Source organism: Molossus molossus, unplaced genomic scaffold (genome assembly GCF_014108415.1).
Source record: "Molossus molossus isolate mMolMol1 unplaced genomic scaffold, mMolMol1.p scaffold_m16_p_8, whole genome shotgun sequence".
Classification (NCBI taxonomy): domain Eukaryota; kingdom Metazoa; phylum Chordata; class Mammalia; order Chiroptera; family Molossidae; genus Molossus; species Molossus molossus.
This window is the reverse complement of record NW_023425402.1, coordinates 65307193-65451371: the sequence shown is the minus strand read 5'-3', so window position 1 is coordinate 65451371 and position 144179 is coordinate 65307193. Positions and strand designations below refer to the sequence as shown.

The 144179-nt window shown below is 38.8% G+C and overlaps 1 protein-coding gene across 1 annotated transcript; it reads left to right on the top strand.

The window, feature by feature from the left end:
* The first annotated feature begins 30485 nt into the window (after positions 1-30485).
* On the top strand, positions 30486-127691 carry HTR1E (5-hydroxytryptamine receptor 1E). The gene is made up of 2 exons (XM_036249179.1): positions 30486-30756; positions 126185-127691. Exon 2 carries the CDS (start codon positions 126370-126372, stop codon positions 127465-127467), a length of 1098 nt encoding a protein of 365 aa, XP_036105072.1. The 5' UTR covers positions 30486-30756; positions 126185-126369; the 3' UTR covers positions 127468-127691.
* Positions 127692-144179: the final 16488 nt, after the last annotated feature.

The following is a 144179-nucleotide window of genomic DNA, read 5'->3' as shown; positions in this document are numbered from 1 at the left end:
TGAGTATGATGTTGGCTGTAGGTCTTTCACATATGGCCTTTATTATGTCGAGATATGATTCCTCTATTTCCACATTGCTGAGCGTTTTTATCAGAAATGGATGCTGGATTTTGTTGAAGGCTTTTTCAGCGTCTATTGATATGATCATGTGGTTTTTATTCTTCATTTTGTTTATGTGGTGTATCACATTTATTGATTTGTGAATATTGTACCAGCCTTGCATCCCTGGCATGAATACCACTTGGTCATGGTGAATAATTTTTTTGATGTATTGCTGGATTCAATTTGCTAGTATTTTGTTCAGGATTTTGGTGTCTATGTTCATCAGGGATATTGGCTTGTAGTTTTCTTTCTTTGCTGTGTCTTTTTCTGGTTTTGGAATTAGAATTATGCTGGCCTCATGAAACAAGTTTGGAAGTCTTCCTTTTTCTTGAATTTTTTGAAATAGTTTGAGGAGAATGGGTGTTAGTTCTTTTTTGAGTGTTCGGTAGAACTCCCCCGTTAAGCCTGGGCTTTTGTTTGTTGGGAGAGTGTTGATTACCTCTTCAATTTCCTTAGTTGTTATTGTTCTGTTCAAGTTTTCTATCTCTTCCAAGTCCAGTTTTGGGAGACCATGTCTTTCTAGAAATTTTTCCTTTGCTTAGATAGTCGAATTTGTTGCCCCATAATTTTATAGTAGCTGTTAACAATCTTTTGTATTTCTGTGGTGTCAGTTGTTACTTCTCCTCTTTCATTTCTGATTTTGTGTATTTGGGTTCTCTCTCTTTGTTTCTTGGTGAGTCTAGCTAAGGGTCCATCAATCTTGTTTATCTTTTCAAAAAGCCAGCTCTTTGTTTCATTGATCCTTTGAATTGTTTTTTGTTGTTGTTGTTGTTGTTGTTGTTGTTTTGTCTCTATGTCATTTATTTCTGCTCTGATCTTTACTAGTTCCTTTCTTCTACTTGTTCTGGGGTTTTATTTTTGTTTGCTTCATAATTCTAAGTTGTGATGTTAGACAGTTAATTAGAGCTTTTTCTTGTTTCTTGAGGTAGGCCTGTAGTGCTATGAACTTCCCTCTCAGAACTGCTTTTGCTGCATCGCATAGATTTCGTATCGTTGTGTGTTAATTTTCATTGGTTTCCAGGAAGTTTTAATTTCTTACTTGATCTCCTTGGTAACCCATTTATTGTTTAATAACATGCTATTTAGCCTCCATGTGTACAAATGTCATTGCATGTTTTCGTTGCAATTGATTTCTAGTTCCATGCCATTGTGATCTGAGAAGATGCTTGATATGATTTCAATCTTCTTGAACTTGTAGAGATTTAGTTTGTGTCCTATCATGAGGCCTATCTTTGAGAATGTCCCATGTGCACTTGAGAAGAATGTGAATTCTGTACAGAATTCACTCTAATTATTTTTCTTGTGATGACTGTGACAAACACCTCCCCTGTCTTCTTCATTTCTGTAGGGGTGAGAGAGAGTTGTAGATTCCATCCTAATAATTTTCGTCCCATTCACTTTTATTTAAGGTTAGATTTAGTATGCACTTTTAGAGTTGAAACCTTCATATTTTGGAGGGTGGAGAAGACTGGCTTGACATTCTATGGCGGAATATGAACTGGCAGCCAGGACAGGATAGAGTCATAGTGAATACAGTGGCTGGGACTCTGTAGTTTATTTGATCCCAAATATACTTATGGGTGAAATTATTAACAAGTAGCCAGACCCAATATCATAACTTTGAAATTGGAAAGGAAAAATAAATGTGTATGTGAGTTATGCTTCCTGTGTCTCTTAAGCACGAACTTTGGAATCTGTTTAGGAGTTCCAGAAAGGCACCACAAACTTTCAGATACCCAAACCAAACTCTCTCTCTCCATTTCTCTCTCTCTCTCTCCCCCTCTCTCAATTAAGACTTACAAATCATTATTTACTACTTGCCAGGCACTGTTCTTAGCACTTTGTTTATATTAAATAATTTAATTTCACAATGCTAGGAAGTACTAATAGTATCCCTATTTTTTAGATGACAAAACTGAGGCACCAAGAAACTAAGTAACATATCCAAGTGGGACAGCCAGGGTTCAAGCCCAGGGGATCTGGCTCCAGAACTAAGCTTAGGCACTACATTATCCTGCTTCCCAGTTAATGGTTCAGTCTTGGAAGGGGTGCACATGAAGCAGGAACATAAATATTTAAGGAGTAAGAAGATGAGGAGAAAGTTAGTCTTGTTACAGAAGCCAAAGGAGGAACAATTTCAAGGAAGACGTTTCAAAATATATCAATGTAAAGAAAAGTCAGCAAAGGTCTAGAAAAGTGTCCATTGGCTTTGGCAATCAAGGACTGACAAGAGACCTATTCCAGATCAGGGTCTGTGGCATGGAGGAACATGAGCCAGACTGCTCACTCTGCTGGAGTATGGAGAGGTTTCACTCAGATAGAATGGAAGCAGAGGAAGGAGAAATGGTGTGTCCCCTTGAGATAGAAAGTCACCATTGCAAGACACTTCCTTCCCTTCCTATTTCTTCTATTCTCCATTCTTAGCATATTTCTAAGGAATAAAAGACAGTTGGTAATGAGGCCTTTGGTGGTGTGGACATTAGGCATATGAAAATCTTAAGGGAATGCTCTGTTTGCACACTTCTCAACCGATGAACTGAAGACAGGTCTGCATCGATGATGAGATGAAGGAGGAGGCCATATGGAGAGAGAATAGGGCTTGAATTTTTCAGGTAACATGCCCAAATTTTGACCTATGTACTGCTGCAATCTTTCTGTAACCAATAGGAAGAGCAGACTCTCACACAAGCTCAATTTAACCCACTTTAAAAAGTGGGAGATTTAACCATCTGTGAGGTCCTTTGCATTTTTAAATTCTATGACTCTATAACTTTCAACCTAAGTACAGCATTGGCCAAAACAGCCCACTGCCCCATCACTGTTAACTTTCCTTCTCTAGCATCAATTTCTATAGTTACAAAGAGATAAAATAAACTCACTACCAAAGCCAGGGCATTTCAGACAACGAATGTGTTAAGGGAGAGAAAACATCAAGTTCAATATCTCTGGAATTCCTTCTGGGTCATCCCAACACATTGAGCAGAAAGAAAGCTTGAACGGTCACAGTTCAGTGATTCAGAATGTCAGCCTATAGAACTATAAGCCTAGAAGTTGTGTTAAGATTGGTATCTGCTACAAATAAACAATAACAGAACCTTCATGTTTAAAAAAAAAAACAAAACCTTTATTTGCATCTGAGTTATATTTAATGATGTGACATGAGCATTGAAGACTGTAAAACTTCCAACTCTGCCCCTTGAAGTATCTGTGCACAAAACCACATCGGCAGGCCTCAGATACAGGCCAAGTGGTTCACCAAGAGTTACAAGAAAGTGAAAAAAAAAAATTAAAATAGGAAAGAGAAGTTTTTATTCTGTTTTTATAGGAGTACTGAAAACACTTAAATGTCATTGAGCTCAAATATAGAAAATTGAAGAGGCTTTTCTACTCATTTTTGAAATGACCTTTTTATATTTCAGGACATTAAAATAAATAATATATATGCGACTACCACAAGTAACTATTTAAAGTAAAGGTATACTTTTGTGTCTTTATACTACTTTGAAAGATGTCAGGGCAGAACTATAAATGATGTTCTCCTGCTATGTCTGATTTCCCAGATTAACTAGATTTTTGTTACAGAAAAGCAGTATGTGCCAGATTCAAAGGCACAATAATTACTTAGTGTCTGGACTGATATGCGAACTCAGTGGGTTGGAAGCTGAGTTTATAAACCAAATACTAAAAGTTCAAACCTAACACTAAAGCTAGTCAGTTCCTCCTTAACACCCATCCACTGTCTTGTACACATGTGCCCCTCACTATGAGAGGGAGCCAGGAAAGGGGCTGGACAGAGCATCACAGCCAATGCCCTTACTGCCAACAGCAATTCAGTGAGCACCCTCTGTGAGCAGTGGGGCAGACACCATCATGATCTCCGGACATAAAAAGCAGATCATGGTAATATTTCATATGGCATGGCCTCATAATCAATATTCAAAGCTATCATATTGATTGTGATTATAATAATCCAAGCTCTTGGAAATCAGATACTCAGACTGGAAAAGTTACTCGATAACAAGAAAACTATCTTTTTTTTTAGAGAGAGAGAGAGAAACATCAATGTGAGAGAGACACATCGACTGGTTGCCCCCCACTCGACCCCAACCAGGGCCGGGGACAAACTGCAACCAAAGTACATGCCCTTAGCAGGAACCGTACCCAGGACTCTCTGGTCCACAGGCTGATGCTCTAACCACTTAGCCAAACCGGCCAGGGCAACAAGAAAATTATCTTTATTTTGCTCTCTCTCATATTCACTTTTGTTGTATCTCTTCCAATGGGCATGTATAATTATGGCCATCTCAAAACATCTCAGAGTACTAATTGTATAATACTTATAAATACTATTAATCTATGTGTTAGTAAACGTATGAATACTGCCTACTACAGTATAGTCTTGAGCACATTAATGTATTTGTGAGTATAAGAATGTGTACATCCCCCACCATGCATCATACCTATACAAACAAGTTTCCTTATACGTATTATATATATATAACATAAATATATGAATTCAATCAGTTAATAGTAACTATGACATACCTTTCCCTCACTAAAATCACATTTTGAAGTAGATTAGCATAATTTGGCTAAGTCAAAATTATAAGACTCTTTTGAGTCTGTCTTTCTATCGATCTTTCTCTTTCCCAATATGAATGTGGCGATAGGTTGTCTTACAGGGTGTCCAAGGGAGTCAGGTTCTAGTATAAACCATAACTTATTTCAAAAATAACATTAATGTATAGTTCCTATTTATTCCAAATGTAAAATTATAGGTAAAATTACTTTCTATAACCTAATTTGAGTGGTATTATTATGATACAATTATTATTGTAGAATCCACACAGTATCCATTGTCTGATGAATCTCATTCCATCTTTGTTGTTGCTGCTCATTAAAGGTAATCTCGTACTAATTCCTTAACATATTCTGTAATAACACTCTCCAAGAATGCTTGAGGTTGGACTAATTATATGAAAACATATTGGGATTGCACAGAAGATCCTCCAGCCCTAAAAGAATGTAATGAGATATATAAACACATTTAATGAAAGTCTCACCAGACAAAAAAAATGTAATCAAGCTAATAATACCAGATGAAGATCAAACCATGCCATTGTTTATTTAGCTCTGCTGGAGACAGACACAAGCAATCCCAGCACTAGAGAGAGATTCTCCACTGAGGTCTGCTAACATGTTATCATACTTCCTCAGAACTTAGTTAGAAACATCCCAACAAGCCATTCTGTTATTACTACCTCTAGCACACCAGAGTTACTTGAATAGCATGAGGAGAGAGGCATTAGTCTACTCTAACAAAGAACCTCAAACAACCCCAAAATATAGAGGCCCGAATAAAATCAAGGTTTCATATTCTCTCGCAGGGCAGTCTGGATGTGAACAACGTCGCAACCTCGGCTTCGTGGAACCCACTCTACCATCCTCTACATACAACAATCAGGGTTGCCCCAGTTTTCATTCCCCAGTCAATATTAGAAGAAAAAAAAGTGTTTAGGATGAGATCATTAATCTTGAAGGAGATGACCCAAGAATTATACACATTCCTTCTGTTCACACCCAACTGGTCAGCAATTATCTGCAAGGGAGATAAGGAAATGCCATCCTTAGCTGGGTAAGTTTTCTTACTAAAAAGAAAATGAGAAAGGATACTAGGAGAAAGTTATTAGTCTTTCATATTCCAACCTGCTGGTCATCCAAGTATTCATGCATAGTCAGGTTTGCAAATATGGAACATACTCACACCCTCCCCAAATCCCCCGCATTTCAGCCAGCTCAAAGCCCTGACTCTCTGAATGATACAAAGTCCTTTCCATCAGGTAAGTGAGGCTCTTTGCATTTTAGTGACCAGAATACAGAAGTGTTCTCTCTCTCTCTCACCCCCCACCCCCTGTCTCACACACACACACACACACACACACACACACACACCCCAAACACAAACACATGCCAATGGTAGGGAAGGAACAGGGTCACTGTCATAAAATCTTCTGTTCATAAAAGACAAGAATGGGACATGCACAGCAACAAATAATCCACAACAATGATGAATCCTGCTAGGTGGGATTTACAGAGACTACTTGTCCTAGAAATACAGGACTTCCCTTGATTAAAATGTGGTTCTGCTCACCAGTTCTCTTGATTGGCACATACTTGTCAGTTATTCTCTATGGCCAATGGCATTGCTCTCTAGATGGTTTTCTCTTGTTCACCATCATAGTGGCCCCATAACCAAAGAAGGAGTCCTTCACACATACTCCAGCTTTCTGGTGGTATAGGTTAGGGGTCAGAGTGGGGGAAAATGACTTATAAGCTTTTGTAGGTCAGGCTTGTCATTTCTTTGGCAAAACAATTTTCTCACAATATAGTGGGCTCTGTGGGGTTGCCTCTGCCAAGATCCCAGTGCAATAACCATTCCTAAAGTTCTCTAGACATAGCTCTCAAATTGAGTGACTCTTCTCTGTACTTGCTGGCCTCTGTATTTCCTCAACTTTATAACCACTACCCTAGGCCATTCAAAACAATAGTGTGAGAGGAAAAGCAATGCCCTTAACCAGATCCTTGCTACTGAGTTTCTCCCTGGTTTGGCTGTGGCATCTTTGTGAGAAAAACTCTGAATGCCAGTTTTATCTTCAGAAGTTTGCTATTTCCAATCCCATGAATCCCATATTTAAACTGCAGGTCATAGGCATAGGACTTTCCTTTAGTTGATCTATATTCTTTTCCATCTCTGCTTCCAAAACTGGCTAATTTTATCTGCTTTCATCTCTCTTTTGTAAAACCATCAAGAAGAAGCCAATAAACATCAAACATTTGGGCTTTTCTATTTATTTACAAGACCAACACACTCAGTAAGCATGTAGTCTGTCTTCCAAGTTATTATAGACTAAATTTTATCAATTATTTTCAATAATCTACAGTCAGCAGCATGAGAACCTGTAGTATTTGTTGCCTTGCAACACACTGCTGGACTATTAAGCATAATTTTATTTATCGTTTGGTAGGATCTCACATTTGGGTATCATTTCCTGCATTAGTTAGTCGTTATAACAAAAGACCCCCAAATAGAGTGGCTTATACTAAGAATAAAGTTCACTACTTTCCTACAAGGAAGCCTAGAGCTTGCATGGTGGCTCCATCATTGGTGACACATGGCCTTCAAGGTTGCTCCAGTTGTCATCCCAGCCAGTAGACAAGGGGGATGAGACAACTCAAAGTATTATTTAAGGAGGTGACCTAGAAATTACACACATTTCTGCTCACATCTCATTGGGTTAAACTTATTTATATGGCCATAACTCAATTCAAATGTGTTCTCTAGCTGGGTAACCACCTGCTCTACTAACACCTGCAGGAGAGGGATTGCGTTACTAAAAAGAAAAGAAAAACTGCTAATGAAGAGAAATCAGTAGTTTCTGCCACATGGGCATTTCAGAATCCCAGCCCACTGTTACTCCATTGTTTAGGTTCCTTTTTTAACATGGGTTTCTAAGAGTCTGCAAAGCAAAGTATGCAATGTAGTATCTCAAGCAGAGACCCAAAGACATGCCATTGATAAGTTTTCATAAATTACAAACCCCGCATATTACAGTTCAGCCTCCCATTCACCATACTACTTCACATCCCATAAAAAAGGAGGAAAGAAGTAAGGAACATAACATGTAAGTCTATTGCTTCAGAATATTTGAACTTTAAGATTGCCTTTATTATCTTTTCTTTATGAAATTCTGTGTCACACAGTACCCACCCATTTGCAACAGCACAGTCTTCAGATGGATCTGGGTTTTGCCAAACCTTCAGCTCAGATATTATCCTCCCCAAGTTCCATAAACACCAAAATTATGTGTGTGAATACTATTACTCAGAACACCAAAATTATGGGAATACTATTAGTCAGAACACAGTCAAAAAAATGTGCTAAACAATATTCTAAGATAAAATAGAAAGCAAGTCCCCTAATGATTATAGTTCATTGTCCCTTAAGCCAGGTGCCCAGTATACCATTTGGGTCTTTTTAATGCTATTTCAACACATTCTATATCCAGAACTACAATTCCATTCTCTACTTCTGATCAGTAATAATTCACTTCCCAGATACATTGACACAGGTGTACATGTTGGATGAAGGAGTCATGAAGGTCTGTCACCCAGCATAATGTGTATAGATGTTGTTATGCATGAGATGTAGGCACATTTAATACCAGTGCGTCTGTCATCAAGAGACAATAATCTCTGGTTTAACCAAGCAAATCTTGTTCCTAGACCTGAAAGGGATGGAACAAACAATAGAAAATTATGACTCTACAACTAAATTTTCCCCAAAAAAGCAACCTCATTGGCCTTCCCTCAAACTCCTATAAACGCATTTCTAATTATCTTTAGTAGATCTCTTCAGAGCTGTAATCTTGAGAGGTGATCTTGTAAGTTATTAAAAAAACTCTTCATTGGCAACCACTCCAACTCTAATTAAAAGAATATGACTGCTCTTAACTTATTTTCTTTACTGAACCTCTATTTAGAAGGAACACACATACCCATGTACCAGAAGACCAAACACTGACAACATAATTCTTTTTATCTTATAGATTAATAATTATACAACATACCTTATCTATGCTTATATTAGACATTCTAAACCAGTCATAGCACCCTTTCTCACAAATGCCTGTAGTATCCTTGAAATCACTCTTTTATGCAAAACTTCAGGAAACTCTCATCAGTTAAAACTAGTCCTCAACATTCTGACAATTACACACACACACACACACACACACACACACACACACACACACATACTGAGGTCATGATCACACAATATATAAATTGTAGATCGAGCACTAGGATTCAGGATTTCTGTTTCCTGAGACTAATGTTCTTTCTTCTGCAATGTATTGTGATGGCTTAGTAGTAGATTAATGATATTTGTAACAGCTTGAAATGTCTTCATTTGTCCAGAGGAAAATTATTGAAAGAAAAATCAATCCATAGCTCTCTTGATGGCATTTAAAAAGATCCGTACCATAAAAATAACTTCTAAAAGCCTTTCTAAATATTAAAAAGGTAAGAAAATCACTGTTCATTAAATGCTTAGTTAATGTTTAATATAGATATTATGTCATCAGGCTAGATTTATATCACAGCAGAGCTGTATGCAGTGTGCTTTCTTGTATAATAAAGGCATGTGAATGTCAGTGTCAATTGTATAGGCCTTTTATAAGAAGTATAATGGTCAGTAGTCTGAGAAATTGGGAGAAATAGATGGGATATGCACTTATCTTAGAGGGTGGGTGTGGGCTATCACTGACTTCTCTGCACCCTAGTTTTCTTACATTGAATGGGTCTTTATGGTCTCTGAAAGTGCTCAAGCCCTATTATTCAAAACATAATGTATGTTTTAATTATTATAGGATACTGAACTTGAAGCTTTCCTTCACAATGTACCTAAAAATATTGACACCACAATTTTGAAAAATTATATGCTTCCTCATATATTTTACAGTTGAGCTACATTTTTATCTCAAATGCATTTGTTACAAAGATTTAATTTCTAGTATATTGCACATTGTGTGTAATATTTTAAAATATACCTGGAGTTGCAGATCTAGCCCACTCAATTAATGAAACATATCTGCTAAATAAAACCTCACTGGCAAAGTCAGTCCTCATAGTCAAACCAATTAATCAAATCAGACTTCCTTTTTGCCATAAAAAATCCAAGTTTATCTTGATTTAAGTAAAAATGTCAATATGTGCTCCACAGCAACACTTTTGTTTCTCAGTCCTGATTGTAACATATATGGTCAGAGACAAGTAGTCACAGAGCCCTGCCATGTGACTGTGACCTGAATGAACTCAGGCACTGCTCTCTTCCATTCTATTTGTTTTTCTAAGTCTAGGGGCTCTCATTTTGGAGCTCTACATTTTCAAACATCCTTATGGTTAGTGCCACTACGTTTTTTATACTCTGGGAAATGCCTCAAAATAATTTTCAGATGGGTGAGAGTTGCACATTTCTACTGTAAGGTAGGAGACAGTCAACTGTGAAAAGGGAGGTAAGAAATGAGAAAACTTGACCAGGAGTGGTTCTCAGACAGATCAGCTTTAGGAAGGGACACAATGGAAGTTGAGCATCTACAAAATGATTTGCCTAAAGCTGCTCAAGCTGTGTACCTCCACAGAGTCTTCAAGTCCATCCGGCCGTGTGGCTCAGTGAATTGAGCACCATCCTATGACTGAGAGGTCCGGGTTCCATTTCCGGTCAGGGCACCTGCTGGGGATTATGGGCTCAATCCCCTGTAGGAGGCGTGCAGGAATTAGCTGGTCAATGTTTTTCTCTCACATTGATGTTTCTCTTCTTTCTCCCTTCCTCTCTCTCTAAAAAAATCAACAAAAACATTTTTAATTAATTAATTAATTTATTTATGTTACAGATGTTTCTCCTTTTTTCCCCACTGATTCTTCCATCACCCTCCCTCTCCGCCCTGTCCCCAGCTTTGTTGTCCATCTCCACTGTTCGTGCACACATGCATATAAGTTCTGTGGTTTATCTCTCCCCCACCACCCCCTCTTCTGGGGATTGTCAGTCTGGACTTCCACATCTCTGGGACTACCCCATTCCTCAGACTGTTATGTTCATTATATTCCACAAATAAGTGAGATCATGTGGTATTTGTCTGTTTCTGCTTGGCTTGTTTCGCTTAGGATAATACTCTCCAGGTCCCTCCATGTCGTCTCAAAGGCTAAGAGATCTTTCTTTCTTACAGCTGCACAGTACCACAGCTTTTTTTTATCCATTTGTCTACTGATGGACATTTGGGCTATTTCCAGATCTTAGCTATTATAAATAGTGCTGCTATGAACATGGGAGTATATATATTCTTTCTGATTGGTGTTTCAGGCTTCTTAGGGTATATTCCTAGAAGCGGGATCACTGGGTCAAATGGAAATACAATTTTTAATTTTTTGAAGTAACACCATATTGTTTTCCATAGTGGCTGCACCAGTCTGCATTCCCACCAGCAGTGTACAAGAGTCCTTTTTCTCCACACCCTCACCAACACTTGTTGTTTGGTGATTTGTTGATGGCAGCCATTCTGACAGGTGTGAGGTGATATCTCATTGTTGTTTTAATTTGCATCTCTCTGATGAATAGTGATGTTGAGCATTTCTTCATATGTCTCTTGGCCACTTGTATGTCCTGTTTACAGAGGTGTCTATTCAGCTCCTCTGCCCATTTTTTAATTGGGTTCTTTGTCTTCCTTTGGTTGAGCTGTATGAACACTCTATATATATTGGAAATTAACCCCTTATCTGATGTATCATTGGCAATGATGTTCTCCCATACAGTGGGTTGCCTTTCCATTTAGGGTGGTGGTTTCTTTTGCTGTGCAGAAGCTTTTGAGTTTGATGTAGTCCCATGTGTTCATTTTCTCCTTAGTTTCTGTTGCCTTAGGTGATATAACAAAAACATTTTTTAAAGAGAGAAGCCTGCATTAATTAACAGAAACTATGTCATATTTTTAAGGCAATGTGAGCCATCCAGTTTTAGTCTTACAAGATCAGATTTAAATTGTAAAATGCTCCCTCTGGTGGCAGTGTAGGGAATAGGTAGATTAAAGGGCAGTAAAACAGGAAAAGCACTTGGGAAGCTTCAGGTGTTCTAGGAGGAAGATCCTGTTGAGCCGAAATAATAGTATTTGTAATGGAAATAAAGAGAAGTGAAAAGATTCACAATTGTAATAGCTGGAATCTCCCAGACTTGAGAATTTGTTGGATGTAGGCAGAGGAATGGACGGAAGAGTCACAAAACTGGGGAAGAAAATAAAGAACAGGCTTGGAGTGAAAGACAGAGTTCAGATTGGGACATACAGAGGCTGAACCGGTTAGACATATGCGTCTATCACTCAGAAGACAGGCCAGGGACAGACATAGAAGTGGGGGATCTTTGGAAGAGAGATAAGAGTTGAAGCTGTGGGAGTGAGTGTAATGAAAGTGGGGGACTAGGTAGTGTGGGGAGGGGCCAAGAAAGGAACACCAACATTACAGGGATAGTGCAGAAGCAGGAGCTTGCAATGGAGACTCAGAGAGATCACCAGAGACTTAGGGGAAAACTAGGGTGGGGTGGGTCTGCAAAGTAAGCGCTTCCAAAAGAGAGTACCAAGGTGTAAAATGTTGCCAAGTGAAAAGTAGAAAAAGACTGAGCATGTGGGCTGAAGCTTGGCAAAGTATTTGCTGGTGAGAAGTTTCTCCCTGCTTTGGTAGCTTAAGACAGGCAGAGTGCTAGGTTTGAGATGCAATGGGAGATGAAAACGGAGAAGAAAGTTGAATCTAAAACGGTGAAGAGAAAGGCAGTAGCTGGAGAGGGCACATGGGCTCAAGGAAGGCTGTTGTTTAGGGGAGGTTTTTTTTTTTTTTATCCTCACCTGAGGACATTTTTCCATTTTTTGTTCAGGTAGAGTGGGGGGGGGGGAGAGAGGAACAGAGAGAGAGAAAAAAACATCAATGTGAAAGGGACACATCGAGTGGCTGCCACCCACACAACCGACCAGGGCCGGGGACAAACTGCAACTGAGGTACGCGCCCTTAGCCGGAACCGAACCCGGGTCTCTCGGGACCGCAGGCCGACGCTCTAACCGCTGAGCCAAACCGGCCAGGGCAGGGGGAGGTTGTTTTTATTAAATTTATTGGGGTGAGAGTGGTTAATAACACTATATAAGTTTCAAGTGCATGATTCCATAATTCATCATCTGTATCATTTCCATTTGCAATTGCAACAACAACAAAAAATAAGATACCTAGGAGTAAGCAACAAAGGAAGTGAAAACTACAAGACATTGTTGAAAGAAATTGAAAAAGACACAAAGACATGCAAAGATATTCTGTGTTCATGGATTGGAAGGATCAACATAGTTCAAAATGGCAATATAGAGATTCAAAGCAATATACGGATTTAATGCTATCCCCCATCAAAATCCCTGGCATGTTCTTTTAACATAAAAAGGATTTGGAGAGTTTTTAAATGATGTGGAAAGCCTGTACACAAAAGCAATGCTTTAAGATTTAAGAAAGATGTGGAACTACGGAGTTGAGGTGAAAAGTGAGAAGACGAAGCTTTGCCATGCAGAGGTGGAGGAAAGAGCTTCAGAGAGGAGGAGGAGGAACATTGTCACAGGAAGGAAGGAGGAAAGGGTGTGTACGGATAGAGCAATACGTTTGCAGTAGATTCACTCACCCACAACTAATCTCTGTACAAAGCAGAAGGAAAAGTCATCTGCCCAGAGTATTGGGAAAAAAGTAGGAGGGGGCACAGAGATTCAAGAAGAATAGAGAATGTGGGAGACACCATGTGAAAAATGGGAGATAGCTGACTATGAAAAAGAAATGGAGTTGTTCTAATTTACCATTTTATTTGCCATACAGTTGATATCTAATTGAATTGTGTAATCTTTAAGAATAGATGAGAAACTGCTTAAGTAAATTTAAAGTACCCTAAATTAATTTTAAGTGATGATTGTAAGTGCTTCTAAATAGTCAATTAAGAAATAAGACAGTACTTTAAAAATATAAATGAAAGAATAAATATAAACGAGCATTTTACTTGAATATGTCTTTTCCTATTTCTCCTCAAAGTAGGAGAATGACAAGCCCCACTTGAAGATATATATGTAAGAAGTATGAATTCATTGGCATTCTCATTTCAAAATGCAATGAAGAAAGATGTGAAAAACATGACAGAATTAGAAGATCAGATGTCTAGATGCCCAGTGATCAGGACTAGAAAATATCATTCCCAGCCTTCCTAGCCTTAGTGCTCCAGTTACTCAATAGACATCTGCTGGGCATTGGCCCTGTGTTAGATGCCAGCTAGGTGGTGGCACAACATCAAGGGGACATCACTGATGCTTGCAAAATGTTCACTGCCTAGTGGTAAAGAAAAGTACATGGCTCTTTCTTGTTCTCCTCCTTTTGTTTTTAATCCTCACCCGAGGATATTTTTTCTATTTTTGTTCAGATAGAGTGGGAGGCAGAGAGAGAGAGAGAAACATTGATGTGAGAGGGACACATCAACTGGTTGCCTCCCGCACTTGAACTGCAACTGAGGTACATACCCTTGACCGAAATCAAACCCGTGACTCATTGGTCTGTGGGCTTATAGTCTAATCGCTGAGCCAAACCAGCCAGGGCGACACATGGCTCTTTCAGCTCCATGTGATGTGGACTAAGCATATTTTGAGACTTTCACCACAGTTTCCTCATTGTGTTTACTTATCCTCCACACCCACCCCTTGTATACAAAAGCATTTAGAAGATTCTTTTCCAGGAAATCTTATTAGCTCAAGAAAAAAGCCTAAAGATACCATCCAAATTTTCTGGTGGAATGGCCCAGTCAGTCTCCAGCAGTGAGGTGCTACACCAACAGGCCCTGTCCACAGGTACACAGCTTCCAGTCAGCTGTCTAGATCTCCTCATTTAGCTATGAGGACAGAGCCAAAGACACCAGACATCTGAGAAGTGTGAGAGAGTGAGTGGGTGAGAGGGGGGATTCAAGACAGTCAAGGAGAATTGTGCCCTTACAACTGAGAAGAACAGAAATACAAGACTTACACTGTTTCATAAAATTGTCAACTTATTTCCTGTTTGAAGATACAATGAACACATGCTGTATCACAGGGGCCAGCAAACTGCATACACCTTATGAGCCAAGTCCAGCCTACCCACCCACAGTTTTTGTAAATAAATGTCTATAGAAACACTGCCATGCTCACCCATGGCTGCATTCACACAGCAATGGCAGAGCTGAGTAGTTGAGAGGGAGACCACATGACCCATAAAGCCTAAAGGAGCTATTCTGTGGCCCTTTACAAGCCGAGTCTATAGAGCGCTCTTCTACAAAACAGGTCATTGGAATAGTCTATTCAATCAATCATTCCATTTTTTTTTTTAATGTTCACTATATGAAGGGAGAAACAAAGGTGATTAAGATATGGATTTTATCCTCAAGCAACTTATAATTTTGTAAGAAAAAAGATAACATTTATCTATATAACCACATTAGGGAGTAGATAGTAAGAAGTGCTATGTGGGGTACAGATAACATGCTATGGTTCTGGGGAGACAGGCAAATATTTATACAGCACAGTGACTCAGGGGAAGACTCCTAAAGTAGATGATGTTTAAGTTGAAACTTAAAGATTAGATGTGTCTTTGAGATCTTTACCCCTTTTGAAGTACTTTAGATAGTTACTTGAAATTTTTAATTCAAATGTTTAAAAAATAATAATAATCCAGTATTTTTAAAATATCACCTTTTATACAAGTTCTTTTTATGTTTATTTAATTTTATTTCTATTTAACTCTTATTGTCAAAGACCTTGAAAAATTTGTCTAAGGAACCTGGCAATGCATTAACATAATGTTCTCTCCAGTACTCTGATTTGGGTAGGAATCATTTATTATGAAATACTGTCTGGCAGGGAGATGAAACAGTTAGGTCAAAGTGATTACAGCTGAGCTGTCTTTTAATCACAAGGTACCTTGACTATTTGACATGAATCTAATTTCACAAAACATATCATTCATTATTGCTGGTATGAAAGAGTATTTTTAAAACAACACTGTAGTTCTATAGCAACAGAAGACTAAAATTATATTTTCAATGGTTCAGGTTTTAAATTACATTAGAAGTAGAGATGAACATCTTTTCTGAGCTCTAGATACATGAGTGAGCTGAGGCTGTTCACCCGTATGTCTTGAATGATGGTTTCCTTCTTTCTTTTGAAACATACCAGCCAACTATTACCAGCTTCACAATAGGGGGACAATCTCCTGTTGAGAAGGGTGCCCCAGCTCTTATCTTGAGATTCACCTTTGAACACCCCTGCCACCACAGCGCTTGCTGGCTTCAAGCACTGACCACCACTAATAACCAACAACACAGAAGAGAAAAAAACAACGCAAAATTCACCAACACTTTAAAAGACCCTTGGATAACCAAGAAGTAAATATGGAGTACTACCTAAAACTAAATCAGCAACAGCTCGCCAGGGCTCTGAGACACTGTGCCGTCCTCATGTACTTCTGGAGAGGAAATGGGGCCTCCATTCCCCCATTTAACTCCTTCACACCTTTTCTTTTTTCCTTCCCACTTCTAAGAGATATGATCATTTCACTGTGAGAGAATTTCCTCACTGTTGTGTCCAAGATGGATACAAATCAATTATTTTAAATTAAAATACAATTTGAAGAGTCATTTTAATATAGGACATGTCAATATTGCTCTGTTGTAATCTTGGAAAAGACATTATTAAACAAGCTCAAAAAGTAAGTTGTAACCTCAGAAACTAGATAATAATTAGGTGTTGGGTGTCTGTCAAGAAATTATCATTAAATCAATCACATACATGACCAACTGTATATAATTAAGGACTAGTATTGATGCAAAGTGTTACCTGCTGTATTTTTCTTCATGATGTTTACTAATGGAATTCAGAGAAATAGTACTACAGAACTTCCAGAGATGATGAGTGGGTGTGTCCATACTGACACCGCCTTCCATGTGTATGTCCAAGACCTGATAACATATGTGAGCCAGGTTATAGGATTGTAAAATTTGGAATCATTAAATATGAATGAGAAGACTCGTGGATACAAAAAGCCTTGTTACAATTCCAGCTTATTTTTAAACTCATCTTTTTCTTTCCTTTTTTCTTACTCAATAGATCTTTATCTTGAGCATCTAGTAGTGTTGTGATCTCCAATTCAAACCCAACACCCCATTCCACAGTTGTACTTCCCTTCTCCCACAATGAAAATGCATGTTTCCCCTCAAAATCTATATAGTCACTCATTTGCTCTATCCTACTACACAGCCAAAATAGTTTGAGAGTCACAACATCAGTATCACTAGCAACAGCAAACCTAAGAAGAGCTCAAGAGTGTTTTGTAATTGTTTTTGTCCTTTGGATTATATTCTTGTAAGTATCTCTGATCAAAACACTGCATTGAAAAGTTACTTGAATTAATTCCTTTTTCTATGTATAATAATATCGACTTTATACACAGCAAAGATTTTTGTATTTGTATTCAGTTTTAGTGTCTGGTTGCTTTTTATTTCTTCCCTTTTATTTTCTTATTTTAAATATATAAAATTTTGCATGAATATATAAACTATTACAAAAGTCAGAACTATGTGAAGGTATATTCCACAGAATTCTAGTTCCCCGCCCAATCCCTTCCTCAATTCTCATCTGTCTGCTATGAAACCACTTTCATTGATTTCTAGTTTGTCATTCTTGTTTCTTTTTCAAAAAATTAAGCAACATGTGTGTGTTCTAGACCAAACCTGTTCAAATGCATGGCCACGTGACCATTTATGAATGTATTGAAAATGAGTGATGAAATACGAGGGAGGAAGCTCTTCAAAGCTTACTAAGCAACCTTGAATTTTTTGCATCAATTTGTATAGTACTCTCTATAAACCTTACTTGAGATTAAGATACAAACTGTTGTCTTTATTTGGCCTCATTTATGTCCATCAGGTTGTGTCACCTTTCTCTGGCAATGTACTATGATTGCTCTGAATTTTAGACAATGTGTTACTGGAATGTGGTGTAATCCCTGGTGATTTAGAACAGCCATTATACCCACATCAGTACAGCCATCTCAGCCTCTGAACTGTCAGCCCCAGATTATGCATTTTATCTGCCAGTTCAGGAAGCTGGGTCACACAGGGAGAAGAACATCAGCCCTAGCTTTAAAAAGAAATTAGAAGCAAAGATGAATTCAAGTGTAAAAAAAAAAGAGTATTAGAAAGATGAAACAAAAAATTATTGATGCTTCTCTAAGCAATGGAATAAGTGATCCAAACATGACTGTCACAGAAATACTTCTATTTACTAGAGCTTATCTCTCCCCTCAGTCTCTCTGTTTATCTTCTACCTCTCTCCTGTCGGATACAGCACATCCTTTGAAGTTCTGTTTTGCCAACAGCAGAGATCGTTTGTGTTGGTGCTTTTCTACCTCTGGAGGGAAAACAACAGTGGGTGTCATTTGAAGGTAGACAGCAGCTTATTTGTTCTGTTAGAACCCTTGCACACTGCAGAGATTTGATAAAAGCTTTAAAAATAGGGAGAAACCTACTATCAGGGGCACCATCAAGATCAATGTCCATGGTTATACTGAGAACAAAAATTCTAACTTTATTATTCCAAAAACTGTGGGGAATAAGTTTCTCTAGATACATAAAAATCCTTCTGAACGGAGGTATTTGATCGGCCTGATTTAGCTTGTAAAAAAAGTGAGTGTTCTGGTTATCTTTTCTCCACCACATAATAATACTTTCTGCTTCTAAAAGGAATGCATAGAGATCAAACAGAAATTAACTAGATATTTTCTTTTTCATTTACAGAATTTAAAAAATTAATTATGTTCTCTAAGTCACAGAGAGTGTCCTCAGTGGGTTAGCCTACTGTGTTCACATGGAGACAAAGATGCCTGTCTGGTGCAGAAGTTCAGGAGCTGTTACTGGGTTACCAGGTATTATGGGTCGAATCATGTCCCCAGAAAGATAAACTGAAGTCCCAGTCCTGTTACCTGTGACTATGCTCTCATTCGAAAACAGGATCCTTGTGGATATAATACAGTTAAGATAAGGTTATAAAGGAGGGTTCTAATCCAATACCACGGTGTCCTTGTAGGAAGAGGAGAATACCATATGAAGACAGAGACACCCAGGGAGAATGCCATGTGGTGACACAGGCAGAGATTGGAGTGATGCAGCTGTAAACCAAGGAATGTCAGGGATTGGACTGTCCACTACCACCGGAAGCTAGGAAAAGACAAAGAATTCTATTTCAAGTCTCAGATTAAACATTACCTTACACATTGATTTAGAACTTTTAACCTCAAAAACTGTGGGAGAATAACTTTCTGTTGTTTTAAGCCACCTAGCTTGAGGTACTTTGTTACAATACTCTAGGAAACTAATAAAATAATATTATATTATAATAATAGCAGGAAATGAGAGTCAGGCTGAATTGAGAAACAGCATGAAATTTGTCTCAGAAACCCTAGATTTGGATCTTGGCTTTTGCCACAACCCTGCTACATGTATGTTATAGTTACTATTATATGCTGGCTTAAAATATTTTTACCTGAATTACAAAATGATTATTTTCACCCTTAAACAATTTGGAAAAGTATATAATTTTTTGCAAGTGGTTCAAGCACCAAGAGTTGGACTACTATACTCTTCTAAACTACTAACTAGCATTAGTCTGATAGGTCCTAATAACTGATTGTATCACTCGACACTTTTTTTTTTGATGTTGTTACAGATGTTTCTCCTTTTATACCCCATTGATTCCCTCCTCCCCATCCCCCCCACCCCATTTCCGGCTTTGTTGTCAATGTCCATTGGTTATGCGTACATGCATATAAGTTCTGTAGTTTATCTCTTCCCTCCTCCCACCACCCCCTCTTCTGAGGGTTGTCAGTCTGTACCCTATTCCTCAGACTGTCATGTTATTATATTCCACAAATAAGTGAGATCATGTGGTATTTGTCTGTTTTTGCTTGGCTTGTTTCTCTTAGGATAATATTTTCCAGGTCCCTCCATGTTGTCTCAAAGAATAAGAGATCTTACTTTCTTACAGCTGCATAATACTCCATTGTGTATATGTACCACCACTTTTTTATTCATTCATCTACTGATGGACACTTGGGCTGTTTCCAGATCTTAGCTACTATAAATAGTGCTGCTATGAACATGGGGGTGCATATATTCTTTCTCATTGGTGTTTCAGGTTTCTTAGGGTATATTCCTAGAAGTGGGATCACTGGGTCAAATGGAAGTTCACGTTTTAATTTTTTGAGGTAACACCATATTGTTTTCCATAGTGGCTGCACCAGTCTGCATTCCCACCAGCAGTGTACTAGAGTCCCCTTTTCTCCACACCCTCACCAACACTTGTTGTTTGATGATTTGTTGATGGCAGCCATTCTGATAGGTGTGAGGTCATACCTCATTGTTGTTTTAATTTGCATCACTCTGATGATTAGTGATGTTGAGCATTTTTTCATATGTCTCTTGGGCATTTGTATGTCCTGTTTACAGAGGTGTCTATTCAGCTCCTCTGCCCATTTTTTAATTGGGTTCTTTGTCTTCCTTTTGTTGAGTTGTATGAGCACTCTATATATTTTGGAAATTAACCCCTTATCTGATGTATCATTGGCAATTATGCTCTCCCATACAGTGGGTGCCTTTCCATTTTGGTGGTGGTTTCTTTTGCTGTGCAGAAGCTTTTGAGTTTGATGTAGTCCCATGTGTTCATTTTCTCTTTTGTTTCTGTTGCCTTAGGTGATGTATCAGTGAAAATTCTGCTGTGTAGGATGTCCGAAAATTTGTTGCCTACATTTTCTTCTAGAATTTTTATGGATTCAAGGGTCACATTTAAGTCTTTTATTCATTTTGAGTTTATTTTTGTGTAGGATGTAAGTTGATGGTCTGGTTTTAATTTTTTGCATGTAGCCGTCCAATTTTCCCAATACCATTTATTAAAGAGGCTATCTTTACTCCATTGTATGCTGTTGCCTCCTTTGTCAAATATTAATTGAGCATATGGCCCTGGGTCCATTTCTGGGTTCTCTATTCTGTTCCACTGGTCTATATGCCTGTTGTTGTGCCAGCACCAGGCTGTTTTGATTACAGTAGCTTTATAACCTGATATCTGGTATTGTGATCCCATCTACTTTGTCCTTCTTTTTCAAGATTGCTGTGGGTATTCGGGGCCTTTTTTGGTTCCATATGAATTTTTGAAGTATTTGTTCTAGTTCTGTGAAATATGTCCTTGGTATTTTGATGGGAATTGCTTTAAATCTATAGATTGCTTTGGGTAATATGGACATTTTAATGATGTTAATTCTTCCAATCCATGAACAAGGTATGTGTTTCCACTTTTTTATATATTCCTCTATTTCTTTTTTCATTTCCTGTAGTTTTCTGCAAATAAGTCCTTTACTTCTTTGGTTAAGTTTACTTTTAAAGAAATTTGATTCTTGATGTCACAGAATTTTTTAAATTTCTGCTTTGCAAATGTGAGAAAACAGTGGTAAGAAAAGAAACAAAGTGTTAATATTTATAATGAAGAGAAGCTAGAAAACACTTTGCCTGTATGTATGTCTTATTGTTATTCTTGTTGAAAATCTCACTTATGACAGTACATTTGGCTTTGTAGACCACTGCTATGGACTGATTTGTCCCCCTAAAATGCACATGTTAAACTCTAACCCCTCATGTGACTGTTTCATAGATAGGGCCTTTAAGGATATGATTAAGGTTAAATGAAGTCATGAATGTGGAGCTAGATCCAATAGAACTGGTATCCTTATAAAAAAGGGAAGGAACATTAAAGATCTTTCTATCCCTCTCTCCCACCCTCCGTCCCTCCCTCCCTCCCCCACCCCTCTCTCTCCCCAGTCTGAGGGCATGGAGAAACACAGTCATCCACAAGCCAAAACAAGAAGTCTCACCAGAAAATGAACCCTGCTAGGACCTTGATCTTGGACTTTTCAGCTTCCAGAACCATGAGAAAAAATTTTTTTGTTTTAGCCACCAATCCATGCTACATTTTATGGCAGCTTGAGCAGACTAAGACCAAGACTGCATGTCTGACCAGAGGAAAGAAAGGCTGCAGACTGTGAGTAGTTTGAGAAACCTATTCTAAGGCATAATGACGATCTTGAAATTACATTGTATCTTAGTCTTTTAGTAATATTTTGGTTTCCTTTTTAACGCATTAAGAAGTCCTTTCGGGAAGGTTTTGAGAAACAGAGATTTCTGGGCTATGAACTCAGAGATTTTGATTCAGGAGGTCTAGGGCAGAGTCTGGGTTTTGTTATTTTTACATTCTCCAGATGATTCTGATGCACAGCCAAGTTTGGGAACCACTGTGCCACCTCAGAAATAATAGAAGTAACGAATGCAATGGCCTCTTCACTCTAAACCTGCCTCCCCCGCCCTACATTTTTTCTTAACAACAACAACAAAAAAATGAGTTTAAATTAATCAGAGTGTTGAATTGGAATCAATGGTAGACATTTTCTGATGAACAAGAAATCCGTCACTCCCTGGTCCAACAATTAGATGGTTGGCACATGAGCAGGGAAAAGCCTCAGGAAGCCACAGAATCGATTCTGTCTGCTCAACAGACCGGTTATAAATCTCTAGTTACTGGTATTCAAATGGCCTTCTGGATTAGTCTGTTTACTTTCTGTTCACTTTTGCATTTTAAAACCATAGATTTTGTTTCCCAGCCTAAAAACAAGTGAAAATTCCAACATCCCTTCTCCCTCCTGCCTCTCCTTTCTAGTTAGTCACCAAATCCTATTGATTTTGCCTTTTTAAGTTTCTTTCAAATTCTTCCCTACCTCTATCCACAATATCTACCCACAACCTCTGGCTTATTTCTAGTTTTTATAACTTCACATGTAATTATTGCAACAGTTCCGGTTTTCATTGCTTACAGTCTTGACCTTCTGTGATCAAATCCTGATTAAGGTCCTTCATATTCTTTACAGCTTCAGGGGCAGTTTTTCTCCTTTCAGGCTTAACTTCCACAGCATGACCCAAGCCCTGACCCAGAAATACACATCCCAGGGGCAGCCACGCTGAACTGTTTTATTCTCTGAACATCTTATCTGATGACGTTAATAAATTTCACACATTTTTTTATTGTAAATTGCCACTCTGCTTGCAATATGATTTCCCTAAAACTTGGCCAGTCATACTCATCATTCCTTCCAGGCTGCCTCCTCTGTGAAATGCTATAGATCTTCCCCTGTAAGGTTAACATAAAATTATAATAATTTTTGTGAATAACTCAAATCTCTGGATGGGCCTGTTCTTGGTAAGAAAAGAGTACAGGGAGGTACAAACCAAGCCTTGAATTTGTGCCTTTGAAGACTGGAATGTAAAGCAAAGAGTCTGATGAAGCTCAATGAAGAGAGTGTGGTGCCTGAGGAGGGTCAACTCTGCAGACTTTGTCTCCCAACAGTGTTGGGGACGCACAGACTTCCCTCTGCCATGCAACACTGCAGTGAAGGGTGGGCTTGAACTATCTCCTAAGGGAGGGACCATTGAATTTGTAACACAAGGGACCCTTACCACAATTCGAGGAGGAAGAAAGAAGTTGAAAGTTCACTGAAAGAAAGGTAAAATATTGCAGTATTCCACAATCAACACTGTATTCATATTTGAAATTTTTGGAACTGAAAATTTGAGAGAGGCTTTTGTAGAAAACTAGATCTATTTGCCTTCCAAGGACTCAGTACTTTTGATAATAATTTCCAGAGACTGGTGTAGCTACTTTTAAAAACCTTTTTTCGCCTGCCAGTTTGGCTCAGCGGTTGGAGAGTCAGCCCGTGGACCAGAGAGTCTCAGGTTCAGGTCCCACTAAGGGCACATACCTCTGTTGCAGTTTGTCCCTACCCAGGTGGGGTCGTGTGGGTGGCAACCACTAGATGTGTCTCTCTCACATCAATGTCCCTCCCCCCACCCCCACCCCCCACCCCTGGCTCTCCCTCCCACTCTATCTGAAGACAAATGCAGAAATGACCTCAGGTGAGGATTAAAAAAAACTTTTTTTCAATACCAACCCTTTCTGAAAGGACTGTGGCCAAGTCCCTCTGCATAGACATTTGGCACCCTTGGGATTCTCAAGCTGGCCTGGTCACCTGTGATTTCAAGAAGTCACTAGAACTGAAGTCACTTTGAGTTTGACTCCCAAGCTCAAAGGAAAGCAATTGTCTCCTCCATGCTTTTACTCCTCATTTCAGTGTCCTCCTCCTCAATGCAAGCTCACTCTTTTTCTGTCTCTCATCACCTCAGGCTTTGTATCAATCTTTAAGAAGGAAGCTAATGACAAAAGCACCAACTTTGTAGTCAGAACTGGGATTGAATCCAGGCCCTGCCTCTGAACAGCCGTGTGACATTGGAAAAGGTCATCCACATCTCTTTTTCTCAGGCGGTATCCTCATCTATACAGAAAGAGAGAGAGAGAGAGAAAGAAGCATACTATATGCTAATGTCTAAGGTGTCTCCAATTCTCTGGGATCTGATACATAAATTTATAGCAAATGTATTTATATTGAGAGGGGAGAAACACCTCCATTTACTAGCAGTGGCCTTGAATAAGTTGAATCATCATTTCACTGCGCTAGGCCTCACTGCTGGTGCCAGACTGCTTGGTATGTAAACCCCCATTTTGCCACCTACTGGCAGCAGAGATTTCAGAAGTTAACCTCTTTGAACCAATCTCAAAGGTGAGAATAATAACAATTTCCCCACAGGTTGTTCTGAAGACTAAATGAGTTAACAGACACATGTTTGGAGCAATGCTGCAAATAGTAAGAGCTCAATAAATGTCAGCTACTATCACCATCCTGATTATCATGATAAAATGAGAACAACCACCTGCTTTGAACTCTTCCCATGATTCATGATAATGTAAGTCAAAGTGATTTGTAAATTTAAAAGTACTATTTCAAGTGAAGGAGTAATAAAAATGTTCAGCAACCAGTGACTTGATTTTTTTAAACATGCCAAATCCATACAAGGGAAAACAACTCAGCCATTGTGTGATAGGCAGGAAATACTGGTACATAATATATGCGGCTGCAACCAAAGCCAGACGCAAACTAGTGCAAACTTATATGCAGCGGTTTGCAAGTTTACAGGGACAGAAAGCAGATCAGTGGTCATGTGGGACAGGGGTGGGAGCAGGGACACTGACTGCACATGGACGTGAGAGAACTTCTCAGAGCCACGGAGATGCTCTACAACTGGACTGTGGTGACACTGCATCCTCTATAACTCAGTAAACCATTGACCTGTACTCTCACAATGGGTGAATGTTATGTTGTATAAATTATACCTCAATCAAGCTATTAAAATAAATAAATATAATGTTAAGGTGTTATTGTCACCTAATATGTTATGCTGTAAACCGTGTTTTGTTTTGTTTTGTTTTTTGTTTTGTTTTGTTTAATGATTTGAAATTGCCGGGTTTTGTGAAAACAATGAAAGTGTTTTGAAAGTTATGTCTTTCAAAGTAATACACAAAGTAATAATATGACTAGTAAAAATAATAATATACACATTTTAAGGGGCTCTGTGATTTGCCCCCCCCCCCACACACACACATTCACACCTTTGCTTCCCAAATACTCCCACAGAAACCCCCTGCTTTGGTGGACTGAGCCCAAGCTTTCCATGGAGCTCCCTCAGCCCACCCTGGAGCACGCTGCCGTGGAATAGACTAGGGCAGGCTTTAGAGCCAGTCATAAGTTGAAACCTCACCTCAGCCACATACAATCTGCATGTCCAGAGGCAAAGTACTTACCCCTGAGGTCCTCCTTTTCCTGAGGGCAAGAAGACAGGCATTGAGACAGAAAGGTTAGCCCTACACTGAGCAAGCCTAGTCACACTCTACACATCTTTCCATGTCCAGTGTAGCCCCTATCCCTCCCCATAGGCTCCTCTGCTCCTTCAGCACATTGTGTAGTTAGTTATCATGAAAGTGCCTTCACCTACCTTGACTGTGAGCTCCTTGAGGACAGAGACCAGGTACATACCTTCAAACTTCAGGTTGGAGGTATTCAAGAAATATTTATTGGAAAAGTGTCGCCCTGGCCAGTTTGGCTCAGCGGTTAGAGCGTCGGCCTGTGGTCCGGAGAGACCCGGTTCAGTTCCCGCTAAGGGCACGTACTGTGGTTGCAGTTTGTCCCCGGCCCTGGTTGGTTGTGCGAGTGGCAGCCACTCGATGTGTCCCTTCACATCGATGTTTCTCACTCTCTCTCCCTTCCTCTCTCTCCCTCCCATTCTATCTGTACAAAAAATGGAAAAATATCCTCGGGTGAGGATAAAAAAAAAAGAAAAGAAAAGTGTCAACTATTTCTACTTTACACTGAGTGAGCTGTTTTTCACAATCACTTGAAGTGAAGAAGTGTGTTGGATGTGAAGGTGATCTGGCTGACATCTGTCACTCACTGATCCCTAGGGCTGATTGGGCTGATCTGGCTGGCTAGGCTGGTGTCCCCTTCCTCCTTTGTCACTGTAGGCTTTGTCGAAGGGGGCACCTTCCCCACGGAGGAGAGGACTGTCCTTCAGTCAAAGGTATACATGCGTAGCTGTGCTCCCTAGCTAAAACCTCCAAACAAGTTCCCAGGAAATGTGTTGAGGATGAGCACCTGTCCATACTAGAGCTTGAGGTTCTGTTCCATGTTAGGTTGATCCTAATCCTCCTATTCTGTCTTACTTGTTTTCTTATGGGAATAAATACTAACATGTGCCAACATGAAGAAATGGCCAGTTTGTGGCCATGGAATGGAGCTTTTTCTTAGCGCAAGGACAACTGTTCTATAATGTTTGCACCTTAATGACATGTTCTAATCAATTATGTTAATCAACCTAGATTTATTATTTTGTTCCCTGTATCCTGAGATTAGTGAACACCATTAACTGAGTTAACAAATAAATATTTTAAAGAGAAAAGTTTTTTCAAAAGCTTTGCCAAAAACTGTTGTCAATTGAATAATATGCTCACAATACAGCCAGCCCTCATTTCATGGTTAATCAGTTCCAGACTACTGTGATAGATGAATTTCCGCAAAGTAGGATTCTTTATTTATAAATCAAATATTTTCGCAGTTAGAGCATAGAAAACCTGTTTACAACCATCTAAATGCGTTTTTTAACATTATTAGAGCCCTCTAGACATGAAATAACACCCTTTAGTCACCATTACACTCATATTACCCAACATATTAGACAAAATAAGAGAAAAGACATATTAGACATTACAAATATCATATTATTATTATTGTACATTTAATTATACACACACACATAGCTCTTACACACAACCACTAACCTATGAAAATAGTGCAACTAGTTTGATGATGAAGCGATGAAGATGAAGAAATGTACTGTACAGCAAAGAAGAGCAAGGTTGCTCCTGGTGCATAGCAATGTAGACCCGTGTATGAGAGAAACAAACTTGCATGAGGCTGAGCCAATCAGTGGCCAGGATAAGAAGAGGATAAGATAGCCAATCAGTGAACAGCACATTCTAATTGGTTTGGTTTCACCACACCCGATTTTTTGGAAAAAAGTTATTGCCCACACACAAGGAGTGGTCAAGTGGTTGCACCTGACATTAAAGGATTCCTGGGGTGCTCAAATACATAAGCCTACAATCCTTACATACAGTAATTTTCGTTTTAATTGTAATACAGGGGTGTATAATTGACTCACACAACCAAGAGCACGCTATATCATTTTCACTGTCTCAATCAACTTTTTAATGAATATATTTGAAAAAACCGTGATAGAGTGAAGCCATGAAAGTCGAAGCATGAAGCGGCGAGGGACAACTGTACGCCCATCTCTACACAGCCCAGACCTACAGCCAATCCATAGTTAATATGTACTATGAGCAAGATATAAACCTTTGTTGTGATAAGCTACTGGCATCTGGGGCTTATTTTTTTGGTACCATAGCATAACTTACTGAAAGTGGACTAACGTAGAAAGCTACCTAAGGACATTTCATACTCTCCCTCTGGTCTTTGTCACACCACAGATAGAATGAAATTTGAAGCTCATTCTTTGCAAGCAACAGTAAAAGAGATAAAAAAAATTATGCCATGGGTTATTGTATTATTTGGTGGGATAACACATGGAGAGCACCTAGGACTGTGTGAGCTCCTCCTACCACAAATCTTTCCCTTCCTATTTTATCCCCACTTCCACGGTAGAGGTGGGAAACCACAAACAAGTGTCTACTAGGGTCTTGACATTTTTCCATACTTGTGATATGAACAGGTCATATACAGTCCCTCCCTTAAGAAGCTTGTAGTCTAACTCCTCATAGGAAAATGAACCATGTTCATACTTACTTCCTCATATATTAAAGTAAGTTTCCAGCATCCAAGTGGAAAGTTAGCAAATGTGATGAGGATGTGTCTTGGAGCTGGAGACAAGCCATTGCTCATTTTTCCCTCTCTCCACCACAGTCAACCACCCCCCCCCTTCCTACACACACACTACAACCACCCCCACCTCCAGCTCATATTCCCTGATCCTCCAGCTGGTTTAGATTGCCCTCCTCTGTGCTCCCACAGCACCCTGAGCTCCCCACTTCTCCCAACATTACTCTGGATTGGATTTACTAGTTTATGAATCAGGCTTTCCACTGGATCCCAGGGTCTGTAAAAGAAGTTATAGAAGCTGGCTCGTGCCTGATTCAGGATGGGTGTTAACCAACATTAATTGAATGAATGAATAAATGTGATCAATTAATTCCTTCATAATGACTTTCGAGTTCTCACTGCAAGTTGATGAATTTGTTATGTCATATGCCTGGGGCTCCACTCAGTCTTTATAGATGTTTTCAATGGACAAGGAATCCTTCATTACGAAATTGGCATGTGATTTACATCTACCTACAATCTTAAAGCACTCATAGATTCCCATGGAAATGCAGGTGAACAAGCCACAAATTGAATTACCAGCTCCTAATTATGCAGATGTTGACTTTCATTAATATTGGTAAAATGTATCCCAGAAGTTAACTAATAGCTTGAGAAGGTAGGGTATTCTGAGGCATGTTCAGGAACATTTCCAAGTCTCATATTTCTATCTACAGTTGCTTATAGTATAGTAACCAAAGAATAGGCAGGCTGATTTCAAAAACAAGAAAAAACCCAGAATGAACTGAAATTTCCTTCATCTTCTGGAAGGACTCCAGAATTTTCAGTGTCCTTACAGGCTCCTGAGATAGCTAAAAAAAACTTTGATCCTATGAGGTTATTTTTAAAGATGAGGAATTATTCTTGTTCTGTTTATTTTTATATAACACCTCTATCATCAAATACATTTCAAAACGATGACTTGAAAGCACCGTCTTTTTTTTTGGTAGAAAAACATCTTTCCATCCCATCCCTGTTAAGTTTTAGTCCATTTAAGTCTTTTCTCTTAATGTAGTAGGATGAATAGAAGCAAATTACAATTCAAGACTATACTTTGCCAACCTTCCTTTCTCTTGTTCAGTGAAATTCCCCTTCACACCCATCACTCAGCCCCTGCTGACGCTGAGGCGTTCCCAAAGGCAGTAAGAAGGGCACATGTGTCTGTTTTCTGAATTGAAGTAAGATTTCATTTGTTTTATAATCGCCAAGGTACCTGTGGGGGCGGGGGGGGGGGAGATCCTTCTCAATTCAACCATAAGCCTACACACAAAAGAAAGACAAGTGTGAGGCAGGAATTTGAGGGAACAACATGAGTGTCTGCAGAGGTTCCAAGGTTCTTTCAACCCAAAGATTGTATTAGGCTGTCTACAGGTCATTTTGTCTGCATAAGAATTTCTATTTCATTTTATGACTTGCCACCTCTTCTCTCCCATATGCCAAAATTGTAGTTCAAATAATCTGAATTTTCAAAAAAAAAAAAAAAAAATCAGGGAATCTATCTATGTAAAGCTTCAGGGTTTCAGAGCCACCCAAGCTCCTAACAGGAAGTAACCAAGGGCCCCCAGATGAACCGTGGGGAAGCATCATCAGCAGTGCCAGGGTTCTGTAAGACCCCGCCCAAGCTACCTTCTCTGGCCTTGCAGCGGGTGGATACTCCTGGAACAGTAGGAAGAGCATGAAGCCCTCAGCCAACCTGAAATAGCAGTCCTGACCACCCCACCGCACCCCTTCTTCTTTTCTCCTCTGCGCCCTTTTGCTTTCCCCCTCCCCAATTTTCCTCCACTTCTTACTCACGTCCTTCTTCCCATCCCTCTCCTTAAAGCATCCAGGGGAGGTTCACGGTAATTTCCCCCTCGAGGAAAGTTTGCCTGAGGTGCTGCAAGGGCAAAGTGCAAACCTGCCAGCTCTTCGCTCTCCCCGACCCAAGCTGGCCCCAGAGAGGGGAAAGGAGTCTACTTCTCTTTGCACTAACTGGCCCTTTCTCTGCCTGAGCCCTCGTCACAACAGTGGGCTCCAGAGGGATGACCCTTTGTCCACACTTTCGTACGCCAGGTTTATAGCGTGGACAGCGCTGCCCTCTAGCGTTTCCAACCGGGAGTCCTGAGGGCGCCATCAGCTCCAGAATTTCTCTTTTACAGCCTAAGCAAGACCTGAAGCTCCGACCTCCAGTTCTCCTCCACCACCCCCATCCTCACTGAGTCCCGGCTCACCTTTTCATCCCACCCGCCCCTTCTCCGTTTAGTGGTGACCTGGGTAGCTGCAACCTGCCGGTTGATTTACTAGACTGGCCCCTGCTCCTGCTCCTCCTCCTCTTCCCGGCTCTCACCGCCTCTTCCAGTCGGGGCGCCCAGACTTCGCGAAGCGCAGCGCCTGCCGCCCTGTGCGCCTCGCTCTGGGCTCCGTCTCGCCGCAGCCCAGGGGCACCAGCGCCGGCAAAGGACGCTGGAGGGACAGTGCCCCGAGACAGCGTACCTGAGTCGGATGTTGTGAGAGTGGTGCTTTGATAAAGCTCGGGAGAAAAAGGAGAGGGTTTGGAGTGAGACTTCTGGAGCCAGTGGAACGCCCCAGTTCGCCCAGTGCGACGCGGCTGCACGCACCGTCCACAAGGTGAGGGGCGCACGTCTTCCCAGGCGACCGGGGCCACCCTGCTACCCCTACCCCAGATCCGGGGCTCAAGGTCTGCCTTGGGGGATTTTTTGCTCTCTCTGGGGCGCAAAGGCGGCGGGATTGGGGCAGGGGCAGGAGACAACGGGGGGTCTCCTGGGCACGGTGCCAGCCCGGATCTCTTAATAAGCAATGCATTTCTCCGTCAAACAATCTCCCTAACTGGGTGAACCTGAATGTCGACATTGTGTAGAACTGTGGTTTACGGGTTTTATCCTGCGTCCTTGCAAAAGGATTTGAAGAGGCTTTAAAATTAAATAAATGTGAAAGGGATTCCAGTAGGAAAAACTTGAGTGGTAGGCACGCGGAGAGGGGTGTGCTTCGGCGACCGCTGGAGGACCAGGCGATTTCAAAGCCAACGCTGATTGAAAAGCCTCGGATTAGAAAGGACGGCACGGTTGCTCCAGCCCTCACAAAATAATGATGTTCTTAGTGCTGGTAAAGAAAATGCTCAGGTGGGGGATGTAATGGGGCTGGCTCGTTTTCTTACATTACAGAATAAAGCTTGAACGTGCAAGTTAAGAAGGGAAGTTGTGTCTTAAGCTATTTCCCCTCAAGAAATACTGCAAGGTGAGAGACTGGCTCCTTCCTAGTGCAAATGAAAGGGAATTGAGGCAAAAATGGTTTTGCAATGTTGAAATATGTTTGTATATCTTTGTCTGCGTCCCGATTTGGATAGGACCTTGTATTCGACCCAACCCTGCTTGTCCTTGAGTTGGAAGGATGAGGTGGAGGGTGTGGGCATCCCAGGGAGCTTCTTCTTAACCTTCCTCATTGTCCTTCCCTGACTCCTGCGCCAAACCTCTGAACCCAGGGGGAAATAATAGATGGAAAAATGGTTTGGGGGATGGGTGTTTTTCCCAAATTATTTAGGGTTCTCCTACCATTCTTCCTTTATCCCCAGCTCCAATCAGTATATGTTCCTGGTCTGAACCTGACATTGTTCTAGAATACCTATTTGCCATTAGTGACACATTCAGACATAATATGCATGAGCTTAAACACCCAGGGTGGGCTTGTGAATCTGGGGCTTACCTGAGTTAACCTTATTCATGGGGCAAGAAGGGGCCTGGGTCTGGCTCCCTGTGCCCCCTCTTCCATGGGGGAGCATATTTGAAATCCGTTTGAAATACATGTTTCAAATGCAAAGAGGAGATTATGAGCCAGCCTTTCTTCTCTTGCTGGTGCACTTGTATTCCTGCTGAAGAAAATGGCATGAGCTTGTCTTCAACAAATACATGACTGGAGGCAGGTGAGGCCCATTTAGCAATTTCAAAAACTATGTCTGCCTGCCTTTTTGCTCCCTTTAGAACTTTAGCCCTCAGACCACAGATCTCTGAAAATGAAGCGGACCACATATGTGGGATTCAGCTCAATTTCTGTATCATGTTTAAAGCAAAGTATGCTCCTTATTTCTGAAATTGCATCACAACTAACCATTTTGCTGCCTATAGGTGGGAGAAGTGCTTCTGCTCAGATATTTCATCACTAGAGAGCTATCCAGAGAAACCCCTTCAAATCCTGATTCATCATTGTTGATAGAACTTACCCTTTATATTCTCATTGCCCGATATGGGCTGGTGAAGCCCAAAGATTGCTACAGATCACTGTATAAATTGAGACTTGTGATGATAGAGCTGGAAAGGAGCTCAAGAAATAATTTAGTCAAGACTCTGGTCATCAGAGTATTGGTGTATGCATGCCTCAGTATTCTTTTAGGTGGTCATTGTTCCTTTCATAAAGATTTCCAGTGATGAAGACTTTACAGATTATTTTTATATTAAAAAGCACTCAAATTAACCATTTATATCCACCAGCTGGCAAGTTTAAAACTCTGCAGAAATCAACATCACAAACATAGTAAACTCAAGTTTTCATTCTTTTCTTTTCTCTTGCCCATGGTGGCTTTACTCGGGGTTATATACCCAGACCAAGGGCTCTTGGATATCCTCCTGGACACTACTATTCCTTTGAGTACGTGTTGAGACATGAGTCACAGTCTCTCTTGCAACTCACCCTGATATCACCTTTGTTAGTTATTGTGGTATCTATTCAAAACATTTGCTCCTCATTTCTTTTTATTGATGTTTGGTCAACATTGATCATGTAAATGAATTTCTGCTCTTTGGAGGAAAATAGCCAAGTGCAGATTTCTCAGAAAGGGTGTTTAGGAAGAGATAACATGCAAGACACCTCTCTAGCCCAGGTAGTACTGCAGTATGTTCCCACTCTTTGGTGTTTGATGAGATTATTATTGGAGAGCAAAGTGAGCTGCATCCCTAGTAGTGCCTCATCTCCACCTGGCTCAAGCTCCTCTCTATCAACATATTACACCACCACCACCACCACCACCACCACCACCACCACCACCAAGGCTTTAAATTCAAAGTAGATCCCTTTTCAGAAAACCTCAGGTCCTGACCCGTTAGGTCATCTTCTCATTACTCAAACATCTTATTCTCTAGTCCTCACCTTTATACTCAGGTCATTTTTTCCTTTTTTTTTTTTTTTTAACGCTTCTGTGGTTCTTCTTGGAATTTCATTTCTATGCTACTCTATAAAAGTAAAAGATTAGCCCTGGCTGGTTTTGGCTCAACGGTTAGAGCGTCAGCCTGCGGTCCAGAGAGACCCGGGTTCAGTTCCCGCTAAGGGCACGTACCTCGGTTGCAGTTTGTCCCCAGCCCTGGTTGGTTGTGCGGGTGGCAACCACTTGATGTGTCCCTTTCACGTTGATGTTTCTCTCTCTCTCTCTCTCTCTCTCTCTCTTCCTATCTCTCCCTCAAACTCTATCTGAACAAAAAATGGAAAAATGTCCTCGGGTGAGAATAAAAAAATAATAATAAAAGTAAAAGATTAAATCTAATACTATAATATGGGGAGGCCTTCCCTCTGTTTCTATTGACTTATTTACATAAGAAAATAAGCCTGAGGCTACTCAAGAGGTAAATTTTAACCAAATAGGGATTTATTGTTCATACCATATGTTATCAAGGCCATCTCAGGTCAGAGGTGAATCTGGGCATCTCATGCTTTATGCTTCTTTCTTATTCACCGCCTACATTTTTATACATGTGGAATTATATGAACATAAAATTCAGGGAAACACTGAAGATGAGTAGGCTAAATGGGGGAGGGGGATATGAATGGATAAGGAAGAGAAAAGGGTACAGTCAGGCAGCAGCTCTTGAGAGTGGCTGATGTCTTTGTTTCCTCCTCCCTGTGGGCCCTAAAACTTGGGACCCCGGTGAGTCAACTTACCAAAGTTCATCTTCCTGGGAATAAAAGGACTTTCAAGAGTATCCAATCTACTTTTCATAATTTGGTATACCTTTCCACATTTTGTGAGTTGAGAAACTGAGAACCAGAATATATAAAGATTATTCAGTCAATTGGCATGTTTCTGGATCACAACAAATTGGTAAAATCCTTGAGAATTCTAATACAGTTCAATTCTAATTTTAGTAGTTCTTTTTTTTTGGTCTCACTTACTGTGGATTACTGATTTCCTTATTCACTGTGGTCCTTGTCCTAATAGATGTCAGTACATTTTTCATGGTCATGTTCCCCTAAGACATGTGAAATGAAAAATACAATAGTCAGCAGAACATGTGTAATAGGTTTATTGTTAGAACTCTCTCCTGTTGATCAATTCTCAACACATTCAGTTGTAGGATTAGGAAGACAAAATCCTTTAGAAGAACCTGTAAATATCCAATCTGGATCAATTTAAACTACAAGCTGTACAAGAAATGAGCATCTCAACATTTTGGTTATCAGTACAGACCACATGGAAGGTCTTTATGAAATCTAGCATGAGAAGAAAAGCATTTTTATAGCAAGATCAGGTTTTGAAAAATAGCAACCAGTAGCAGCATCAGCTTACAGTTTTAAATTCACAGATTCTTCTATGACCCCATCTACCTAAAGTGCCCAAATAAAGCAAAAATGGACCCCATGAAATATATTTCCATAGCTACAGCTGTTCTTCATCCTTTCATCAGATAATTGGAAGGCATGTGGTGATATTTCCAACGGATTTGGGAAAGGTCTGACTTGAACGTTAAATATGGTTTTTGTTGAGACAGTTCACCCAGACAGTTCACACAGACAGTTTATCTGTGTCAAGATTTGTATTCTTGGGCATCAAAGACAAGCCAGAGTGTCTTTGGGGAATAAACTGCACCAGATAGATAGTGAGATAAGCAATACTTTCCAGAAAGTGAGTTCAGCTACAGTACCCTAATAGTGTTCAAAGGTATTGTAAGTCCATTCATCTGCACTGGGAGGTGGGAAATAGCAGGAAGGAACTAACACATGATGAGTGTCCACTGTGCTTCAGGAACTATGCTAAGAACGGCACATGTATTCTTTTATTTAATCCTCACAAAAGCATTGCAGGGTAGGCATGACCATCCCCACAATTTATTCATTCATTAGAAACCTGTACTTGTCATCCAAACACCTGACCTGCCATCCTTTTCAGGGAGCTAAAAACAAGCCAGTGAGTGAAGTGAGCACACACAAAGGGATTAGCTAAAGAAAAGTTTTGAGAAGTGTGCTGGTCATTAAGGGGATGTGACTCTGGACTTCACCCTGTAGACCTCCAGGAATCATTATAGGATTTTAAATTGTATTTATTAAGATTAATGTACATATAAGAAAATGTGAAAATTATAAATGTTAAGCTCGACAACTTTTCCTAAAGTGAATACACCCTTGTAGCTAACCACCCCAAAGATAAGAAATGAAACAGCATCATTGCACAAGTTCCCTTCCTGTCCCCACCAAATCATTGCTGTAGCCTGTTCCCTGAATGTAACCACCACCTCCATTCCAGCATCCTAGATTACTTTGAGTTTTATATACATGCCAGTTGTACAGAATGATCTCTTCGGTGATTTGGCTCAGTGTTATATGCATGAGGTTTATTTACACGTGTGGTTTGGCCAGTAGCTTGTTCATTTGTTGTTGTAACATGGCCTTTCAGTGTACAAAGGTGCCACAGTTTAATTATCCATTCTGCTGTTGGTGAGCATTTCAGTTGTTTTCAGCCTTTGGCTATAATAAATCATGCTTCATTATAATATTTTAAGCTGTTGACCAAAATAATGAGTTTGGTGTTCTAGAGAACTCACCCTGGCAGCAATATGGAGTGGAAGGGAATGGGTCTGGAGGAGCAGTTACCATAATGAGAGCCCAAACCAAGGCAATAGCAGCAGACGCAGAGAGAGGGAAATGGAAACAAGATGAATCGAGGCTGCCAGGGAAGAAGGAAAGTATGGGACACAGAGGATAATGGATGTAAGGAGCGAAGGAAAGTGTGGAATGCAGGACAGCTCCCAGGCTTCCAGACCTAGTGAATGATGTTTCCTTTCACCAAAACTGAAAACACATGAAAACGAAAAAGAACAAGTTTGTTGGATCTCAGAAGATCAAAAGACTTGCCCAAGGTGACTCCAAATCTGCTGCGAAGCACTTTGTTTCTCCCCTGGCTTCCACATTGCCCCTTCCTCCTGCAACAGCACCCCAATTTATAATGAGTAGTCACCTAAAAAGCAACAATTACTTCATATTTCCTGAACTGTCAACCTATGAATCATTTGCTTTTCCCTTCAATTTTGTCTCCTTTTAGCAACATAATCACAAGAAAAGAAGGAGATGATGAATCAGTTAAAACTTTTCTTTTTTCTTTTTTTTCTTTTTTCTTTTCCCTTGTAGACTACAAGACAGAATTTAGGGCTAGAGACTAAGAATAAAGGAAAGAGAATGTAGACAGCCTTGTCTTGTTCTGGTTGGTTCAGGAGGACAGACCTCGTTAACAAAAGTGCAGGGAGGCAGATTCTAACACTTCATGGAAGAACTGTCTCTAACACTGAAAATGCAATTAGACCACCTGTGAAGTGTGGACCCTGCATCACTGGGAAGTACAGTGTCTTTGGGGGCATGTCACAGGTTAGGTTCTCCCTAATCTAAGAGAAGCATACTCTACAATGGGGCTTATTGTGCAGGATGATTATTAGGGAATGCCCTTGGGAACCACATTGAGGAAGGAAAGGAAGCAGGATGGGGCAGAGGGAGAAGCTGAGCTGCAAAGTGGGCCCAACGACAGGCTCAGCCAACCTCATGGTGGGGGTGAGGACGGTCTGAGTGAAAATGATCCATCAGAGTTGTCCCAAGCTAGGTCAAAGGTGTTGGATTTTTCAACTGTTTCCTGAATCAGGAATTGAATGTAGGCTGCAGCATGGGGGGTGGGGGGTGGGGCAGTTCTCTGCCACTGGGAACATCCTTGAAGGGGCTGGCAGTACAAAGCTGTTCTGACCCAGTCCCAGGAGCTGGGCCACAAGCCTTTCTTTCTTCACTTATTTTATATTTTTACATGTGCTTTTTAAAAATTGTTAAATGTATTGGAGTGGCATTGGTTAATAAAATTATATAGGTTTCAGGTGTATAGTTACCCTTTTTTGAAGAAGGGATCTGGGCAGCATGTCTCTGTCCCATCTCAGGATATTTTTATAGGACTTCAACTACAGAGGGTTAAACCCGATAACTTTCCAGGTCCCTTCTGAGATCTGCATTTACTTCTTTCATCACACCAGGTTTCTAAGCCACTGAGAATTTACAAATTGATACAAACAATTTGCCATTTTGCCTTTAGTCTCCCCTCCTTTCCATTTCAGCAAGTAAATATACCACGTGAACCATTCAAAGTGGATGGATGGTAAGAATCCTTAAAATAAACATATGTGGCCCCTTGATGCTAAACTTCTCATATGAAGGTGGAGAGAGTGTACTGCCAACTGACTTCAGCAGGAATTTTTAGATGATCATAAAGGGACAGTGTGTGTGTGTGTGTGTGTGTGTGTGTGTGTGTGTGTTTTGGTGATACCTATATTTAATGCTTAAAGAAGACTTTGCTATAACTGCTCCTTTGTGACTGGACCTGCATGACAGCTGAAATATAACTGCAAAACTGCTCATGAAAAACTTCTCCTTACTATCTCAGCCTATTCCACACAGTCACATAGTACCCTGCAAAGGGATTTTGTGCTATACACTTTTGAAAAAGGACTGGCTGATAGTTGTCAGCCTGAAGAACCTCTCAGAGCAGATTCTGCTGGGAGACCTGCTCTCACGCAAACACAGCAGCCCCTGCACTAGAGACACTGCCTCTGAACTCAGGATTCATCCCATCTGTCTTTCCTTCAGTGCTGGGGCTGCTGCTCCTAGCTTCCACAACTGCATTTGGTGGGTTCCTACAAGGGCCAGCCACACCACAAAACAGTAATGGCCCAGAAAAGGTAGAATCACATTCTGTTTTCTGCATTCATCCCAGCTCCTCTTGAATGCTGTTTGCTTTTTCTCCCATAGTTTTGTCTCCTCTCAGAAATAGTTTTTAGTGTCTGCAAAACACTATTATAAAAGAAACATGGGCCCTGGCCGGTTTGGCTCAGCGGTTGGAGCGTCGGCCTGCGGTCTGGAGAGACCTGGGTTCGGTTCCCGCTAAGGGCACGTACCTCGGTTGCAGTTTGTCCCCGGCCCTGGTTGGTCGTGTGGGTGGCAGCCACTCGATGTGTCCCTTCACATCGATGTTTCTCTCTCTCTCTCTGTTCCTCTCTCTCCCTCCCGCTCTATCTGAACAAAAACTGGAAAAACCTCCTCGGGTGAGGATAAAAAAAAAAAAAAAGAAACATGGTCTTTTTCTTAAAATGTCACTGGTTTTATGGCCTCTGTTGTGCTAATTGTCTGTTAACGTTCCTATCCCGATTCTTCATTTTGCCTCTATTGATTGTAATCTTATGCTCCCCCTCATTTTGTTCTTATCCCCTAAAGTAAATTCTTTAATTGCTCTGTGCCTCTGTTGTCCCATCTCTAAAACGAGTAAAGAAAGGGTAGTGCAACATAGGCCGTGAGGAAATGTTTGTATCGTTACAATTATTATATTTCTAATTTTTCTTGTGGGGTAGAAGTAAAGCTGACCTAAATTTAGGTAAAGAATATGATGCTGGTTTTGTAAAAATAGAGAGATGGGTCCAGACTGAGTTCCACTGCCCTGAACCCTATTGGCAATAACTTTTCTCTTTCATTTACTAAATGTTGCTCAGATCAGGTATGTTCTCAAGCCCCAGAGTATGCCCTTGGGTGCTACTTTTTCCAGCCACTGAATCTCCAAATTGAATTTACTCATATCCCTCCTTGATAGATGCAGGAGAAGAAACTAATCCCAGGATGTGACTGGAGTTTCATTTGCAACTGCTCTGCACCCAGGAAGTCACGTGACTTCTGCATACTCTATAGTGGTGCCTCTCAAACCTTAGTGTGCAGAAGAATCGCCTGGAAAGCACGTTAAACTTCAGGTTCCTGGTCTCCACCTGAAAATCAGCTGCTAATCAGTAGGATGGATGAGGCCAAGAACCTGCATTTCTCACACTCTCCCAGGTGATGCTGATGCTCCTAGTCTGCAAACCACACTTTGGGTAGCACAAATCTACAGAGGTCAGCACAACATACAAAACTAAATGGTTTGTTGTTGTTTTTTTACAGCTAAAGAAACAGAAAAAATATAAGGAAACTTACTCTCAAAGAACTATAGCGGTGATTAGAGATATGTAAACTTTAAGCCAGAAGACATTTGCTCTCATGTTGAAAATATTTTGCTACCAGAATCATCTTCATGAGGAAAACAAACTGCCTTTAAAAGTGAGCAAGAAGCCCTGGCCGGTTTGGTTCAGCGGTTAGAGCGTCCACCTGCGGTCCGGAGAGACCCGGGTTCGGTTCCCGCTAAGGGCATGTACCTCGGTTGCAGTTTGTCCCCGGCCCTGGTTGGTCGTGCGGGTGGCAGCCACTCGATGTGTTCCTTTCACATCGATGTTTCCCTCTCTCTCTCTTCCTCTCTCTCCCTCCCACTCTGTCTGTACAAAAAATGGAAAAATGTCCTCGGGTGAGGATTAAAAAAAAAAAAAAAAAAAAAAAAAAAAGTGAGCAAGAATATTACATCAATGAGCCAATCAATACTCCTCTCAAAAGCCGCCAGAAGTTTACAAAATTCAATATATATTCTTTTTTTTTAATTAGCAAGCTAGAAATAGAAGAAATACATTTCTTAATTAACTAGAAATAGAATAGAACAGCTTTTCACAGTCAGAACATCTTTCTGAAACAATAGCTAACATCATGCTTACTGATAAAGCACTATAAAGGTAAAACAAGGATGCCTGCTAACATTATTTAACACTCATCTGGACATTCTGGTCAATGCAATAGACAGAAAGCAAAGAAGAAGAGCAAAAAGGAAAAGAAGAGAAAAAAGAAAAGCAAAGGAAGGTGTTATAAATTTATACATTCTGGTCAGGCTGTATTATTATTTATAGATTATGAAAGGGATCATTGAAACCCATCTGAAGGCTGCCTACCACAATATACACAAAGCGCTGTTTGATAAGGGTTCAATTTAGTATCAGCTGCTGATATTATTACCTCATAGTACTGTTCTTGGACTGGAATTAAATAATTTTGGCAAGAGAATTTGTAAAATGTAAATTTTCATGCAAAATCAAGACTTTATTAGTTTCATTAACATTGATAACCTAGTTTCAAATTGCAGGTGGTGATATAAGAACAGCAAACCAAAGATTTAGGGATCTAAAATGTGCACCTTGCTTTGTGTGTGACCTTGGAAAAACCATTTATTTGTTTCATGTCTTAGTTTTCTTATAAGAACAATGATAATAACAGCCATACCAGGATAAAATGAGATAGTATGCATAAAATTATGCTGAAACCTAAAAAAGTAGGTGATGATGATGATGATGATGGCAACAATAATAAAAAACATTAATATTTCAGCTACTGCTTTTTTGTTCCTTTGTTGACAACTGAATTAAACAGATGTGATTTTTATCAGTTATGTTTTTAAATGTTTGTATCAGATTCTGCTACTCCCAGTTTTACAGTAATTTTATATAGCTTAATACTACCTTGCATCGCACATCAGAAATGCTGCCTTGAAAAGAGGATGCAAATATAATTTCTGGAAACTAACCCATAATTAAAATGCACAGTGGGTGTTTCATATATTTAGTGGAATTTTACAGTGCATGTGAGATATTGTAATATAATTAGTATTTTTCTAATATAAATTATTATCTTTAATTAGCTTGAATTCTCTGACATTATATCAAGTGCTCTAGAATTGGGCACACCTGTATAAATATCTTCTAGTATATAATCAAGCCTTACAGTTATTACAGAAAGAACTCACAAAACAGCCTTTTGCAGTAGGCAAATATAACCAACTCTTGGTTATCTCAAAGAATGTTTTGTTTGATTCCTGTTTTATCTACATTTCTTTTCTCACTCTACTCTGACACAAATTTAACAAGTTCAAAATCCTCTGTTCAACCACTTAAGGTTTTCCCCCTGATTATAAATGAATTACATGTTCATTGTAGAAAATATGAAAATACAGAAAAGCATACAGAATTGAATTAAAATTACTCAAAACCTCAAGAAATAGCTATTATTGATACTTAGATGTGTGCCTGATCCCCACTTCCACAGTGCTGTTCATCTATATGGGCAGAAAATAGATCATTTTTTTTAAATAAAATCAGAAGCATACTATGTATTTTGATCCACTTAACTTTTTCCAATTAATATTGTATCTTCAATATTTTCACATATAAATAAATGTTCTTTAAAAATATCATTTCTGGCCCTGTCCAAGTTTGGCTCAGCAGTTAGAGCATTCGCCCATGGACCAAAGAGTCACAGGTTCAGTTCCAGTCAAGGGCACGTACCTCAGTTGCCATTTGTCCCCTGTCCTGGTCAGGGTCATGCAGGAGGCAATCAGTCGAAGTGCCTCTCTCACATTGATGTTTCTCTCTCTATCTCTCCCTCCCTCCCACTTTATCTGAAGATAAATGGAAAAAAATATCCTCGGGTGACAATTTTTAAAAATATATCACTTTTAGCCCTGGCCTGGTGGTTCAGTTGGTTGGATGTCATCCCATGCACCGAAAGTTTGCCGGTTCTATTCCTGATCAGAGCACTTGCCTGGGTTGCTGGCTTGATCCCCAGTAGGGGGCATGCAGAAGGCAGCCAATTGGTGTTTTGCTCTCACTTGGATGTCTCTCTCTCCATCTCCCTCTCTGTCTTCCTTCCTCTATCTGTAAAAGTTTTTTAAAATATCAAAATCAATTTAAAAAATAACTTCTAACAAGTTTATAATATTGTGAGTAAATACCATAGCTTATTTAACCAATTATTACAATTGCACCTTTAGGTTGTCACCATTATTATTTTAAATACAGCATTATAAAATAATAGCGTCAAAAGAAACATTTTACATAAATCTTTTTTTTCCATGCAGTATTTATTTATTTATTTATTTATTTATTTATTTATTTATTTATTTATTTATCTTTGTTACAGATGTTTCTCCTTCTTCCCCCATTGACACCCTCCTGCCCCTCCCTCCCCACCCCAACCCAGCTTTGTTGTCCATGTCCATTGGTTATGCGTTCATGCATATAAGTTCTGTGGTTTATCTCTTTTCCCCCCACTTCCTCTTCTGGAGATTGTCAGTCTGTACCCAACTTCCATGTCTCTGGGACTACCTGTTCTTCAGACTGTTATGTTCATTATATTCCATATATAAGTGAGATCATATGATACTTGTCTTTCTCTGCTTGGCTTGTTTTGCTTAGCATAATACTTTCCAGGTCCTTCTTTGTCGTCTCCAAGGATATGAGATGTTTCTTTTGGTGAGGGGGGGGGGGGATATGTGCCCCTAGCGGAAACTGAACCCAAAATTCTCTGGTCCACAAGCCGACACTCCAACTGCTGAGCCAAACCGGCCAGAGCAGGCTTCTCTCTTTCTTACAGCTGCATAGCACTCCATTGTGTATATGTACCACTGCTTTTTTATCCATTCGTCTTCTGTTAGACACTTGGGCTGTTTCCAGATCTTAGCTATTGCAAATAGTGCTGCTATGAATATGGGGGTACACATTCTTTCTGATTGGTGTTTCAGGCTTCTTAAGGTATATTTCTAGAAGTGGGATCACTGGGTCAAAGGGCAATTCAATTTTTAATTTTTTGAGGTAACACCATAGTGTTCTCCATAGTGGCTGCACTAGTCTGCATTCCTACCAACAGTGTACTAGAGTCCTCTTTTCTCCACACTCTTGCCAACACTTGTTGTTTGATGATTTCTTGATGGCGGCCATTCTGACAGGTGTGAGGTGATACCTCATTGTTGTTTTAATTTGTATCTCTCTGATGATTAATGATGTTGAGCATTTCTTCATATGTCTCCTGGCCATTTGTATGTCCTCTTTGGAGAGCTGTCTCTTTAGGTCCTCTGCCTATTTTTTAATTGGGTTCTTTTCTTCCTTTTGTGAGTTGTATGAGCACTGTATATATTTTGGAAATTAACCCCTTATCTGATGTATCAATGGCAATTATGCTCTCCCATACCTTTCCATTTTGATCGTTGTTTCTTTTGCTGTGCAGAAGCTTTTTAGTTTGATGTAGAACCATGTGTTCATTTTTTTCCTTTGTTTTCTGTTGCCTTAGGTGATGTATCAGTGAAAATGCTGCTTCGTATGATGTCTCAAATTTTGTGGCCTACATTTTCTTCTAGGATTTTTATGGATTCATGAGTTACATTTAAGTCTTTTATCCATTTTGAGTTTATTCTTGTGTATGGTGTAAGTTGATGGTCTAGTTTCATTTTTTTGCATGTAGCTGTCTAATTATCCCAACACCATTTATTAAAGAGGTTGTCTTTACTCCATTGTATGCTCTTGCCCCCTTTGTCAAATATTAATTGAGCGTAATGTTTTGGGTCAATTTATGGGTTCTCTGCTCTATTCCACTGATCTATGTGCATGTTCTTATGCCAGTACCAGGCTGTTTTGATTACAGTAGCTTTGTAGTATAACCTGAGATCCAGTATTGTAATCCCGCCTACTTTGTTCTTCTTTTTCAACATTGCTGTGGCTATTCGGGGTCTTTTTTGGTTCCATATGAACTTTTGAAGTGCTTGTTCTAGTTCTGTGAAATATTTTGATGGGGATTGCATTGAATCTATAGATTGCTTGGGGTAGTATGGACATTTAAATGAAGTTAATTCTTCCAGTCCATGAACAAGGTATGTGCTTCCACTTTTTTATATCTTCCTCTATTTCTTTTTTTAATGTCCTGTAGTTTTCTGCAGAGAGGTCCTTTACTTCTTTTGTTAAGTATATTCCTAGGTATTTAATTTTTTTGTTGTGATGGTAAATGGGATTGTTTTTTTAGTTTCTCTTTCTGTGAGTTCATCATTGGTGTATAAGAATGCCGTCAACTTCTTGATGTTAATTTTGTATACTGCTACTTTGCCAAATTCATTCATTAAGTCTAGTAGATTTTTGATGTAGTGTTTGGGTTTTCTATGTATAATATCATGTCATCTGTGAATAATGACAGTTTCACTTCCCCCTTTCCAATTTGGATCCCTTTATTTTTCTTCATGTCTGATTACTGTGGCTAAGACTTCCAGTACAATGTTAAATAAGAGTGGCAAAATTGGACATTCTTGTCTTGTTCCTGTTATTAAAGGAAACACTTTTAGTTTTTGCCCATTGAGTATGATGTTGTATATAGGTCTTTCATATATGGCCTTTATTATGTCAAGATATGATCCCTCTATTCCCAAATTGCTGAGCATTTTTATCAGAAATAGGTGCTGGATTTTGTCAAATGCTTTTTCAGCATCTATTGATATGATCATGTGTTTTTTATTCTTCATTTTGTTTACACGGTGTATCACATTTATTGATTTGCGAACATTGTACCAGCCTTGAATCCCTGGCATGAATCCCACTTGGTCATGGTGAATAATTTTTTTGATGTATTGCTGGATCCAATTTGCTAGTATTTTGTTCAGAATTTTGGCATCTATATTCATCAGGGATATTGGCCTGTAGTTTTCTTTCTTTGGAGTGTCTTTCTCTGGTTTTAGATTTAGAATTATGGTGGCCTCATAAAATGAGCTTGGAAGTCTTCCTTCTTCTTCAATTTTTAGGAATAGTTTGAGAAGAATGGGTGTTAGTTCATCTCTGATTGTTCAAGAAAACTACCTTGTGAAGCCATCCAGGCCTGGGCTTTTGTTTGCTGGGAGAGTCTTGATTACACCTTCAATTTCTTCTGTTGTTATTGGTCTGTTCAAGTTTTGTATTTCTGCTCAGTTCAGTTTTGGGAGACTATGTGCTTCTAAAAATTTGTTTATTTTGCTTAGATCGTCGAATTTGTTGCCATATAATTTTTCATAGTATTTGTTAGCGATCCTTTGTATTTCTGTGGTGTCAGTTGTTACTTCTCCTCTTTCATTTCTGATTTTGTGTATTTGGATACTCTCTCTTGGTTTCTTGCTGAGTCTAACTAAGGGTCCATCAATCTTGTTTATCTTTTAGAAAAACCAGCTCTTTGTTTCATTGATCCTTTGAATTGTTTTTTGTTTGTTTGTTTGTTTGTTTTTTGTCTCCATATCATTTATTTTTGCTGTGATCTTTACTATTTTCTTCTTCCTACTTGCTCTGGGGTTTTCTTTTTGTTTGCTTTCTAGTTCTTTGAGTTGTGAGGTTAGGTAGTAGTCAATTAGAAATTTTTCTTGTTTCTTGAGGTGGGCCTGTAGTGCAATGAACTTCCCTCTCAGAACTGCTTTCGCTGCATCCCATAGATTTTGTGTTGTTGTATGTTCATTTTCATTGGTTTCCAGGAAGTTTTTAATTTCTTCCTTGATCTTCATGGTAACCAATTCATTGTTCAATAACATGCTATTTAGTCTCCATGTTTTCAAATGACTTTGTATGTTCTTGTTGCAATTGATTTCTAGTTTCATGCCATTGTGATCTAAGAAGATGCTTCATATGATTTCAGTCTTCTTAAACTTGTAGAGACTTAGTTTGTGCCCTAACATGAGGTGTATCTTTGAGAATGTTTCATGTGCACTTGAGAAGAATGTGAATTCCACAGTTCTGGGGTTTAATTCTCTGTAGATATCTATTAAATCCATTTGGTCTAGTGCTTCATTTAGAGTCTCTGTTTCCTTGTTATTTTTTTTTCTAGAGGATCTATCCAGTAATGTCAGCCGGGTGTTGAAGTCCCCTGCTATAATTGTATTGCTGTTGATTTCTCCTTTGAAGTCCTGTAGAAGATTTTTAATATATGTTGGTGCTCCTATGTTGGGTGCATATATGTTTACCAAGGTTATATCTTCCTGTTGGATAGATCCTTTCAATATTATGTAGTAGTCTTCTTTGTTTCTAGTTATAACCTTCATTTTGAAATCTAATTTATCTGATATGAGTATTGCTACCCCAGCTTTATTTTGCTTTCTGTTTGCTTGGAAAAATTTTTTCCCATCCCTTTACTTTCAACCAATGTGAGTCTTTTGTGGTAAGGTGGGTCTCTTGTAAACAACATATATGTGAGTCATGCTTTCTTATCCAATCAGCTACTCTGTGTCTTTTAATTGGGGCATTCAATCCATTTACATTTAATGTGATTATTAATATGTACTCATTTGTTGCCATTTTTGTTTATTGTGGTTCTATTTTACTTCCTTTTTCTTCTACTAATTATAGCAGTCCTTTTAACATTTCTTGCAGTGCTGGTTTGGTGCTAATGTATTCCCTTAGCCTTTTTTTTTTTTTTTTGCCTGGGAAGCTCTTTATTTGACCTTCTATTTTGAATGATAGCCTTGCTTGATAAAGTAGTCTTGGATTCAGACCCTCGTTTTTCATGACCTTGATTACTTCATGCCATTCCCTTCTGGCCTATAGTGTTTCTGTTGAGAAGTCAGCTGAGAGCCTTATGGGGGTTCCTTTGTAGGTAACCTGTTGCTTATCTCTTGCTGCCTTTAGGATTCTCTTTTTGCCTTTAATTTTGGGCCCTTTAATTATTATGTGTCTTGATGTGGGCCTGTTTGGGTTCTTCTTACTTGGGGCTCTCTGTGCTTTTTGAACTTGAATGCCTTCTTCCTTCACCAAATTAGGAAAGTTTTCTGTCACTATTTCTTCAAATATATTCTCTATCCCTTGCTCATTTTCTCCTATGATGTGAATGTTATTACATTTCCAGTTGTCCCACAGTTCTCTTAAGCTGTCTTCCTATTTTTTAATTGTTTTTCCTTTTGGTTTTCTGATTGGTTGATTTTTTTACCCCATCTTGTAATTCACTGATCCGGTCTTCAGCTTCCTCTACTATGCTGGTTAGGCCTTCCAGTGTGTTCCTAATTTCTGCTATGTCATTCTTCATTTCCACTTGGTTGGTTTTCAATGTTTCAATATCTTTATGCATGGTATTGATGTCCTTACTCATGCTGTTGAGCTTCCTTAAGATCATGGCTCTGAACTTTATCTCTGATAACTTGCTTAACTGCATTTCATTTATCCCCTCTTCAGTAGAATTCTCTTGTTCTTTCATTTGGGATTTGTTTCTTTGTTTCACCATTTTGGTTATCTCAGTGGGTTTTGGAGCCTGCCAAATTTTCCCTTTGGGTGTTGGTGTTCTGCTGTTTGTGGCTTCCTCTACTGGGTTTGGATGAGTGTGGAGGGCCCATGTTAAACACCACTGTTAAGTCTTACTTTCCTGGGTATATTTACAGGCCCTAGAAAAGTTCAGTTATCCTCTAGCTATTTGCCTGGAGGTTATTAATATCAGTTACTCAGGGCCTTGGGATGTATCCCTCAGGTGTTCTGCATAAGAGGCTTTTCAGAGGGTGGGGCAGATGCTGATTGTTAATGAACCTCAATTTGCATTTCTTTGCCTCACCTGAGTGGTGTTGAATCTCTGAGGGAGGGGCTGCTGCTTTTCCCCATAGCTCCGTGAAGGAGCAAGCTGGCCACCATCCTTTGTGACCGTGACTCAGCAAAAACTCTGAGCGCCCTCCAAATTCCAGGTGTCCCCACAGAGTTCCAGTCCAGTCCTCCCTCTGCTGGAGCCCAAGGTTAGTGGCTAGAGCCAATCTAGAGTTCTGTCCCAGCCTTCTGCACTGTGGAGCCAGCTTGGGATTTTTACCCATGGGTGCTACTCACAGCTAAGACGGCTACTGTCCGTGGGCTCCCAGCCTGCCACCTTCTCACGCCTCCACAAATCCTACCAGTGTCCCTGGTTATATGGTCCTGTCCCACTGCTTTTCTTTTGCTTTTTTCCAATGCTTTTTCTTTATTTTAGTTGTAGTTCCCATTTGGTCCTGGGAGATTGTGTAGCTTCCATTCACTCCACAGCCATTTTTTCTCCTCTGGGAGAGCTGGTTCTCCTGAGGCAAGATATGGTATTTTCCACAGCACCAACATAAATCTTTGTCCTTTGTTATTCCAGTTATTTTAGTAAAATTCTGTAGTAAAGGTGTTCTTGATGTCACGAGGGGGAAATAAAGTATGATCATTTAAGTATGGATAGAATTAGTGTACACATCATAGCCTTTTCTTCCCCATTCCCTTCCTTCCTTCCTTCCTTTGGCAAAAATTACAGGCTTTTTGTGCTGGAAATTGCCAAAGCAACAATCTAATTGGGATGACCATCTGTCGTTTTTGGCCTTCCCAGGTAACAGTTCAGTCTGTATGGTTCAGGTCAAACTGAATATACCATTTGCTCCAATAGTTATTGTGACCCAGACCAATCTAATCATCTTGTTCTCCCAGCCACTGTGGTTGGTTGAGGGATGGCCAGTAATCCAGGGCAGACCAATCAGAATCAATGAAACTTAGTTCAGGGGTTTTCAGGTGCCATCAAGGCCCTATATCAATACTGACTTTGAAGATTTGAGGGTATATGCCTGGAACTGCTGGGACTTGGCATAAGGGCAGAACCTCCTAAAGATAAAAGCTTACATGGTGAAAAGAAAAGATGGTGAAAGATCCTTATATTTTTAAAATTGATTTCTAGAGAAAGGAAGGAAGAGAGAGAGAGGGAAACTTCAGTGCAAAACATCAATCGGTTGCCTTCCATACAAGCCTCGACTGGGAATTGAACCCACCACCTTTTGGTGTACAGAATCATGCTCCAACCCACCAAGCCACCTGACCAGGGCAGAGAGAGATTCTTGATTGCACTGTTGAAGTTTCTAGACCCAGCAATGCCTGATCTAACATGGACCTTGAAGTTTCCCAAGCAAATGCATTCCCTTTTTTGCAATAAACAATTTAAGAGGATTTCTGCCATTTGTGTTTGAAAGGATCGTTACTAATCCAGTGATCTTCCATCCTCAAATGATGAAAATGAGTTATGATTAAGATAGTGTAAGTACATACTTGAGAACTTTATGAATTGTGGTTAAGAGAGTCTGGAGCTGAACCCTAGTCCTGTCACTCACTTATGTGACCTCTGCCCACCTCAGCCTCCTTTCCTCTACAATGAAGAGACTGCTAATATTTACCTCATAGGAGTTTTGAAGGGTTAGATAAGTTAATATGTGAAAAGTGCTTGGAGCAGTGCCTAGTGTCTCTTAAGTGTTAATGTAAGTGTATCCCTGATGTTGCTGTTGTTATTTTGAAGGCAGGAAGTGAAACACAGGAGGGTGAATTTTGCTCATGCAGAGGTTTACTGGCCAGGCTAAAACTCAAACTTAGGTCTCCTCTTTTCTCTGCTCAGTGGGCCTTTTCAAAACTTAACCATGTCATCATCTTCATGACAGAGGTATAAGCATTAAGCTTTTAGACCGTTTCTGTCCACATATTTGCTTATTTCTGTCAAAAGCATTTGAGGGAAGTCTAGAGCCCACAAAATAGGTGGATGTTACTAGCAGTGACCTGATCTTATTGTTAGGACTGCAGGTTATCAGTTGTAACAATATATCTGATTATAACACAGTTAATTAAACTTATTGTTAAATTTACTTTTAATTAAAATTAAAATACATTTTATTGTGATTTCTATTATTACAAGTGACTGAAAAGAAATACTTGGTACCTTTTCCAGCTTTCTATTTTAAATAAAATATACCTTCCCACTAAACCAGTTGCTCTTGAAGAATGCTTAAATCATTCAGCATTCACTTAGTAATCTCCCATTACCTACTGAACACTGGGTGAACGTGTTTGCTGGGGGAGGCAGCTGGTCTCTCCCAAATGGAAATCAGATTTCATTATCTCTGGCTCAGAGAGAATGTGGCATATGGCAAATGAATACACAGCTGCCTGGTCAATTTTTCCACTGAGAATTAGTCTAATACCTAAATGCACAGTGAATAAAACATTATCTAAACAAGTATATTATATTTAAATTCCTTATCACTGTTCAAGAGTCAGGTCATTTCCTTCAATTATAACAAAATCACACTATCTTACTTGAAAAAGTGTATGTTACCTACCTAGTATTTAACGTCATGCTATTCAAGCCCAGCCTACCTTTTAAATTCTACTATTAAAAAATGTTTTCAGGCAGATATCTAGCCTGTTATTAAAGCTTTCTGCAGGGCTTGTAGAGTTCTGATAGAAATGGAGGGTGTGGAGGAATGAGAGTGTGTTGGGAAGGTCCTGGATCTTTGAAAGTCAGATCAGAATTCAAATACAGTCTTGTCACATCTTGGCTGCCTGGCACTGAGCCAGGTACTAATCTACCTCCTGCCTTAGTTTCCACATCTGTAAAATGGTAATAATAATATCATGCAATGATGATGATAATACAAACCTCATAGGATTGTCGGAACCAAAATGAGAAAATACATACAGTCTTGTTAGCGTAACATCTGCTGCATAATAAGCACACACAAATAATGAGCACTGCTTTGTTATTGGTTCTAGAGTTTTACTGAATTGTCTTTGTAACCATAGGAAAATTATCAGACTTTACTGGGCCTCCATTTTGTCATCTTTACAAGTAAATTGTATCAGATTCTCTATGACAGAATTTAAGTTAAAAATGCTATGACAATGCCCAGTATGAGTAAACCACAAATTTGTAACAGTGTCAAAGTTGGGAGAATTTTTTAAACCTGTTGTTTCACAATGAAATTGAGCCGCATTCATTCTCCAAGGCTGATCATCTTCTTAGGTAAAACAGCAAGGCTCATCCACTCATGATTTTTCATCCATCCAGTGCTCAGAATTTTTAGCACTCGTTTGGGGAGGAAAGTTCAGTGGTTCACTGCAGAACTTCCCTCATCGTGACAACTATAATAGTGCTATTGACATTATTTCAGATTCCATATGAAGCCTTATCATAATCAAAGGGCTTTATGGCATTAACAACATAGACAAAAGAAACCAATTCAAATATAAATTTGGTTCACTAGGATCGCTAATGTAGTTTTTCCCTTCCGATTGTTTAGTTGGGGTGGGTGTTGGATGCACTATCTAGTTTTCTACACTGATCAAGCTAACCTGAAAATCTCCTTATTAGCCCTTAACTCTGTACTTGCCCAACACAATCTTTGAAGTGTTTATGTTTTTCTTTTTACAAAGTTTTAAAAAAATGTTTTGTCTAGACTTCCGAGTAATAAATTAAACAGCATACTTTCAACCGAGACTCTGAAAGCCTCCACACATCATCATTAAATCTAAACTGATGCAACTTCCTTAAAAGATGCAACTTTTAAAACGAGTGTCATTTCTTATGTGAATAACTGTAGCTAAGAGCTCTAGGGGAAAAGATGGACTAGAAAAGCATTAGCTGTTTAGCAGATTTAAAACTGATAATAATGACCCTTTTCCAACAGGTGTTTATGTGTTAACTGGTGTTTATACTCACTTTTCAAAAATGAATTATAGATTGATAAAGGATATAGTCAAAACTCAATTCACTGGAAGGAAAAAACAATAGGTAAGTCTATTTAAATATACCCTGTGAGACTGAAAATGTTTTTCTACAATAATATAAATGGAATTTTAGTGGCACACTATATTTTTGACCCCTAGATTGACTATAGACTTAAGTAGAACAGAAAATAATATAGAAACTAGATACAGCCAAGCACTGGCAAATATCCTTTTATTTGTTAAGAAATTCAAAATAACTGCCTTTCCAATTATGTGAATTTTTCTTAGTTGAGGCTATCTTCATTACAAGTAACATATTTCCATTTCTAATTAGCCTAATCATGAAGGGAATTTATTAGAAGATGTTAGGACATTTGATGGAACCCAAGAGCCAGAGATAGCTGCTAGGCAATTATCAAGAACCTGGAACCGGTGCATAGATGTCTCTCTTTTCTCTTCTCCCTTTCTTTCCTACCTCCTTTCCACCCGCTCCCTTCCCCTCTGATCCTCTCTCTGATCAGCTTTCAGTGCTTTGGTCAAATGCAGGTATTCCAAGCTCCTCAATTTAGATGTCCAGTTTCAAACAAGTCAGCATCTCTTATTTGCAATTTCAAATTCTTAGAAGAGACTGATTGGACCAGCCATAGTTAAGTGTCTACCCCTGACCCAATAAACAATGTCCAGGGTGTGAGGTTATTGGACCCAAACATGGTTGCTGAGAATCTAGTCCTAGTAAGAAAAGAACAGTGTGCATGGGTGGGAGTGGGGGTGGATATGGATTGTAGATATACTCCCCCAACAGTTGTCTATTCTTCCTTTTGGCTGGCAAATACACACACACACACACACACACACACACACACACCCCTACCTTTGTTTCCATTATTAAGTCTTCTCTCTGCTATACATGATTCAACTATGTCACATTAAACTACACTCTCTCTAAAGGGAGCTAATCCCATCACTCATACTTAGCAACCTAAACCAAAAATGTTGTCAATAGGCCCCACTTCTCAAAGTGAATGAGTTACCAGTTAGTCTACTTTTTTCTCTAGATCAGTCTTCATTTTTTTCAGACAACATCTCTTTCCATTCTGCAATGCAGTGGTTAAGTGGGGAAATTAGCTAACAGAACTACAAACACTCCCACTTAGAAAAAGAAGCAAAAACCAAAAATCTTTTCTGCGACACCATATGTTGGCTACCAGAGTAAAGACTATATTGCATCCCACAGGACAAGGATTACAAGGTAAAGAGTAGGATAAACAATATATATCTTATGAGCATCCATTGGTATTGGAGTAGGTGGGTTCCTTGCTTAATCAAGTCTCATCATAATATGATGCAAATGAGAATAGTCTTTCTATATGCTGCCTTGAGTGTCTCAGCCCATCGGTTCCACATTCTCTCTATAGCTCTGTTATGTGTTGCCTTCTCTATTGATACAATTTCTCTTAGTCAAGATTCTTGGGTTGCAAGTAAAAACATACACAGATACAAAACACACACTTCAAGTTATTTTAGGGGGGAAATAGGTTGTGAGAAGTTTATTAGAGGAGTATGGGGAGGTATCAGTTTGCTTTTTGAATAACAAATGACCCCAAAAATTAGTGACATAAAACAGCACCCTTTATTTAACTCAGTCTTGGAGATTAGCTGGGTAATTTTTCTGCTCTGGTCCAGTCCAACTGGTCTCTGCTGAGATTACTCTGCACACAGCTAGCCAGTCAGCTACAAGCATGATGATCTAGTGTATTCTCACCTTTATGGGGTTGGCAGACTGTCAGCTAGTGTATAGGAAGCAGGAGGGCCATGTGGTTCTCAAAATCCAGGATACTAGACAAGGTGTCTTCACTTGGTGGTTGCTGGGAGCCCACCCTGTGGAAGGGGACGTTGTGGGATCCTTTTCAGAGGCACTTTCTATCACAGTGTGTAATGACAAAGGCCGTGAAAAAGACAAGTAAGTATTCTGTTACCCAGACAGTAGCAGGCAAGTGCAACAAAAATTTTTAAAAAGCTTGTTATTTTCTTTTATTCCTTCTAAATCTGAAGTGCCTGCAAAAACTTTCTTTTAGAAGGTTTGTAAACAATATTTAATGAAAATCAAATTTGGTCTGCAGCATATTTTTTTATTTGATGTTTTCTCCTTATCTTGAGAACATCCCCTAATAAAAGAAATACTCGAGAGCACCATCACAGGATGCAACTGAGAAATGAGTGCAGCATAAACCAGAGCAAATGGCCTTTCTGCTTCCTGATAGTAAGCTCAATTTTTCAGGAGCTTCCCTGAGCCCGTGCCTTATGACCTCACCACACTGTCCGATACTTCCCAGAGGTCCAGCAAAGAATCAGCTTCCTGGGCACTCTTGTTGGGTGAATTATATCTCCTGCTGGCCCTACCACTCATTTCCCACAGAGCCACTGAAAGGGAACATGGGCCCCATGCAGATTATCTTCCCATCTGCACTTGCCAATCATGTGTCCTCGAGCAGAGCCTGCTCTCTGAAAACTTGTCACCTGCAAAATCTAGATTTAAAATATCTGCTCTTGTTGGTACTCCATATGTTGATTATCAAGATCAAATGAGACCATATCTATCTGTGGTCGCACCTTGCAAACAGTAGAATGTTCTGTGCATGTAAGAAAATGGGACTTCTATCACAGACACTTGGCGTGAGATCAGCTGTGACAGGTCATCTTATGCCCACTGTTATTGTACAGAAGTAAAATGCCACCTGGAAATGTAGGTGGCCACATGCAGAATTTTTGCTCTGCCACCCCAGTCTGCTGCTGCTACTTGCAGTATCTTGGAGGCTTTTCCCCTTAGCCTTCCTCTTCAGGGAGAAACACTTGAATAAGCCCATCAGAAAAAGGTTAACAGCATGAGAACTTAACGAAATTTGGTTCTCCCAGAAAAAGCCTCCATAAAGTCTGCCAGTGGGTTCAATGATGACTTGTCCCACTGTTCTAGTTTAAAAGCCCTTTGGCCCACCCACCTTCTCTTCCATAGTTTTTCTCTATATTTATCATTATTGTTTCCTCTGATTTCCTTTGAACTTTTAACAGATAATGCTTTCCCATCATTAAAATTACTTCCAAATGTCAAGCACATTCAAAATTGTAAAATGCTAAAACACCCAACCTTCTAATTATGTTCTGGATGTAGTACCTTTTCTATTATTTTTAATTCTTACACTTGAAATTTTTTCCCTACTCCAACCTTTTATTTTGATAAGTGTCAAATCTACAGAAAAATTGAACACTAGTAACATGAGCATGGGTCTATTCTTCTAGTCACCAATTGTTAACATAGTCTTACATTTATTTGCCTTCTGACTCTCTCTCTCTCTCTCTCTCTCCTCTCTCTCTCTCTCTCTCTCTCTATATATATATATATATATATATACACACACACACACAAAATTAAACAATTATATTATGCATATTCATATATATGCCTGTGTGTGTATGTGTACACATATTAGTATAGATTGAATTATTTGAAGTCATTATACATTCTGGACTCATTTTGGACTTTTTCTACACCAACTTGGACTCATCCATTTCTCTGAGGAGTAGTGGTTTCTTTTGATGGGGAATCATACTTAGAAACCACAATCTGAGCTCGATGTATACTTGTTAACAGAGTTTCATTGCTTCTAGGCCTTCTTAGTGAATAGAACTAGAAAAACTATTTTAAATTGTGAGTTTATATTAATGTTTCCAATTCAAATGAGCATCCCAGGGTTCTTTCTCACCATCTCATTCATATCTGTACTCCCTTCTTTCACAGTAGGAACTCTTCATTTCCAGCTACATTCGTGTATTTACTCACGTGTTCTATCCTGCGGTATGCACAAAATAGTCATTTATGAATATATGTCATTTAGTATTACAAAGGATGTGTCACAGCACAAGTGGGGCACAGGTAAGTTTGTTGTTGTGAGTAGGTGAAACAAAGCTTATTCTTATATTATTATTTATTAATTATTGCATTATTTTTCATGCAAACAACTGTAAACCCACTTTTGCCCCACCCTGTATTATCAGATTAATTAGAAACATTTGTTTCTATTTATACCTTACTTTCCAATTTGCTTTTTTCCATTCATTATTTTTTGAACACAGAAAATATTTACAAAGTTCCAAAGACAGAACATAGTCTTATTTTTTTTAATTTTTAATTTATTTTTTTTGTTACAGATATTTCACCTTTTTTTACCCCATTGGCACCCCCCTCCCCACCCCACCCCCGCCCCGTCCCCGGCTTAGTTGTCCATGTCCATTGGTCATGCATACATGCATATAAGTTCTGTGGTTTATCTCTTCCCACCTCCCCACCCCCTCTTCTGAGGGATGTCACAAAGACAGAACATAGTCTTAAAAGGTACACTTAGAAAAGTAAGTATGCCTTCTCTTTTTACATCATTCTCACTCTCCATAGATAACCATTTACATTGGTTTCTGGTTTATCTTTTTTTGTTTGTTTGTTTCTTTTTATAAACTAAAGATATACATTTTTCTTTTGTTTTACCCAAAAAGTAGCATATGAGATATTGTCTTCTATACCATGCCTTTTTTCTCTTTTTTTGCTTATCAGTATATCTTGGAAATAGCTCCATGTCAGTTCAAAAAGATCTTTTTCTTGATTACTTTTCATGACTAAATAGAACTGTTTTGTGGATGAACTATAGTTTATTCTTCTAGTAGTACATACAACAGCTTTAACGTAGTTTGTAGTATTTTACTTTTAAAATGATTTTGCAGTGCTTAATGTTGGGCTTTTTATATTTTTATAGGTAAATTCACACAAGTAGGATTACTACAACAAGGGTTAAACAGACTTGTACAGTGAATTCCTAGAAATTGGATTGCTAGGTCAAAATGTAAATATATATGTAGGTTTGTTAGATATTGTCTAACTGCCCTATCAGCAAACTGGGAGAGAGATGTTTTCTCTAAACCTTGCCCATTAGTGCATATTGTCAATTTATAAAGTGTTTGCCTAACTACTGTCTAAGAAATAATATTTCAGTGCAGCTATTTGTCTGCATTTCTCTAACTATGAATGAATTTGAATGTTTATACGTATTTAAAGGTCATCTACATATCTTTTCTATAAACTGGCAATTTATATCTTTTGCCATATTTTATATTGGGTTTGGGTCTGTTTCACTTAATTTTAAGAGCTTTTTTATTATATAGATTAGACCTCTATCTTGAATATATGCCACAAATATTTTCTCTCTGTTTGTATGTGTCTGTGTTTTGCCACGTAACTCTTTTTAATATAGCCAAACTTATTAGTAGTTTCTTTTATTGTGTCTGGATTCTGAAGCAACATTATAAAGTCTTTCCCCTGGGCTATAAAGGAATTGACTTATAATTTCTTCTGTTCTTGTATAAATACATTTTTGCATTTAGAACTCTGATTAATTTGGCATTCTGGTATGGATCTCATTTTATCTTTTTTAAAATTGTTATCCAGTTGTCCCAACACCATTTATTTATAAGTTCATCACATTCCTAGTGATTTAGATGCCACTTTTATCATAATCAAAATTTTCATTTGTACTTCAATCTATTTGAGGAGTTTTTGTTCTGTTTCATTGGTCTGTCTATTCAAGCACTAATATAAATGTGATGACTTTTCAACAGGGTGTTATATAACAGCCACTTCTTCTCCAACTGGTGTTTATAAGGGGTAAAGGGAGGAGGGCCCATCAGGCTCAGTATCTCACAATTTAAACACTTGGAACAGTATTTATGGTGGACAGACCTTAAGGTGATTCCCTATGATTCTGCCTTCTGTATGCTCCTCCTCTTGAATGTGAGTGAGACCTGTGACTTGATTCTAACCAGTAAAATACAACAAAGGGTAAAAAGATGTCACTCCCTTACATTATATAAAACTGAGTCTTGCTAGCAGACTAACTCTCTCTCCTGCTGGACTTGAAGAAGTGAACAGCTATGCTGTGAACAGCGGAGTGAGCACATGGCAGAGAACTGTGGGTGGACTCGGGGAACTGAGGGCAACCTCTGGCCAACACCCAGAAAAAAAAACAAGCAAAAAGCTGAAGCTCTAGAGTGTCTCTTCATTGTGGGCTCTAACAAAGCAGGCTGCTATGAATCCTACAGATGCTACAAGGAAATTAATTTTGTCAATAACTGAGGAAGCTTGGATGTGGGTATTTCTGCATTGGACTCTGATGAGAACTCAGCCCTGATGGACTGCTTATTTGCAGCCTTGTAACACCCTAGGCAAAGGACTCAGCTACGTCATGCTCAGACTCCTGATCAGAGAAACTGTAAGATAATAAATTGTGTGGCTTTAGGCTGCCAAATCTGTGGTAGTTTATTATACAACAGTGAACAAATAATACCGTGTTCAATCTTAAATCTAAAATAACATTTTAAATAATAGATTTCTAAGTGTATATGTGTGTGCATAGGCTTGAGTGACAGAATGTATGTGTGAGAGAAAAATGAAACACATAAAAAACTAAATACGTCTTTTAAAGCATATTTTTTGTTTGTTTTTATTTATTTATTTACTTATTTATTTTGTAGTCTGAAAGAGCTGGAATACTACTTGCTTACTCTATGACCTTGTCCATATTATATACTTTTTTTTTTTTGTTCTATTTTCTTTTGTTTTGAAAATAAGAACAACCTTAACCAACCTCAGAGCTTATGAGAATAAGATGATTAAGGTATATGAATATGCTTAGCACATTATTTGGTCATGTTAGAATACTGTAGAGGTAGGTTTTTGCTTATTGGTTTGTTTGATTCTTGGTTGGTCTTCACTAGGTTCAGTGACTGAGTTCCATTACATGTCAGCCTCATCTTCAGTATATAAAGCAATGTGGAATGCGTACTACTGTTGCAACAGCCCGTCTTCCGATACCCAACAAGCCTGTGGCACTGAGACAGCTTAGTAAAACCCACACAACAGAATTTAAGAAGCCTTGGAAGCAGATGTTTTGGAGCATTTTTAAACAACTTTAGGCACCAACCCAGGGACAATTTTGGCTCAAGTGAGTCTAGCATCTGGGACTTTTCAAAAACAAACCTCAACAGTTTTCAAAGCTAATTGTTTCCTACCTCCTGAGGTGACTACTTGAGTAATATATTTCAAATAATGCTAATGTAAGAAGAATTTTCTACTCTAACCTTTTTAAAAAGGAAAGAAAATAAAATATAATTTTCCCCTCTTAAATAGCTGTGTAGAATAATCTCTATTTATGAAGACATTTGAAACTTTCTTTTTGTGATGGATGCTGGCCACGACCACCTGTGTTTTTGTGAAACATTGTCAGGATTAAATTCCAGAATTCAAGGTGAGCTTTCTCTCATATTGTCCCTTTCCTGCTACCTGTTAACTCTGCAGAGACTCTCCACAGAGACCACAGCCCACCCCCCAGTCACTGGCACTGGAGAAAGAGCACAGTGGGGCCAATCTTTCAAGTCAACTGATTTGAGTATTTAGTACTTTCCATTTATTTTACAATTTCTTACAAAATAAAGTATTTTCCCATTGCGGCGGGGGGTGGGGGGGTTTACATGCATTTACATGAAAAGATTTCAGAAATATCTTGCTAAATGGAAAAAGAAAGAAAAGAAAAGCATGTGATGGAATGAAGGCTAATAAGCATAGCAAGATTTTATGTGCATGGAAATGCATGGGCAGATATCTGCAGGGTGCATGGAAGGGGAATGGAATCTTAAAGGGGAAGGGACCTGTCATCTTTAGTTATGTATACTTCTATATGACATAAATTTTTTTCCACTTAGGTTATAGTCACACATCGCTTAATTTTTTAAGTGGTTTTAACTGGGAAAAAAGACAGATAGTCTTTGATCAGTAGAGGTACTTGTCAACTCCTTGAAATAGTCTTCCTTAACCATTCTATCTAAAGTATCCTTTCTTCCTCCAATCTGCATCTGCTTCCCTTTTTTCCCCTCAAAACACTTGCCACTATCCAAAATTCATTTGTATAGATGTTTATTGGCCTCTCCCCCAACTAAAATGCAGGTTTTGTGATGGCAAAATCTCATCATTTTTGTTCAATTTCAATTCTCCAGTGTCTAGAAGAGAACCTGGCACAGAGTCAATAAATATTTGAATGAATGAGACAGATGCCTGTTTGCCCTTGTACCAATGTTCTCAGCTACACGACTCCAAAGGGACAGGAGCCTTGTGAAAATATATCTATTTGTTCAAGTTTTACACCTGCTTCCAAAATACCCATCTTTTCTTTGTAAGACACACTGGTTTCAAGAGCCCCAGAGAAAATGTTCCCAATGGTGGATTCTAGCAGTCACAGACTCTGAAAGAGAAGTAAGTGTCTACTAACCACATGTTGGCCTGGCTCAGGGTTCTACAGAGTAATAGAACTAATAGGCTGGAAGAATGGATAGGTGATAGACAGACAGACAGATAGATGATTGATAGATAGACAGGGGTTTGTTTTAAGGCTCACACTATTGCAGGGGCTGACAAGTCCAAACTCTGAAGGGTAGGCCTACAGGCTAGAGACACAGGGAAGAGTTGATGCTATAGTTCAAGGCCAAAGGCAATCAGCTGGCAGAATGCCCTCTTCCTCGGGAGACATCAGTCTTTTTTCTCTTAATGAGCCCCACATTATCTAGCGGGTGATCTGCTTTGCTCAAAGTCTCCTGATTTAAATGTTAACTCATCTTAAAAAACAGCTGCGCAGGAACATATAGATTAGCATTTGACCAAATATCTGGCTACCATGGCCTAGCCAAGTTAACCATCACAGGCAGGATGACAGAGCTTCCACAAATGCAGGTGGGATAAAGGTTCCTATGGTGAAAAGATGAAAAACAAAGGCATGCCTGGCCTGAGTGGCTCAGTGGTTGAGCGTCAACCATGCAACCAGAGGTCACCAGTTCAGTTCCCGGTCAGGTCACATGCCCAGGGTGTGGGCCAAAATCCCTAGTGTGGAGCATGCAGGAGGTGGCCAATCGATGTTCTCTGTAATCAATGTTTCTATCTCTCTCTCCCTCTCCCTTCCTCTCTCTCTAATATCAATAAAGAAAAAAAATTTTTTTTAAACAAAGGCATTCCTGAGGAAGAAGAAAAAACTTTTATGTAAATTCCTGACAGATTTTGAATCTTTTTTGACCCTCTTATGCAACGATTAGAAAGAGAATCAGGAGGTGGAGCCCTGTTCAAAAGTGGGAGCCCTACCTTTCCAGTCTCATCTTAGCCAAGAGCCAAGATCAAACTGCTGGCAGACCCAGTAGCTCTGAATCCCCAGCCTTGTCTGCAGAGACATTCTTCCCATTGTCACTATATTCTTCAGTGGCAGGAAGGAAGGCAACCAATTTTACCCAATTTAGGTGACCAATTTTACCCAAGTTGTGGGTAAGTAAATCAAAATGTCGATTGTCTAAACAAGCAAACTTAAGTGGCACACTGAAAAAGTTGTCCAGATAAATCAGAATAAGATTTGGCAGGCAAGTTTGAAAAGCTTGTATTTTAGGTTTACATTATTCTAGGTGGTGACCTTCAGCAGTTAGATTCTCTTTTGGACTCAACTCAGGCAGATGTTCTGTTATCACAGGTGTTCTGTCAGGCTCTGTTGAAATTCAAGTGGCACGAGGAGCTGATCAGGGACAACCACTCCAGGAAAGTGGAGGTTTATGAAGGAAAGGCTGGACTGGGCATGAGAGGAACAGAATTCCAATAGGTTTAACACCGCTCTGGGTAATTTGGAACAAGTCACTTAATCCTCAGGCCTCAGTTTTCTCTCTGTTTCTCTCCCAGCCCTACAGTTTTGTGGGAAATCTAATCTCAGACACTCTATTGGCCGTAAGGGCCTCAAAACCCTCTCCTCATGTGGAAAGCTAATCCTCTATGCCCTCAAGTATCCACTGATCAAGCAGGAGACAACCATTCGCTGTGTCTCTCTCACATCAATGTCTCTCTCTCTCTCTCTCTCTCTCTCTCTCTCTCTCTCTCTCCTCCTCCCTTCAACTCTATCTAAAAAAAATCAATGGAAAAAATATCCTTAGGTGAGGATAACAAAATAAATAAATAAATACCCATATTTAAAACATTTATTTTTCCCACAATAATCAGTCAGAATACAGGTTCTGAATTGTTTTACCCATAAACTGTATGTTTATCTAATTATAACTAGAAAATGATACTGTAGCAGTGATAAAAATGCAGCTAGAAACTGTCAGAGAACCTGGCCTTTCCAAATCCTATTATATTCTTTAATATTTGGGTTTCAAATAAGTTTCCAATACTTGGAGAGTTGATTTTTCCTTTTTAATATTCTTGTTGCTCACTGGATTCAGAAAATCTCTTGTTGCTATGGAAATTGAATAGGTTTTTACATCTATTTTAAAATTCTCTCTTCATGCCTTTACAATTAAAAGTCATCCCTAATTATAATGCTAAACAAGTGAATGTGAGGTCACGTGTGAAATAAAAAAGAATACTTTTTCTAAGTTTATTATTCTACCAGACTTTAACCCTTTCTCATTCTTTCACACCTCACTTGAATGCAATTAAAGTGTGTCTGAAATCAATTATATGAGTTTAATTTGCCCGAACTCGGATAAAATCTTATTACTCTTTTCCTGAGCATCTGGTTATTCTAATTCATTTTCATCTCCTTATCAGTGGATTTAATGATTCACTTCCATGCCCAGCTTTTGCTAAGTGCGTCAGAGCCGTGTTGGTAGCCAGACATGTCTCCATGGCTGTTAAGAAGCTATGACCCAGTAATTCCAAAATGGTGGCGGAGTGAATGGAAGCTACACAGACCGTCTCCCAGGACAAAACTGGAATTACAACTAAAACACAGACAAATCGATGGAAAAAAGCAACAGAAAAGCAATTTGCAAGAATCATATACCCAGGAACACTGACTCGATTCTGGTAGGATAGCAGAGGCACGAGATGGAGGCTAGGAGCCCATGGTCAGCAGCTCAGCAGCGACCTTAGCTGTGAGCAGCACCCTCGGGTTAAACTCCCAAGTGGCTCCACAGGGCAGAGCCCGGACAAAGGCTAAAATAGCCACAGCCACTCAACCTTGGCTCCGGCAGAGGGAGGGCAGACTGGACTGGAACTGTGTGGGGACACTCGGGATTTAGAGGGCGCTCAGAGCTTTAGCTGAGTTGCGGTCACGCAGGACAGTGGCCATATTGCTTCTTCCCAGGGCTCTGGGGAGAGGCAACAGCCCCTCCCTTGGTGATTCAACCCCACCCTGTGGGTCATTGAAATTCAAATTGAGGCTCACTAACAACCAGCATCTGCCCCACCCTCCGGAAATCCCCTTACTGTGAGCACCTGAGGGAGTTTTTCAATCAACTAACAACCCAAAACTCTTCAAGTAACCTGGATTGCTAGCCTCCAGGCAAAAAGCTAGAGGATAACAGTACCTTTCTGGGGCTAGCAACTCTAACCAGGAAAGTAAGACTTGATAGTGGTGTTTAACATGGGTACTCCCTCACTCATCTAAACCCAGGAGAGAGAGCCACAAACAACAGAACACGAATAGTTGTAATACCAGGGGAAAGTTTGGCAGGCTCCAAAGCCCACTGAGATAGCCAAAATGGTGAAACACAGAAACAAAAGCCAAATGAAAAAACAATAGCCCTCCACTGAAGATGAGATCAATGTGGAGCAGTTGGGCAAGTTAACAGAGCTAGAATTCAGAGCCATGATCTTGAGGAAACTCAACAGCATGGGTAAGGAAATAGAGATGCTGAAAATAAACCAATTGGAAATTAAAACCAACAAGAAGAGATCAAGAGTGACATATCAGAAATAAAGAACACATTCCAAGGTCTAAAAAGCAGAGTAGAGGAAGCTGAGGTACAGATCAGTGAATTAGAAGACAGGGTAGAAAAAATCAACCAATCAGAAAACCAAAAGGAAAAAACGATTAAAAAACAGGAAGACAGCTTAAGAGAACTGTGGGAACAACTGGAAACCTAAAAACATTCACATCATAGGAGTACCCAAAGAAGAAGAAAATAAGCAAGGGTTAGAGAATATATTCAAAGAAATAGTGACAGAAAACTTCCCTAATTTGGTGAAGGAAGAAGGCATTCAAGTTCAAGAAGCACAGAGAGCCCCAAGTAAGAAGAACCCAAATAGGCCCACACCAAGACACATAGTAATTAAAATGCCAAAACTTAAAAACAAAGAGAGAATCCTAAAAGCAGCAAGGGATAAGCAACAGGTTATCTTACAAAGGAAACCCCATAAGGCTCTCAGCTGACTTCTCAACAGAAACACTACAGGCCAGAAGGGAATGGCATGAAGTAATCAAGGTCATGAAAAACAAGGGTCTGAATCCATGACTACTCTACCCAGCAAGGCTGTCATTCAAAATAGAAGGTCAAATAAAGAGCTTCCCAGGCAAAAAAAAAAAAGGCTAAGGGAATACATTAGCACCAAACCAGCAATGCAAGAAATGTTAAAAGGACTGCTGTAATTAGTAGAAAAAATAGAAAGAAAAATAGAACCAAACTAAACAAAAATGGCAATAAATAAGCACATATCAATAATCACCTTAAACGTAAATGGACTGAATGCTCTGATAAAAAGACACAGAGTAGCTGATTGGATAAGAAAGCATGACTCACATATATGTTGTTTACAAGAAACCCACCTCACAACAAAAGACTCACATAGGTTGAAAGTGAAGGGATGAAATAAAATATTCCAAGCAAACAGAAAGCAAAAAAAAGCTGGGCTACCAATACTCATATCTGATCAAATAGATTTCAAAATGAAGGCCATAACTAGAGACAAAGAAGGCCACTACATAATATTGAAAGGATCTATCCAACAGGAAGATATAACCTTGATAAACATATATGCACCCAAAATAGGAGCATCAAAATATATTAAAAATCTTCTGGAGGACTTCCAAGGAGAAATCGACAGCAATACAATCATAACAGGGGACTTCAACACCCCGTTGACACCACAGGATAGATTCTCTAGACAAAAAATTAGCAAGGAAACAGAGACTCTAAATGAAGCACTAGACCAAAAGGATTTAATAGATATCTACAGAGAATTACACTCCAGAACTACAGAATTCACATTCTTCTCAAGTGCACATGTGACATTCTCAAAGATAGACCACATGATAGGACACAAACTAAACCTCTACAAGTTCAAGAAGATTGAAATCATATCAAGCATCTTCTCAGATCACAATGGCATGAAACTAGAAATCAACTGCAACAAGAACATGCAAAGACATTTGAACACATGGAGGCTAAATAGCATGTTATTAAACAATGAATGGGTTACCAAGGAGGTCAAGGAAGAAATTAAAAACTTTCTTGAAACCAATGAAAATTAACACACAACAACACAAAATCTATGGGATGCAACAAAAGCAGTTCCGAGAGGGAAGTTCATAGCACTACAGGCCTACCTCAAGAAACAAGAAAAATTTCTAATTGACTGTCTAACCTCACAACTTAAAGAATTAGAAAGAAAACAAAAAGAAAACCCTAGAACAAGTAGAAGAAGTGAAATAGTAAAGATCAGAGTAGAAATAAATGACATAGAAACAACAACAAAAAAAACAATTCAAATGGTCAATGAAACAAAGAGCTGGTTTTTTTAAAAGATAAACAAGATTGATGGACCCTTAGCTAGACTCACCAAGAAACAAAAATAGAGAATCCAAATGCACAAAATCAGAAATGAAAGAGGAGAAGTAACAACTAACACCACAGAAATACAAAAGATCGTTAAGAGCTACTATGAACAATTATATGGCGACAAATTCAACAACCTAAGTGAAATGGACAAATTTCTAGAAACACACAGTCTCCCAAAACTGGACCAGGAAGAGATAGAAAACTTGAACAGACCAATAACAACTAAGGAAACTGAAGATGTAATCAAGACTCTCCCAGCAAACAAAAGCCCAGGCCCAGATGGCTTCACGGGGCAGTTTTACTGAACTTTCAAGAAAGAACACACCCATCCTCCTCAAACTATTTCAAAAAATTCAAGAAGAAGGAAGACTCCAAACTCGGTTTATGAGGCCAGCATAATTGTAATTCCAAAACCAGAAAAAGACACAGCACAGAAAGAAAACTACAGGCCAATATCCCTGATGAACATAGACACCAAAATCCTGAACAAAATACTGCAAATCAAATGCAGCAATACATCAAAAAAATTATTCACCATGACCAAGTGGGATTCATGCCAGGGATGCAAGGCTGGTACAATATTCACAAATCAATAAATGTGATACACCACATAAACAAAATGAAGAATAAAAACCACATGATCATATCAATAGACGATGAAAAAGCCTTCGACAAAATCCAGCATCGATTTCTGATAAAAACGCTCAACAATGTGGGAATAGAGGGATCATATCTCAACATAATAAAGGCCATATATGAAAGACCTACAGCCAACATCATACTCAATGGGCAGAAACTAAAAACATTTTCCTTAAGAACAGGAACAAGACAGGGATGTCCACTTTCACCACTCTTATTTAACATAGTACTGGAAGTCTTAGCCACAGCAAACCAACATGAAGAAAAAAATAAAAGGGATCCAAATTGGAAAGGAGGAAGTAAAACTGTCATTATTTGCAGATGACATGATATTATACATAGAAAACCCAAACACTCCATCAAAAATCGACTAGACTTAATAAATAAATTTGGCAAAGTAGCAGGATACAAAATTAACTTCAAGAAATCGATGGCATTCTTATACGCCAATGATGAACTCACAGAAAGAGAAACTGAAAAAACAATCCCATTTGCCATTGCGGCAAAAAAATTAAGAAACCTAAAAATAAACTTACCAAAGAAGTAAAAGACCTATTTGCAGAAAACTACAGGACATTGAAAAAAGAAATAGAGGAAGATATTAAAAAGTAGAAGCACATACCTTGTTCATGGGTTGGAAAAATGAACATCATTAAAATGTCCATATTACCCAAAGCAATCTATAGATTCAATGCAATCCCCATCAAAATACCAATGACATATTTCACAGAATTAGAACAAATACTTCAAAAGTTCACATGGAACCAAAAAAGACCCTGAATAACCACAGCAGTCTTGAAAAAGAAGGACAAAGTAGGTGGGATTACAATACCAGATATCAGCTTATACTACAAAGCCACTGTAATCAAAACAGCCTGGTACTGGCACAAGAATAAGCATATAGACCAGTGGAACAGAATAGAGAACCCAGAAATGGACCCAGAGCCATATGCTCAATTAATATTTTACAAAGGGGGCAAGAGCATACAGTGGAGTCAAGACAGCCTCTTTAATAAATGTTGTGGGAAAATTTGACAGCTACATGCAAAAAAATGAAACTAGATCATAAACTTACACCATACACAAAAATAAAAACTCAAAGCGGATAAAAGACTTAGATGTGACCCATGAATCCATAAAAATTCTAGAAGAAAATGTAGGCAACAAAATTCCGGACATCATACACAGCAGAATTTTCACTCATATATCACCTAATGCAACAGAAACAAAGAAAAAAATGAACACATGGGACTACATCAAACTAAAAAGTTTCTGCACAGCAAAAGAAACAACCATCAAAATGAAAAGGCACCCACTGTATGGGAGAGCGTCATTGCCAATGATACATCAGATAAGGGGTTAATTTCCAAAATATATAGAGTACTCATACAACTCAACAAAAGGAAGACAAAGAACCCAATTTAAAAAATGGGCAGAGGAGCTGAATAGACACCTCCCCAAATAGGACATACAAATGGCTAAGAGACATATGAAGAAATGCTCAACATCACTACTCATCAGAGAGATGCAAATTAAAACAACAATGAGGTATCACCTCACACCTGTCAGAATGGCCGCCATCAACCAATCATCAAACAACAAGTGTTGGTGAGGGTGTGGAGAAAAGGGAACTCTAGTACACTGCTGGTGGGAATGCAGACTGGTGCTGCCACTATGGAAAACACTATAGTGTTACTTCAAAAAATTAAAAATTGAACTTCCATTTGACCCAGTGATCCCTCTTGTAGGAATATACCCTAAGATGCCTGAAACACCAATCAGAAAGAATATATGTACCCCCATGTTCATAGCAGCACTATTTACAATAGCTAAGATCTGGAAACAGCCCAAGTGTCCATCAGTAGACGAATGGATAAAAAAGCAGTGGTACATATACACAATGGTGTACTATGCAGCTGTAAGAAAGAAAGCTCTCTTATCCTTTGAGACGACATGGAGGGACCTGGAAAGTATTATCCTAAGTGAAACAAGCCAAGCAGAAAAAGGGAAATACCACATGATCTCACTTATATATGGAGTATAATGAATATAACAGTCTGAGGAATAGGGTAGACCCAGAAACATGGAAGTAAGGTACAGACTGACAACCCTCAGAAGAGGGGGTGATGGGGGGTGGGAAGAGATCAACCACAGAACTTATATGCATGTATGCATAACCAATGGACATGGACAACAAAGCCAGGGATGGGGCGGGTGTGATGGGGAGGAGGGTGTCAATGGGGTAAAAAAGGATGAACATCTGTAACAAAAAATAAATTAAAAAATAAGATCTTAAAAAAAAAAAAAAAAGCTATGACCCTGGATGAACAATAAGGCAGTGTGCTGAGCAGGAGAAAAGGGATGATGAGGTCATGGCTTTGAGCAGTGACCATCCCCTTTATTTTGCCCTTGGGTTTTGTAATGTACACACACTCACACATAAGTATATACATCATTGTGTGTATTCTTATGTCTGTAATGGGTGTCAAATGAAGACAAGGACGTATTCCACATGTCTTAACTTTGTCTAAATTCAGCTCCTTTGCAGAGCTTCATCTGAGTAACCCCTTTCAAGTCAGAGCCCTCTAATTACTCCAGATTCCCTTAACACTCCACTGCTTATGTGCCTCTGCTGTCATGGCCAAGTCATAGACTGACATCTCCAGCAGGGAAGATAAGTAAGAAATGCATGAGCTTGCAGAACAAGATCAAGCCCCAGGCATACATGATCATGACTGGCATTGAGGGAAATGTCAGACATGCTTAGAAAACGATGCATATTATGTAAGTGCCTGGAATTAAGAATGAGACATATTAAATATGAAATGCTGTGTGTGGCACCTGTCTGTGGGAGCTGTGTGAACATGTCCCTGGTCCACTGTATCCCTCAAGAGATTTCTTTACTCCTTCCCTAAGGTGCATTCTGAGTACATGGCTCAGCCCCATACACCATCTGCCAACACTAAAAATGTGTGGGAAAACAGATGCATGAGTATGAATACAGCCATGTAGATGGGTACTCCCGCCACCAAAAACTGTACTGAGACTAACATCAGTTGTGAAGAAAGAATAAATTGGCAACCCATACCCTGTGCTTTTTTTTTTTTTTTTTATCCTCACCCAAGGACATTTTTCCAGTTTTTGTTCAGATAGAGTGGGAGGGAGAGAGAGGAGGAGGAGAGAGAGAGAGAGAGAGACATCGACATGAAAGGGACACATCGAGTGGCTGCCACCCGCATGACCAACCAGGGCCGGGGACAAACTGCAACCGAGGTACGCGCCCTTAGCGCGAACTGAACCTGGGTCTCTCCGGACCGCAGGCCGATGCTCTAACTGCTGAGCCAAACTGGCCATGGCCCCGGTGCTTCTATTTCGCCTTTAATTCTCAAGGCTAAGCATCCAAATAAGAACTGCCTTCCTGGAAGCATTTTTTCCATGTACCTTTTACTTGTCCACACAGAATGAGCAAAGAAGGAAGAAGTATAAAGCAGGTGAGATTTTGTTTGCATTAAGACATTCTTAGTGGTAAATGATGGGACAGTTGATAAAATGTGGCCGTGTGGTCCCCGGACCTGGAGCATGTATGGAAAAAGGAAAAAATGACTTCCCTGAAGTTGCTTGGATCTGAAGTGACAGAAATGGGATGCAAATCATCTTAATTGCTGTGAGACTGGTCAGACATGGATAGGAGATCAATATAAGCATGTATCCTATAAATACTTGCTGAGCACCTATTGGATGCCAACACTACACCCAGCCCCGGAAACACAATGAAGAGTCTCTCTTGTCAAGGCTGTCATAGTCTTAGGGGTAAGACAAATGGGCAATGGGGAGGATAAAGGAGGAACCTCTGTAATACTTTCAACAATAAAGATAAATCTTTAAAAAGTTGCCGTACAGTTCAGAACATAATTCTAGACAATCCTGGAAGAGAAGTGCACGCTGGGTGCTGTGAAGTCCAGCGGAGAGGACCTTCCCTGGGGCGATGCATGCTGGGGATGGTGATCTGACAACATCCAGCCCTCCTGTTCTCAAACCTAAATTGTCATGTGTTGATGAAGAAAGTGCATAAACTCATCTGTAGGAATAAAATAAAATGCATTAGAGTAGTATCGGGGTGGTGCACTAGGAACACACAAGACAAAAATTAGTTTACCAGTCACAACTATTTGTAAAATTCATATATGTTGCCCATAAAGTACTTTGTATATGAATGGATGCAGTTTTATGTTATTACTATATGTAGTAATACATACACATAAATATGTGGTGTAAGTAATAAACACATCGCATTCAATAGTGCAAGGTACTCTCAGTGAGAGACACAAGGAAAGTGTGGTGGAGGGTCATACACCTGTTTAGTGATAGAGCAGAATTGTTTGCAGGCTTCAAATTATTTCTTCCTATCTCTGCCTTTTTTTTTTTTTTTTTTTCCCCAAGCACTGGTCATTTGGCTTGTATAAGTTAAATGAGCTCATGGTGTGATTACACTGTATTACTTTGACTTCTCTTTAGAACAATAATAAGTTACGATTTGAACAGATGTCTTTGAAATAGCTTAACAATTATCTTAAAATAGTGATTCACAATACTGAAGAAGTAAATGAAACAGCAGTAAAATAAACCTTCACAAATAACTAATGTTTATTAATTTGTGTCCTTAGACTTTTTAATGCCCTGCAATTATAAAGAATTATTGATTTGTAGAAATAACTTTAACATAAGATTACAATTGACAATTTAAATTAATAAAGGAAACAGTATAGTACCACTAAAGAAATTCAAAGGAACATCATTAGAGACATATTCTCTGAATTTACTCTGCTTCATCCACAGCCTCCAGATTGTGTTGTTCAGGCTGTTGCTTTAGAACGAAATCTGCTCAATATCACATTCTGCCTCATTTCTGTTGCCTCTGTAGTCCGATTTCCCCATCACTGCACCCACTCCCTGCCCATATGCTGCCTTCCAGACCAATCCTGACCTGAGGGACTCAGCCCTTTGGGCTTCCTACCCTTTTAATAGAGCTGTCTGAGGGCCTCCTCCATCGATCCTGGAGCATGCTTGCTGCTTTTCTGAACTGAATTGTGACCAGAAGCCAAGCAATTCTGAGTCTCCTCACCCTCTACACTGTAGAGTCTACAGTAATGCTCTCTACCTGACAATGAAGCATAGAATCTATCCCAGTCCCCCACCTTCTGAGTTTCAGTTCAAGGATCCTCAATGATTCTCAAAAGAAGACATTAGCATTCTTCAGTGTTGTGTGGTTCTCAAACTTGACTGCACATTTTATTCATCTGGGAAGTTTTCTTGGGTGTGTGTGTGTGTGTGTGTGTGTGTGTGTGTGTGTGTGTTTTAATACCAGTGTCTGCCCCTGCCCACATAGATTCTGATTTAATGGTTCTGGGGCAGGTTACAGTCATCAGCATTTTATAGAAGTTTCTCAGGTGACGCTAATGTACAGTCAGGATTGAGGAGACCATCCTAGTGGGCTCCACAAATAATCCCAGGCAATGCCAACAGCCAGACCAGTCCATCCAGGGGTTCTGTAAGTAAATAACTCAAGGAATGATCACAAACAAGTAGTCTTTCTCTATAATTAAGTTCTTCTAACTGATAAAGTCTTACTTGGTGGATGGTAAGGGATAAAAGGATTAGATGTTTTCATAATTGTTCACACTCAAAAAAATTTAAGTAAAGGAAATGCCTTGGCCATGTGGAATTTGAGAGAAAGAAATAATATTACCCAAAAGAAAAAAATAAAAACAAAAGTCAGGTGAAGGCATTGAGTCCAAGGGTAAAAAGAGATGAAATAGGGGAAGAGGCGAGAGTAAGGAGGGAATAATTGAGTCTTTAAGGAAAGTTAATCTTACCTAAATTAACAGACTTACAGATAAAGGAAATCTCCATCTAGTTATTAGTATCATCAAATGACTGAGGACCTGTGGTGTAATGAAAAGTATACAAGTCTTGAGCTAAAATGGTCAGGCTGAATCACATCTTCTAGCTTTTTCTAGCTCTAAAACCTTGAGCAACTATGGCAGATTTTCCAAGATGCCCACAACGAGATCCCTTATCTTGCGTGCTCTTTTTACAATGTGCGTTAAATTTTCTAATGAGAGGTTGGGCCTTTGTTTCCTATTCCTTGAATCTGGGTGGGCCTCTGACTACAATGGACATGACACTCCATGGCTTTTGAAACTGTATAATGAGAAGCAACATAGCTGTTCTTGGGAAAATCTCTCTTGAGATGCTCTCTCTTGGATCCTAGTCACCATGAGGTGAGGAAGTAAGAGACCATGTGTGTTTAAAGGCCATGTGTAGATATTCTGCCTACCAGCTCCAGCTGAGGTCCCAGCTGACCACCACCATTTACTTCCAGAATGAGCCAAATGACTAGCCCCAGCCTTCCAGGTGTTCCCAGCTTCAAGTCTTCCTAGCTAAAGCCCTAGATGTAGAAGAGCAGAGACCAAGTACATCCACTGTGCTATTTCTGAATGCCTGACCCACAGAATACTGGAGTATAATAAAATAGTTGTGTGGTTTTCTAAAATTGATTTTAGAGACGAGGAAGGAAGGGAGAGAGAGAGAGAAACATCAATGTGAGGGAGATTCATCAATTGGTTGTCTCCCGTGCATACCCCGACCAGGAATTGAACCTGCAACCTAAGTATGTGCCCTGACCAGGAATTAAATCCATGACCTTGTGATGCAATGGATGATGCTCCAACCAACTGAGTCACCTTGGCAGGGCAAAATACTTGTTTTACACATTATGTTTAGAGGATTTTGTTACATAGAACTAGATAGTTGGAATGCCAAGTTACATGCTTTCCTAAGGTTTGTTTTAGTGGTTTTCTAAGGTTTTGGTTCAGTACAATCTTCTTTGTATGATTGTCTTGAAAACTGTAAATAATGTGTGTAACTTACCTGGTACAAAATAAGTGCTCAATAAATGATATCAATTCATGATAATGATTATCATTCATTTCCATGAACTGTTGTCTCTTTGAGACCTGGTCTCTGCCACCGCTCTATAGTTGCCCTTCAAATTTAAAGATGCATAAGAAAGTGAACAAAAAGCTCTGTATGATAGATGCTCTTTCAAAGCTCACTGTGCACAAGGAACAGCCCTTTGGTTTGATACCAGTCATTTGCCAAACAACCCAATTATGAGTTACTTTTCAGATTTATGTTTTTCTGAGCAATTTAATATTTATTAAACAGTGTGCTATCCTCAGTGACACAGAAGATAGAATCCTTGCCAAAAGGAGTTAATAATCTTAATTAAGTAAACAAAATAATCACAAAGACCAAGAGAGCTTCTAAAATATCCCTTCATTTTATACTTGAGGAAAGTGAAACCTGGAAACATTGATCAAGTTGCTCAGGACCACATACTATTAGCAGCAGAGCTGGGACTAAAACCCAAGGCTCCTTACTTTCAATAACTTATTCATTTATTTCTTCAGCAAGCATTGTTGAGCATTTTCTATGTTCCGGCCACTGGGGATTCAAAGATGACTAGGAAACACTCTTATGGATAAGAACTCACAGTCCGATGGGAAATACAGTCACAAAAGCAGATAAGAAGAAAGCTGGAGGGAAGTGCTTCAACGTTGTCAGATGGTATGGGAGCCCAGAAGAGAGCCACCCACTCTTCTTTGTTAGGGATTCAGGGAGGAGAGGATGTTCATGCTGAGTTCTGAATGCTGATTAGGAGTTTTCCAGGCACAGGAAGGGCATTCCAGGTAAGATGACCGATACAGTAGTCCCCATGATCTCCAGTTTTGCTTTCTGGGTTGCAGTAACCGTGGTCAACTTCTGTCTGAAAATATTAAATAGAAAATTTCAGAAATAAACAATTCATAAGTATTTTTTATTTTTATTTTGTTTTGTTAATCCTCACCCAAGGATATTTTCATTGATTTTTTTAGATAGGGTGGAAAGGAATGAGGAAAAGAGAGAGAAAAACACTGATGTGAGAGAGACACATCAATTGGTTGCCTCCTGCAGGACCCTGGCCAGGGCTGGGGATCAAACCTGCAACCCAGGTATGTGCTCTTGACTGGGAATCAAACCCAAGATCCTTTGGTCCTAGGAATTGGAGATATGAATGTGCATTTTCATTACACCAGGATTTCTGAAACTCAGCTCCATGGACATATTTCAAAAGACCTAGGGAATTTTTACCTTTTTAAAAGATTAATATTATATTCAAGTTTAATGACCAGACATAATTCTTAATACCCACAGGCACATAAAATGTACCTCTTTTTTGGAGAAACATAGAGCTTCTGAGTTGGAGAGGCCCTCAAAGATTATTTAACTCAGCTCCCTTGTACACATGTGCCATAGCAACAGGATAATAGGCAGGAAGACTGTGAAACCTGAGGCCTAGTTAAAGAGCAAGAACAATTAAAGGTTAAAATTAGATTATTATTCTCTTTGATGTCCTTCCCCATGGCATATCACAAAATATAAAAGCAAAGGGAAAGGAAAAAACAGCAAATGGGAAGACTGTACCCTCTAGCCAGCCTATCACAATTATAATAAGGTATTTGAAAGAAGAGAAGATGTTTCAAAAGGGCACCATTATTAATGCCACCAAGGAGGAACTGGAAAGTGGCAGTTTAAATCATTGGTTTTGTGCCAGTTCTCTTTTTATATATAAATATCAATTCTCACTGAGTTATTGCACCTTAATTTAGTTAGGAATGCATTTTTTTAAATGGCTTGCTGAATTGTGTGATTCAGTAGAGGAAAAGTATTATCAAGTGGTGCAATGATTCATAAATAGCTATTATTATTATTTAACCTTCGTTAAGCACCCCCAGTGAGCTAAGCAATGTACTCAACTTTGGAAAGATGTGGTTCTTTCTTTGACCAAGATTAAATATATAAAAGAGAAGAAAATTATGATCTATGTAGAATCAGTGAAATTTATGTATGTACTCCAACTTGTCTTTGCTTTGCTTGTCAAATTAACATAATTCAAGATATTAAACTAGTAACAGTTATCCCTTACTTGTGTTTGGTGTTTTATACTTTACAAGGGGTTTTATATACATATCTTGTCACATAACTTAGCATGTAGTCTCTGGAAGGTGTGAATGTTAAAGCCAGTTATATTTCAAGAGAAGACCACAGAGTTGGAGGAGTCAGATGGCCTGTCAGAGCATCAAAGGGCAGCTGTACTTTGAGGGAGGAGAGAGATTTTTCAGATAGGAAATACATGCGCAAAATAATTGCACCTTCCACCTTTGTCTTTCAGCTATCAGTTTCGTTCCCTGGAGGTAGTGACTGTAGCTAATTTCTTGTGTATCCTTCCAGAGATATCAAATTCACACACTTAGCTACACTTTACACATGTGGTATCACGCTCTATGCATCATTGTATACCCCACTTCTTTCTCTTATGATATACTTTGGAGATTATTTTATGCAGCATTATTATTTTTAATCATATTTCAAGTACAAATGTACCATAACTTATTTTACTAACCTGTTCTTAAATATTTAGGGATTCTTTTTTGTTTGTTTCTTTGTTTTTGCAAACTTCTGCTATTATAATGATCAATGATTCAAGAAATAGCCTGGTAGAAACAACTCTGCAAGCATATATATAGAAGATAATTTCCTATACGTAGAATTGCTGGACCAAAGTGTATATTAATTGAACATTTTGATAGCTGAGGCCAAACTCCCTTCTGAAAAATCTGTATTGGTTGAAATTCCAGCAGTAATGTATTGGAGGACCTATTTCCCCATTGTCACTAACACAATGTGTTTTCAAAAAAAAATTTTTTTTTAATCCTCACCCGAGGACATTTTTTCCATTTTTTTGTTCAAGTAGAGTGGGAGGGAGAGAGAGGAAGAGAGAGAGACAAAAACATCAATGTGAAAGGGACACATTGAGTGGCTGCCACCCACACAACCAACCAGGGCCGGGGAAAAACTGCAACTGAGGTACATGCCCTTGGCGGGAACCGAACCCAGCTCTCTCGAGACCGTAGGCCAATGCTCTAACCGCTGAGCCAAACAGGCCAGGGCTGTTTTCAAAATTTTTGATGTTTAATAGACTAAGTGAAAAATGCGATCTCATAGTAGTTTGATTTGTCTTCCTTCTAATTATGAGACTGAGCATTTTTTCATGGTTTAAAAAACATCAATATTTTTATGTCAACTCTGTTTATATTCTCTCTCAGGGTTTTTTTGGGGGGGGGAATAGTTGTTCTTTTTCTGATTGATTTAGGGGAATTCTTCTAATAATGATGAAAGTAGTCCCTAGTAAATAATCTGCATTGAATATATTTTTCCTAGTATGTCATTTGACTTTTGGCTTTGTTAATGACATTTTGCCTTACAGAACTGTTTAGCTCTAATAAATTATTGAATTAATCAATTTACGTTTTGCTTCATATTTATAAAGGTATTTATTAATACAAGATTATTTCTAAAAGAAATTCCCTCATTTTCATTTGGTACTATGATTTTATTTGTGAATTATTAATCTATCTGTCATTTATTTGGTGTAAGATAAGGATCTAACTTTGGATGTTTTCTTTTTATTTCTTTTTTAAATTTTTATTTTATTTTATTTTTGTTACAGATGTTTCTCCTTTTTTACCCCATTGACACCCTCTTCCCCATGCCCCCCATCCCATCTCTGGCTTTGTTGTCCATGTCCATTGGTTATGCATACATGCATATAAGTTCTGTGGTTTATCTCTTCCCTCCCCCTACCACCCCCTACTATACCTACTTCCACATCTCTGAGTCTAATCTATTCCTCAGACTGTGATGATCATTATATTCCACAAATAAGTGAGATCATGTGGTATTTGTCCTTTTCTACTTGGCTTGTTTGACTCAGGATAATACTTTCCAGGTCCCTCCATGTCATCTCAAAGGATAAGAGATCTTTGTTTCTTACAGCCGCATAGTACTCCATTGTATATAAACATACAACTTTTTTATCCATTTGTCTACTGATGGACACTTGGGCTGTTTCCAGATCTCAGCTATTGTAAATAGTGCTGCTATGAACATGGGGGTACATATATTCTTTCTTATTGGTGTTTCAGGCTTCTTAGGGTATATTCCTAGAAATGAAATCACTGGGTCAAATAACAATTCAATTTTTAATTTTTTGACGTAACACCATATTGCTTTCCACAGTGGCTGCACCATTCTGCATTTCCACCAGCAGTGTACTAGAGTGCCCTTTTTCCACACCCTCGCCAACACTTATTGTTTGATGACTTGTTGATGGCAGCCATTCTGACAGGTGTGAGGTGATACTTCATTGGTGTTTTAACTTGCATCTCTCTGATGATTAGTGATATTGAACATTTCTTCATATGTCTCTTGGCCATTTCTTTCTCCTGTTTGCAGAAGTGTCTATTCAGCTCTTCTGCCCATTTTTAATTGGGTTCTTTGTCTTCCTTTTGTTGAGTTGTATGAGCACTCTACATATTTTGGAAATTAACCCCTTATCTGATGTATCATTGGCAATGATGCTCTCCCATACAGTGGGTTGCCTTTCCATTTTGATGGTTGTTTCTTTTAGTTCAGAAGCTTTTTAGTTTGATATAGTCCCATGTGTTCATTTTTTCCTTTGTTTCTGTTGCCTTAGGTGATGTATCAGTGAAAATTCTGCTGCGTATGATGTATGATGTCTGAAATTTTGTTACCTACATTTTCCTCAAGGATTTCATTGGACTCATGGGTGACATTTAAGTCTTTTATCCATTTTGAGATTATTTTTGTATATGGTGTAAGTTGATGGTCTAGTTTCATTTTTTTTTTTTTTTTTGCATGTTGCTGTCTAATGTTCCCAACACCATTTATTTAAGAGGCTATCTTTACCCCATTGTATGCTCTTGCCTCCTTTGTCAAATATTAATTGAGCATAATGTCTTGGGTCCATTTCTGGGTTCTTTATTCTGTTCCACTAGTCTATATGCCTGTTCTTGTGCCAGTACCAGGCTGTTTTGATTACAGTAGTTTGTAGTATAACCTGAGATCCAGTAATGTGATCCCACCTACTTGGTCCTTCTTTTTCAAGATTGCTGTGGCTATTCGGGGGTCTTTTTAGGTTCCATATGAACTTTGAAGTATTTATTCTAGTTCTGTGAAGTATAGTATGTTGTTGGTATTTTCATGGGGATTGTATTGAATCTATAGATTGCTGTAGGTAATATGGATATTTTAATGATGTTAATTTTTCCAATCCATGAACAAGTTTGTGCTTCCACTTTTATATATCTTCCTCTATTTCTTTTTTTAATGTCCTGTAGTTTTCTGCAACTAGGTCCTTTACTTCTTTGGTTAAGTTTATCCCTAGGTATCTTAATTTTTTTGCCGCGATGGTAAATGGGATTGTTTTTTCAGTTTCTCGTTCTATGAGCTCATCACTGGTGTATAAGAATGCCATCAATTTTTTGACATTAATTTTGTAACCTGCTACTTTGCCAAATTTATTTATTAAGTCTAGTAGATTTTTGATGGAGTCTTTAGGGCTTTCTATGTATACTATCATGTCACCTGCAAATAATGACAGTTCACTTCCTCCTTTCCAATTTGGATCTCCTTTATTTTTTCTTCATGTCTGATTGCTGTGACTAAGACTTCCAGTACTATGTTAAATAAGAGTGGCAAAACCAGGCATTCTTTTCTTGTTTCTGTTCTTAAGGGAAATGCTTTTAGTTTCTGCCCATTGAGTATGATGTTGGCTGTAGGTCTTTCATATATGGCCTTTATTATGTCGAGATATGATCCCTCTATTCCCACATTGCTGAGCGTTTTTATCAGAAATGGATGCTGGATTTTGTCGAATACTTTTTCAGCATCTATTGATGTGATCATGTGGTTTGTATTTTTCATTTTATTTATGTGGTGTATCACATTTATTGATTTGTGAATATTGTACCAGCCTTGCATCCCTGGCATGAATCCCACTTGGTCATGGTGAATAATTTTGTTGATGTATTGCTGGATCCGATTTGCTAGTATTTATTTCAGGATTTCATTGTCTATGTTCATCAAGGATATCGGCATGTAGTTTTCTTTGTTTGTAGTGTCTTTTTCTGGTTTTGGAATTAGAATTATGCTGGCCTCATAAAACGAGTTTGGAAGTCTTCCTTCTTCTTGAATTTTTTGAAATAGTTCGAGGAGAATGGGTGTTAGTTCATTTTTGAATGTTTAGTAAAACTCCCCCATGAAGCCATCTGGGCCTGGGCTTTTGTTTGCTGGGAGAGTCTTGATTACATCTTCAATTTCCTTAGTTGTTATTGGTCTGTTCAAGTTTTCTATCTCTTCCTGGTCCAGTTTTGGGAAACTATGTGTTTCTAGAAATTTGTCCATTTCACTTAGATTGTCATATTTCTTGCCATATAATTGTTCATAGTAGCTGTTAACAGTCTTTTGTATTTTTGTGGTGTTAGTTGTTACTTCTCCTCTTTCATTTCTGATTTTGTGCATTTGGATTCTCTCTCTTTGTTTCTTGGTGAGTCTAGCTAAGGGTCCATCAATCTTGTTTATCTTTTCAAAAAAACAGCTCTTTGTTTCATTGACCATTTGAATTGGTTTTTTTTGTCTCTATGTCATTTATTTCTACTCTGATCTTTACTATTTCATTTCTTCTACTTGCTCTGAGGTTTTCTTTTTGTTTGCTTTCTATTTCTTTAAGTTGTGAGGTTAGATAGTCTATTAGAAATTTTTCTTGTTTCTTGAGGTTGGCCTGTAGTGCTATGAACTTCCCCCTCAGAACTGCTTTTGCTGCATCCCATAGATTTTGTGCTATTGTGTGTTCATTTTCATTGGTTTCCAGGAAGTGTTTTATATCTTCCTTGTTCTCCTCAGTAACCCATTCATTGTTTAATAACATGCTATTTAGCCTCGATGTGTTCAAATGTTTTTGCATGTTCTTGTTGCAATTGATTTCTAGTTGCATGCCATTGTGATCTGAGAAGATGCTTGATATGATTTCAATCTTCTTGAACTTGTAGAGACTTAGTTTGTGTCCTAACATATGGTCTATTCTTGAGAATGTCCCATGTGCTCTTGAGAAGAATGTTAATTCTGCAGTTTTGGGGTGTAATTCTCTGTTGATATCTATTAAATCCATTGGGTCTAGTGCTTAATTCAGAGTCTCTGATTCCTTTCCAATTTTTTCTAGAGGATCTATCCAGTCATGTCAGTGGGGTGTGGAGTCCCCTGCTATGATTGTATTGTTATCAATTGTATTGTTATCAATTTCTCCTTTGAAGTCCTCCAAATGATTTTTAATATATTTTGGTGCTTCTATAATGGATGCATATGTTTATCAGGGTCATATCTTCCTGTTGGATCGATCCTTTCAGTATTATCTAGTGGCCTTCTTTGTCTCTAGTTATGGCCTTCATTTTGAAATCTATTTTATCAGATATGAGTATTGCTACCCCAGCTTTTTTTTTTCCTTCCGTTTGCTTGGAAATTTTTTTTCCATCCCTTCACTTTCAAACTATGTGAGTCTTTTGTTGTGAGGTGTGTCTCTTTTAAACAACATATAGATGAGTCATACTTTCTTATTCACTCAGCTACTCTGTGTCTTTTTATCAGAACATTCAGTCCATTTACATTTAAGGTGATTATTGATATGTACTTATTTACTGCCATTTTTGTTTAGTGTGGTTCTATTTTTCTTCCTATTTCTTCTACTAATTACAGCAGTCCTTTTAACATTTCTTGCAGTGCTGGTTTGGTGCTAATGTATTCCCTTAGCCTTTTTTTGCCTGGGAAGCTTTATTTTCCTTCTATTTTGAATGATAGCTTTGCTGGATAGAGTAGTCTTAGATTCACATCCTTGTTTTTCATGACCTTGATTATTTCATGCCATTTCCTTCTGGCCTGTAGTGTTTCTTGTGAGAAGTCAGCTGAGAGTCTTATGGGGTTTTCTTTGTAGGTAACCTGTTGCTTATCCCTCACTGCTTTTAGAATTCTCTCTTTGTCTTTAATTTTTGGCATTTTATTTACTATGTGTCTTGGTGTGTGCTTGTTTGGGTTCTTCTTACTTGGGGCTCTCTGTGCTTCTTGAACTTGAATGCCTTCTTCCTTCACCAAATTAGGGAAGTTTTCTGTCACTATATCTTCATATACATTGTCTAACCCTTGCTCATTTTTGTCTTCATTGGTGACTCCTATGATGCAAATATCATTATGTTTCCAGTTGTTCCCACAGTTCTCTTAATCTGTCTTCCTGTTTTTAGATTGTTTTTTCCTTTTGGTTTTCTGATTGGTTGATTTTTCTACCCTGTCTTCTAATTCACTGATCCAGTCCTCCCCTTCCTCTACTTTGCTGTTTAGACCTTCCAATGTGTTCTCTATTTCTGATCTGTCATTCTTCATTTTTCTTGGTGCATTTTCGTTTCTAATTGGTTGATTTTCAACATTTCTATGTCTTTACTCATGATGTTGATATCCTTACTCATGCTGTTGAGCTTCCTCAAGATCATGTCTCTGAATTCTAGCTCTGTTACCTGCTTAACTGCTCCTCATTTGTCTTATCTTTGGTAGAGGTCTCTTGTTCTTTCATTTGACATTTGTTTCTTTGTTTCACCATTTTGGCTATCACAGTGGGTTTTGGAACCTGCCAAATTTTTCCTATGGGTGTTGGTGTTCTGCTGTTTATGGCTCCCTCTCCTGGGTTTGGATGAGTGAGGGAGGATCCACGTTAAGCACTACTGTCGAGTCTTACTTTCCTGGTTAGAGTTGCTAGCCCAGGAATGGTTCAGTTATCCTCTAGCTTTTTGCCTATAGGCTATCAGTGGTGGTTACTTGAAGAGCCTTGGCTTCTCAGTTGAATGAAAAACTCCCTCAGGTGCTCAGTGTAAGGGGATTTCTGGAGGGTGGGACAGATGCTCTTTGTTAATGAGCCTCAATTTCCATTTCAATGGCCCACAGGGTGGGGTTGAATCTCTGAGGGAGGGGCCACCACCTCTTCCCAGAGCCCTGGGAAGGAGTAAGATGGGCACTGTCTGCATAGCTGCAACTCAGCAAAAGCTCTGAGCCCCCTCCAAATCCCAAGTGTCCCCACACAGTTCTAGTCCAGTCCACCCTCCCTCTGCCAGAGCCCAAGGTGAGTGGCTGTGGCTTTTTTAGCATCTGTCCCAGCTCTGCGCTGTGGAGCAGCTTGGGAGTGTAACCCCAAGGGCGCTGCTCACAGCTAAGACTGCTGCTGTCCTTGGGTTCCCAGCCCCCCTCTTGCGCCTCCACAATTCTACCAGGATCGAGTCACTGTCCCTGGTTATATGGTCCTTGCAAGCTGCTTTTCAGTTGCTTTTTCCAATGATTTGTCTTTATTTTAGTTGTAATTCCAGTTTGGTCCTGGGAGACGGTCTGTGTAGCTTCCATTCACTCTGCTGCCATTTTGAAATCTCTCTCGGTGTTTTCTTGATGGCTACTAAATGGTCCCAACTCCACTCATGAATAAATCACCTTTCCCTCACTATATAAAATGCCACCTCTGTCATATATTAAGTTCCCTTATAGAAAGTAGTGCTTTGTTAAAGCCATTATTCAATTTAGGGATCTAAAAATTCTTCTCAGTTGATTCACCAGAGCTGATACTAGATATGACCTACTAAATTCAAGCAGATATGTGTGGCAAGGAACCCAGGAAAAGTAATATGCAGGAAGCATATTACTCGGTGGAATAAAACAGCAAATAACTTTAACAGAAAAAGTTAAGATAAAATATAAGGGAAAACATAGGAAAGATTCCAAAACAAATGCTTTAATGATGCAGAAGGTAATGGGAAGGGACCTATTCCAATTGCTTTCATGATAAAGTCCAAATTCCATCACGTCAATTCCGGGACCTCTCTGATCTGGCTTCTGTTTACCTCTCTAGCCCAAGGTAGATTACCTTTTACTTGTCTTTATGTTCCAGCCTAAGCATTATTCCCGAGGGTCTACTTCCCTGACTGGGCCAAGACTGAGTAAAGAACTCTTCTTCTGTGTCGGAAGGATTCTGTTAGGCAGAGTCCAATAGTCTAGTCTCTTATTGCTTCCACCTCTGTTGTGGACATTTTCCTACACTCCCCAGCTTCTATTTCTCTTTTTCCTGGTAATTCAATTTCTCTCGGATGACTGCCCCTTCTTTTACAATAAGCTCCTGTTATTCTGGTGCCGTTGACTCTACCCAGAGTCCCACACAAGATCTAGAGCAAAGCCACTTAGCACCAATCATTCTCCAAGCCCCAGTGATGAAGTAGAAATGGTGTGTGCCCTGGAACAGCTAATAGGACACATGGTGAAATTTAGGCTGGGAATCCTGAGTGAAAACTTACAACAGAGGTCATTTTACAACACAAGATGCAGAATGGACCAAAAATGAAGACGTGCATCAAGAAATGGAAAGATAGAGAACATCACTTAAACCCTGGGTCAAATCTGATACTAATCTTTTCCTGGACTGTTTAATGTTATGTGAGCCAATAAATTCTCTGTTTTTTCCTCAAGTCACTTTAAATTGGATTTTCTGTCACTTCCAAGGGCAACTTCTTAAAAGCTCCTAAAGGTTAAGCTTCTTAATGGCAGAAACTGTATCTTAATGCTATTGTATTCCTAGCACCATGCCTGGAGCACAGCAGCACTGAATACATATACAAGAAAAAACAGGAATAAATAATCTGTGAAAGTTATGTTAGACCTTAAAATAACAGTTGCTTCCATGTATTGATATTCTGCTTGCAAAAAGATCATTGAGCTAGCTGATTGCAGTGTCTAGATTCAAATTCAGGACTCATCTGGGTCAAATCCTTGTTTTTCTCATCTATGAAATAGCAACTATAATACCTACTTTGAGATTCAATATAAAAAATAATGATAATAGGGCCTGGGAGAACAGCCCTCCTGCCAGCCACCAGCCCTCACTAAGAAGGCCAAGTCCATGTGTGCAGGGACCTGCCCACGGTGGATCCTACCGAGTTCTTGGTGCTGCAGTACCACCAGACTGGAGTTCATGCGAGGGAGTGCAGGCTGGTGGTGGAAGGAATTACAAGAGGCCAGGCCCTGGTCTTGGCACGGTGCAGTGGCCTGGAGGATGCTGCTGAGCAGTGGGAACTGATGGCCTGGAACCAGGCAGAGAATCAGCAGATGCTGGGCAGGAGGTGAGGGAGCATAGGCTAGGGAAAGGACACAGGCCGAGAAGAGGGCTGGCCAGACAGGAGAGGGGCAGGCCTGCGGGCATGCAACTCAAAGGGCTAGAGGTACTCAAAGGGCTAGAGGTACAGTTGTTGGGGGAGGCAAAAAAAACTTCCTCACCTCAGATCCCTGGAGCCAGGGATGAAAGAAGCATTGGGCTCTCTGAAGATCATTACCAGAGAGGGGCTGGCGGTCAGGCCAAAGTACGGGACTGAGAGAGTAGAGTGTCCACCCAGGGACCATGTGTGTGTGGAATTAGGCCAGTTGTGCCTGATATGGAATAAAGCAATTGGTGCTTCTTATGAGGAAGGCTCAACCTATTCCAGAACAGCCTTCACACCCTGGCTCCTGCACCTACCACTCACTCGCTCAGACACTTCCCCACTGGGCGCCTGTTCTACCCACATGTACAACTCTCAGCACAATGCCAGGCCCTTGAGTGGTTTCCATGTCACAGGGGAGCAGAGTGGGCCATCGTCCCCTCTGGCAGCCAGAGTGCCATAGGGTAGTGAGTGGTAAGTATAGTCCATAAGCCAAATCTGGCCTGCTGTCTGTTTATATAAATAAGCTTTATTGGAATGCACGTACACAATAATAATAATAATAATAATAATAATAATAATAATAATAATAACAACAACAACAGCAGCAATAACTACCCATAACAAATACTTTTTCTTAAAACTAATTATTTCATCCCTTTTCCCCTGCTCTTCAGAATCTCATATAAAAACCACAGAACTCTTTCAACTCTAAAAGGAAGGCATCATGGCTATGAGTGTTTACTCTGATTTCTGCAAGTGAAATGGTGTGTTTATTTAGCTTCCAATTGTCTCTGATAATGAGTGAATGCAAAGTAGCGGATAATCTGAAGTTATTTATATGTGCTTGGGGACCTTGTTCTATGATGTGTTTTCCTTCCTAATTGCATTTTGCCTACAGTGGCACCAAAATGAGTGCAGATCATCTGAGCATATATTGCTTGGGTGATAAAGGAGATAATCATTGTGCTGGACAGGAATGGAAACCAGTTTAAAATGTTTTAAAATTTTACTTCATGTAATCCTCAAAGCAGATAATCCATGAAGCAGAGTGATTAATGCCAGCAGAGTATAAGAATTTTTTTTACTCTACTGCATCATTATGATTTTAATATAGCATTATAACTTTTTATTTTGCAATAATTAAAAACAATCTTTACCTAATTTAGTTAGTGAAAATTTCATTAGCTGTAAAAGTTTATGCCACTTAAATAATCTCATATTTCAATTACCATCTTCTTAAAATAGTGTGATGGCTAAAGCATTATTCATTCTGTTCATAAGTTAATGCTATTTAAATTGTTAGCAAGATGTATTAAACTTTTTTCATGCACCTTTTCGCCCTTAATATTTTCTGCTATGTAGGGCTTAAAGGTCAAGCAGAAAATTTGAAGATATATTTTGAGCATTCTTACCAAAAAAAAAAAAAAAAACCCAGTTACCTAAACTAGGGGAAGTGACCAACTTTTACAAGGCTCTGGTACCCTTTTCATGGGGGCTGGAGGGCAGTTTTCCAATTTGTATAAAAATCCCTGAAATATTTAGCATTTGACTCAATTACATTTTGAGGCGTTATTTTAAGAAAATATTAAAGGTTCAAAAAAAATATGTAATTGCAGTACTATTTATTATAAGAAAAATATCTAAATTTCCAACAATAATGGCTTATCTGTAATTTTAAAAAATCATGTTTTCAGCTCTGGATGGATTTGCTCAGTGGTTAGAGCGCCGGCCCACGGACCAGAAAGTCTTAGGTTCAATTCCAGTCAAGGTCACATACCTTGGTTTTGGTTTGGTCCCTGGCCCTGGTTGGGTTGTGTGAGAGGCAGTCAATTGAAATGTCTCTCATATCAATATCTCTCTCTCTCTCTCTCTCTCTCTCTCTCTCTCTCTCTCTCTCCACTCCTCCCCCCCTCTATCTGAAGATAAGTGGAAAAATGTCTTTGGATGAGAATATTTTTTTTAAATCATGTTTTCAAAGATTATTTCATGGCCTGACAAAATGCTTGTAATTGTTATTAAGTTTAACACACACACAGGATTACCCCAGAGGAGTAAGTATAGAGTAGGGGGGTGGGGTAGAGATGGGGAATGGAAGAAATTGACAGTGATTATTAAGGTTGTAGGATTATGGATGTTTTACTTCTCATTTTCAATTTATTGTACCATCACAAAATTCTGTAATAAACACATATAATTTTCATAAGGATTAGTTTTATTTCAGTAACTAGATCCTGGTTCCCAGAGTAGGTAGATTAAGTGAACATCCTTCTTTGAGGCTACTTTCTAAAAAGAGCCTTCAAGACTGGAGCTTGTTTTATAGCTGCTGTTTCTAATTAGCCAGTTTCTTATTGTAGCAGTACTTCACAGCATGTCTGCGATGTAGAAATTCTTCAGCAAGGTTGGATATTCCCTTGCTGTTCAGTAGGAGAATTCACTTTCCTGGAGAAAAATACTATCTTCCTCTTTCAAGTCAGCTCCATTCTACTATCCACCTTTTTATCTTAAATCTTTGGCTTAAAACTCACAGTAAATTCTATGTTTCTTGTCCAGAGGCAGGGAGACCTGCTAAAAGGCTGTTGCAGTAGACTAGGTGAGAAATGATAGGCCTAAACCAAGGCAGTGGCAGTGTGTGCATGTGTGTACGAGTGTGTGTGTGGTGTGTGTGTAACTGAGCAGGAGTTGCAACAAGTTTACACAGCCACAGTGTCCTCTGTCTGAAATAATCTTCCCTTCATTTTTGCTCAATCAGATCCTCCCATTTTTCAAGCTTCCATTCAAATACCTCCTTCTCCATAAAAATCCTCCTTGTACCCTATGGAAATAGTTTCACTTTTTTATCTTTTTCATATCTATACTTTTTATTTTGAAACAACCAAAAAAAAGTTTCCAATACAATACTAAGAACTTTTTTTTTTTAATTTTAGGGAGGGAGGGAAGGAGAGGGATAGAAAGTTAGAAACATCAATAAAAGATGGCATCGATTGGCCACCTTCTGCCTGCCCTTCACTGGGGATCTGGCCCATAACCTGGGCATGTGCCCTGACTGAGAATTGAACCAGTGACCTCTTGGTGCATGGGTCAACTCTCAACCACTGAGCCACACCTGCTGGGCTAAAAACTTTTTTTTTTAATTCTCATCGGAGGATACTTTTTCATTTATCTTCAGATAGAGTAGAGGAGAGAGAGAGAGAGAGAGAGAGAGAGACAGACAGACATCAACGTGAGAGAGACACATTGCCTCCCACATGACACTGACCAGGGACAAACAGCAACCAAGGTACATGCCCTTGACCAGAATCAAACCCATGACTCTTTCTTTGGTCTATGGGCTGACGCTTTAACCACTGAGCCAAACCAGCCAGGGCCAAAGAACTTTTTTCTTAAACTATTTGAGAGTCAATTGCCACACTAATGCCTTACCACCACTAAATACTTTAGTGTGCATTTCCTACAAAAAGACATTCTCTACATAACCACAGTATAACCATCAAAATCAGAAAATTAGTATTGAAACATTAATGCTATTTATTCCTCTAAAGAAACATTAATGTTCTTTATAGTGGAAGGATTCTCTTCAGAATCACATGTTGCATTTAATTACCATGTTTTTTAATCTCAATCTGGAATGATGTCTCCGTCTTAACTTTTATGACCTTGACACTTCAGTCAATTACAGTACAATAGAATATATATTTGTTTGTGTCTGTCTGGTATTTTCCCATGACTATATCTGGGTTATGCATCTTTAGTAAAAATATCACAGAAGCTATGCTGTGTTTCTAGTAAGTGGTTCATATGATTGCAATTTATTCTATTATTGGTTATGTTCATTTTGATCACTGGATTGCGGTGATTTCTGCCAAGATTCTCAACTCCGAAGTTACTCTTTTCCCCTATGTAATTAATAATATTTTGTGGATATGTACTTTGAAACTTTTAATTGATTCATTCAATTGTTTATCAGTATGGACTCACCATTTATTTTATTCTATGGATTGTAGTTCATTACTGTCATTTACTATCATGTGTCCTTTGACATGTCCTTATTATTCTTTGAGCATTTCTTTGTTTTGTGGTATAAGATGTTTCAAGCTCATTTGTACTTTCTCTGCCCAGACCTGGAACCATCATTTCTACAAGGACTCCTAGTTCCCTTAAGAATGGGATTTAGAAGTCAAAGTCTGAGCCTTAGCAGTTCTTACTGCTTTGGGAATGTCACTGATGCCAGGACAACTCAGTGGACAGAGATTAGTCTTCTTAAAGAAGAAAAAATATATATACACACATACACACACTGACATCTGTAGTTTAAAAGACATCTACTTATATGAAAATGAGTGTTCACACTTAAATCTTCCTACTCCACTCAATTTTTCCAGCTTTCTCCCTTTCCATATTTGTAATTCCTTTTTCCAACAGGGAGAAACCTGTTGGAAACTATATTAACCTTAATATAGTTACTTATTTAAACACTAACCCCTATTTGTAACTAGTCTCATATCTTTGAAACTACCAGCTCTCCCACATAGATGTCCTTCTCCTACCAGTTAAATCATTGCCACACATTGATGTGCTCCTCACCTTGTTCAGTTACTGAAATTCCATGCCAAGGCACCCTCCCTATATGTATACACTCCTCAAACTGTTCATTGTCTGACACCTCCATGCAAGGCCACTGGTGCTCTGTGGGTACCCTCATCACCCTGCTTAGGCTCTGATAGCCCACCCCAGGCCATCTTACACGTGTACCCTCCTCATTCCACTGGGCTGCCCCATGCATGGATAGCCTATTCACTCTGTTTACAAATAATAAAAAATTTTAATTTAAGGAAAAGAGATACTGGTACAATATTGAGTCTAGGGACATTCTAATACCTTAAAGTCCTTAGCCAAACCATGACTTTATTAGAATATTTTTAAAACATTCAAGGAAGAGGGATTCCTTCTTTTCTACCCACCAGACCAGTCATCACATCAGTATAATCACTGTTTAAAAGAGAAAATGTATCACCTTGGCCAGTTTGACTTAGTGGTTAGAGCATTGGCCCGAGTACCAAAGAGTTGTGGGTTTGATTCCAGCCAAGGGCACGTACCCCAGTTGCAGTTCATCCCCGGCCCTGGTCAGGGTCGTGTGGGAGGCAACCAGTTAATGTATGTCTCTCACATTGGTGTTTCTCTCTCTCTCTCTCTCTCTCTCTCTCTCTCTCTCTCTCTCTCTCCCCTTTTCTCACACTGTATCTGAAGATAAATGGAGAAACATCCTCAGGTGAGGACTGAAAAAGAAAAAGAGAGAAAATGTATCATTTTTCCACTGTTAAATATCACCCATATGTACACACTCACATTCAGACTCCTTCACCATGAGAGGTTCCTTCTCTGTCACTCATTCCTCTGTGGATCAAAAATTGGCAAAAGAAAACCAAATCCTTAATATTTTAATGGAAAACACTACTATATTTGCTGAAAGATTCTTCTGATGCAACAAGAATGATGGCAGCAACAACGGGAATACAAGGAAGCTATTATGAAAGACAGGAAGAAGAGAGATGAGGAAATAAGAAAGTAAAAAGGTGGGGACAAAGTAGCAAGGAGAGAGATGCAAAGAGGAGAGCTCGGAGAGAAAAGGCAGAAGAAGGAGGTTAAATGGGAGGAATGTGAAAAGAGAGTGATCAAGGGCATTTGGATGAGACTGACTTAGCCACCAAATCTAATGGAAAAGGGCTCCAAACCTACAATCAGTCCCAAAGCACTGCTTTCAAAATAAACACACACACACACACACACACACACACACACGATCACTGACATGTCTAAGTAAGAAATGGAGAGACTTACTTTATATACTTCCTGTAACACACAACTGAGTGAAACTGATATCCAGCAGCTTGGCACAGCCAACTTCTACATTTTGTCTACACATTTGTTTACTGACAACTGTAAACAATCCCTATTTTGATAGCCACTCTTGGAAACCACAGACATCAAAATCTGCAAAATGAGCAACATTTTAATGAGGAAAAATACTAATACTATATGTATAAATGGAACACCTGTACCTCTTATCACATCTAATTTCACTGCTTTAATAAAGAATGAAACTACATATCCTGACTCATGAGTCCAATGTTTCAGAATCAATCCCCTACAAACCATCAAGAAAGATGTCTTGTCTAATGCCATGGTCTTGTCAAAGCCAGGGTATTCAACCATTGCCTGTTTAACAGTTCAAAATGTGTAACAGAATATAAAATTCTTTTCTACTACACCTAAAATTGCTGAATTTTCAAAAAGTATTCTTGAAACACAATAGAACTTAAGGTAAAAGTTTTAAAGAAAAAGAATACCCATTCTCAGAATAACTTGATAGACAGTTCATAGTTTGATTTAATTCTCAGGTATTTTTAGCAAAGGTAAATCTTTCTACGTGCTTCCTATAGGTGCTATTATAGATACTACTGAAATATCAATAGAAAGCATTAGTTACCTTCCCAACATGCATTTCTCTTTATTCCTTCCTAATAGAACCCTGATTTTGTTTGGATACACTAGCCCAAATGACTGAGAGAAAATAAACCTCATTGTCAAGTTGTCCCTGCAGTCAGCAGATGGCATTGCTCTGGCTCTTGTTGTAGATAGAGAAGTTACTTGGCCTACGTTGGTTCAATCATACTTTGGGGAAAGGTTTCTCTCTCTTTTAGGATGTGAACAAGAATATATGTTGAATCAGATAGTGCAGGTGAGTATCTTGCAACCATAAGAGAAATCAGTCTGAATTCAGCACTCTTACCCTGAGGAAAGCAGAACAAAACTATGGGAAGAATTTGGATCCATGATGACATTATTGGATTACTGAGTCACCGACCTGCCAAATCTAACTGTACTTCTAGACTCTCTGTTATATGAGACAATAAACATCTTTACTGTATAATTCTTCGTTAAACTGGGCTTTTGAATTTGTAGTCAGAAGCATCTTAGTTGGTCAAACAATGCCCAAGCTCTAGTTTGAAAGCTGAAATCCAGGCCTACCTTGCAGTGCTGGGAAAAGTGCTTTTGCAGGTCACGGTCAAGAGTTACAAGGACTTCTCAACATCGCTGCAGAAAGAAATCTGAAAATAGTTGGAAATGCTGGATAATTCTTTTGCAGATTCCTTCTGTTTAGACATCTTTGAAATAAATATGGGCCCCTAACTGGCATAGAGAGAAAAACAATGATGCCAGCTTCGCAAAGGTAAAGTCATTGGTGCAAGGACAAGGGAAATGATGCTACATAAATTCAACCCAAAGAGTCTCAGAAAATTCTGATGATCTTTGACAAAACACCTTTGAGTCACAGTTTTTAGCACCAGCTGCCATCAAAATAAAAATGTCAAAATCAACGTATTTTCCAGGATAACTTTCATGTTGCTATGTCAACCTCTTATCCAAGTTTAACATCAAATGCCTGAGTATGAGCAGAGTTAATGTTTACTTTACTATGGGGGAGGTTGTTTTTTATTTTTCTTCTGCATAAATTATATTTATTTCAATTATTTTCAAAAAATCACCATTAAATTTCACATGATTTTCTAATGAATAAATTATTCTGTAGTCAAAAATCAGTGTCTGATTTAGTAAAGTAAACCATATACAAATTTGTTATGTATATGTTTTACATACATTTTGGGCAGAAAATTATATTTTTATCTCATTCACAAGGAAATCATGACTCAAAAAGTTAAAACTGTTGCTGGGGACTGAATAATAACTGTAGGTGGTCAGAGAAATTACCATGAAAGGGAAAAGGAGATACAGGGGATAAAATAAAATACATTTACAGAGCTCTGAAATGGACAGATACAAGGGAAGCCAGGTATAAGGAGGACTGCCTCCTGGACATGGCGAAGTGGTAGGAGATGTTATTTGAATCTGCTACAGTCTGGTGGAAAAGAAGTGTGTAGGAGCCACTGGAGCCTTTACCATTTTTAATGACAGTTCATTACAGTGCATGTAGTAATTAGGAGCATGCCTGGATTAGTCAAAGTCCTGGACGGAAACTCAAGGCACAATCAAAAAGGGTAGTTAAGGAGATTTTAATGAAAGAAATACTTACAAAAGAGTGGACAGGATTAAGGGAAATCACAGGAATGGTGAAGGAGCCCAGAACTGCCAACAGTAAGAACCATTTCAGCTCTCTCCTAAGCCTGAAGAGGCTAGAGGAGGGAGTTTTCTCAGAAGCTAGCCTTGTGAGACCAGGCTACAGCTATAGGACCAGGGCACCTAACAGGAGCTATGACCTTAGGGATTGATGCTGACACTGCAGCCCAACGGGGAGCCACAAACATACATGCCCCAACTTCACTCTCTCACATCCCCTGACCTACTGTTGGAGCTTCTCACTGACCAAAGCCACACAAAAGCTGAGAGGAAGGGGGCTGGATTGTCCTGTCTGAAGAGGTCAGTCCCTGAGGTCCTATTAGGGTCAAGGATAGAGAAGGACCTGATGGGAAACACACCACCCAACACAGACACTGCCCAAATAAGAGCACGGAAGGGACTCTCGTCAAACAGTGGAGAGCCCTGGTGGGTGGCTCAGTTGGTTAGAGCATCAACCTGAACACCAAAAGGTTGCCAGTTTGATTACCAGTCAAGGCACATACCTAGGTTGTGGGTTCAATCGGGGTGCGTACAGGAGGCAGCCAATCCATGTCTCTCTCCCTCCTCTCTCTAAAATCAATAAAACATATTCTTAGGTGAGGACAAAACAAACTGAGATAATTTTCTTTCACAACAGCTTTGATACCGAGATGTATATTTTAGAATCCTTTTGACTTTGTGAATGTTAGTTTTAGTCAGCATATTTCATGTTGAATACAACTTTTTGAATATAAACAAATACATGTTTCATAATCATTAGCCTGCTGACAGTAAATCCAATCCTTTGTTCCTCAGACAAAAATACTCTTCTAGTTCCATAATCCTGACAGTACTTTGTCAGTGTCAAAGACCAAAGTGTTTATGTAAGGGAGGTAATTTGCTTTGATTCCATCTCAAAACTATTCTAGCTCACATTAGATTCACATCTCTCTTTTCAGTTCCCATGAGCATATACTGTGTCTATGAGTGTGGGTAGATGTGTGCACATAATTTACTGAACTGATTGATGGAGAGTCCATGTATAGAGGTGAGCTGAAATCCCACTATCACGTCTGTCTTTGCAGACTGAATGTATAGGTTATGTGGTGCCATGGAAAGCATTCTAGACGTTACATCTGGAGGCATTGCTTATGATCTGTCTTTTCATTAATAAACTGTAGGACTCTGGCAAGTCTCCTCAGCCCTCCAGCTTCTCTTTTTTTATCTCCAAAAAAGCGGTTGAGGCAACAAAGTCTCTGATGTCACTTCCAGCTCTCAAATCTTGAGGTTCTGGTACATGTCCCTTGTTACCATGCCTAATAAGAACCATCAGTTTGGCTGCTTATTGGTTGCTTTACTTTGAAAGGGCTTTTTTTTAGCCAATGTAGAGATTGTTAAATACTTCATTTTAAATTAAAATTTAGATAAAGAAACCAGCAGTTGACATTAAAATGCAGCAAATCCTCAGTGCCTTACTGAGAGTCTAATAGTTACAGCCTCTCATGAATCTTGGCATTGCCATGAATTGCATACATTATGTTTACCATTTCACAGGTAAATGTTTACATGCCTAAGTAATGATTCCACAAAGCTATGAGGAATAAGGAGGTTAATTTTTGCCCTCGAGTAGATCTGTGTAATTCAGCTGCATTGAAGAAATTCTCCTTAATATCCTTAATAACCTCTTGTGTCCTAGAACAGAGGAAAGAGTATTCAGCCACTTCTGGAGCTGAAATGTTTTGTGCAAGCTTTCATATGGGTATGCGTACAACATTCCTGCATGGTATAAACAAATAATTGCCTGTGTGTTTAATACCTGCTACACATTTTATTAGGTGTATTGCATTTAATTGTTAATTCTCACAACTGTCCTTTGATGTTAAGTCAAATTTACTGGTCTCGAAGAAGTCAAGTAACTTAACCAAACACAATAGCTAGTAAATGATAGAGCCAGGATTTGAACCTAAGATTCTAAAGCTGATGCTGTCATTGTTGTCACACAATGTCCCCAGCAACACTGATCAGACACATCCAGTACATCTCAAATACTTGATTTATTTTTCATAGAAAATGAAGCTTTCTGCCTAACTTTGCTTTCTTCCTTGAAAGACACCTTGGCACTCTGAGCCCCTCCATGTGCCCTTCTAACACCCACCACTCTGGCAGGAATGAGGGCCAGATGGGCTGAGCCTCAAATGTCAGCATTCTCAATTCTGTAATAGTGGCAGTTGACACCTCAAAAAGGCTTGTCTTTAGGCATTAAAAAGCCCTATTTCTTTCCTCTCTTCTTAATTATAGACATTTTCCCCATAAGTACCTACCTCTTCTCTCTTTCATTTCAATTAATCAATTGTCCAAATAACCTATTCCTTACTTCAGGTCTCTCTAGGAAACATCTATCTTCCAAATGTGCTTTAGAAAATTGTACACCTTTACTGGTCTTTGAAAGTAGAGAAAGATTGGAGGCACTGTCCTAGACCACTGCCCTTCTGTCTTAGATTGAGTCTCCAGGGAACAGACTGAGATGGAGAACTGTGTGCAGAAAGTTGTCTGGGGAGTCCTCTCAGGAGACCCACCTGTGAGGAAGTGAGGAAAGGACGGAGGGAGAGAGGACCCAGAGCTAGGTCAGCCCTAGAGGGGTCTGGGAGGAGCAGCACAGTATGCACTACACCCTTTCCGACTGGTGGACCCACTTTGTGTCTTTAGTGTAATTACCAGTTCCTCCTCCAGTTTTTAAGGTCCTGAAACCTAGTGTGGAATCTGACTATGCGGAATTTAAAAGATCCTGAGTGTTCTCTCCTGGGAAACTAAATGGAACAAAGAAAAATTATGAAATATGAAAGATCTAAAAATAATAGAATGAAATTGGGTAATTTCATTTGAAAGCCAGTTAAATCTATGTGGAATATAGCATATTACTGATTCATTATCAAGCCACATAAATTAAAATTATATTCTACTTACTATGCAATTTTCACACCCTAAACCTTTTAGTGTGAAGTCTAGATTATGTGATTGAGTGAAAGGAGAAGGCGGGGGGGGGGGGGGTGGGGGGAGGGTGCCACCTAAGAGAAGCTTAAATAAGGATGGCAGAATGCATTGCAAATTCAAAAACATTTTTAATATGTAAAAGAAATGGTGGAAATTCATCTTTTGTTTTCTATAAATAAGCTGGATTTGATCTTAAACTGTTAGTAAGAATATCCTTCCCTTTCACCTTCCCTCAACTTGAGCCATTTACAATTTATAACACAGAACCATTTTCAGATCTAACGTAACATGTGACTCTATCACTTCAATTGATTTTAGCAAACTCTAGAAAGAAAATTCTTTCCTAAGATATAATCAGTTTCTGCAAAGTGTCAATTTGAGAGTTGCTAAATTAAGAACATACATATCACTATTACTAGGTTCTTCAGATCAAACTTTGAAGATATTTTTTCAAAATATATATCTATACCTTAATTTCTAGGATAGGCAATTTTAGCTACTGAATTATGTTGAGGAAAATGTAAAGCTCTTACTTAAAAGTATTGAATCAAATACATCAGTGGTATTATTTGTGTTAAAAACAATAATCTATTTTTGTCTTAATAGGAGATTGCAGTTGACCCTGAACAACACAGGGGTTGGGGGAGCCAACACCCTACACAATCAAACGTCGCTGTATAGCTTTTGACCCACCAAAACTTAACAACTGTTAACCAGAAACTTTACTGATAACATAAACAATTGATTAACACATTATATGTGTTATTCACTGTATTCTTACAATAAACTAAGTTAGAGAAAAGAAAATGTTATTAAAATCACAAGGAAGAGAAAATATATTTAAAGTATTCATTGAAAAGCAATCCACATGTAAGTGGACCCATGCAATTCAAGGGTGAACTATAGCAGTTAATATGCAAATAATGCTGTTAGGTTAATCTGATTATATAAATTAATAACTCAATAAACACTCTTAAGTTTTGAAGAGTATTTCCATATAAAGACTAAAGGATGTGTGTGTGTGTGTGTGTGTGTGTGTGTGTGTGTGTGTGTATTTAAAACATTTCTCATAATTTATAGTATCCTAGGAATTATATAAAATGAATTGTCAAGTCTGTCTATAATGAAACCACAATTAATATTTAATTTTAAATAAATTTGCTAGGAACAGGATATAAACTTGTAGAAGGCAAAGTTTTAGATTATCTGTTTTACTTACACCATCTTCCCAACAAGTGGAACAGTAACTGGCACAAAGTAGGTGCTCACTACATATCTGTTGAATTAATAAATCAGGACAAGGTTAGTGAGGACTATAAGATAATACTAAAACCAAGAAATGATCCTGGCCATTCAATCAATGTACTTTGTCTTAGAGAACTAGCAAGTATTTAAAGCAAAGTTCAATCCAGGTTTGGGTTAACACTAAAACATTCTATTGACATCTGTCCAAATTCTATTCACAATCTCGAGTTCTTACATAAATGTTCTGAAATCTTTTAAAATAGCACAACAGGCATAATAAGCCCAGAACCATGACAGCTTTGTTTCAATAGAGAGTTAAGAGATGGTCTGTTGTGAAATATCTTTGCCATGAATATTCATGCTGAGAAATCAACAAATACTTACTAATTTAGCTGTAATGCTTAACTGTGTTATTTGACTAAGAGATTGAAATGGTCCTGGAAAATTCAAGAGAGACAAGAGAACTTGGCAAAGAATAGCAGTTCATGGAGTCATATGAAGACCGTAAACACTACATCATTGTCACTATTGTATAATGTGCTTCATAGTTCACAAGGCACATTGATATATATCGTCTAAATTAATGCTCAGGACCTCGTGGTTCAGGTAATAGTATTTAATCATATTGGAAGTTTGGGAATATGAATCACAACCTATGCAATTTAACCAATTGAAAATAATATTAATAGCAATAATCATAAACATAGTAGCCATAGCTAGCACCTAAACAGCGTTTATTTATGTGCCAAATACTATCTACACGTTTTAACATCTGTTGACTCATTTACTCTTCACAACAATCACAAGTTTCCAAATAGGAGTCAAGGCATTCTACTTTATTAAAGTTGTTTGGCAGATTAAGTTTCCACCTAATTCAAAACTTGCACTTTTTGTCCCTCTTACCTGAATGGAAGATAATCAAGGAATGACCTGACTTTGCCACCCATTGCCATTCTATACAGCTGGGACAGTAAAACTGAGGTCTGACAGGAACAGGCTTGTGTGCTCTGGGGGCCTTGTAGTGACAGAGCCTGCATGTGTGAGCCCCTGGCCTCACCTAGACCCGAGGCTTGTCTGTGAGCTGAGGGGGATGAACCAGGTGCGAATGTCAAGAATTCCCCAATTTCACTGATCTCTCAAAAGCTTTCAGTGGGTGGGAAATTGTCACTGAAAATGATGCTGCTCCCTCCTGGGAAGTAAAGTAGATATCCCCTATTCCTCCATGGGAAACTGCTGGGAAGGAAATGAGTGTTTCAGTCCATCCAGAATCTCCAACAGCCAAATGAGGAAAATTGAGGGCCAGGTAGGCTTAGTATCTTTTTCAAAGTCAAAGAACTGGCTAGCAGCCAAGACAGGTCTTGTGTCCTGGGACTCTGACAGCAATCCACATCATATTCTACTGCACTGTGCTGGACACTTTCCACTCTGACAAGTTTAATGAAAGCTGGAAGTTCAAAACTCTTGAACACTCTTCTAGAAATGCTTTCATGACTTAACTGAATTTTTTTTTCCCATTTCTTACCCCATGTGCTGAAACAATATCATTCAAACCATTTCTTTTCCAGCCAAGTTAAGGGATGGGGTGAACAACAAAAAAGAACAGAGTAAAAGATTTTAACTGCACTTTATCTCACAACAGCATATTTAAATTTTGAATTTGACTCTGGTACATTTCTATTATTCAGTAAGTACTTATTATATTGAGTGACAGGGTAAATATCTTCAATTTATAGTTACCAACTGTGTCAAAAGCATTAATATTTTGCTTTGGTGAATATCAGACTCAGGAGCATATGCTACATTATTCTCTTATTTGTATTTTCCATCAGTCTTCATTCAACAGTTATCTCAATATGGAACTGCTTGTTACTTTATTTTCAACTGAAGATGTACACATAGTAAATATGTGCTAGTTCATGTAGTATTTACCTTACTGTTTATTAACAGGCTCAAATTGCAGAGTATGAATAAATTTGACTGTACATTACCACATCACCACCAAGAAAAAGTCTTATCAGTCTAGTGCAATTAGAGAAAGTCTAATTTATTTTGTGGGTTTTTAAATGACTAGCTCAAATGATTCACTGCACTGTATTTCTAAAGTTCTTTTGAAATTTTTCATTATGGGAATTTAGAATTTACTATCTAACCTCTCATGTAGGCTCTGATCTCTTCAACTGCTCTCCCACCAATAAACTCTTTAATTTCAATTACAGTAAGAGCTTCTGTGACTGCCCTGGCCGGTTTGGCTCAGCAGTTAGAGCGTCAGCCTGTGGCCCAGAGAGACCCGGGTTTGGTTCCCACTAAGGGCACATACCTTGGTTGCAGTTTGTCCCTGGCCCTGGTTGGTCATGTGGGTGGTAGCTACTCCATGTGTCCCTTTCACGTCGATGTTTCTCTCTCTCTTCCTCCCTCCCACTCTATCTGAACAAAAAATGGAAAAATGTCCTCGGGTGAGGATAAAAAAAAAGAAAGAGAGAGCTTCTGTGGCTTACTGTAGTAAAATTTGAGATGTGGGGTGGAATGGGAATAAGAAAATCCTAAAGCTCTACCAATTCCAGATGCTATTAGTGTGTCTGTGACTTTGGGGACTTTTGTTTCTGCTTTAATGCTTCCTGACCAGGTAAAAAATGAAAAATGGTAAGTAACTTTAATACCTCATATAACCATGAGAAAAATCATTTTTGTTGTGAATAAGCCAGTAATTACTTCAAATAATTACACCCATTTCATCTGTCTTCTATTTCCTATGGACAGATATTCCTGGGTACCCCTTGAAATGTTACTTATTTTTTGTTTCTGTTTTTGTCTTTTTGACTATTTATTGTGATTCAGGGGCCTGATTTAAGTATGTAATATTTGTTTTTTTAAATCAACAAAAGTTGTTCCCAATAACCCTCCTAGCACCAGAGCATCCTCTTAGTTTTGTTTTCTAATGAGTTTGGTTAGTTTTATAGTTGTATCCATTATTAGATTCACATAATTCTGAATAATTTCATTGCCCGTGAAAATGGAATCAAAGCATGGTAAAAGCTAAATAATCATCAAAGAAATGCATTTCAATAATATGAAAATGTTTTGAATCATTCTTTTTCTATTTCTAACTAAATAAACTTATCTATCTCACTAAGCAATTAACTTTCAAAACTAACCAATATATAAAACTCAAAAAGTCAAAGATTACATCTTGAATCGCAACAATAGTATAGTTATTTAAATATGCACTATACTTCTTGAATTTCATGTAACTAATACTTTTCCTGACCTATCCCCCTGATTAATTTCAAGTTTATATTGGTCTATACTCACATTTATCTTTGGAAGTATTATAAAAGTTTTTCCAAATTGGGCTTTTTAGCATAGTTCATTCTTCCTATTGCCATAAGAAATCCCAATATGATCCATTAGCTGGAAGTAACTGGATCTTAGTTGCTGTAGCCTTTACTTCAATGGCTTTGATATTTTTAAGGTAAAGCCTTACTTCCTTAACATGTTCTAAGACAGGGGATAAGTATTTATGTCTCAAAAGGCCACATCTTCAGAGTTAAGAAACAAAAGCAGTAGTAATATCAGAATACATGTATGTAAAATGTAAAAGCTTCTTTTAAGGTAGAGGATCCTATAATTCTACTCTCATTAGGAAGTTCAGGGCTCTGAGATGTTTTTACGCAGTGAATAAATGAATTTGAACTGATCAATCTACATTCTATCAACCAGCCTCTCTTGAAACCAAAGCACAGCCCTTCTAGCTTCTGTGTTTAGAGCAACTCTCTTTGGCCTACCCAAGGAGCCAACCCTTGACTTGGGTTCAATCCTGTGACCTTAACCAATGGCAAGACTACAATAAGAAAAACAGGGACACTAAATTAAACACTTAACTACAATTCTTGTTTTTAAATGTTTATTTTTTTTTATTTTTTTAGAAAGAGAAAGAGACATGAATTTGTTGTTCTACTTATTTATGCATTATTGGTTGATTCTTATGTGTGTCCTGACTGGGGATCAAACCTACAACCTTGGCATATTGGGATGATGCTCTAACCAACTGAGATACCCAGCCAGGGCCTTAATTACACTTTTTGTAGGTTAGAGTAACCCAAAATATTATAACAAAGAATTCCTGAAATATCAGTAGCTTGAAGAGTAGAATTTTATTTCTTGCTCAGATAAGGGACCAACTTGGGAACTGATTGACAGGTAACTCTCCTCCACGTGGTAATTTCAGACAGACTCTGCATTTGGCCAATGAAAGAAGAAAGCATGGAAAAACACCTGTGTTTCTTTAAAGCCATGCCCAGAAGTAACACCCATTGCTTTGGCTCATATTACATTGATGAGAAATAATGACAAAAGCAAGCAAACCCAGGTGCAAGGGAAGGAGGGGTTGAAAATATAGTCCTTGAGGCAACTTCCCATAGTATGAAATGAGAAGCACAAGTTTGGTGTATAGCTAATCATCACTACCATAAACATCATCAAACAGCAATTTATTAACACCTATTTTTTTCTGGATACTGCATTAATAATCAAAGACAGCATATGTGAAGTGACAATAATTAACTGCCATTTATTCACTCAATCATTCAGCAAATGCTTACTGAACATTGTGTGCCACTTTCTGGGATGGCCACTAAGGAAATAAGGATAGTGATTTCAAGCCAGTGTAGGAGACAGGCCTAAACAGTGCCAGATTGCTCCAAAGTAAATCAAGGACATGTTTAAGGGTTCTAATATAGGAGCCCCAGAAATAGAGGCTTCTTTATTTTCTCTAAAGAAAACTTTCGAGACAATTCAATCCTTGATATGTCCTTAAAAGGCATTAAACTGGTAATCAAAAAAGAAAAACTTTGAGGGACTTACATATACTTAAGTTGTTTAGCATTTGTTAATTAAAAATAGAAGGAACATCAAAATAGTTTTAGAATGCCTGAGGCCTCTGAAGTCTCAACTTGGTCTTAGATATTTAACCAAATACCTAAAGGAATATCAGAAAAGATTTGTGTGCCTTGGAAAAAGAGTAGGGTTTAAATGAGGAGAGGAAATGAGGGAAGATGTGCCAGGTCAAAGAACTTGAACAGTGCTAGTCAGTAAACAGTGTCAGGCTACCATTATGGCTAGGAATGATCGAGTAACAAAGAAGAAGGTAGAGTCCTCACTCAGGCTATGATTTAGACAAATCAGGTCTGTCTTCCCTGATGAACTGTGAGCACCTCAAGGGCAAGGACCATAGTCATCCTTTGACTCCCATTGTATCTATCCAATTGTGTCTACCCAGGTTTGGAGAATTGAATAAAATTGAGTGAATGCATTCACTTACTTCTTATAAATCTGTGGTGAACAATACAACAAGAGGAAATTTTTTAATTGTATCTTGACTTTGAAAACCATGTGTTGTTGGGTTGAAATGGGAGGAAGGTGAACACTGTTATCAACTGCGATTGGAACGCTTCTGACTTTTATCACAAATTAAATTTACTGGAATCTTTTCTTCTCTGTATATTTCTCCTTCTGTCAACCCTTCTTATTTTGTGTGGTAAATATGAGATATTTTTCACCACATAATCTTCCCCCGAAAACTGCCATAATCAGGTCTATTATTCTTAAATATCTGAAGAATTGAAAAAACTATTAGTTAAAAATTCATGGTGGCATTCATCACATTTTGTAGAACAAATTCTGGTAATTACTATTTCCAATGTCTAGAGGACTGTTACTTACTATTTGCGTTGTAGAAAAAGGAAAAGTTATATCACTACCTTGTTATGCCTCTCATAAAGATAAAAGGTGGCATGAAGGGTCACAGTCCTATCAGCCTTCCAATCAGAGCTTTAATTCATAAACATGGTGATTGGAAGAATTTGGTTTTCTCTAGGCAGAATTCATATTGAAATTAGATTGAATCAAAATGATTGTCCTCAAGACCTTTGCTGCCATTTGGAAGGACAATTTTTTCCCCCTAGGGAAGTAAAAAAAATCTTAGCTTTTCAGATACCAGTGTAGGCTAGTTACTCGTTATTGATCACTAATCAGTCATAACTCTTCGGCTGAGTCTGGCCACCACCTCTGCATCAGCCAGCACTACAGGAACCAGGACCCACAAGCTGGAGTTTGTATAAGGTGGAACTATATGCCTGTCCTATTACACCTGAAGTGCTTCACCTGTAGCTATTTAAGAAGAAAACAATAAATATAATCCTATAATATTTACAGAGATATCATCACCCTTTCGAATTCTGATTAGTGCTACCAATCCCTATAGACCCTCTCAGCACTTCACTGGAAAATAGTGATGTCTAATTAACTATTCTAGAAGGGACTAGCTGATAATAGTTTGGCAACTAAAAGGGTTCATTGAGGATAAAAAGAAACACTAAAAGTCCTCTTAGTGTCCTTAATAATCATAATATTGAGGAAGGAAAAAAGAAAAGGAAGCAAAAATTGACAAAATAAATATTGTAAATTGGGGAGTCAGACAATATAACTATAGGAAAGTCAAAACAAAAGGTAAGTCAAACCACATTTACTTTTCTGAGACAAGATGATCTAATACAAAGTAAACAAACAAATATAAGATTAAAAAGAGCAAATATAGAGGGTGCATGTGCTCCAGCCCCTTCCCATACCCATAGCAAATATCACTTCCCATTCACAGAAATCTCATGCTGAACCTAGATACAACCTTAGAAATTCAACACAGCAGTTTGTGCAGCCCCTGGCACATAAAATGAGACTTAGTTTTCATTCCCAGACTTATCTCTGTTGCCAAACTCCATGTAAGATTTTACTGTATATAGAAAGCCAGGGCTCTGCAAGGCACATGTGAATCATAAAACTTGCCACAAGTTAACAAAAAGGCAGGTGACCAGGCCCCATCCAACCTTTCAATAATAGCAATGGAACAAACAAACAAACAAAAACCACAATTTTATCTTGCTATAACACTGTATAAAGAGTTTGTCAGCACTGTCCAATAGCATCGGGAATAGTAGTAGAAATGTTATATATCTGCTTTATCTAATCACGTGTGACTATTGAACATTTGAAAAGTGGTAGGTACTATTATAACTGAGGAACTGATTTTTAATTTAATTTTAATATAGATAGTCATGTATGGTTGCCGTACTGGATAGCACACGTATATATTATCTTTTTTGATCTTCACAATAATCTTGTGAAGTAGGTCATCTCCACTAAAAAGAGAAGGAAAAGAAGTGCAGAGATGCTAAGTGACTTGCCAATGTTACAAAGTTAGAATGTGACTAAATGTGTACTTGAATCAAGTTCTCTTGGAATCCAAGTTCTCAGGCAAGTATGAATCAAGAGAGGACCATCCTTTACCCGGCCAGTGTGGCTCAGTGGATTGAGCATTGTCCCATGGACTGAGAAACCCCAGGGCACATGCCCCAGTTTCAGGCTCAATCCCCAGTACAGGTCATGCAGGAGAAAGCTGATCAGTGTGTCCCTCTCTCTCATCGATGTTTCTATCTCTCTCTCTCTTTCTCTCTCTCTGAAAAATCAATAAAAACATATTTTTTAAAAAGAGAGCAAGAGAGGACCATCCCCCCACACCAGTGGTTCTATACAACCCACTAAAACTTTATAATGGGCAGTACACTGCAAAGAACCAACTGTGGAAATCTGGATTTTACCCTACCTATAAGCTAACAAACCACAATGTCATAGAACCATCAGAAGATAGGCAACTACTGTGTTATAGACTAAGGATTTTATTACAACAATAGCAGTAGCCAGAGTATTAGCATTTTCTTGCACCAGTCTCCCAAGCTCAAATTCCCACAGAATGATGCAAAGAGGGCCAGATGACTCTTGCATGCAGTAAGAGCATTACAAACTGCATACTGAGCTTAGGGAAATCATATCTTTTATAATGGGCAGTAAACATCCTGCCACTTACTCCAAAAGGGCAGGATGCTTTATCATACTAGACAGTAAGCATGCCTCCCTTTCCCAGTCTCTGTCTTTCAAAGCTATTCTTTATACCGATATCTTTGAAATGACAATCTGGAGCAAAGTCAACCCTAAGACCTGCATAATGTGAGAGACCACACAACACCCATTACAAGTGAAAAACAGAGAACCAACCAAGAAAAGAGAGGTGGCTATATATCAACATGAGAATCAAAGTGTAGGGATAAATGTATTTGTTTGATAGAAAGATTCTATGTTCAAATTTAAAATAGAAAATTAAAGCTAAAACCAGAAAATTTATGTGAAAGTGAATTTGAAAAATAACAATACTAGATAAATGTCAGGAACTCTGGGTGTCAACAGCACATTTATAATATAATTTCCCCCAAAACTAGAAGCTACTTTTCTCTTAGAGCTGAAACAAATATATACATGTAGCCTTCTTCCAGCCACCATAAAACAATAGCATAAAAATCATAGGATGTTGGACCTGAAAGATGCTGATAAATAATGAAGTCCTGAGAAACTGAGACGCAAAGTATGGTGTACCTTTTTCAAGGACCCACGAGGACCAATAGATCTAAGGATGCATTCACCGAGGTCTGTACTCTTTGTGTGTTTTTTTAAATCCTCACCCAAGGATATTTTTACATTTATCTTCAGAGTGGGAGGGAGGGAGAGAGAGAGAGAAAAACATCAATGTGAGAGAGACACACCAACTGGTTGCCAGCCGCACGACCCCAACTGGGGAGGGGACAAACCGCAGCCAAGATACATGCCCTTGGCTGGAATCGAACCCAGGACTCTTTGGTCCACAGGCTGACAGTCTAACTGCTGAGCCAAACTGGCCAGGGCAAGGTCTGTACTGTTAAACCTTCCATTTCCATACAACACACAATCTCTGGCTTCTCAATCTGGAGTACGTTTAGGAAAAAAAAAAAATCAGATACCTGCAAACCTCCCTTTGTAGAACATACTTTTAGAGGTAGCTGGGGCAGTACCAAGTGATCTAAGATAATAATGCTTCCCTAGGTGGAAGCACAGTATGAAACTTTAGCCCTGAAAGCAGCTTAAATGCTCATTCCATTGGGTCTGCCACAAAGGCACATTACACTGCAGGTTTAAAAGAAAAATCTATGCACAGCACAGGAAGGTGCCTAGATCTCCTCTGAGGAATTGAGTACTTCAGTTCTATCAAGCTGAGTAAAAAAAAAAAAAAGTAATTTTATTTATTTTTTTAATTCACTAATACAACCTCAAGCACCGCTATCTGAAAAGACAGATACTTCATAAAGTTCATTTTTTATTATTCTCAGCTGTAAAGCAAATAACACTTCTACAGGTGTCCTTCATATTGAAAGACTTTATTTGCCTGCAATGGAGACTCTCTATTGACTATAAACTTATCTGTACTTCACAAGATGGATTGTTTTTTCCATCACCTTTTAAAGAGATGTAGCCTGTCCACAGGGGACAAAGGAAAACAGACCTATAAAAGAAATGGTGCAACAGGAGCTGACCAAAAGAACTCCCAGTGGCCAAAACTGGAACAATTTGAGCAATAAACAAATAATATAGTCTTGGATTATAACCCAAAGAATAAAATAAATGTCCCTGGGTCCATACCGACATAAATCAATAATATAAATAGGTATCAACAGTACTTTTCTAAAGGTAATTTCCCCAAATTAGCAGCTGCTATCCCTTTGGGACTGAATCATAAATGTATACATATATAAATATAAAGTATTAAATAAGTAAATAAATGATGGAGAAGAGACAAGTCTCCTTACAGAAGAATTCAAAAATAATATATGTACATATTCCCCCTCCAGGAGGTGAAGCATAATCCCCCACCCAGAAGGATTCACTTCCAAGAAACAGAGTAAGGAAAGGGAAAAATAGAATTCTGGCAAGTGCTACCTTAACCAAGTGACAAAGATTAACATCCCCATTGATGTCATGGATATTATGTACACCTGATATGATATAATGAGAAAGTCACTTCACCTCCTTCCAAAATCCCATACCTTAGTCTAATCGTGAGGAAAACCAAGATGGGCCACATTCTACAGGATACCTGGCCGCATTCTTAAGACCATTAAGGTCATAGAAAACAAGCAAAAATTGAGAAATTGCCACAGACCAAGGGACACTGAGGAAATATAATAACTAATTACAATGTGGTATACTGGATTGAAACAGAAAGAGGACATTAATGGAAAAACTGGTTAAATCCAAATATAGTCTGGAGTTCTGTTAATAGTAATGAATCAGTGTAGCTTTCTTAGCTTTGATAAATGTACTATGATAATGTAAGATGTTAACAATGGATGAAATAGGTACGGGGTGTACAGGAACTCTGCATTATCTTTACAACTTTTCTATAAATCTAACAGTATACCAAAACTTTAAAGTTTACTAAAAAGTAGATACTACAAATTGATCTTATTGTATGCTCCTACTTGGAGCATAGCAGAATCTTACAGCTAATGAATTGCCAAACCCAAGAAGCACAGTTAAAGAAGGCTTTAGAAAGCCAAATGAGTTCAACAGCCAGGGATGGAGTGGCAACAACAGACTGTAGAATGAAAGAAAAAGCAATGTTTGTTCTTTACTGAACAAACTAAGTATTATTTGTGTAGTAGTCTGAGAAGCAGAATATGTTCCGATCAACAAAAGTGGTAAGGTAAAAGCCCAAACCAATAAGCTAACCAGAGTTCACAGAAAAACAGATGTGTGCTGGTTAACCGAAAAATGACTATGCTTAATGGTAGAGAAGACTCAAATGAAAAATAAAAGTTTTAGACACATTCCTCAGATTTGGAAAGTTTTTCTAAATTCACTTTATGTGTTATTTAAGATATTATGATAATATCCAACTTATATTATCATCACCAAAGTAGTAAAATCATTTGGCCAATAAATTGTATCAAGTTCATGTCCCCCAGTCTTTGCTTAGAAACATACATTTGTGTTTCCAAAAGATCCAAGGGAAAAGTGGGCATAATTTGTGATATATGTGATATGGATATTCTTAAAAACAGTTCTTGAAGTCTAATTCATAGCTAACTATGAATGTTTACTAAGGAACTATGCCAAGTGGGCTGACAAATACATAATATTTTTATCAATATATAGTGGGTTTGCATTACATTTCATCACTTTACCACTTAAGAATAAATATTTTTTTATTAATTTATTTTTGTTACAGATGTTTCTCTTTTTTTCCCTATTGACACCCTCCTCCCCATCTCCCCCACCCCATCTCCAGCTTTGTTGTTCATGTCCATCGGTTATGCATTCATGCATATAAGTTCTGTGGTATATCTCTTCCCTCTCCCCCCAACCCCTTTTCTGTGGTTTGTCAGTCTGTACCCTACTTCCACGTCTCTGAGTCTACCCTGTTATGTTTATTATAGTCCACAAATAAGTGAGATCATGTGATGTTTGTCTTTCTCTGCTTGGCTTGTTTCACTTAGGATAATACTCTCCAGGTCCCTCCATGTCCTCTCAAAGGATAAGAGATCTTTCTTCCTTATAGCTGCATAGTACTCCATTGTGTATGTACCACAGCTTTTTTATCCATTCGTCTACTGATGGACATTTGGGCTGTTTCCAGATCTTAGCTATTGTAAATAGTGCTGCTATGAACATGGGGGTACATATATCTTTCTGATTGGTGTTTCAGGCTTCTTAGGGTATATTCCTAGAAATGAGATCATTGGGTCCCACTTTCAACCTATGTGGGTCTTTTGTTGTGAAGTGGGTCTCTTATAAACAACATGTATATGAGTCATGCTTTCTTATTTAATCGGCTACTCTTGTCTTTTTATCGAAGCATTCAATCCATTTACATTTAAGGTGATTATTAATATGTACTTATTTATTGCCATTTTTGTTTAGTGTGGGTATATTTTTCTTCCTATTTCTTCTACTAATTACAGCAGTCCTTTTAACATTTCTTGCAGTGCTGGTTTGGTGCTAATGTATTTCCTTAGCCTTTTTTGTCTGGAAAGCTCTTCATTTGACCTTCTATTTTGAATGATAGCCTTGCTGGGTAGAGTAGTCTTGGATTCAGATCCTTGTCTTTCATGACCTTGATTATTTTATGCCATTCCCTTCTGGCCTGTAGTATTTCTGTTGAGAAGTCAGCTGAGAGCCTTATGGGGTTTCCTTTGTAGGTAATCTGTTGCTTATCTCTTGCTGCTTTTAGGATTCTCTCTTTGTCTTTAATTTTGGGCATTTTAATTACTATGTGTCTTGGTGTGTGCCTGTTTGGGTTCTTTTTTTTTAATCCTCACCCGAGGACATTTTTCCATTTTTTTGCACAGATAGAGTAGGAGGGAGAGAGAGGAAGAGAGAGAGAGAGGGAAACACCCATGTGAAAGGGACACATCGAGTGGCTGCCACCTGCACGACCAACCAGGGCCGGGGACAAACTGCAACCAAGGTACATGCTCTTAGCGGGAACCGAACCCAGGTCTCTCCGGACCGCAGGCGGATGCTCTAACCACTGAGCCAAACCGGCCAGGGCTGTTTGGGTTCTTCTTACTTGGGGCTGTCTGTGCTTCATGAACTTGAATGCCTTCTTCCTTCACCAAGTTAGGAAAATTTTCTGTCACTATGTCTTCAAATATATCGTCTAACCCTTGCTCATTTTCTTCTTCTTTGGGGACTCCTATCATGCAAATATTATTACATTTCCAATTGTCCCACAGTTCTCTTAAGCTGTCTTCCTGTTTTTTAATTGTTTTTTCCTTTTGGTTTTCTGATTGGTGATTTTTATTCTACCCTGTCTCTAATCCACTGATCTGGTCCTCAGCTTCCTCTACTCTGCTGTTTATTCCTTCCAATGTGTTCTTTATTTCTGATATGTCATTCTTCATTTCTTCTTGGTGAGTTTTCATTTCCAGTTGGTTGATTTTCAATGTTTCTATGTCTTTACTCATGGTGTTGATGTACTTACTCATGCTTTTGAGCTTTCTCAAGATCATGGCTCTGAATTCTACCTCTGATAACTTGCTTAATTGCATTTCATTTATCTCATCTTTGGTAGAGATCTTTTGTTCTTTCATTTGGGATTTGTTTCTTTGTTTCACCATTTTGACTATCTCAGTGGGTTTTGGAGCCTGCCAATTTTTTTCTGTCAGTGTTAGAGTTCTGCTGTTTGTGGCTCCCCTCTACTGGGTTTGGATGAGCGTGGGAGGACCCACGTTAAACACCACTGTCAAGTCTTACTTTCATGGGTAGATTTGCAAGCTCAGGAAAAGTTCAGTTATCCTCTATCTTTTTGCCTGGAGGCTCTTAGTCTTGTTTATTAGAAGAGCCTTGGGTTCTCAGGTGAATGAAAATCTCCCTCTGGTGTTCAGAGTAAGAGGATGTCCCAAGGGTGGGGCAGATGCTGGTTGTTAATGAGCCTCAATTTGCATTTCTTTTTTTTTTTTATTTTTATTTTTTATCCTCACCCGAGGACATTTTTCCATTTTTTGTACAGATAGAGTGGGAGGGAGAGAGAGGAAGGGAGAGAGAGAGAGAAACATCGACGTGAAGGGACACATCGAGTGGCCACCACCCGCACGACCAACCAGGGCCGGGGACAAACTGCAACCGAAGTATGTGCCCTTAGCGGGAACCGAACCTGGGTCTCTCTGGACCGCAGGCCGACACTTTAACCACTGAGCCAAACCGGCCAGGGCCTCAATTTGCATTTCAATGGCCCACCTCGGTGGGGTTGAATCTCCAAGGTAGTGGCTATTACCTCTCCCCAGAGCCCTGGGAAGGAGTAAGATGGCCACAGTCCTGCATGGCCAAAACTCAGCAGAAACTCTGAGTGCCCTCCAAATTCTGAGTGTCCCCACACAGTTCCAATCCATTCTGCCCTCCCTCCGCCAGAGCCCAAGATGAGTGGCTGTGGCTATTTTAGTACCCTGTCCAGCCCTCTGTGCTGTGGAGTGGGCTTGGGATTTTAACCCCAAGGTTACACAGAGCTAAGACGGCTGCTGTTCATGGGCTCCCAGCCTCCCCCCCACCTTCATGCCTCTGCAACCTCCCAGGATTGATTCTGTGCCCCTGGTTATATGGTCCTCCCAAGCTGCTTTTCTGTTGCTTTTTTCCAACAATTTGTCTTTATTTTAGTTGTAATTCCAGTTTGGTTCTGGGAGATGGTCTGTCTAGCTTCCATTCACTCCATTGCCATTTTGGAATCCCAAGACTAAATCTTAAAGGGATAGATTAAACATTCAAAGACACAAACACAAGTAAATACTTCTTAGTTCAATACACAGATAACAAATCCATTAGTATGTTAACACATGAGCATGCTCAACAAACAATCGATTGAACAAATGTCTATTGAGTACTTCTCAGGTGCCAGGAAATGTGCAAGTACTTTTGCAAGTGTTATTTTATTTAATTCTCTCTATAAATATGTAGATAGATATAATTATCTTTATTTTTCAAATTGTGAAACCAAACTTCCAAAAATTGAATCACCAAGGAGAGTTAATGTATTACTTAAGGTAAGTAATATAAACTTTCACTGATAAACTTCAAAATACTAGTGGTTTAATAAAATAAAATGTTATTTCTCACTCATATCACTATCCAATGTAAGCCAGAAGGGGCAAGTTAGTATTCTGGTCATTCAGCAACCGAGGATACTTCTATCTCATCCAACTTGTGTATAGCGAGTGAGTGTAGGGATTATACATTACAAGTTTTTGTAGACCAGGCCTAAAAGTAGCACATACCACTTCTGCTTACATTCCATTTCCCAAAAATGATCTCTATTCTGTTAATAGGGAAAGACCAAATGTTTTCTCTCTGAGATAAGACATAAGAAAACAATGTCTGTTCTCACTACTGATAATTAACATTGTACTAGAATCTCCAGCTACTTCAGTAAGGTAAGAAAAGGCATACAGATGAGAAAGAAGAAATAAAAGTGTTCCAATTTGCAAATGACATGATCATCTATGTAGAAAACTCCAAGAATCTACCCAAAAAGTCCTATAACTAATAAGTGAATTAAGCAAGATTGTGTAATACAAGATCCACACACAAAATCAATTACATTTCTATATCATAAAAATAAACAATGGAAACCAAAATTAAAAACACGGTGCCATTTACATTCACTTCCAAGAAAATAAAATACTTAGATATAAATCTAACATAACATGCACAGGAATTTATGCTAAAAATTACAAAATACTAAGTACATAAAGGAAACTTAAACAGAAAAGAAATAAAAAAAATGACAATTAAAACCAAGCACATCAATAATTTACGTTAAGTTTAAATGATCTAAATATCCTAATGAAAAGGCAGAGAATGTCAGGTAAGATAAAATGCAAGACACAACTAGAGGCTGTTTATAAGAAACTCACTATATATAAAAAGCTCACTCTCTCTCTCTCTACCTATCTATTAATCTTTCTATCTATCTATTTGTGTGTGTGTGTAAATATATATATGTGTGTGTGTTAAAAGTAGAAGGATAGAAAAAAGATATACCATTCAAACATTAATTAAAAGAACGCTTGAATGGCTATATTAACATCAGAACATAGACTATTATCTGGGACAAATGGACACATTACCTGATGATATAATGATCGATTCAAGAAGACATAATTCTAAGTGAGTATATAACTAACAACAGATCTTTAAAATACATGACTCAAAACTTGACAGAACTAAATTGAGAGATTGGCATACCCACAATTACAGTTGGAGAGTTTAACACTTATCTTGATAATTGATAGAGCAAGTTGACAAAACATCAGTACAGGTACAGAAGATTTGAACAATACTGTAAAGCAAATTACATGAAACAATCACAGAATACACATTATTTTTAAACCACATATAATATCACCAACATAGACTATAAGCTGAGCTATAAAATAAATCTCAATAAATTTCAAATTATTGAAATCATACAGACTCTATTTTGTGAGCCTGAATACAATGAAATTAAAAATCAATTTTAAAATAATCTGTGAAATCCTTAAATATTTTGAAGTTAAGAAATGCATCCAGCCCTGGCCAGTTTGGCTCAGCGGTTAGAGCGTCGGCCTGCGGTCCTGAGAGACCCGGGTTCGGTTCCCGCTAAGGGCACGTACCTTGGTTGCAGTTTGTCCCCGGCCCTGGTCGGTTGTGCGGGTGGCAGCCACTCGATGTGTTCCTTTCACATCGATGTTTCTCTCTCTCTCTCTGTTCCTCTCTCTCCCTCCCACTCTACCTGAACAAAAAATGGAAAAATGTCCTCGGGTGAGGATAAAAAAAAAAAAAAAAAAAAGAAATGCATCCATAAATATTGCATAAGTCAAATAAAAAACCATGAAAGAATTAGAAAATATTTTGACTGAATAATAATGAAAATACAAATACTAAAAATTTTAGGATAGAGCCCAAAGGATGCTTAGAGCAAAATTTATAATTCTAACTTATGTTGTTGGTGAAAAAAGTTTTAAACTACTTATCTTAGCTTCTACCTTAACAGACCAGAAAAAGAAGGTACAGTAAGTAAAGGAACGTAAGGACAGAAATAATAAATATGAAGGCTGAAAGTAATTAAATAAAGATAGATAATAGAGGAAATCAAGTCATTCAAAAGCTGATTCTTTGCAAAGAATTCTTACCTATACTGATGAAGAAAAATACTGAAATGATCAATATCAAAAATGAAAGAAAGAATTTCACTATATGAGTATATTACAAGCATTAAAGGGATAGGAAAGGAATATTATGACCAACTTTATGACTATAAATTTAAAAACTTAGATAACCCTGGCCAGTTTGGCTCAGTGGGTGGAGCGTTGGCCTGTGGTCCAGAGAGACCGGGGTTCGGTTCCCGCTAAGGGCACGTACCTCGGTTGTGGTTTGTACCTGGCCCTGGTTGGGTCGTGTGGGTGGAAGCCACTCGATGTGTCCCTTTCACATTAATGTTTCTCTCTCTCTTCCTCTCTCTCTCTCCCACTCTGTCTGAACAAAAAATGGAAAAAATGTCCTCGGGTGAGGATAAAAAAACTTAGATAAAATAAACAAATTCCTTAAGGACATAAATCACCAAAAGTGAAACAAGGATAAATAGAAATCCTAAAAAGCCCTATATATGTTAAAGAAATTGAATTTATAATTAAAAATCTTTCCATAAGGAAAACTCAAGATCCAAAGGATCCACAGGTACATTTCATCAAATATTTGCAAAACAAATTACATCAATATTTATCAAACTTTTTCAGAAAAGTTTTTAAAACTCATTTTTAGCCCTGGCCAGTTTGGCTCAGCGTTTGGAGCATTGGCCTGCAGACCAGAGAGTCCTGGGTTCGATTCCCCCTAGGGGCACATACCAAAAAACAAAAAACAAAACAAAAAAAAAACCCTCATTTTTAAAGGCCAGCTTTACTTTGATACTAAAACTAGGAAAGATAAGTGCAGAAAAAAGAAACATTCACATAAATATCTCTTCTAAAACTAAACACAAAAATTCTTAACAAAATATAAGCAAGTCAAATTCAGTAATATTTAAAAAGGACAATACACCATAACTAACAAGCATTTTTCCAAAAATGAAACATTGGTTTAACATCCAAAATTATTTACTTTAATGTACCATATTAACAGAATAAAAAAAAAGTATTATAAAATCATCTCAATAGTAGAAAAAGATTTGATCAAAGTAAATACCCCCTTATTGCAAAAACTGATTGCAATTTAGGAATAGAACAAAATGTCTTCAAATTAGTAAAAGGGATCTAAGAAAAACTTTTGCTAATACATTAGTGGTGAATGATGAACATTTCCCCTGGAAACAATGTAAGAATATCCACTTTTATTACTTCCACTCAGCATTTTACTGGATTTTTGGCCAGTATGATGAGACAAGACAAAGAAATAAAAGTGATAAAATTGGAAAAGAAATAAAACGGTCTCTATTTGCAAATGATATATTTTCATAGAAAAATCATGACTCTACAAATTATTTACCAGAATTGATAAGGGTATTTAGCAAGATTCAGATTCCAAATTAATATCCAAAATTTTATTGTATTTTTCTATACAAGCAAAAAAAATAGAAATTAAAATACACGTACCACTTGCAAAAACATCAAAAATATTAAAATATATAGGGATAGATTTAAATAAATATGTGGAAAAACCTCTACACTGAATACTACTAATGTTACTGAGAGAAATTAAGAAATACCAAAATAGCCCTGGCCAGTTTGGCTCAGCGGTTAGAGCGTCGGCTCACGGACCAATGAGTCATGGGTTTGATTCCAGCCAAGGGCACGTACCTCAGTTGTGATTCATCCCCTGCCCTGGTTGGGGTTGCACAGGAGGCAGCCACTAGATGTGTCCCTTTCACGTTGATGTTTCTCTCTCTCTCTGTCTTCCTCTCTCCCCCTCCCTTTCTATCTGAACAAAAGTGGAAAAATGTCCTCAGGTGAAGATAAAAAAAACGAACAAACAAACAAAATAAATAAAGAATGCCACTTTGTTCGTGGATCAGAGAACATAAAATATTGATAAATTTTAATTTTCCTTAAAGTATTTTATAATTTTTACACAGTCTCAACTAAAATTCCAGCAGGATTTATTTTTTTTTAGAAATTGACAGTTTGATTCTAAAATTTATATGGAAATCAATAGAACCTAGAATAGCCAAAACAATCCTGAAAAAGAAGAAAGAAGTTGGACTCATGTCACCTGATCCCATGACATACTACAAAAGTCACAGTAATAAATACAGTGTTGTATTGACATAAAAGTAGATCAACATAACAGAAGAGAGGGTATAGAAATAACCTGATACATATTTTAATGGAGAAAATCTTTCCCACAAAATGTGCTGAAATAAGTAGACATCCACATAATGGGGAAAAAAATAAACCTCAACACTTACCCCACATCCAAATGCAAAAACATATCCCAGACAGATCATGAACTATTGGTTCAAAAATTCAGGAAATTAACACTTGTAAACAGAGGGCAAGGAGAAATGGAAGAAAGAGGCAGACCTCTTCAGGTTGGTAGGTGGCAGGCTTAATAAGCAAGGGAATTACATATGAGGCTTGTTTGGGATGACAGCAAGACAAATAAGTCTTTGTACCTGCCTGTCCAAATCTCAAAAGTTGATACAGATGCCCTAACAGAGTTCAGTCACATACACCATTTAGATGGTCTCAACCACACGTTGCTCTCTCAAGGCTGCGTCTTTAAAAATGGCTCCAGGAGAACCGAAAAATGGCGGCGGAGTGAACAGAGCTACACAGACCGTCTCCCAGAACCAAACTGGAATTACAACTATAACACAGACAAATCGACGGGAAAAACCAACAGAAAAGCAGCCTGGAGGACCATACAACGAGGGACACTGACTCTATCCCGGTAGGCTTGCGAAGGCGCGAGACGGGGCTGGGAGCCCACGGTCTGCAGCTCAGCAGCGGCCTCAGCTGGGAGCGGCGCCCTCGGGTCACACTCCCAGGCGGCTCCACAGCGCAGCCAGGACAGAGGCTGAAACAGCCACAGCCACTCACCTTCGGCTCCGGCAGAGGGAGGGCAGACAGGACTAGAGCTGTGTCGGGACACTCGGGATCTGGAAGGCACTCAGAGCTTTGGCTGAGTGCAGCCACTCAGGACGGTGGCCACATTGCTCCTTCCCAGGGCTCTGAGGAGAGGCAGCAGCCCCTCCCTCGGAGATCCAACCCCACCCTGTGGGCCATTAAAGTGCTAATTGAGGCTCACTAACAACCATCATCTGCCCCACCCTCGTGAAAGCCCCTTGGCAGAGCACCAGAGGGAGTTTTTCAACCAACTGACAACCCAAAACTCATCAATTAACTTGGACTGCTAGCCTCCAGGCAAAAAGCTAGAGGATAACGGTACGTTTCCTGGGCTGGCAACTTTAACCAGGAAAGTAAGACTTACAGTGGTGTTCAACGTGGGTCCTCCCTCGCTCATCTAAACACAGGAGAGGGAGCCACAAACAGCAGAACACCAACACCCACAGGGAGAACTTGACAGGTTCCAAAGCCCACAGTGATAGCCAAAATGGTGAAACACAGAAACAGAAGCCAAATGAAAGAGCAAGACACCTCCACCGAAGATGAGATCAATGTGGAGCAATTAGGCATGTTAACAGAGCTAGAATTCAGAGCCATGATCTTGAGGAAGCTGAACAGCATGAGTAAGGACATAGAGACACTGAAAATAAGCCAATTGGAAATTAAAAACCAACAAGAAGAGATAAAAAATGACATATCAGAAATGAAAAACACATTGGAAGGTTTAAAAAGCAGAGTAGGGGAAGCTGATGACCGGATCAGTGAATTAGAAGACAGGGTAGAAAAAATCAACCAATCAGAAAAACAAAAGGAAAAAACGATTAAAAAACAGGAAGACAGCTTAAGAGAACTATGGGACAACTGGAAACGTAATAATATTCGCAACATAGGAGTCCCTGAAGAAGAAGAAAATGAGCAAGGGATAGAGAATATATTCAAAAAAATAGTGAGAGAAAACTTCCCTAATTTGGTGAAGGAAGAAGGCATTCGAGTTCAAGAAGCACAGAGAGTCCCAAGTAAGAAGAACCCAAACAGGCCCACACCAAGACACATAGTCATTAAAATGCCACAAATTAAAGACAAAGAGAGAATCCTAAAAGCAGCAAGAGATAAGCAACAGGTTACCTACAAAGGGAACCCCATAAGGCTCTCAGCTGACTTCTCACAAGAAACACTACAGGCCAGAAGAGAATGGCATGAAGTAATCAAAGTCATGAAAAACAAGAATCTGAATCCAAGACTACTCTACCCAGCAAGGCTATCATTCAAAATAGAAGGTCAAATAAAGAGCTTCCCAGACAAAAAAAGGCTAAGGGAATACATTAGCACCAAACCAGCAATGCAAGAAATGTTAAAAGGACTGCTGTAATTAGCAGTAGAAATGGGAAGAAAAATAGAACCACACTAAACAAAAATGGCAATAAATAAGTACATATCAATAATCACCTTAAATGTAAATGGATTGAATGCTCCCATAAAGAGACACAGAGTTGCTGATTGGATAAGAAAGCATGACTCATCTATATGTTGTTTACAAGAGACCCACCTCTCAACAAAAGACTCACATAGGTTGAAAGTGAAGGGATGGAAAAAATTTTCCAAGCAAATGGAAAGCAAAAAAAAGCTGGGGTAGCAATTCTCATAAATGATAAAATAGATTTCAAAATGAAGACCATAACTAGAGACAAAGATGGCCACTACATATTATTGAAAGGGTCTATCCAACAGGAAGATATAACCTTGATACACATATATGCACCCAATATAGGAGCACCAAAATATATTAAAAATCTTCTGAAGGACTTCCAAGGAGAAATCGACAACAATACAATCATAGCAGGGGACTTCAACACCCCGTTGACAGCACTGGATAGATCCTCTAGGCAAAAAATTAGCAAGGAAACAGAGGCTCTAAATGAAGCACTAGACCAAATGGATTTAATAGATATCTACAGAGAATTACACCCCAAAACTACAGAATACACATTCTTCTCAAGTGCACATGGAACATTCTCAAAGATAGACCACATGATAGGACACAAACTAAATCTCTACAAGTTCAAGAAGATTGAAATCATATCAAGCATCTTCTCAGATCACAATGGCATGAAACTAGAAATCAATTGCAACAAGAACATGCAAAGACATTTGAACACATGGAGGCTAAATAGCATGTTATTAAACAATGAATGGGTCACCGAGGAGATCAAGGAAGAAATTAAAAACTTCCTGGAAACCAATGAAAATGAACACACAACAACACAAAATCTATGGGATGCAGCGAAAGCAGTTCTGAGAGGGAATCTCATAGCACTACAGGCCTACCACAAAAAACAAGAAAAATTTCTAATTGACTGTCTAACCTCACAACTTAAAGAATTAGAAAGCAAACAAAAAGAAAACCCCAGAGCAAGTAGAAGGAAGGAAATAGTAAAGATCAGAGCAGAAATAAATGACATAGAGACCAAAAAAACAATTCAAAGGATCAATGAAACAAAGAGCTGGTTTTTCGAAAAGATAAACAAGATTGATGGACCCTTAGCTAGACTCACCAAGAAACAAGGAGAGAGAACCCAAATACACAAAATCAGAAATGAAAGAGGAGAAGTAACAACCAACACCACGGAAATACAAAAGATCGTTAACAACTACTACGAACAACTATATGGCAACAAATTCGACAATTTAAGCGAAATGGACAAATTTCTAGAAACACATACTTTCCCAAAACTGGACCAGGAAGAGATAGAAAACTTGAACAGACCAATAACAACTAAGGAAATTGAAGAGGTAATCAAGACTCTCCCAGCAAACAAAAGCCCAGGCCCAGATGGCTTCACAGGGGAGTTTTACCGAACATTCAAAAAAAAAACTAACACCCATTCTCCTCAAACTATTTCAAAAAATTCAAGAAGAAGGAAGACTTCCAAACACGTTCTATGAGGCCAGCATAATTCTAAATCAAAACCAGAAAAAGACACTACAAAGAAAGAAAACTACAGGCCAATATCCCTGATGAACATAGACGCCAAAATCCTGAACAAAATATTAGCAAATCGGATCCAGAAATACATCAAAAAAATTATTCACCATGACCAAGTGGGATTCATTCCAGGGATGCAAGGCTGGTACAATATTCGCAAATCAATAAACGTGATACACCACATAAACAAAATGAAGAATAAAAACCACATGATCATATCAATAGATGCTGAAAAAGCATTTGAAAAAATCCAGCATCCACTTCTGATAAAAACGCTCAGCAATGTAGGAATAGAGGGATCATATCTCGACATAATAAATGCCATATATGAAAGACCTACAGCCAACATCATACTCAATGGACAGACAATAAAAACATTTCCATTAAGAACAGGAACAAGACAGGGATGTCCACTTTCGCCACTCTTATTTAACATTGTACTAGAAGCCTTAGCCACAGTAATCAGACATGAAGAAAAAATAAAAGGGATCCAAATTGGAAAGGAGGAAGTGAAACTGTCATTATTTGCAGATGACATGATATTGTACATAGAAAACCCTAAAGACTCCATCAAAAATCTATTAGACTTAATATATGAATTTGGCAAAGTAGCAGGATACAAAATTAACGTCAAGAAATCAATGGCATTCTTGTACATCAATGATGAACTCACAGAAAGAGAAACTGAAAAAACAATCCCATTTACCATCGCGCCAAAAAAATTACGATACCTAGGAATAAACTTAACCAAAGAAGTAAAGGACCTATTTGCAGAAAACTTCAGGTCATTGAAAAAAGAAATAGAGGAAGATATAAAAAAGTGGAAGCACATACCCTGTTCATGGATTGGAAGAATTAACATAATTAAAATGTCCATACTACCCAAAGCAATCTATAGATTCAATGCAATCCCCATCAAAATACCAACGACATATTTCATAGAACTAGAACAAATACTTCAAAAGTTCATATGGAACCAAAAAAGACCCCGAATAGCCACAGCAATCTTGAAAAAGAAGAACAAAGTAGGTGGGATCACAATACCAGATATCAGGTTATACTACAAAGCGACTGTAACCAAAACAGCCTGGTACTGGCACAAGAACAGGCATATAGACCAGTGGAACAGAACTGAAAACCCAGAAATGGACCCGAGGCAATATGCTCAATTAATATTTGACAAAGGTGGCAAGAGCATACAGTGGAGTAAAGACAGCCTCTTTAATAAATGGTGTTGGGAAAATTGGACAGCCACATGCAAAAAAATGAAACTAGACCATCAACTTACACCATACACAAAAATAAACTCAAAATGGATAAAAGACTTAAATGTGACCCGTGAATCCATAAAAATTCTAGAAGAAAATGTAGGCAACAAAATTTCGGACATCATACGGAGCAGAATTTTCACTGATACATCACCTAAGGCAACAGAAATAAAGGAGAAAATGAACACATGGGACTACATCAAACTAAAAAGCTTCTGCACAGCAAAAGAAACAATCATCAATATGGAAAGGCAACCCACTGTATAGGAGAACATCATTGCCAATGATGTATCAGATAAGGGGTTAATCTCCAATATATATAGAGTGCTCATACAACTCCACAAAAGGAAGACAAAACCCCAATTAAAAAATGGGCAGAGGAGCTGAATAGACACCTCTCCAAACAGGACATACAAATGGCCAAGAGACATATGAAGAAATGCTCAACATCACTAATCATCAGAGAGATGCAAATTAAAACAACAATGAGGTATCACCTCACACCTGTCAGAATGGCCGCCATCAACAAATCATCAAACAACAAGTGTTGGCGAGGGTGTGGAGAAAAGGGGACTCTTATACACTGCTGGTGGGAATGCAGACTGGTGCAGCCGCTATGGAAAACAATATGGTGCTACCTCAAAAAATTAAAAATTGAACTTCCATTTGACCCAGTGATCCCACTGCTGGGAATATACCCTAAGAAGCCTGAAATACCCATCAGGAAGAATATATGTACCCCCATGTTCATAGCAACACTATTTACAATAGCTAAGATCTGGAAACAGCCCAAGTGTCCACCAGTAGACGAATGGATCAAAAAGCTGTGGTACATGTACACAATGGAGTACTATGCAGTGGTAAGAAAAAAAGATCTCTTATCCTTTGAGACGACATGGAGGGACCTGGAAAGTATTATCCTAAGTGAAAGAAGCCAAGCAGAAAAAGACAAACACCACATGATCTCACTTATATACGGAATATAATGAACAGAACAGTCTGAGGAATACAGTAGATCCAGACACATGGAAGTAGGGCACAGACTGACATCCCTCAGAAGAGGGGATGGGGGGTGGGGGGGGGGGAAGAGATAAACCACAGAACTTATATGCATGTATGCATGACCAATGGACATGGACAACTAAGCCGGGGACGGGGCGGAGGTGGGGTGGGGTGGGGGTGCCAATGGGGTAAAAAGTTAAAATATCTGTAACAAAAAAAATAAATAAAAATTCATAAAAAAAAAAAAAAATGGCTCCAGCTTTGAGAATAGTAGGAAGAGGTACATTCCAAGGACGGGGTGGGATGGGCTCCTCTGATTGTCCAGGTCCAGCTCTCTCATCAACCAGCAGTCATGTTCTCTCTGTGACCACCTCCAACATGTACCTAAAAGGGAAAGCTATTAAACTTCTCGATGAAAATGTAGAAAAATACTTTTGTGAACTTGAGGTTGGAAAAGACTTCTTAGGACACAGGGAACTCTAATAATAAAGAAAGAGTAGATAACTTAGACTTCATTAAAATCAAAATCTGCTTATCAAAAGATATCATTAAAAACTACAAGACAGCCCTGGCCAGTGTGGTTCAGCTCCCATGCACCAAAAGGTCATTGGTCAGGGCACATGCCTGGGTTGGGGGCTCGAGCTCCAGTAGGGGGCATGCAGGAGACAGCCAAGCAATGTTTCTCTCTCTCTCAAAAAAAAAAAAAAAAAAAAAAAAAATATATATATATATATATATATATATATATATATAAATGTTTTTTAAAAAAACATTTAAAAACTACAAGGCAAACCACAGAATGGAATAAAATGTTCACAAACTGTTTTTCTGACAAATGTTTTTATATGTGGACTTGTGTCTAGAATACACAAACATCTCTTTAAACTCTATGTACTCAATTTTGTTTGAATTTTTGCAATGATGTTTTTCTGTTAATATTAATATAATAAGCTCATAATAACCACATTATGTCCCAATCACAATTTAAATAAATAAGAAAAAGAGAATATAGGACACCACACTCTAATATCTCCTTTACATCTTCCTTTGCTCCCACTGAGATCAAACTGAGAACATACTTCTAGCCACCCTTCCCTTCCTTGACAGACAAGAATAAAAGTCTTTATGAACGCTAAGGAAGTGAATTTAACAAACAATTAGAGAGAGAAAATCAGTAATGTGAGGGCAAGCTGCCACTCCTGAAATAACAAAAAAGAAGAAATTGGCACATATTGGGGATGTTTCTAAAAATGATTTGAAGAAATTTGGGCAAAATGGAAACAATCAAAGAAGAGATGAAAGAATATGGTGAATTCAGAATAGTTATTGGAACCAAGAGAAGACTAGATAAGATAGTAAAATTAAAAATGAATTGAGTGTGCTCATGACCTCCTTCATCTCTCTGATGCTCTGACCATCACTGGGACGGTATCAACCAGAGGCCCTGAAGTATCCTGGTAAAAGAGAGCAGCATGCACTAATCTGTTTAGTTTAGAACAATTCTCTCCTATTCCTCATTTTAATAAAAAGCCATTGAAATATGGCTTTGGACTGCACTGGTATTTTCTATGTCATACTTAGAGCAGAAACTGAAAGTCACAAACCCCCAAGAAGTTCCTGTGTCAACTCCTGGTACGATACGTCCGTTTTAACTATGATTATTGCAGTTAATTTTCTATTCTGGTGAAATAATAAAAGTTTGATGTGTTATTATTAATATTTGGATTGGTTCTGCAGAATGTGTTTGAGTAAGGTGTTAATATAGTCCCTCCTCCCCTACTATGTGAAAAGCTAAAGAGACTTAGATTTTCGGGGACCATTTAACCAACACTGTTCCAATTAGAAATCATACTACCCTAAGGAGTTGGTAGTGATTATAATAAAACCATGTGTCATTTTCTTAAGAAGGTTAAAAGGAAGCCAAGACAATTGAGTTCAGATCATTTTCTGAGTATGGCTGTTTCTTTGGCCCTTCACTGCCCCCGGTGTGATCCCTAATTTGCTCAAGGAATTCTACTTGCCTGGAGTCCCCAGGCCCCATTGACGGACACCAGCCTCCTTCGTTACTGCTTTCCTGCTTCCTCTTTCACATTTCATTCACTCCAAAAATGTTTTTGTCCCAGTATAAAGGATATTGTGTGCAGCAGAAAAGAAAATAGTAAACAGCCTAGGTAAAAAAGACAATCTTAAAAACGAAACAACCCTGACACCACATCTCCACAGTACTACCTTATGTCTCTGCTCCCCTTATCAACAAAACTCTTAAATTGCTCTATTCGCTGTCTGTTTTCTCTTCTCCCATTCTCCCTTGAAACCCCATTCAGCCTTTCATCTCCACTACTGCACCAAACTGCTCTGGTCAAGGTCATCAATGTCATTCGTAATGCCCAGTTCTGTGATCAGTTCTCACCACCACAGCCTGTCAGCAGTATTTACACAGTTGATCACTCTTAATTGATATACTCTCTTCACATGATCTTGGGATGGAATGATCTCCCCTCGTTCTCCTCCAGCTCAGTAGCTGATATCTGCTTTGTGGGTTACTCTTTCTGGACCTGACCTTTAAGCAGTGACGAGCTCTAAGACCAGTTCTCAGACTTGTTCAATCTATCATTGCTCCCCAGGTGATCTCACCCAGCTATCCAAAAGAATGGGTTATGTGTGTTGTTATGCAATAAAAGATGGCAAGCTGGATGTGTGCAGGAGTTTGGGGAGAATGACAGCACAAGGGTAGAAAACTTGACTCCTACTCTGTGAGGCCTGGGCACAAAATAAACCAGAAAGTCACATTACAGAGCTAAGGTCGTTCTCACCAAACTGCAATGTTTTTGCTCATTTAACTAGAGGCAGTTAAAAAAATGAATCAGCCTCGCCGATTCATCACTGTGGCTCAGTGGTTGGGCATCAACCCATGCACCAAGCGGTTACCAGTTCGATTCCCAGTCAGAGCACATGCCCAGGTTGTGGGCCAGATCCCCAGTGGGGAGCATGTAGGGGGCGGCCAGTCGATGTTCTCTCTCATTGATGTTTCTATCTCTCTCTCTCCCTTTTTCTTCCTCTCTCTCTAAAATCAATAAAGAAAAAAAAATTTTTAAAGGTGAATCAGGCTTACATTCTACCCTCCAGAAATGTATAGTCTGCTGAGGGAAGATGAAAAATTGGAACAAAATGGTGTCGCCATAAAAATGATAATTAGGAATTATGGGAGCTCAGATAAATAGAGCAGCTTTTAAAAGTTAAATAAAGTTGAATTATTTCTGATTATTTTTACTGCCTGCTTTCAAAATAATTACATTTTCTAATTGCCTCTATTATCAAATTGAAATTTCTAAAGTTTTAAATCCCTTATTCATGCTGCTCTCTATACTCAATCTTACAACCTGAGTTGAAAAGCTTTCAGTTGAGAACTGTTCATTCCAGCCAACCTCAAGAATCCAAGAAAAACATAACTATGGATTAATATTTACAGAAAAATACAACTTTATTTAATTTTGTTAAAGAGAAAGAGGTCAACACTGAGAAATAAACACATGGGACCCAGGCAGGACTATAGAGAGGGTGTCCCAAGCAGCTCGGAGCTGGCTCAACTGAAGCCAGGTCTGTCTGACTCCAGAGCCTAGATGTTTCTGTCTTTAAGCCTGGTCTCAAAAGTAAATGCACATCTAAACTAATTATAAAAGGAAGGCAAGGTACCAGCAGGGAAAACAAAAAACGTTTACCAGAAAGAGGGGATTGTTGGTAGAGTACATCTGCTGGAGGAACTAGAGAAACACAAGACATCCAATAGTGGGTACATCCACAGAAAACACTATCAAAGCATAATGGACACTGAGAGGCCAAATGCTTCTCATTTAACTGCAGGAAGATATAGTCTGTCTTTAAAACAACTGCCCTGTTCTTGGTCTTTAGTGAAATCATTATTATTTTCTTTTGTTTTCTATATCTAAAGGATAAAGGACACCCATTTCCCCTCTTGTTGCCCTATGGGCAGGAGACGTAAATCCTGAGCTGTATTTCACTGAGGCCTCAAATTTTGATTCCTGCCCCCCAGCTTCTCATCCCCACTCCACCCAAAGACCCTCACCACTTTCACTCCTGTTTCATATATACCTCACCTGCTCCTGCCCTCATCTTTCAATGAAATCACTGTGTCTGTCAGTACTAATCAACATTAATCTCTGTCCCTTTTTAAAACTGCCAAAACACCAGTTTTTCTTCAAAGTTTTTCTGGACCTAGTCTCATAGAGTCTAACCAGAGGATTTGATTGGTGTTCTCACCAGCAGCCATTAGCTGTGAATATCTCCATGTGAATTTTGATTGTCTTGCGAATATACATTTATATTTAACTTTACTTTTTAAAAATTCCTTACAGCTATGCATTCAATAAATGTCATTGACTCTCTCATTGACTACCCAACTTAATCACAGCTATCCAATATATAGAGATAGAACAGACATATTAACCAAAAGTAAACATTTTTTTAAATGCAGAGATCTTTGAGCTTAATGATGATGCTGTTTCACAGTCGATTTGCTGTATTACTCTGAGAACAATTTGCCATGAACATCAAAGAAACCCGATATGCTTCTGCTTATTATTAATTTTTTAATGTGATGATCCCCAAAATTTTAAAGCATGATATAATGTGACTATATTTTTCCAAATGTAAAATAAAAGCCTTATATATATATAAATGTGCACCGTGTATAAAATAATAAATATAAATAAGAAAGACATTCACGTGGAAAGATAGACTTAAATTTGGTAATGTCCTCATCGGAAAGAGTTTGGGAACTTATAAAAAGTATCCTTTGAGGAATAAAGTAAAGATGAAGTTTACATTTAGAGAAGGAGAAGAAAATTATATCAAAATTATGTAGAGAATTTGTGAACACCAAAATATTATCATATATTGCAGGAAAAAGAATATGTCTTTCTCATTCATTAACCAGTAGCATACTATTTTCCAGGACCCTTCCATTCAGAAGAAATGCTGTGGCGATTCCCATTACCCACCCAAAATGGAACACAGGAAACTACATAGTTGAAGGAATTACAGCCTCCTACGAATGAAGGACATTCAAGTCTACATAGTTTCCAGCTGAAGGAAAATAACCAAAAGCTTCTCCACAGTGTAAACTGGGACAGAGAAACCATGAACATCACTAACTGTACCACAGAAGCCAGTGTGGCTGTGAGAGCCAAGACCATCACCGAGAAGATGCTCATTTCCATGACTCTGGTGATCATCACCACCCTGACCATGTTGCTAAATGTAGCGGTAATTATGGCCATCTGCACCACCAAGAAGCTCCACCAGCCCGCCAACTACCTGATCTGTTCTCTGGCCGTGACAGACCTCCTGGTGGCAGTGCTAGTTATGCCCTTGAGTATCATGTACATTGTCATGGACAGCTGGAAACTAGGGTACTTCATCTGTGAAGTGTGGCTGAGTGTAGACATGACCTGCTGCACCTGCTCCATCCTCCATCTGTGTGTGATTGCCCTGGACAGGTACTGGGCCATCACCAATGCTATTGAGTATGCCAGGAAGAGGACTGCCAAGAGGGCAGGACTGATGATCCTCACTGTCTGGACTATCTCCATCTTCATCTCCATGCCCCCTCTATTCTGGAGGAGCCACCGCCAACTCAGCCCACCCCCCAGTCAGTGCACCATCCAGCATGACCATGTCATCTACACCATTTACTCCACTCTCGGGGCATTTTATATCCCCTTGACTTTGATACTGATTCTCTATTACCGGATTTACCACGCAGCCAAGAACCTTTACCAGAAAAGAGGGTCAAGTAGGCACTTAAGCAACAGGAGCACAGATAGCCAAAATTCATTTGCGAATTGTAAACTTACACAGACCTTCTGTGTGTCTGACTTCTCCACCTCAGACCCTACCACAGAGTTTGAAAAGATCCACACCTCCTTCAGGATCCCTCCCTTTGACAATGATCTAGATCATCCAGGAGAACGCCAACAGATCTCTAGTACCAGAGAGCGCAAGGCAGCACGCATCCTAGGGTTGATTTTGGGTGCATTCATTTTGTCATGGCTGCCATTTTTCATCAAAGAGTTGATTGTAGGTCTAAGCATCTATACTGTATCCTCTGAAGTGGCCGATTTTTTTACATGGCTTGGTTATGTTAATTCTCTGATCAACCCTCTGCTCTACACAAGTTTTAATGAAGACTTTAAGCTGGCTTTTAAAAAGCTCATTAGGTGCCGAGAACATACTTAGGTTGTAAAAAACCAAGAGGCAGGAATTTGACCAGCCTTGTGAGTGGACAGGGATAAGGGGTGCAACTTCTTAATTCTTGAATGTAGTTGGTTCAGGAGAGTTTGTAAGTATGTGTAGTCTTGTTTTTTTGTTTGTTCTATTTTGTTTAAGGCTTGTTATTTGGTGTTCTGTTTTCTATTTCTGGTCTTGTTTGTCGTACCTCATTACAAAGAAACATTATCATATAAAAACAGACATTTTGTAGAAGTAATAATAAGTGAACTAGTAAATATTTTTTAGCCATTTCAGATAACGCTGCAATTAAAGAATGCTCAAATAAATCATTTGAAGAATTTCTTATTACTTATAAATCAAATGTCTGATAACTGGCTTTCATGTGGGATTAAGTCTGAGGTTATGGCTCCAGATACTTACAGATTCCAGGGGTATTGCATGACTACATAAAGCATAAAAAAGTGGTGTGCTGCCATCTACTGCTTGCAAACGTGAGCTAAAATCATTTACTCTGATTACCTAGCTTACTCCTTTCAAGCACAAACAGTACAGATAGCTTGTCTTTTCAGTTCATGATTATACAAGCTTCATCATTCTCTAAAAAAAAAACTGGAATGAATACACTGACACTTTCCTAGGTCTTTGATTATGAATGTGAAACATAAGCAAATAAGAAATAATCTAAATCTACTTTGATCAATGTGTTGCTATATTGCCTAAGACACATGGGGTCTCCTATTCTAAGAAGTGTCCCAGCTAAGCCTTGAATACACTCTCTCACTCTACCAGGATTAAGGTAAGAGTACATGTCAAATTTGGGAAAGTTTTGAAGCAGCTAAATGAGGTATAGTGATTAAATGATAGAATATATTACCTGAAGAGCTATGTCAAAGAATGTTGCTCATTAAATGACCAATTGTGCAATTGAAAAAGAAAATTAAAAGTTAAAAATCTATGTTTACAGCAAAGGCCACCCATCAGGAAATGAGTGTGGAATTGTGTCTCCTAGAATCTCTGTGGCATCCATACCAGACTGTACCCTCGGTCCAGGAGTCTATAGGCAAGACCCTCAGCCACACTGTGGCCTGACTCTTCCCCTGGCCTGGAGTGACCTTTCTAAGCCATGTGGAGGAGCTCACTACTAAATCAAGAGTAATGACAGAAAGGACTGAAAGTGTAAATTCTAGTATAGTCCTAAGGAAATGACTGTTTTAAACCTCTGCTCCTTATCTTTCACCCATAGCTTCTCCTCATCTCTTTAGTCTCCACAGATCATCCCTTTACTTGGTTTACTGAGAAGACATTGGTTTGCACCCCTCTCTACCTCCATGTTTTAGCCCTTAAATCTAGCCCCTTAATAACTTTTTTTATAATCTTGCGTCTCTCTCTCTCTCTCTCTCTCTCTCTCTCTCTCACCTCTCTCTCTCCTTTCTCCCTCCCACCCCCACCTCTCTTCTTTAGTCTCACCTATTAATTTGCTCAGGTCTCTTGGACACTAGAGTAAACTTCCTATGGTCCTACTTCCCCTTCAATCTCCTGCTTCATCTCTCTCATAAATCTCCCACCTAAGTTTCTCCAGTCATCAATCCACTCATTCTGGTCCACTTCTCACTTTCCACTAAATTTTCTGTTCTTTGCCATCTGAGTATGCCCCTCCTAGTTCTTTCCAAATGAATCCATCAAAAGTCATTGATGACTTGCCAATAGATAAATCTATGGTCTTCCCTCTGTCTTTCCCAACTTCCCAGTCTCTCATCAATTAAAGCAGCTAGTCATCCCTTCCTTGTTTAAGCCCACGCCCTCTAGGATACCTTACTCTCCTAGTTCTCTCACTACCTCCTCGTTCTTTGTCTTCTTTTTTGAGGCTTTGTCCTCAGCTCTCACCTCATTAATATTTGAGCTCCGTCCCAATCTCCATCATTTCAACAATTGGTTCTGTGCCTGTGGCTTTTCAATGTGTGTCTTTAATTCTAACTTCTCTTTCTCACACTCTAGACCCATGAATTAGGTCTGGTGAACATCTCCCCAAGACCACTCAGTCAGTGCCTCAAACACAGCCTTTCAAAACCAAGTTCATGATTATTTTTCTATACTCAAACCTTCTCCTCTTTCTACCTGCTCAGTCTCAAATAACAGGATTATTATGCTTTTTATCATTCCTATTAGATAAGTGTGATTCTCTCTTTTTGTGGCTTGTCTCTCACATCCAAATAGTTTTAAAGTTTTGTCCATTTACCTCTACAGAAATGTTTGTATACGCCCCCTTCTTTTCCGGTATGTTGGTCCTCTTACCTGGACTAATCTTTTCATCTGATCCACCTACCTGTGGACTCAACCTGCAACTCTTCCCCTGTACACCTGCCAGATACATCTTCCTAAAATAGTGGTTCTAGGAGTGGCATCTCCAGCAGCATTAGCACCATATGGGAACTTGTTAAAAATGCTAAGTCCAGTGCCCCATGGGAGACCTACCTAATCAGATGTTCTGAGAGTGTTAAAATCTCTGTTTTAACAAACACACCAGGAGATTCTGGTGCATGCTAAGAATCACCATCCTAGAATGTACCATGAATTTTTAATTGCAGTACTTAAAATGCTCTACTATTTTCCCATCAGTATAAAATAAATTTAGATTCCTTAGTATAATATTCAAGGCTCCTTCACCATGTGGCCTCAAACTACCTTTTTAAATTATGTGTTACCACCTCAAACTCCAGAAAAGTCTGGATATTTTCTTGTTTTCTGAGCTTCCCTTTGTTCCCACTGCTTCAAAAACCTGACCCTATGGCTTCCCATCTTCTTCCACAAATCCTTTATCATGTAGTTCAAATGCAATCTCTTCTGTCAAGACTTCCTGAGACCCTCCTTCCCTCTCTGTCACTATGGAAGTCTCTCTGCTTCCATAGAACCTCATTTGTTTCTCTGTTACCATAGATATCCTATCTTGTAGTGCATTTGTTTATGTGTTTCTGCTGTATGCCCTATCAGATTGTGAGCCCTTTGAGGGCAGGAACTGTGTCTGCTTCATCTGTATCCATAGGGACTCCTACTGAGTTTTACACACAGTAGGCATTCAATAAATGTCTCTTAAAGTGAATGAAACTGTGTCCCTGGAAGAGAAAAACATAAATGTGGGAAAAGCAAACTTTGAAAATCTCACAGTGCAATACTGACGTCTTTTTTCCCCAATATTCCCACCTTTTTTTAAAAAAAAAATTCTTTCACGTGGAAGGGAAACATAAATTAATGTCCTTTATTACCTAAGATTCAGGCTAAGTTGCTCTTAAAGAAGACCCCCAAATGTGGTAGTTCAAACCAGAGAGTTTCTATTTCTCTTACATGGCAGTCAAGAGGTAGAAGGGCAGCCAGAGTGAGTAGGAGGCTCTGCTCCATAGTGATGCAGGGTCTCAGGTTCCTTCCATCTGTGGTTCTGCCTTCCCCTCAGGGCTTGTCCGCACCTGCATGACCAAAGCTGACTCCCCATCACGCCCACATTCCAGTCCATAGGAAGGAAGAGAGCAAACGAATTCTTTTAAAGAAGTTGTACACATCGCTTCTGCTGCATTCCATTGTCAATAACTTGGTCACCTGGCCACACCAAGTTGTAAGAGAGAATAAAAGAGTAAAGCTTGAGCTGGGCTTTATTAGCTAAGATTCAGGCTAAGCTTCTCTTAAAGAAGACAATGAGAACCCTATAATAAAAGAAAGGAGAGGATGGGTACAAGGGAACAATGAGCAGTCTCTGCCGCAAGTGGATATTGGTTTCCGTATGTGCTGCTCAAATATTACTGGGCAAGGCAAATGGCTGCCCAGCTTGTGGTGATCTATGTACAAGGATTTTGAGATTTAAATTATAGGTGAATTGACTAGGATTGTGCATTAGCTGAAAATTAGTATTTATCATGACTATAATATCTCGAAATTATATGGGCAATTCATTTGCTTTCCCATCATCCTCCACATATTATCTTGGCAATTATAAGAACTTTAAATTTTTAAAAACCTAAGTACATAAAAAGCAAAAAGGAGATGCATAACTAATTTTCACTTAAAACTCATTTCCAATTTACTAGATAGATCCCAATCAAAAGCATTTCTCTCACACCTACCTCTGCCCTTAACAAAAAAGAATCCATATAAATTTCCTGTATAAATCAAACCTACTGAAAAAAAATCTGTTGTTTGGTTTATTATTTAACCAATAGTGCTGGCGGTTATTGACATTCTTGCCCCTTTAAATGAGAACTTGAGTGAAGTAACAAAACCTTCTGATATGGTCAGTTTTTCTAGTGCAAACATTAGCAGATTAAAAGTAAACCCCAGAGGTGAAATTTTATTCACCTCCATTAACTAATAAATCAGGACTTCCTGGTTTGTGTACTTTATGAAAGAATTCTTGGACATAAGTCATGCCTGTGTAGACCTCATAGATGCTTTTATTATAATTGGTGGCAATAAAAACCCCTATTAGCATTGCTGCCACCATCTGCTTTGGGTAACTATAGGCCTCCTATACTTAATGAACTTCAGTTTGCAAACTGATTATATACAAGGTAAGTTCCAGAGTGAGTTCCAAAAACTGTGCTAGTCACCAGCACAAGGCATTTCAGTTTCAACCATCACATTGATTTTAGTCTGCTAATGTGTGTTTGCTTAGTTTTTAAGGTCTACATACAACAAATTCTAACTTTGTTACAGATAGTATGTGCAAAAGCAGTAAGAGCATTGGAAAAGTTAGTGAAAGGAAGCATATGACTACAATAGAAATGCAAGTAAAGGTCATTTTTTTATTAAAAGTGCTGAGAAAATGACAACCATCGTACATAAGAATGTGATCACATTGTGTTTAGTTTTCAAGGGCCACCATAGGCTATATGTGAAAAGGCATTCTGCCTAAGGTATCAACTATGATCAGCAGGAAATAAGGGAAAATGATTAATGTGATGGGAAATGTCTGCTCATTACAAGTGTTTGGGAATATGTGTGGGCATGTTTAGTTATCCCAAAAGAGAACACTAATGGAATTTTGTGGTAGGAGACAGGGAGGCTAAATCCTGCAATAAAAAATAAAAAAAAATAAGCCACCTGGCCAGTTTGCCTCAGCAGTTGAAGCGTCGGCCTGCAGACCAGAGAGTCCTGGGTTCAGTTCTCGCTAGGGGCACGTACAAAAAAAAAGAAGAAGCCAGCCCTGGCCAGTTTGCCTCAGCGGTTGGAGCATCAGCCCATGGACCAGAGAGTCCCAGTTTCAGTTCCCACTGAGGGCACGTATCTCAGTTGCAATTTGTCCCCTGCCCCGGTTGGGGTCCTGTGGGTGGCAACCACTCAATGTGTCTCTCTCACGTCGACGTTTCTCTCTCTCTCTTCCTCCCTCTCTCCCTCCCGCTCTGTCTGAAGATAGATGTAAAAATGTCCTTGGGCGAGGATAAAAATTAATTAATTATTTATTTTTTTTAAAAAAGCCAGTCCCACTCAATTAAGAATTGTACCACCTTGCCCTGGCCAGTTTTGCTCAGCGGTTAGAGCATCAGCCCGCGGACCAGAGAGTTCTGGGTTCGGTTCCCGCTAAGGGCATGTACCTCAGCTGTCGTTTCTCTCTTCCTCCCACTCTATCTGAAGATAAATGCAAAATTGTCCTCAGGCGAGGATAAAAAAAGAATTGCACCACAAAATACCAATATCACGGCCTGCTAAGAAACTCAAGAGTGCATCAAAATGGGGTGCTCAGAAGCTTAATGTTAAATCAGGTGTCAGCTAGGGGTGATTTGAGAACTTAAGGTCTGGTGAGCATGGTGAAAGTGGTGCTTATGAACTTCGATTGCAAGCCACGAGGGTTTTCAGGCTCAAGGCCAATTTGAATCTGCCCAGTATCAAAGTGAGGCCAACAATATCAGGCCAACAAATACAGACACAACATTGGTTATAGAGTTTCCCATGACATTAGCAGAGATCATTAACAAAAGGGACTCACTAAATGTCTATCAGCCAGGAGGAATGTATGCATGGTAATGATGCTCCAGAAAACTGAATTATATCCTTATTTGATAGAAAGGTCTAAGTAAAGTCTCACCTAAGTCATCCCAGACTTAGAATTACTGTAAAGTGCAATCTCCAGCACCTACCAGTAGTAGAAGGAGATATTTCAAATGGTAGAAAGACATTGGATGTTCCTGGGACCCTTAAATTATGCAGGGCACCGCCTCTCTCCACATAAACCCTACCTTGCAGAATACACAGCATGTTTCAGCCTCACCACAAAATAAATAAATAAAAAAATAAACAACAAATAAATAAAATGATTTCACTGAAAATAGAAGGAAATTACTCTGAAGGGAAAATTGCTTTAGGAAAGTAGTCTGTTACCTTCCTGGAAGCTCTTAGAACCTAGTATAAAGGGTGATGCATTCAATTTATATAAGTTATGTCTGTTGGATTTAACTGAATTGAACATATTGATTATAGACTTTAAGAAATTCAAGAGTAGAACTATGTGATGGGTAAGGAGGGCACCTTCTCATATGGAAGTGGAGTTTTCAAATATTTTTAAAAATTTAATAAAAGAGAGGTATCAAGACAATGATAGGACAAAAGAAACAGTAGCAGGAGGAGTTGAAAGCAGTATCAGTTTAGGTAATCAAAAAATGCTGATCACCCACCTGATGAATTTGAGTGGATTATGAAAATTTTTCATTGAAAAAGAAAAAGAGATGTGGGAACAATGATATGAAGAAAAAAGAATACAGCAATGGAAAGAGCAGAGGTTGGGAGGTAATATTAGTGGTGGTTTTGGATCCACAAACACAAAGTGAGCATCTGCCATGAGTTTGGCATCATACCCGGCCCTGGGACCTCTGTAAGGGAAAAAGTGGGAAGGAAAAGGGCGGATAATCCAGTTGAAAAACTATGAGACCCAGATCTCAGGGCAGATTTTTAGAAAGCTGACTGCATACTTTTCCTATTAGGATGGAACAGCATTTTAGAGGGAATTATAAACATTGCCTTTGCTGAAGAGGGTGAGGAGAAAGGAGACAGAGGAGGGCGTCTTGCATGTGTACACCTTAGGGGAAATGAAGGTGGTACCAGAAACTCTGAAGGATGGGGGGAAATGAAGTGTTCTTCAAAGAAAATGTATAAATGACATGGGTGCAAGAAATAAGGTCATATGGACATGTTTTTCTAGTTTGTATGGTATCGAACAATCAAGGGATGATTTAAGAAAAACTAATGTGAAGACATTCAAAGGAATAATGATAGCAACAGTTCTCCAAGGGAAATTAAAACTTATAAACAGCCTAACAATAATAAGCAAACCAGTGACCCCAATTGGCTCTGTTTTGTGGTTAAGCACTCAGTTGAACAAGGGATTGGTAAATGAATAAATTAATTACTCAGTTAAGGGGTCAAGCCTGAGTTAGAAGTTGGGTGGCAAAGGAGAACTACTTGGCAACATAACAGAAATATTTATGTAAGTCAGTAAGGAAGACACTAAAAAAATATGCATCCAAAGATATGTAGCACCATGTAACACTGTGTCACACACACACTTATATGAAAAGCTGAGGCTGCAAGCTAACCCATGGACCATCATTTCTTTCTGTACTTTGTGGGGAGGGACAGAGAAGAGGTATTTTATGGAAAACACTAAGAACAATCATAGTGCAAATGGTGTTGACATATAAACCTTTGAGGCAGTATGCAGATATATACCTGACAACTTTACCTGATTACTTCTTATTTATCAGTTTCTCACTAATTAAAAACTAAGGCCTGACTTCCCTTTCTAATCACTCACATGTACATAGAAACAAAAACAATGTTTTCAACCCCAGTAAGGAAAATAGAACAGAGGATATGAGCACAGGAAAACAAAGAACAGGAGGATATGGAGATATCAGCCTCAGTGGTGATACTTAGGAGAAATCATGATCAGAGTTTCCAAAATACTGCTGGACTGAAGAGATGCCTTAGAATGGCTGCCTGGCCACATACTCCTGATGAGTTGCAAGCCAGTCCCTGCTGAGAAAAGCAGGTCTAGGTAGTTCTTTAAGCATAGTCTACCATGTAGCACCATGTAACAGTGTGTCACACACACACACACACACACACACACACACACACACCACTCTCCCTGACCTGCAACTGATTGTTTGGGGCATTTGGACACATGGCCCAAGAACAGCCAGATCTATAGGCCGGGCATGAGCTCTGAGGTGGTCTGTTACTAAAGGTCCCCGCACACAGAAGATGATTAGTTACAATGATGACCTTACCGCTCAAGAATTTGAACAAAAAATACGTAAAGAGACAGTCCATCATCAGTGGAAGCAGAAGTAGAAAGGTAAGCAAAGTGAGGCTGAAACAAAAAGAGCGGCTGACTTGGGTCCATGGCAAAGCAGAAGAATGAAACTCAGTTCCTGCTGCTGCGAAACGAACAGTGCCACCTGTCCTCAGGAGCTGCCTCTTACAATCCCATATATCATTTCTGGTTCCCATACTATGCTCCAGATCCTTGAGGCTTAGTGGTAGGAGTATTCCAGAAACTCATTTCTCTCTTATTCCAACAGTTACCATTACAATTGGCCACCACCACTTGAAGTCACCTGCATTGTTCTTTCTTCCAACCAAAGGAGCCCTAACATACAGACTCCCTCAGTGTCGAGCTGTAAGCTTCTGGAACACACATATTGGCTCCATTTAGACAGTAAATACAGTTGGACCAGATTCAAGTCTTTTAATTTCTGCTGACCTTTCCAGTGTGGAAATGTACACAGTTTCTATCACTCCCTGATACCCTTTTGTTCCCTTCAGGAAACTAAATTTCTCCATTTAGTTTTTACTCTATGGATTTTAATTCTACCTATCATAAGTTGTTTGTTTGTTGTTGTTGTTTTGGAGATGTATTTGTTTTTCTTCGGAATAGAAAGGAGGAGAAAGGGCATGGTGGAAGTGACAGTGGGCAGACAGATCAAAGTACTGTCTTAGGCCCTGACCAGTTTGGCTCAGCGGTTAGAGCGTTGGCCTGTGGTCCGGAGAGACCCGGGTTCGGTTCCCACTAAGGGCATGTACCTCGGTTGCAGTTTGTCCCCAGCCCTGGTTGGTCGTGTGGGTGGCAGCCACTCGATGTGTCCCTTTCACATCGATGTTTCTCTCTCTCTCTCTTTCTCTCTCTCCCTCCCACTCTATCTGTACAAAAAATGGAAAAATGTCCTCGGGTGAGGATAAAAAAAAAAAAAAAAAAGTACTGTCTTAGTTTCTTCAGAATGCTTTAACAAAAATACCATAGATTGGTTGGCTTATAAACAACAGAAATTTATTTCTCATAGTTCTAGAGGCTGAATGTCTAAGATCAGGTTGTTAGCCTGGTCAGGTTCTGCTGAGCGTTCTCTTCTGGATTGCAGACCACTGACTTCTCCTTGAATCTTCACATGGAAGCAAACTCTCTTGTGACTCTTAGAAGGGCACAAATCCCATTCGTGAGGACTGCACCATCATGACTTCAACTCATTGTAATGACCTCCCAAAGGTCCCCCACCTCCCAGTACCATTGCATTGGGAGGAGAGGGTTTTGATGTATGAATTTGGGAAAGATGTAATATTCCATCCATGACAAGCACTAATGAGCATCTCTAAATGGTTTGTGGATCAGGCTTTGCCAGTTCCACTTGCAACCTCTGGATGTTTGAGGGCTTTGGGGAGCAGGGTCATGACATTGACAACCATTGAATACTCCGCCAGGCTTAGCTCAGGTACAACCATCCTGGGGGTAGAACCTCCTTTAATCCTAAAAATGTTGTAGATCTGAACATACTCCAGCAAATGGGAATGTTTCCAGTGAGATGAGCTTTTTCTTAGCAAAAACAAACAGGAAAAATTACTAAAATCCAGTGCGGGTTAGGGGGAATTTACTAAAAAATAATTTGAAAATAAAGTTTATTTAATTAACAAAACATTTCTTAACATCTGTGTGTCAAGCTTTGCAACATATTGTGTTGTGAGTGAGACAGACCCAGCCCTTAAGAAAAATATGATCTATCAGAAGAAAAAGCCAAGTAGACAAGTAAGCAATTGCAAGAGTGTGATACATTGTATGACGGAGACATGTACAGTGTGCTATGTAAGTGCAGAAGAAGAAGTATACAGTTCTGTGGGAGATGGGGAGAGGAGCCTTCATTGAAAATTTGAACTGGAACATGGTATAAGAGTTCACTAGGCTGACAATTTATTCATATAAACAGCATAACAAAGGCCTGGAGATACAGAGAACCAAATTGTGTTCAGGAATGAGAAGTCGTCTGTGGTGGCCAGAGTGTGGGGTAGGAAGAATAGGAGGAGTGGAGGTTGGCCAGACAGGCATGTCCATGAAGGGGTAAATGCTTCACAAAGGACATTGGATCTTATCCTGAGGCAGCAGAAAATTGCTCAAGGATTTTTTAAATCCTCATTCAAGGATATTTTTCCATTAACTTTCAGATAGAGTGAAAGAGAGGGAGGGAGAGAGAGAGAGAGAAACATCGGTATGAGAGACACATCAATTGGTTGTCTCCCTCACAACCCAACCAGGGTGGGGGATCAAACTGCAATTGAAGTACATGCCCTTAGCCAGAATCGAACCCACCACTCTTTGGTCCATGAGCCAATGCTCTAACCGCTGAGCCAAACCGACTGAGGCAGAAAATTGCTCAAAGATGATAACCAAAAGAGAACAGGACCAGACCTGCAGTTTTGAATGCATCTTTGAATGAAAGAGGACGGAAGAATGAAGACAGGTAGACAGATGTTCGAATAAGCCATAAAGTGAGAAGGGAGAGTCTGTACTAAAGAAGAAAAGGACAGTGAGGGGAAGGAGTGAGGAGATTTTGATTTTAGAGGTAAAATTGGAGGGCAGACAAATCAGTTGATTTAACTGGAATATGATCTTTTTAAACTGAAAGAAAGCAAAGTTTCAGACGGCCAGGGGGAACACGAAGTAACTTCAGCAGCAAATCATAAACTTACAATTTGAGAGTATAGTAGACCAGAGCAAGAGTCTCCTTTGACAAAAACACTAATGCTTTTTCTATGTTGGAGACTGTCTACCCTTGGCTTGCTTAATCACAGTTAACTGGATGAAAGTCTCTCCTAGGAAATAATAAGATCAGAGGTGTTCATTCCACACTTGATTTGTCTCCACTGTTTGCAATACTCTTTCACTGAGCTCTTCTAAACACATTGGTTACTTAACAACTCGGTTAAGCAAACAACCCTTACTCCAGCAAATATTCATTCATGTATCATTCAACAAACATTTACTGAGCACCTGCTATCTGCCAGGAATTATTCTAGGTCGTAGATAGTCTAAGGTAAACTAGGTAATACAGATTCCTTGCCTAATTGAAACTTCAGTCTAGTGAAAGAGTTAATTTAAGTAGCATTTTCTACACAATGTGTTAAGAGGCAGTAAAGGGCAATATTTCTCATACTTATGATTTGGTAGGTCTGGAGTGAAACCTGAGATTGTGTTTTTCTAACAAATTCCCTGGTGGTGTTGATATTCCTCATTTAGGGACTACATTCTGCATGACATAAGATCATGTAACTCAGGCTAGAGAATTGTCATCCAAACCCATTTAAAGAGTAATGGTACTCCCTCTAGAGACTGAAAAGAATACTGAACATGGAATCAGACAAACTAGACTTAAATATCCATTCCAAAATTATTGAGTGACATCGGGAAAAGTTGTTTAATCTCTTGAAACCTCAGTTTCTCCATCCATTGAAATAGAAGTGAAAATAGTTACTTCTCAGGTGATTGTGAGACTTAAATAACATAATACTCAAAATGGTGCTTTGGTGAATTGCTAAACTGGGGGTAGGGAGGGAATTGGAAAGCATAGGAAGAGAAATCAGAAAATCTCTAAAACTACATAAGATAATGCAATGCAATATGGGTTCTATTCTGATAAATATTGCTCCGAAATCAGACACACAATGTCCAGAAACTGTATGGCACTTTTAATACAAGTTCTGATTTGATCAAGGGAGCCCCCCAGTGGCTGATAGGTAGGACGCATCTAAATTCTCCTGTTTGCAGAGGTGATGCCAGATAAACCAAGACTCATTTGCCACATTATGATATAACTAAAAAAGACTGTGGAGAATATTTCCTCAATCTCCCACATTTTAGAGATGAGAAGACCAAGGCACTAAGAGGCTGTATATACATATTTCAAAAGTTAGAAATCACATTATTTTTAAATTGAACACCTTAAATTTTTCCTAGGGATGTCAATATTCAACAATTTCCTTTTCAACATAACTAAGAGCTACTCTTAGTTTCAAAATATATAACTAAGTCATGTATATAATTACATAATCTGAAATTATCACTCAGCAATGTAACCCTGATGCTTTAAACACATTTACATCATGGAATTATTTTATATTAGTACAGATATTTTGGCTGAAATTGTCCTGCAATTAAGACACCAATACCTTTGTCTTATCAAAACCTATACTTGTGATTATTCCTTGATGTCCTCTACTGGCCATAATGTTATTATCCAATGTACAATATAAATTATTTCTGCATGGCCTATTCATCTACTTAATAATATGTCTGAACACTAGAAAGATTGACTTGGGGATAAAATAAGTAAATAAAATAATAAAGGAATATACAAAATTCAAGAATGCATCAAAAACATTTAGACAATGAAATAAACCCAAAACAAATTATTGTTGAGGTAAATTTTTGGAATATTAAATAATTATGACAGCAAATAGTTTCTCCTAATATATGATCTACAAAATATAATAACTAGGCTGTTGATTTTGTTCTCTTTTTTTGCAATTTATTTATAAATTTTATTTTCACTGCATTCTGTCAGAATGCAAAAATGTAAACTTTGATCTACAAAATCACATACAGATACCAAGTGAAACTTCCTGCAACAGTGTAAATCAGATCATTAAAAAATAACAAAATTGCAGTTAACGGCTTACTTGCTGAAAGTGGGTATGTTTATTATTCTAGACAGTTTAAATTCATGAACAACTTATCAATCACTCATATTCTGTTTTTTTTCCTTTGTTCATAATCCTGGTAAGATGGTATAATCCATTTGTTAAGGGGGGAGGGATACAAAAAAATATATGTAATACAGCATACTAGAAGCAAGAAGACTTTTTCAATGTAGATGACATAAAAAGATACTTAACTATAGGAGAGACATATATATATATATCTCCTATAGATATCTCATATACATATATGTATGTATGTATATATACACATACATCCTTTTACATCCTGTACTTCTAAAAGGAAGAACATTGCCCTGGCTGGTTTGGCTCAGCGGTTAGAGCATCCGCCTGCGGTCCGGAGAGGCCCGGGTTCGGTTCCCGCTAAGGGCATGTACCTCGGTTGCAGTTTGTCCCCGGCCCTGGTTGGTCGTGCGGGTGGCAGCCACTCGATGTGTCCCTTTCACATCGATGTTTCCCTCTCTCTCTCTTCCTCTCTCTCCCTCCCACTCTATCTGTACAAAAAATGGAAAGGTGTCCTCGGATGAGGATTAAAAAATATATATATATATAAAAGGAAGAACGTTGACTAAGAATTATGAGAGCTGGGTTTGTATATTATAACCTTTTAACTTATACAAATAGATTTTCATTGGTTATATTTCTTGTGAATTTTGTTATTAATCTAAAGTTTTCCAAATGTACCAGATTCTATAAGATAGTCTATTGAATAGTATATTATTGAATATGACACACACAAAAACAGAATTGTTAAAATTAAGTTATCAAATATTGAGAGATGCTATATTTAGAAGTACAGTCTACAGAAGAGGATGAGTGAATGCACTAACCATTTAGTCTTAAGAATAAAACAAACCAAAGGGAGAAAAAATGGCAGCAGGCTGAATGGAAACTACACAGACCACCTCCCAAGACCAAACTGGAATTACAACTAAAATAAAGACAAATTGTCAGAAAAAAAAGGGACAGAAAAGCAACTTGCGAGGACCATATAACCAAGGACACTGAATCAATCCTGGTAGGTCTTCAGAGGTGTGAGAGGGAGGCTACGAGCCCACAGACAGCAGCGATCTTAGCGGTGAGCAATGCCCTTGAGGTTAAAATCCCAAGCTGTCTCCACAGTGCAGAGGGCCAGGACAGTGCACTAAATTAGCCACAGCCACTCACCTTGGGCTCCGGTAGAGGGAGGGCAGACTGAAATGGAACCGTGTAAGGGCACTCAAGATTTGGAGGATACTCAGAGCTTTTGCTGAGTTTCAGCCACGCAGGACTGTGGCCATCTTACTCCTTCCCAGGGCTCTGAAAAGAGGCAGTGGCCCCTACCTCAGATATTCAACCCCACCGAGGTGGGTCATTGAAATACATACTGAGGCTCATTAACAATCAGCATTTGCCTCACCCTCAGGAAATCTTAGCTGAACACCTAGGGGAATTTTTTATTCAACTGAGAACTGAAGGCTCTTCAAGTAAACAAGACTAATAGCCTCCAGGGAAAAAGCTAGAGGATAACTGAGCCATTTCTTGTCTTGCAAATCTACCCAAGAAAGACTTGACAGTGGTGTTTACTGTAGGTCCTCCCACGCTCATCCAAACCCAGTAGAGAGAGCTACAAACAGCAGAACACCAACACCCACAGTGAAAATTTGGCAGGCTCCACGGTCCATTGTGATAGCCAAAATAATGAAACAAAGAAACAAATGCCAAATGAAAGAACAAGAGACCTCTACCAAAGATGAGATAAATAAAATGCAGTTAAGCAACTTATCAGAGGTAGAATTCAGAGCCATGATCTTGAGGAAGCACAACAGCATGAGTAAAGACATCAAGACCATGAGTAAAGATATAGAAGCATTGAAAACCAACCAATTGGAGATGAAAACCCATCAATAAGAAATGAAGAATGACATAGCAGAAATAAAGAACATATTGGAAGGACTAAACAGCAGAGTAGAGGAAGCTGACGACTGGATCAGTGAATTAGAAAACAGGGTAGAAAGAGTCAACGAATCAGAAAACCAAAAGGAAAAAAACAATTAAAAAACAAGAAGACAGCCCTGGCCGGATTGGCTCGGTGGTTGGAGCGTCGGCCTGCGGTCCTGAGAGACCCGGGTTCGGTTCCCGCTAAGGGCGCGTACCTCGGTTGCAGTTTGTCCCCGGCCCTGGTCGGTCGTGCGGGTGGCAGCCACTCGATGTGTTCCTTTCGCATCGATGTTTCTCTCTCTCCCTCTGTTCCTCTCGCTCCCTCCCACTCTACCTGAACAAAAAATGGAAAAATGTCCTCCGGTGAGGATTAAAAAAAAAACAAAAAAACAAGAAGACAGCTTAAGAGAACTGTGGGAAAACTGAAAACATAATATTATTCCCAATATAGGAATCCCTGCAGGAGAAAATATGAGCAAGGGTTCGAGAATATATTTGAAGAAATAGTGACACAATAACTTCCTACCTTGGTGAATGAATAAGGTATTATAGTCCAAGAAGCACAGAGAGCCTCAAGTAAGAAGAACACAAACAGGCATACACCGAGACACATAATAATTAAAATGCCACAAATTAAAGACAAAGAGAGAATCCTAAAGGCAGCAAGAGATAAGCAACAGGTTATCTACAAAGGAAACCCCATAAGGCTCTCAGCTGACTTCTCAACAGAAACACTACAGGCCAGAAGGGAATGGCATAGGTAATCAAGGTCATGAAAAACAAGAATCTGAACCCAAGACTACTCTACCCAGCAAGGCTATTATTCAAAATAGAAGGTCAAATAAAGAGCCTCCCAGGCAAAAAAAAAAAAAAAAAAAGGCTAAGGGAACACCTTAGCACCAAACCAGCACTGCAAGAAATGTTAAAAGGACTGATGTAATTAGTAGAAGAAATAGGAAGAAAAATAGAACCACACTAAACAAAAATGGCATAAATGCCATAAATAAAAATTATCACCTTAAATGTAAATGGTTTGAATGCTCTGATAAAAATACACAGAGTAGCTGACTGGATAAGAAAGCATGACTCACATATGTGGTTTAAAAGAGACCCACCTCACAACAAAAGACTCACATAAGTCGAAAGTGAGGGATAGAAAAAAAATCTTTCAAACAAAAAGCAAAAAAGCTAGGATAGCAATACTCATCTCTGATAGAGTAGATTTCAAAATGAAGGCCATAACTAGAGACAAAGAAGGCCACTAAATAATATTGAAAGGATTGATCCAACAGGAAAATATAATTTTGGTAAACATATATGCACCCAATATAGGAGCACCAACATATATTAAAAATTTTTTGGAGGACTTCAAAGGAGATATCAATAGCAATACAATCATAACAGGGACTTTAACACCCCACTGAGATCACTGCATAGATCTTCTAAACAAAAAATTAACAAGGAAACAGAGACCCTAAATGAAGCACTAGACCAAATGGATTTAATAGATATCTACAGAGAATCACACCCCAAAACTGCAGAAATAACATTCTTCTCAAGTGCACATGGGACATTCTCAAAGATAGACCTCCTGTTACAACACAAACTAAGTCTCTACAAATTCAAGGAGATTGAAATCATATCAAGCATCTTCTCAGATCACAATGGCATGAAACTAGAAATCAATTGCAACAAGAACATGCAAAGACATTTAAAAACATGGAGGCTAAATAGTGTGTTATTGAACCATGAATGGGTTACCATGGAGATCAAGGAAGAAA

Bases quoted from the DNA above. Each gene is read 5' to 3' on its own strand.
- HTR1E (XM_036249179.1), top strand. From the start codon at position 126,370: ATGAACATCACTAACTGTACCACAGAAGCCAGTGTGGCTGTGAGAGCC.